The sequence below is a fragment of the Bos javanicus genome, chromosome X (assembly GCF_032452875.1).
Source record: "Bos javanicus breed banteng chromosome X, ARS-OSU_banteng_1.0, whole genome shotgun sequence".
Classification (NCBI taxonomy): Eukaryota; Metazoa; Chordata; class Mammalia; order Artiodactyla; family Bovidae; genus Bos; species Bos javanicus.
This window is the reverse complement of record NC_083897.1, coordinates 33956377-34067361: the sequence shown is the minus strand read 5'-3', so window position 1 is coordinate 34067361 and position 110985 is coordinate 33956377. Positions and strand designations below refer to the sequence as shown.

The 110985-nt window shown below is 42.8% G+C and overlaps 1 protein-coding gene across 5 annotated transcripts; it reads right to left on the bottom strand.

Moving 5' to 3' along the window:
- Window positions 1-637: 637 nt before the first annotated feature.
- MTM1 (myotubularin 1) lies at window positions 638-97369 on the bottom strand. 5 transcript variants are annotated; one of them, XM_061408717.1, is made up of 15 exons: window positions 97014-97369; window positions 69748-69820; window positions 67956-68028; window positions 66101-66195; window positions 52424-52534; window positions 48028-48129; window positions 27821-27904; window positions 25455-25604; window positions 20940-21128; window positions 16591-16776; window positions 14920-15126; window positions 13819-13911; window positions 13099-13212; window positions 9048-9224; window positions 638-2338 (listed from the first exon to the last, which is right to left on the bottom strand). In XM_061408717.1, the coding sequence occupies exons 1-15, from the start codon at window positions 97055-97057 to the stop codon at window positions 2171-2173; spliced, it is 1866 nt and encodes a 621-aa protein (XP_061264701.1). In that variant the 5' UTR covers window positions 97058-97369; the 3' UTR covers window positions 638-2170. The 5 variants fall into 5 exon arrangements, with proteins under 5 accessions (XP_061264701.1, XP_061264702.1, XP_061264706.1 ...); XM_061408718.1 differs by having other exon boundaries at window positions 638-2335; XM_061408722.1 differs by lacking the exon at window positions 97014-97369 and adding an exon at window positions 93003-93099.
- Window positions 97370-110985: the final 13616 nt, after the last annotated feature.

Sequence of the window (110985 nt, the reverse complement as noted above, 5' to 3'; positions counted from 1 at the left end):
GGATTTGCAGATGCAAACTGCTATATATAGAAGGGATAAACAACAAGGTCCTATTGTATAGCACAGGAAACTATATTCAATATCCATGATACACCATAATGCAAAAGAATAGGAAAAATATATATGTATAACCGTATCACTTTGCCATACAGCATAAATTAATACAACATTGTAAATCAAGTATACTTAACAAAATAAATTTTAAAAAACACAGGTCATTGTGTTGTGCTGTGCTGTGCTTAGTTGCTCGATTGTGTCCAACTCTTTGCGACCCCGTGGACTATAGCCTGTCAGGCTCCTCTGTCCATGGGGATTCTCCAGGCAAGAATATTGGAGTGGGTTGCCATGCCCTCCTCCAGGGGATCTTCCCAACCCAGGGATCGAACCCAGGTCTCCTGCATTGCAGGCAGATTCTTTACTGTCTGAGCCACCAGGGAAGCCCAAAATAAAGGCACTTGTGGCTTAAAATCTGCATTGTTAATGTACTTAAATTTCCAATATTGTTGGGATTTGGGGAGAGCCCTATACAAGGCTGCTAGTAAGATAAAGAGCATGTGAAGTAGATCCAGGAAAAGCAAATAAGATGGGCAACATGCACATTTAAGACACATACACTGCAAAGTTACAGCCCTGGGAATAAAGTGCAATGTTTAGTTAATGTATTTATTACAGCAGGTCTTTAGTCATTATTGCCATGAAACAGTTGTCATGAAATTTCACAAAATTCTTTCAGCTATTAGTATTAGCTTTTTTTTCTTTTTATGGAGTGACACTTTGTTAATTTATGAAATATTTACAGCGTTTACAAAAAGCAAGAGACTAATAAAATTTCTTATACATACAAAATTTATACATTTATACTACTGCATTTGAGATGTCTTATTTGGTAAACCATTAAGCTATGACATAAAATAATTTACAAAGATATATTTAATCTCTCTTAATTCATTGAAAACAAAACCATATTAGCTATAAATAGACCTTTACAAATCATTGTAAAACACATTAATTGCTTTTTAACTCTAGCCTTAACTTTTACAAATATACTGACTAAATGAATTAGTTCAGATATCAAATAGAACTGCATTTGAAATTGCATTTAATACTACAAAAAAAGAAAAAACCTGAAAAAGCAAACCGCTGGGTACTTCAAGTAAAAATCTGTAGAACCAGTTTTTATGCACTCCTGGGTGGAAAAGGGTGTCAAACACCATTGAAATTCATAAACACCATACTTTCAAGAATACGCTCAACAAATGTACATCTGCGGCTTTTATTTCAGAGGCTGCTGCTCTAGGGACAGCTCACACATCCAAGATGGTCAACCCGACACTTTGGCAGATAAGCTAGTTTGACTAGAGCAACATTTGCAAAAACATTCACGTAAGCAGCATAATGCATCCAACATCTTCAAACAGTGCTAGAGAAGGGCTTTCCACCACCTGAAAACAGGTCAGAATTCTAGGCAAGCTCATGAAAGAACTTAGGAAACAGAAGTGGAAATGTTAAAAATAATCAAATCATATTTAACTGGGCCCTATCTTTTTTTTTTTAATATAAAAATATGCTTCTCTTGGAAATTAGGGGAAAATACTTCATATTCCAAAATTTCAAAATAATGGAAAACTCATCTACACAGCTATTTCTCAAGTCATCACACATATGATGGTGTGAAATTTGGCAATTATTTAAACACCTTGTTTTTGGATCATGCCTCGGAAGCTGAGCTCAATTTGGTTTTGGCAGGAACACACATCTTTCACATTTAGGTTCACTTTAGATCACCCAAAGCAACTATTATAAGCAGTCTGAGGGAAATCCATCTCATAAACATACATTTTCCCCCTTTAGTTAAAAATGTCATTGTTCCAATGAGGCCCACAAAGTACATATTGTACACATAATATTTCTGAAGAGGTTGAAGAGGTAAATATGATTTAAATATTATCTTTCAAAAACCACTTTTGGAAGGTATCAGGATTTTCCAAAACCCCATCTGGGCTCCTTTCTTCCGATTGCCGTGTAGACACTGTAGTTTTCTTGCAATATGTATTCTAGAAGGCACATATTCAAGAGTTTAAGATTATGTTAGTTCAAGTTCTAAATGGAGGCAAATAGTTTAACCTACTTTGTACAGAGGCCCCGAATGAAAAGTCTGCTTTTTTCTTTATTAGAAGTGAGTCTGCACGTGGGGCATCATTTGTGAAGGGCTAGAAGGTGAGGCCGAGGGATCGGAAAGCTTGGCAGAGTTGGCAAGCTGCAATTCATCAAGGCGCTTGATGTACTCATCACGTAGGGCCAAGAGTTCCATGTAACGCTGCTCCACTGGGTTTGGCTGCTGGACAGAAGGAAAGATGTGAGTGCTTTCTGCCACCAAGCCACACCTGGTGCCCCCATCTGCTGCAGCTGCTGCTTTCTGAACAAACCCTGTCATTGGGGGGTTAATAGACATCATTTCCTTCACTACTGCACAATTTGCAAATACAGAAAAGCACAAAGATTCATGATAATAAAAAGATAGCCAGCTATCTGCCACCAAGAAATAACTCACACACACAGTTCCACACACATGTGTCGCCATCTTTTTAAAATGCATCTATCCAGGCATAGGTCCAGGCTGCTGTGTCACCTGTCCCTGCTGTGCTCTGAGAGGTAACAACCCTTCTCAGGCTGGGGTGCAGTCTTCCTTCCTGTGCAGACTTGCAACCCTTTTTCTCTGAGTATCCAGTAACAAAATATACCATTCTTCTCTACTTGGTAAAACTGGACCTCAGCGGTTTTCTCTAGTTCTCAATCCACATTTTGATCTGCCACTATGTTTCTGAACTGGATCTCAGTTGAGTTCCATGGAATACATAAACCATGGCTGCTCTATCCATCGCCCACAGGGGGATAGCATCACCACTATTACAGGTGATGCTGGGCCATCTTTGGACGCGTCTCCTCAGGCAAGTATATGAATGTTACCTGAATGAATTGTTCTGGTGGGTGGGGAAGGAACTGCTGAAGAGGACAGTATGATTGGTTCCACTTGACCACATGCAGTCCGACTGTTCTCTGAGGTGGGGAGATGTTCTTACCGTCTCACTAGTGGTGCCTGGCGGTTCCCGGTCACCAGTGCTTGGCAATGTAAGAGAAATAGTTTTTGCCAATTTGATGAGTATAACTTGGTATCTCATGGTAGGTTTAGTTTGTATCGCTGTGCCCTAACACAACTTTTAACATTCTACTGTCCATATTAATGTATAGCAGAAAACACTGGCCCCAACAGGCAGCCTAGTGTGAATCTCCAGTCTACTGAAGTGCCTTTCTTTATGGCTAGTGGCTTCTAGAACTTCCACTGCATTATAGCTCAGTTGGTAAAGAATCCACCACAATATAGGAGACCCCAGTTTGATTCCTGGGTCGGGAAGATCCCCTGGAGAAGGGATAGGCTACCCACTCCAGTATTCTTGGGCTTCCCTGGTGGCTCAGCTGGTGAAGAATCCGCCTGCAACGTGGGAGGCCTGGGTTCAATCCCTGGGTTGAGAAGAGACCCTGGAGAAGGGAAAGGCTACCCACTCCAGTATTCTGGCCTGGAGAATTCCATGGACTGTATAGTCTGTGGGATTGCAAAGAGTTGGACACGACTGAGTGACTTTCACTTTCAGTTCAAGCTGCGTGCTGAAGCTGCAAGTACCAATGAGGAAGCCATAAAGACACTATGCTGATGAAGAAGGCTACACCCTAGATCTGACTTGTAATGCTCTTTGGGACTTGCATCAGAGAAGATGGCAGGAGCTAGGACTGTATTCATTTCCTGTGGCTGCCAGACTCTAGGGGAGGAGACTTCATTGCCTCTACCAGCTTCTGGCGACTCCAGGCTTCCTTGGCTTGTGGCCACAGCACTGCAATCATTCTGTTTTTACACAGCCTCATCTCGTGTATATGTCTGGCTTTCAAATCTTCTTCTCTTTTCTCTTATGAGGACACTTATCCTTGGATTTAGGGCCTGACTAAATATAGGAGGATCTCATCTTGATATTCGGAACTCAAGCACATCTGTAAAGACCCTTTTTCCAAGTAAGGTCACATTCACAGGTCGCACGTGGATGTGTGTTTTGGGGGCCCCCATTCAACCCACTACAACCTGCCAAGGCCTGACTGGTGCTCTCCTCAGCGCTCTGCTTACAAAGGGGCAGGGTTTGGAGAAGTCTCCTCCTCCCTCCTAGCCCCATCCTTCCTGTGAGCCCCTGTTCTTTTTACTGTATGGCTCTGTTCGAACAGGAATGTGTGTAGAGTGACTGATGCCCAGTAAGTGCTGTGCACTGCCCCTTAATACCCTTTGCCTGTTTTTCTCTATATATGCTCCACTGAGAGCTGGACACTGCTCCAGGGGCTCAGGATTCAGCAGTAAATGTGCGTGCTCAGTCATGTCTGACTCTTTGTGACCCCAGGGACTATATAGCCCACCAGGCTCCTCTCTCCATGGGATTCTCCAGGCAAGAATACTGGAGTGGGTTGCAATGCCCTCCTCCAGGGGATCTTCCTGACCCAGGGATCAAACTCAGGTCTCTTATGTCTCCTGCATTCCCAGGTGGGTTCTTTACCACTAGCGCCACCTAAAAGAGGCCCCAGTGTCCACTTCTGTGGTGTTTCTCTTCCAGCAGGGGGAGACAGACAAACAGCAAAGACAATGATGACCCTGGGAGGCCCATAGGACGTGGTCCATAGGACATGGACGTAGAGGTCCATGGCGGGAGGGACAGGGAGACACCGGGGGTGGGTGACACTCTCAACAGGGTGGTGGGAGTGAGTCACCTTGACAAGGTGACTCTTGGGGGAGGGCTGCAGGGAGGGGAGGGAGGTGGCCAGGCAGATGGCTGAGGGTCTCGAGGCCGAGCAAGGAGCCCAGTGTGGCCAAAGCAGGGTGTGTGAGAAAGAGGCATCAGTGAGGAGGCTGGAAGCCCTGCAAGCTTTCCTGACAGCCTGGGACAAGTGGCGAGAGAGCAGGGAAGGCGAGGATGACTGTGTGGTAAATGGAAGCTCACCTACAGGGACAGGAGTGTTTGCTGGGGATGGGTGTGTGCACGACCTCTAATGTGGTCAGAGTCTCACGTGTACAGACACATATGAACACCTACCACACTGCACACTTTGAACATGTGCAGATTATTATGTATCAATTATACCTCAATAAGGCTGGTTTTTAAAGTGAGGGAAAAGGATGACATTCAGGTTTCTGGCCAGGGCATGTAGGATGGAGCTGCCAAGCACTGAGATGCGGAAGCCGGTGGGAGCAGCAGGTTTGGGGAAGAGGACTCCATGTGCACTGGCTCCGTTTGCTGTGCCAGGACCATGGACCACTAAACATTTACCATCGATGCTCCATTCTTCCCCCTCCCCAGCCTCCACATCTCTGGTCTCTGTTTCTAGGTTCTGTTCTGCTTCAGATAAGTCTTAACATGTGGCAGGGCAAGGGTTTCCTCAACACTCTCCTCCAAAATGCTCTTGGTTATTTTTAAAACTTCTCTTTTCCACATGACTACTAGAATCTATTTGTTATTGTACCAGCAAGACAAGAAAAAGAAATGAGAGATTAAACAATCATTTTTGCCAATGATAGACAAGGCTATAGAGTTAGAAAACTATTAGAAATAAAAAGATCATTTGGTCTGGTAGTGGGTACAAAAGATGTCTAGCAGTCATTAGCCTAGAGACAAAGAGAACCAATTTAGGGATATAATAGAAGGAAAGAGTCCATTTGTGACAGCATATCACAGGACAGAACAGCGAGAAATGAAATTCATAGTGAAGTGACTGTAAATCCCACACCTCGACGTGTCCCTCAGGGAATGATGTATGAAGTAAGGAGCATGCCAGGCACAGGCAGTCAGTGGCTACACAGGTATTTTAGGCTTCAAATGATTTTCATATTCATATTCCTTTCTAACTTTTCTATGAGAAATGACTTAAACCCCACCCAGGTAAGCCTGTGAAGATCTGTCCTTGTTGTCATCCTAAGTAAAACAGGATCTGCCTGGGGCAACCCTGGTTCAGAGCCACATGGAGTGCAGACGTCCCCAAAGGACAATATGCAACACACCAGCAGCTGAAGGTCTCACTAAGGGTTTACGGGACTAAATTCTCCATTGGCTTTTGACCTGAGAAACTTCCTCATATTAAGTAAAAGTACCAAATTTGCTTCTTCACAGTTTGTCAAATATAAGAATTGGTCTTGCCATCAACTCTCAGTTTTGAGGTTGTAGCAAAGGCCAGTGGATTCCGCTTTTAAAAAAAGCACATTAGCCCTGCCTTCTTCTTGGGGAATAGCTCACTGTGGGGAGAGGCTGGATATGTTTCTACATCTTTCAACACCGATAGTTTACCATAGTGCTGTGAATGTCCCTGGCATTCAGCAACTGCCTGTATACCAACTGGGCCACACAACTGAAGAACAATTTCAGTAGTTAAGTATATTCTTTTAGGTTTACATTACAGAATTTGAAAAGTCCTGTGTGATTGGATTGTAATCTATTTCTGTATGAAATAATGTTCTGCATAAGATCTTTTGGGAAATTTGATGCACTTAGTTCACATTTCTCCTCGAGCTTGATCATCAACGTCTGTTCCTGGGCGCCCCTGCAGTCTGGGAGCTCCTTGTGGACAGAGACCAGCTCTTCTTAATCTCTGGGTCCCCCCAGTGCCTGATGCATGGTATTTGGCAGATGAAAATGCAAGATGCCGAACGAAATAAAGATGTGTATAGGACCCTTGACATTCAGAAAATCTACATAGGAAGGGTGAGTTATTTTCTTGGAGTAAATCTCACAGATCATAATACAGACCAATCGCTGTCTCAAAATAAAAACCTCAATCAAAGAAATGTTCACTCCTACCTGGCTCAATTCCATTTGGCTCAGTTCTGGGAGAGTAAGAGGGAGAGACACGTCACAGTAAATTCTTCCAGTGATGTTGCTAAAAATCTGACTTGTCACACAATTGTCATTACCTTTGTATGTCATAAGTGAATTGCTCTAAATGCATGGAATTTCAAGAGCTTCTCCAAGTACAGATGGATGAGAAGAAGAGACTACAGAAACTGTACAGAAACTATGAACATTTTCTAATCACCAACAGTTATTTTTTTTTTAAGCCATGATAAATACAGAAGAGGTAAAATTTATAGGACAAACAAGGCTCATCTATATAGTATTTTTTAACCAGCAAAGAAACATGTCCCATGTAACAGTGCTTAGAATCTTGGGAAAATTCCTATTTCCTCTTTATTTGATGTTCCAAATGCTCGAACTACAGCTAAATACACTCCCTCTGTGTACTTCTCAAATCCTAAACTAAACAAGTGAATGTTCTCAAGCCCTGGAATCTGTCACTTTCCAAAAGATCATACATTTCAACCATCATGAAACTGCAAAAGGCTTTCAGGCAAGCAAGCAGAGACCTTGAAACAAGAGGGCCAGCTTAAACGTGCATCTCCCTGGTGGGAAGAGGGTACACACACTGGCGTGTAGCCAGCTGCCTGAGTGGAATAAACAATCCAGAGTCAGACTGAGCACCAGGCCCATCTATTGCCTGACTATGTGTAGTGGGATTAAAGCTGACACTTACGTAAGACTGGCCTGGGAGAACAGGTATTCAACCATCCTAACCACAGGAAAGTGTGCAAACCTTTAGAAAGAGTGATCGCAAATACTTAATATTTACAATGCTTAGAACAAATCGCTCAATGGATGTACTGCTGAGCCCTCACAAATAGGCTGGATTTTCCTTCTGATCTTGGATGCAGTAGTGGGAGAAAGCCTGACTGTGCCTTTAATAAAATGTGGAGTCTTTTGCTTCAAAAATCACCGTTTCCATGTTTGACTGATAAATGGCCAATTGACTGTACTATCCTTTGACAGATCAATTATCTTTATTTTAGAAGTAAAGACTTTCGGTAAAAAGCACTCTGATATTAGTTGACAAGTAACATACATGTGAATAGATAACAGAAAATGTTTCTTTTCCTTGAAGGATCATCTCAGTCTAGTTTCTGGAAAGAACCTTCTTATGACGTGTAACAACTTTTAGTCATTAAAGGAAATACTTGACTATGAAAACTCAGAAATTTTCCAGAGATTTAAATTAGTTTACATCTTATGGCATAGATGAACTTATATGCAAAGCAGAAATAGAGACACAGACGTAGAGAACAAACTTACGGATACCAAGGTGGGGGACAGGGGTGGAATGGATTGTGAGATTGGGACCGACACATATATACTACTACGTACAAAATAGATAACTAATGAGAACTGACTGTATAGCACAGGGAACTCTACTCAATGCTCTGTGGTGACCTGAATGGGAAGGAAATTCAAAAAATAGGGGATATATGTATACATACGGGCTTCCTGGTAGCTCAGGTGGTAAAGAATCCGCCTGCAATGCAGGAGACCCCAGTTTGATTCCTGAGTCAGGAAGATCCCCTAGAGAAGGGACAGGCTACCCACTCCGGTATTCTTGGTCTTCCCTGGTGGCTCAGACAGTAAAGAAGCTGACTGCAATGTGGGAGACCTGGGTTTGATCCCTGGGTCGGGAAGATCCCCTGGAGGAGGGCATGGCAACCCACTCTAGTATTCTTGCCTAGAGAATCCCCGTGGACAGAGGAGCCTGGTGGACTGCAGTCCATGGGGTTGCAAAGAGTCACACATGACTGAGCTTCTAAGCACAGCACATGTATACACATAGCTGAATCACTTTGCTGTACAGAGAAACTAACACAACATTGTAAAGCAACTATACTCCAATAAAAAATTAGCTTAGATCTTAGTTTTAAAAAACTGCATTACTCACATTGGCAGGAAAATATTAGTTCAACAGCAATCAAAATAAATGGTTTAGGCATTAAAAACAGTTTTTAACTGAAGTTGGGATTAAAAGCAAGTGTCATTTTTTACTCTCTTTTTCCTTTCATAATATTTTTAAATAACTGCTACATAACATTATCAAAGTCCCAAGCTAGTACTCATTTGACATCACTATATTCACAATGCTACTTCACTTACTTGTTGCTTGATTCTGGGGTTCCATCTAATATAGTAATTCACCCAAAGTTCCAAGTGACGCATACTGGCAACTGGATATAACACTCGATTGATTTCCTTAGTGTAGAAGGGATTTTTGAATTTGTCTTTATTACTATTGATCAGTGACCATAAAGAAACGGTTCTTTCTGTAACTTTCTAGAGGAAAGAGAAAGTGGAAAGCCTAAGTGAAAACACACCCCAGTACACAAACCATTTTTCAGGCTGCGGTGATACAGCTGAGCGTCAATTTGAATCACACATGTACATTATCCCCATAATAGCTCAAAAAGCCTCCTGTGCCTGGAGTGCTGAGCACCACTTCCCGATATTTGCATACATAATGGCTTGAGAGCCTCTGTTTCTGCTGGAAGAGAGAGGGGCAGGATGCTGTAACATTAAATGCAATTCACTGACCTAAGAAAACTATTCCTGGCTAGGAAAACATTCACGAACAGATGGGCACCATGCTCTTTTGAATTCAGCAGCAAGGAAAAATTATCACAAGATCTCACTGACTTTTTCCATTTTTGTGTTTGTTCAAACTACAAAATCTTAACCTGGGTCTACTTAAAGTTTGCATCTAGATAGTTAGGTTAATGAAACACCCAGAGGTTTAATGCATCATACCAATATCCAGATATTTGAAACACCTAGATACCCAACTTCAGTGAAGCTTCATTTTTTCCGTCTGGTGCCCATCATTTCATACAGATGTTCATATCTTCACTGATTTTCAATTATAGGTTTTTTTTTTTTTTTTACCAGTTCTGACCATAAATAGAGGAAAATCAAAACTTGGGAAATAAAAAGGCAAGTATTAAAATTATTGAAGGCAGAACTGGAAACTCTTTGTGGTGATGAGAGGTTCAAAAGGGAAGGGACATATATTCACCTATGGCTGATTCATGTTGATATTTGACAGAGAACAACAAAATTCTGTAAAGCAATTATCCTTCAATTTAAAAATATGTAATTTTTTTTTAAAAATCAAGAAGAAAGAACCAATAAGATAAAAGTGGAAGCTGAAAAGAACAGCTTGAAATAAGTGACTGAAGAAATCCCTTGAACATACAGATTTTTTTAATGTGAATAGTAATAACAGCAGCATAATTTTGCCTTCTTGGGATCCACCTAAAACTTCTTTTGACCCTTTTGGATGCCACAATCTACACTGCTGCTGCTGCTGCTAAGTCGCTTCAGTCGTGTCCGACTCTGTGCGACCACATAGACAGCAGCCCACCAGGCTCCCCCGTCCCTGGGATTCTCCAGGCAAGAACACTGGAGTGGGTTGCCATTTCCTTCTCCAATGCATGAAAGTGAAAAGGGAAAGTGAAGTCACTTAGTCGAGTCCAACTCTTAGCAACCCCATGGACTGCAGCCTACCAGGCTCCTCCGTCCATGGGATTTTCCAGGCAAGAGTAAAGGAAGGAGTGGGGTGCCATTGCTTTCTCCACCACAATCTATACTGCCTTGTCTTTATTTGCATGCTTGTTTTTATTTTTATACGTGCACACAGTTGACTTAAAGTCAAACAGCTAGACAAGGTTTGTTATGGAAAAAGCAGTCTCTCACCTTTCTCCCCCAAACAACTGTGTTTGACTTTTTAAATGTATCTGGTTATTTGGTACTTACCTCCACATCTTGGAGAAACACTATCCTCTTGCTATTTTTTGACTACACATTTATAGGCATTAACTCTTGACACTGTCACAGGGAGAATGGCTCCCACCCCACACTGCTCGCACCCTCTGCCCTGCCTGGGAATCCCCAATATATAGGGTAGCTTTGATGAGATCCATGTTTAGGGTTTAGATTGCTATGACTCAGCAAATGCTGAGGTCCTTCTTCTTGGGCTAGTCGCTTTCTCCAGAGATGATTCTTTCTGTTTTTTTTAAAAGTTCAGTGTAGTTCATATACCATAAAATTCATCATTTTAGTCTACAATGGTAGACTTTTAGTACTAAAATGCTTTTAGTACTTTCTCCATGGTGTGCAACCACCACCTCTGTCAAGTGCTAAGACATTTTCATCATCCCCAAAGGAAGGCCCATACACACTAAGAAGGAACTCCCCATGCTCCCCTCCCTCAGCCCCCTGTCAACCACTAGTCTGCTTTCTGTTTCTATGGACTTGATTTTCTAGACATTTCAGATAAATGTAATCATATTGTATGTGCCTTTTTATGTCTGACTCCTTTCAGTAAGCATATTTTCAAGGGTCATGCATTTGTGATGTGGGTGAGAACTCCATTCCTTCTGATGGCTGGATAATATTCCATTGAATGGAAAGACCACATTTAGTTTGTCTGTTCATCAGCTGATGGATGATGGGGTTGTTGAGGCCTTTTAGCTATTATGAGTAGGGCTGTCCTGCACTAAGTTTTTGCCTTACCCCTGTTTTCCTCCCTCTTGGGTACATACCCGGGAGTAGAAATGCTGGCTCCCATGATATTTTACACCCACACCAGCAACATCCAAGGGTTCCCTTCTCTCTCCTTCCCTGCCAACAGAGAAGGCTCCTACCTGAAAGATAAGGACCTGCTGCCAGGATGTAAGGAGTCAGCAGGGGACATGGGCGGAGGCCCTCACAGGCCAGCTGTTCCATTCACTCAATCCCTGATGACACTCAGGTCTCCAGCCTGGAGACCTACTCTCACTCTTTCTCGAGAAGAAACCTCTGTCCTCAAGTCTAGAGATGGGTGGGGGTGATCCAGGAAAGCTGCCTGCTTATTCTAAACACACCTTCAGGGTATCTTATCCCTCCCCCTTTGCCCCAGAAGCCCTGAGTCATCTGGGGTTCCTGCGATGCAAAGTGGACTGGTTCTTGCCTTCCCTACTGCTCGTATGAGATTCTCAAGTGAAGTTATTTTCCACTTATCTACTATCTTTCCAGCTTCCAAGTTTGTTGCTGTGTCTCCTTTCTTATTTCCCCCTGTTCTTATGAGTTAATGCCTTTTAAAAATTTTCCCTTACTGACATTTTTATGGTGTTTTGGGAGGGTGACCTTGCATGCCTTTAATAGCCATGCTTACTCCAATAGCCAAGATATGTAAGCAACCTAAGTGTCTATCAACAGGTGAATGGGCAAATAAGATGTGCCATGTATATACAATGGACTACTACTCAGCCATAAAGAATGAAGTGCTGCCAATTGCAGCAACATGGCTGAACCTGGAGGGGATGATTATGTTTAGTGAAATAAGTCAGAGAAAGAGAAATACTGTATGTTTTCACTTATATGAAGAATCTATAATATAAGTAAAGAAATGTAGAACACAGAAACAGACTCACCAATGTAGAGAACATACTAGTGATTACTAGCAGGGAGAGGGAAGGTGGGAGGGGCAGTATAGGGGTGGGGGAGTAACAGGTACAAACTATTAGGTATAAACTAAATAAGCTACTAGGATATACAGCATTGGGAAATATAACCATTATTTCATAATAACTTTAATGTGCTGAAGCTGAAATACCAATACTTCAGCGACCTGATGCAAAGAACTGACTCATTTGAAAAGACCCTGATGCTCGGAAAGACTGAAGGCGGGAGGAGAAGGGGACAACTGAGAATGAGATGGTTGGATGGCATCACCAACTCAATGGACATGAGTTTGAGTAAGCTCTGGGAGTTGGTGATGGACAGGGAAGCCTGGCGTGCTGCAGTCCATGGGGTCTCAAAGAGTCAGATACGACTGAGTGACTGAACTGAACTGAACTTTAAATGGAGTATAATCTATAAAACTATTGAATTGCTGTGTTATATACTGAAACTTACATAGTATTGTAAATCATCTATACCCCAACAAAAAAAATCAATCTTACTCTCTGAGGGAAAAGTCAACGTCTTACCCACGAAGGCCACACCACAAACTCAATAACCTCTGGTTGAAGTGAAAACGCCCAAGCGTGGGGTACAAAATGAGACACTCTGCATTCACCACAAGCCAAGCTATCAAATTCTTCGTATTTCATGGCAGACTAGACATATTTTTGTGACCCTTTAACCAAAAAGATGAGCATTTTTCACTCACCTGTTTCTCGCGAGCAGATTCACAGTTGTATAAGAACGTACCAAAGCGGCAGCTATACAGATGATCCAAAATTGTTATCAAAAACCGTTCATTGAATTCGAAAGCTGTAGGGAACTAGACAGAAACAAATGGGTAAGGAACACATGAAAACCTGAGGCTTATCTCATAGAGCTCAGAAGAAGTGCATAATTGTTCCGGGGGGACAGCTGAGGCTGCAGTCTGCAGCGCCCTACGGCTCATCTGTTGGTGCTCTGCCCAGGGCTGGAGAGCATAAATGAGCATCAAGTAAAGGAATAAAGAGTCAAAAAGGGAAAACAAGCCCATTTTCTGGGGTTCTCCTGAGTGTACAGGATATTTGAGGTGATTTATTTACAGCAGTCTAAGGGAGCAGACATGCCCATACACAAACACCAGTGTAGGATAAATTGGAAATGATGACTGGTGGTGTCAATTGCACTGCTCTTCCATTAGCAGAGAGAGTATAGTTAAATATTAAATTTTAAAAACTTTATTATGAAAAATTCCAGTCAATATAAATAGTAGTGAGGATTAAAAAGTGAACCCCATGTACCCATCACCTGGTGTCCAGAATTATTTGCACATGGCCAAACTTGTTATATCTCTAACTCTACCCTGTGTTACTCTGACACAAATCCCAGATATTGTATCAAGATATTTAAAGATGAGGTGAAATGTATTTTCATCCAATATATCTCTTACCTGCTTTGACATCTGCCATACACAATCAATAAATTGGAGAAAAATAGGAGATCGGTCAGCGTCGGCGTGGTTTTTATCACCATGACCTATTCTCTGAAAGGAATTGATGATTTGTTTTAAAACTGAGAAAGGTATAACCCACAAAATGGGACAGTCACAACTCAGTAATCTGCCTTCCAAACACCAAGTTTCTCAGAGAGTGAATAGTATTTTTCCCCATGGCAATAAAGAAAATAATGTAAGGTTTCAAAACAATGGAAATTAAGCAGATAAACTTCTAAAAATATCAATGCAAACTGAGAAAGCATCATGATCCCATGTGAGCATTACAACTATTTTATCCGATCAGAATTTTGTGCAGCTGCAGGTAGACTGGAGCAGATCACCCTGCAAACTGTTACCAGTTGCTATGGGACCAATCTGAAAATTTCAAATCTTGAAACCATATCCAAAAGGGTGTGATTATTATAATTAAAAAATTCTTTTTAAAAAAGTTTTTTTCTCAAAAATAAGTCAAAAACTTGACCATTAACAATGATTCTTTCTACTTGACAATGCTGTTCACAGTACTTATGAAATTTAGATGCAGGCTACAAGGCTACACAGCAGTGTTTCTAAAATGGTTTATGGGTTCACTTCAGGAGAACCATCCGTGGAACTTGTTCAAAGTGCTTATTCAAAGGGTGTCTGGAAACCAGACCTGCAAACAGACATTTTAATAGGTTCTCTTGGTCTTCAAAATATCTATCAGAAAACAGCAAAAGCCTCAACAAAAAGTCTAGCATATCTACAAATATTTGGCTCTAGTAGTTATAATATTAGTTGAGAAAGGAGTATCTTCCCTCTTTTGTACAGTTTGAACTGAAACACTTTCCATATCACTTTCAAGTGAAACTGTAAATGGCACAGATGGATGAACATGTCTCCTGAAAAGACTGGCTAAACCCAAGGCGCCACACATTTTCAAACCCGCAGAGTGTTTTTTTTGTAATACTACTCAGATTTTCTTTTTAAAAGGAAATCAGTGGTTTCACAAACTAGTTTTTTTTAATCCCAGGTGGTAATGACCAGATAATTTAAAAATTAGTTTTGTTTACTTACAGATGCGAATTTATGTCCAAAACTGATCCATTCTTTTTGGACCAATATTTCAAAGCCCTCAATGCTCCGGTAGAAGCTGTCCAACATGAGCATGGCCAGGGATGTCAGCTGGGCCGTCCTGTCCCAACCATCACTGCAGTGCACCACCACCGAGCTCTTCCCCGAAGAAACCCTGTCTGCGACCTGGATGGCTCCTGTCAAAACAAGCTGGCAAAGAAAAACATGCGAGTAAATGGCCAGCTGGAAGGGACTGCTTAAATTTGAACTTAAAGCCTTTAGTAAAAAGTCCTGCTTTAAAATACTCTTAACGTCTAGAACAGGAAATGTTCTGAAAATGGAAGGCCAGGAACTACAAGGTTTATTGCTTTTCCTCTGCAGAAACTGCTTTCAAAGACAAAGTGAAAGTGAAAAGTGTTAGTCACTCAGTCGTGTCCAACTCTTTGTGACCCCATGGCCTGTAGCCCGCCAGGCTGCTCTGTCCATGAATTCTCCAGGCAAGACTACTGGAATGGGTTGCCAGTCCCTTCTCCAGGGGATATTCCTGACCCTGGGATCGAACCCACGTCTCCCACACTACAGGCATATTCTTTACCACCAGGGAAACTGAGGTAAGTAGGTATTAAAAAACAAGACAAACAGATACAAAGCCAAACTACATGTCAAACCTTCTTTCACATATGTGATTATATGAGTTCACTAGGGCTATCATAATAGTGTCACACAGACTGGGGGCTTAAACGACAGAAATGTATCATCTCTTAGGTCTGGAGGCTAGAAGTCCGAGATTAAGGTGTGGGCAGGGTCATGCTCCCTCTGAAGGCTCTAGGGAAGGACCTGTTCCAGGCCTGTCTCGAAGCTTCTGGTAGTTCCTGCCTTCTGGTACGATAATTTCAATCTTCAGATGGTATCTTTCTGAGCATGTCTCTGTGTCCGAATCTCCCCTTTTCATAAGGACACCAGCCTTATTGAATTAAGGGTCCACACTACCCCAGTATGAACCTGTCATAACCAATCACATCTACAATGACCCTCTTTCCAAAAAAGGTCACACCCTGAGGTACTGAGGGTCAGGGTATCAGCATATAAACTTTGGGAGAACACAAACACATATATAAGCTCCCCAACCAGGGATCAAACCTGCACCCTCTGTAGGGAGGCACAGACCCCCTAACCACTGGACCACAAGGGAAGTCCCTTGTTAGTTTACAGAAATAAATTGCAGTTTCTAAAGTTGTTAGTTTCCTCACATAGTTTCATGTACTTTTAAAAGAATGGAAGTTTCTGATGCTTCTATCAAGACGAAGGATTGACTATAATAAAAACACGAAACTCATTCTTTAAATTAAGTCCATTGAGATTAGTTTCAATAAAAACAATTGCTCCAGATTCTTGTAGGTCGTATGCAGTAATGGTTACATAAACCTGGGGGAAAGGCTCAACTACTCGCTATTGATGAGTTGGAAAGTGATATCTCCACAAACTCTCAAGAATATCTTTACTTTAGGTAAGCAAATTGTAAAGAAACACAAACTGTCGGCCCTATACAACAAATATTGTTTCTCTCACTGTTCAATTTTTTTTCAATTTAAGGAATTAAAACAATTTCCTGTTTCACTGAACAATTATTTTCTTTTTATATATAGACATCTTTTTTTCAAAATATATACTTGCCTTGATATGTTCCAGCCAATGAGTAGATTCCAAACTGGACAACCAATGAGATTCTTCCACATTAGGATAAACAATGTCTTTGACTTTTTTCAAAGATTCCCGCATAACATGAATGTTATGAATGTCTAAGAAGAAAAGTTCGGCGTTATGATACACATCATCACTTTCATATCCTCCTCCTGTTGCCTAAGAAACAAGATACACAAAACAGTAAGTTGGGTTTTCTATTTCTTCCATTACTTACACAAATATTTCAAAGGTTATTAGTCATCCAAATCTTAACCTAAAACCTTGTAACTTTGATTTAATAATTGATGTGACTCGACTTCCTATCTGACACTAGACCTCAACAATATTAGTCACACTCTGAGCTGGAAAAAAATGATGGGGAGCTGGCAATTTCTTGGGAATCTGTATTTGCAAGAAAAAAATCATTTTCAAAATGTTCTCTAATTACTAGCTCTTCTTCTGGATCTGGAAAGGCAAGAGCTGGTCCTGAATGGTTCTCATCTTCTATCTGATTTTAACAGTACTCCGAGGGCAGGCTCACATGGGACACGATGAGCTAGAGGAAAAAGATAGGCTTTGGAGACAGACCCAGGTCGATAGCTCAGCTTCAGCCCCTCTTTGCTGTGCAACCTGTGGCAAAACACTTAACCTCTCTGAGCCTCAATGTTGTCTCTTGAAGAACAGGAGATAATACTACTTAGGTCTCCTAAGATTAAAAGGAGCTGGGCTCTATAACAGCTAACACCAGCCATCATTTAATGAGCCTCTCTGACATCCCAGATACGGTGATTCTTGCTTTACATCATTGTATCTAATTCTTATAACAATGCTACAAGACAGGTATTACTATCTCCATTTTGCAAATGAGAACAGATGCTATTTAACTACCCCAAAGTCAGAGGTAAGCAGAATTTAAGTCATCTGATTTCAAAGCCTGAATCTTTTCTAGTGCCCTGTGACTGTCCATGTGCTATGCAAAAACACCAGGGACAGTGCTGCACATGGTTGGCCCTCGAAGGACAAAAGGTTTCAAGAGGAGTGAGATGGCCGCCACCTGCCGTGGTGCCTGCCAGCATCAACCTGCCAGGGTGGGCATCACTTCCTCTTCACAGGGTGGTGAAGATGCCTGTTTTCCATGAAGACAAAAAGAAATGCTATGGTTTTGTTTAGGAACTGGGCTGATTTCTGCTTAATGTTTGAAAATGCCATGGAACACATGGCCCCTGGCCTTTTAAGAAAAGGTTAAATCATTCAGGAACCTGTGAAGAAAGCAAGCAGAAATGGAAGGATGCTAATTAACATCATAAAAACATATGAATATGTAAACTCACAAGTAAAGGTAAGTAAACAGTCAAAGCCAAGGACAGACAAACCACATGCCTGCCACTGCCACAGAAAACCTCTTCTCTTTTTATTTACAACAATTGTAGCTCGGGACAGAAGGGCCAATACATCCTACAGTTTTTTTTCCCAGGGTTAGTCACAGAGAAGGTTTCCTACAGTAGAAGTAAGGCTACCACTTGAACTTCAAACCTGGAGACCTATGTACAAGCCAGAGGCCTCGATCTCCACAGACTCCAGGTTAGAAATTGTTTTTTATTTAAACAGTAGTGTGTTTTTAAAGCTTGGTACAAATAGCATCAGTAGTAGACAACAAATATTCACTTTGTTGTTTTTAAATAGCTATCAGCTAACGAATATACACCCACATGGGTCACATTTCAAGGAATAACACCTTGCAGCTACAATCGGAGGTCACAACAGGAGTGTGCCTGTTCCACTGTGAACTAGCTCTGCAAGCCTCTCACACAAAGACACACATCACCCTCCCATGGACACGTGACATGTGGTTTGTAAACAGTTACTGATTTTTCAAAGACATTCCGAATGCTGGAGTTTCTTTTTTAAATAACTGAAGATGATACACAGAAAAAGTAATAATTCATTGCCAAAGTTCCTGCCAAACAGACATTAATACAGCCCCACTTTAATTCATCACAGGGTGCTGGATCTTGTCTGTCTCTGGGCTTTGTTTGTTTGTTTAATTTAAAATGCTTGTTACATCTGGGGTTGTAAATTTCTAAATATCCGTAAGGGCAAAATAATTAGATTCAAAGAGAAGTCAGAAGGGTAAAAATCTATTAGTCAAGCACAGAGTGAGTTACCAAAAGTTCAAAATCTCCAACTCGGATTAGTTTTGAAGTTTTCTTTTCAGTTCTCTTCAACAAAAAAGAACAACCCAAGTTACCTAGTACAATATACAGACTGTTGCCATGGATAGATGGCTAGGAAGACACAGCTGAGAGAGGAGGGGACCCTGAATGTGGGTTTTAAAGAATGATACACAGATTTTTCAAGCCTAGGTTTTTTTTTTTCCCATAATACTTTCCTTCCTTTCATTCCTAAACAGACTAGACACACAGGCAAATTTCCTGAGTCTTAAAAAGGCATTCAATAATTCTACTGCTACAAAAATGAGCTTTAGAGTTAATATGATAAAGGTATTCATTTTATGCATTTTATATACCTTAAAATATCCTTTCTAAATACCTCATTTTAATGTTATATCATATCTGTTTCAGGCTAAATGTATACATGGAAATACTTCATTTTATGCATGTATTCAACTCTGAATTATACATGAAGGATAGCAGAAATATAAAAGTAAGGATAATACAACAAGATATTTATATGTGGGCTGAATTTACTAAACATTTTCTTCTTATTCCTAATCTATTGATTGATTTCACTTCATGATTGCTTTATAGATAATTTCAAAATCATTTTCATTATCTAAACCCAAATCAACTGCAGTAACAAATAGCTGGTCCAAAAATACACAAGGGGCAGGGGGCTCCCCAGGAGTAAAGGTGTCAGGTGCATGATCTGTGAGTGAATAATTGTAAATGGAGCTCCACACACATGCCCATGTAGAGAGACATTACAGTGTCTGTTTAGGAAACTACCACATCTAGGTGAGCTGCTTCAGGACTTGTTTTGCTTTCAGGCTCTTGCCTTGTGCTTTCAATAATGCAAGATGCCAGGTAAATGACTTCGGGATAAGTAAAATATCCAAGATGATGAAATGTAAGCCTACATCTGATCAGCAGCAATAAATCTCAAAGCTGGGATGGGGCAGGCCCACTGTGAACATGTATAAGTGACAACTGGAAATGAGAAAAGGAAAAAAATAAAACCAAAGTTGAAACTGAATGTCAAAGGTATTTCTGAGTCTGGGACCATATCGTGCAGGGGCAAACAGCCTTCGCAGCAGCTGCTGAGGGGCCCCTGCAAGCAACACTGCCTTATCACTTTACCTAGGTGTACTCAGCATACTCTGCTTAAGAAGGCCAAGGAAACCCTGGAGAAATAATTCTCTGAAGACACTGACACCAGGGCTTCCCAGGTGGCACTAGTGGTAAAGAACCCGCCTGCCAATGCAGGAGACATAAAAGACTCGGGTTCCATCCCTGGGTTAGGAAGATCCCCTGGAGGAGGGCACAGCAACCCCCTTCAGTAATCTCACCTGGAGAATCCCATGGACAGAGGAGCCTGGCAGACTAGAGTCCATACAGTCACAAAGAGTCGGACACGACTGAAGTGACTTGGCACGCATGCACAAATAACTGTAAAATTCATATACATGGAGCTCCTCATTTCTTGGATTATTTCATATAACTGAGAACACACATTTCTGAGTTTAGAGACAAGACTGCTTAGATAAAGATACAAATTTAGGATTTTAAGAATTACAGCTTCTCACAATCCCCACAGATGCCTCCCTAGTGTATACACTGAGAATGACATAGTGTTGACATTGAGGATGACCATCAATAGCCTAAAGGGCTCCAAAGAGATTCTAACACACGCCTGAGATCTTGGCCAAAACCCAAGTTCATTACAGCTCTAGACTTGCCTAGTTTATCAAAAGTTGACTTTCATTTGAATTTTTTTTTAGGATTTTTCTTTATGTGTACCATTTTTAAGGTCTTTTTTGAATTTGTTACAGTATTGTTTCTATTTTATGTTTTGGTTTTTGGCCATGAGGCATATGAGATCCCAGGTCCCCGACTAGGGATTAAACCCACACCCTCTACATTGGAAGGCGAAGTCTCAACCACTGGGCCACCAGGGCAGCCCCCTTCATTTGATTTTAAGGAAATCAAATTTTCAGATATGTTTTATGATTAAAACTACTTTCTACCTTAGTGAACTCATTTCCTGATCTAAGCAAAGTTTAATGAATTTAAATCCACATGTTGACCAGTCATGACAACAACATTCATGTGAAACACTGCACTCTGTATATAAGGTAGAACCATGTCACGAAATACACTCACCTTGTTGGCCACTGCATTGACATTGGGCCTTGCATCATAGATCGTGAGTTTGTTAACTTGTCTGTTTGTCTCCCTGATGACGTCGAGATATCTCTCATCCTCTTTATTTCGTTTACCACTCATACCAACAAGAGGCTGACTGCAACGCACAATGACGGTCTTGTTTTCAGGATGGATCCATGACAGCACCTACAGTTGGTTCAGAAATTTTAAACTATCAAGAAAACAACTAAATCTCAATTAAAACCATAAGAAAAGAGAGCCCTAACAATCATGATGAAGTGAAACTGATTTTGCCAAAATAGGATGTTTGTTCACCTCTGATTTCCCTGTGTGCCCAGAAACACATGTTTAACCGTTAGGACGATTCAGAGCCAATAAGAACAACTAATTGCTTGACTAGTCTTTTCTCAATTTGCACCACATCTAAAAATGTTAAATGCTAACCTAAAAATAGTTACATCACTTGAAATAGAAAGCTTCAGACATTTTATTTTCGTCTTGAAGCTTGCACCAGATTTGTCATCACCCAGAAACAGCTTCAGTAAAAGGTGAGAGATAAAGGAAACCAGCCCTGGTCCTGTCTCTATAATCTCAACTCATGCCTGCAAGTCATTTTCCCGATAGTCTCAATTCTAGAATCTAACACAGAAAACCCAAAGGAAGCAAACAGAACCTCAGGACAGCCATAGAGCTGCCAGGGTCTCCATAACAAAGCTTGGACATCTGCCTCCTGGGAGAGCTCTTCAAGCTTTTTCTCAGAATCAACCTTCTCTAATTTCACACACAAGCCCAGCACACTTTGCTACCTGGTCGCTCAGCTCATAGCACCTAAGAAACAAGACTGTAAAAGGAAGCTAACAATGTAACATAGCCAAAACTACAGTACTGTCCACTTTCAATGACTGAATAGTTTGGCAGGTGAACTCTATCTCAATAAAGCTGTTAAAAGAAAAAAAAAACACACAGAGGAGCTGGGAGGTAAGCATGGTGGGTGACAGCATGAGCTCTGGGACAGGCACACCTCTTGCGGTGGTTCTGACCTGGGTACTGAGCTCACGGCCTCTTGTCACTTCCTTTCCCTCTTTCATAAAATATGGAGCCACGTGATGGTGTGGCACTGTTGGGAGGACAAATGGAGAACACATAAATCCAGCACAGAGTATAAAAACCCATGAAAATCAGGCACAAGAACCGCAGAAGTGTTCGAGCTCACTTAATACAAAGCCAAGTACGCTGTCATCTTCGAAGTCATCTCCCCACTCTGGCAAATTACAGGCATTGATGTCCATAAAAATTGCAGTGTATAATAATATAACAGGTTAGTGAGAAGAGATTATATGGTAATATGAATGAATACTCATTCAACTGAGTCTCTGCACCTGCCAGGGCCCAGTCAAAATACCACTGTGGCCTTGACTAAGAGTCCAAAGGCTCAGGACTGCGAGCCTGGGTACAAGCTCCATTTTCTAATCTACAGTGTGGAGGTGAGACGTGCCCACCCACCTGCCATGGCTTGGCCTCCAAGAGAGAAAAGATGTGAGATCACTTTTATGTATCTATATATTTTTAATTTAATTTTTTCAGGTTTACTGAGATACACTTGACCTACAACAATAGGTAAATTTAAGGTGTACAATATGTTGATTTGATACAAGATCACTTTTTTTTTTCTGGCCACACTAGGTGGCTTGTGAGATCCTAGTTCTTCAACCAGGGATCAAACCTGGGCCCTCAGCAGTGGAAATGCAGAGTCCTAACCACTGGACCACCAGGCAATTCCCCAAATGAGATCACTTTTAAAAGAGCAAATTGCTGTATATACAAGACATTTATTGTTTGATAAAGACCCTCATTCCCCAGTGCTCTCTGCTCTGCTTCCCCACTTCTCTCTGCTTGGGAGATTTAAGACTGGAATCAACAGGCCATGTTAAGAAATGCTATTCTTATGAGTTGTTTCACCTCTTACTTGCTTCTTCTTCTTTTCTACCTTTATAAAAAGGATGCTTGCTATATAGCCAGACCAGGTACAAATAATATAAACTTTACAACATCAACTACCATGAGTGCTTTAAAAGTATATGGTATTATATTAGGTTATTCTTATTGAAGTTAATATGTAGAAGCCATAAATAATTAACAATGTACACAAAGATTTAGCCAGCAAAACACTGTTTATAATAGCAAAAGGTTAGAAAGAAGCTAAATGTCTCACAATAGAAAACTGAATGACTCCATATACTGGCACATGAGCAGAGAGTCAACAGTGTGGAAGGTTCTTTCCAAGATAAACGCTAGGTAGAAAAAGCAGATTGAGACACAAACCACAGAGTAATTTCATTTTTTTCAAATAAAAATATGTATGCATAGAAGAAAGTCTGGAATAACATATATCAAAATGTTAAGTGTGGTCCTCACTAGATGGCAGTCTCCTTGATCTTTAACAGTATTTTTTTAAATGTCTAAAATAAATAAATATGTTATTATATGTTAAAGAATTCAGTAACATTAAAACCAACCTGTTGGAGAACAAAGGAATATGTACCCATTTAATGGGAACATTAATGCATGTGGGTTATTTTATTATTCAGTGATATTTTAACACTATACATCTTATTTATGGATAACATAATAAGACTGCTTTCTCATCAATTCTTTTTGTATGTTTATGAGTTTTTTTTAAAGAACTGAATATCAAATATTAATGATTTATTATTAAAAAGGAAATACGTTTCCTGGGTTACATTCAAGAGTCTGGTGGTTAGGAGTTGTATCAGAAAGAGTACATCATCAATTATTAGATATTATTAAGCATTGTAATCTATAGAGAGGGGAGGGACAGTTTAGCCTTAAGTTTTTTTAGGAAAAAAAATGCAAATCGGTGCCCATTACAAGGTAAGGAGGATCAATAAAATAGCTAAGTAAAAAGCTAAGCATTCTATTTGCTCTACAGTGGGTTTCCATTCACTCAGAACTGTGGGAAATGCTGGATAAACATGGCAGCCTGAGCACAGTGGACTTGGCTCAGTTCTTTCACTTCCTCTCCTGCCCTTAATCGCATGAAATTCACACACATGTACATGTGCACTCACATGCACTTTTGACACAGTAGATGTTCAATAAATACTCATTGAATGAAGGAGTGAACAAAATGAACCCACATTATCCTAATCCTTTCTCCTGTGGGCAAGGCATGTCTTAGCAACACAGCTGGCCAGGAGAGGGGTGGAGTCTGTGGCTACAGCACAGAAAAGTATGTTTCAGCAGAGCAGAAGAGGAGCGCACTGGTAACTCTGCTTCATTAGCACAGCATTCTAGCAAAATGAGCTAAAGACCATACTTCCAAGTATAATATATACCTCATGAAGATATGAACAGACACTTGCCCTTAGCGAACCAAGTGCATTTTAATTACAATTCATATTATGCTGCTGCTGCTGCTAAGTCGGTTCCGTCGTGTCCGACTCTGTGCAACCCCATAGACGGCAGCCCACCAGGCTCCCCTGTCCCTGGGATTCTCCAGGCAAGAACACTGGAGTGGGTTGTCATTTCCTTCTCCAATGCATGAAAGTAAAAAGTGAAAGTGAAGTCACTCAGTCGTGTCCGACTCTTAGAGACCCCATGGACTGCAGCCCACCAGGCTCCTCCATCCATGGGATTTTCCAGGCAAGAGTACTGGAGTGGGGTGCCATTGCCTTCTCTGCATATTATGTTGATACTACATAAAAGTTTCACACAAATATTCTTTTAAGGAAAAAAATGTCTAGACTTGGAAGTCAAAGGTGACATAACATTAAAGTTTAATTTCCTCAACCTCTGTTTTTCAAAGTCAAAAACAATGTACTTATTATGAGATGCCCTGAAAACTAACAGAGGGGAAAAATTCTCTAAATTTTTAGTCAATATGATTTATAGACACTTTAGTCAATAAGATTTATAGTGCAACTCATCCATAAATATTTAAGAACCGAAACACTACTTTATGAACTAGGTCCAGTGATACTGTAATATACTGTTTGGGATAATCCGCACTTGTCTTAAGATTGCTAATGGTTTGAATGCAGCTTACAAACGTGATGCAGATAGACAAATCCTAATAAAGGTGCTAAGTAAAAGCCTGTAATTACAGGCTCCATAACATAGGGTATTTCTAGTGTTGTTTCTAACGTGTCAACTGACACTGACCAAGAGCCTCACATCTGTTAATCACTGTGCTACAAATAGAGAAGCCACAGAGACCCTGTCCTCCCTTCTTCCTTTTCACCTAGTGTTACCTGTTCCCTCTCCTATATAAAAACTACTTGAGTTCATGCTCTATCCTTGACTGCAAGCTTCTGGGGGGGGGGGGGGCGCAGGTAACGTCTTACTTCTTTCCTCATTTGGCCTGCTGCTTTGCACTCAGAAGACATTTGATAATATCTTGTGGGACTGAAATTCCAAAAGAGTGTTTCTCTAAATTACTTGACTACCATTCTCATGGCACCCTTTACAAAAGACATGAATTGCAGTACTCACTGGAATTCGGTTTCGGGATCGAAAAGTTGCAACTCTCCTAAGATCTTCATCAGAGGCACGATATGGAACCACCAAGAGAGCTGGGTACGTGTCACACAGTTTGTAGCACTTATTAATAAAAGTGATTCTCCAGTGGTGATTGGGCAAGCCCTGCAGGAGAAAAGGAAGTTCGTGTCAACACAGAGGACTCCTCTCTGGGTCTGGCCATCACTAGGTCTCCTTTCTCCTTTCGAGCAGAAGGCAAACGTGCATCTGACAGCAGAGTGATAACAATCTACTGATTCCCAGTAAGGGAACCAGATTGGTAATCCAGATAACAGAACATAAGACAAAACACAGGTGGGCTCCAAAATTCTAAACTGTCATTGATAAATGCAAATTCTGTTCAACTTGAGATCTTCCTTCATTTCATGCCAAACTCTTCTCTACTACTTGTACAGAGAAACTCAAGCTCACCCCCCCACCCACTCACACACCTTAAAGAAATGTACATTGTGTAATCTTCATGTGTGTCTAATTGAGGGTAGAAAAGCTATCAGGCAACTTCTACCCCCTACTCAAAACAGGGGGAATACTTCAACCTGCTCCAAAGTAGAAAGAAGCTAAGCTTGTAAAGAAATTCACAAAGTATGTCATTGTCAATGTATGGCAAAAACCACTACAATGTTGTAAAGTAATTAGCCTCCAATTAAAATAAATAAATTAATTTAAAAAATAAATTCACAGAAGGGAAGTAAGGAAAACCCCTTTGGGGAGGCTCATTTTGCCACCTCCTAAGAGTTTTCAATCAAGTGGTTTGGGATGGGTGATTGCTCTATGGCTTGTATGACAAATAGAGTCATTTGCATTTGAGGCGGCCGGCTAGTGTGACAGGGACACACAGAAGACATCTTCCATCCTACTGTCTACTCACAAAATTGGATCTAGTGGGGACAAGATCCAGAGGTGCTGGAATAACTCCCTCCCCACACTCACAAATACAGAAGTACACACAGAAAAGTGAGCCATGTGGGGGCTTGTTTTGGGAACAAGCATTGTACCTTGTCTTTAGGTCTGGCCCCATAGAGTCCAGACAAAGCAGATGAGTCTGATGTCAAGTCCAATTAGAGAGTTACAAGTCCCATCAGAAAGGTATAAGAAAAAAAGATGGAATATAATGGCAGTCTAGAAAAAAATACCTTCAATAGTTCATATATGCATGCAAGCTTAAAAACAGGAACTGTTTTGTTTCAAGCTAGAAGCTTTGACCTACAAAATAAGTCTTACTACTGTCAATAATACTTCAAAATTAAGGTGCAAATAGTTTAATGTATAACACTACAGAGGTCTCCAAAACATGCAAGATGTTTCAATGGTCCTTCTTCTGCCTCCATATATAACCCAGAAGACAGGTTATTAATGACAGGTACACACAGCCTTTGAAAATGAAATAGTCTAAAGCTAGCAACAAGGCATACTACTTCATATATGTGCTCCAGAGATAAATTTCCACACCTGCATGTCTGATCAAGACTAAACAGGGAACTCAGCCAAGAGGCCTCATAGTGGAAGTGGTGGCTTAAACGTTCTCAAGTCTAGTGTTTCGCACTTTGACTTTACACTCACTGGGCTTGATTTGATTCTCAAACCTAATTCGACAAAACTTCCCAATTATTTTACAAGCTTTATAGAATGAGATTTAGGAAAAATCTCATCACAAAACTCCTAGCTGTCCCATGATTTGGTTATAGCAGAGGTCAAAATGCAGCTCTTGTTCCATAAGAGGCATGGGAATCTTCTTAAAAATGCCAGGAGACCTTCACCTCTGAACAGCAACAATACTCGTAGCCTCCTACTTTATTGTTGCAAGTAAATATGCACATGGGTAAAGTTTACTAAGACAGCAATAAAGGCAGTTCTCATACACACTCATCAAAGCTTGCCTGGAAAAGTCATCATTACAGTTCTAATTCATTTGAATCTCTAAGCCAAAATGAATATAACTGAAATCTAACTGCCAGTAATAGTTAAGCTCCCAAACACATAAATACACTGTGACATCAATTCCTGAGTAGTAAGACAGAAGCCTGGCTTTTCTAGACTCTGAGTATTTGATTCATTTTGTGGACAACATATAATGGATGTTCTTCGTGTAGTGGGAAGAAAACGAAATTACCCATGCAACCGTCAATGCAGCTTGAACATGGCCCTGTAAGAGCTTGTAGGCTTCACAGTACTAGACAGACAGAATAAGCCATGTTATACTACTGCTAGGAAAAAAGTATTTAGCAAGGGTGTTACTGATTCTCAAAGAGCATGACCAAAGGCATATATCCTCAGCAGGCACATTTGAGATTCCTCACATGGCACAGTATCTACTGACTTACCTGCCTTCTGTATTCTTCAACCGGATTATAAACGGTCCATCCGTCCACATTAAACTTTTCTTCATTCAAAAATGCAAATATTGGCTAGAAAAGGCAAAAAAAAAAAAAAAAAAAAAACCCAGAATGTCAACCTCGGTGTAAAGGAACTAATACTCTACTAATACCACAACCTTAGATTTTTATTTTATTTTTTACCAGATTTGCCTACAATGAAATAACAACCTAATACTTTTTCTTGTCAGTTTTTTAAAACATTTATTTATTTTAATTGGAGGATAATTACTTTATGATATTGTGATGGGTTTTGCCATACATCAATATGAATTGCCCATTAAGCCAGAAATAACAGTGGCAAATTCAGACTAGACTTATGCTACCCTCTATCTTGATTAACCATTACTTTTGAGACCACAGTTTTCTATGACTACAAACATGACTTTTTCTTTTAGTTTTTTTTTTTGTAAAGTAATTTATTTATTTTAATTAGAGGCTAATTACTTTACAATAAACATGACTTTTGGTGGTTTGTTTTTAAAATGCTGTTGCACAAAAATCAGACTTCCAGACCCAAAAACACCCATCAATTTTAAGCAGTATTAGCAATCAATCAGGTAAAAGACACTTAAAAAAAAAAAGAAAGAAGAAAATCCAACAATGATTAGTAAACAATGCCACTGTCTCAAAAGGGACCAGTGATGCATTAATCTATTAAAAAAGAGACAGACCATTAGGAAAATTCTTAAAAGAAAGAGACAGAACATTAGGAAAATTCTTAATTAACTTCTCTGTGAGTTCTGAATCAACGCCCTGATCTCTGAAACGACACTCATCTCTTCTCTATGCTCATTCTCAAGGTGACATTAAGGAATTTCATGACTTCAAATGCCATCCATACCCTGGTAATTCCTAAATATCTATCACTCTGCAGCTCCACTGTGATCTTCAGACTTGGCCACACAAGTGACCACACCATGGCTAGAGGACTGGGATGTTCACAACTCCCACCCAATCCTGCTCCTCCCAGTCTCCCTATTTCAGCAGATGCCAGCCCCATCCTTCGCACCTTGGCTTATCCTTATCATTCACTGCTAGCACCCTGGTTTAAGGCTCTGCCACTTCCACTTGGATTATTATAATAACGCCTCCTAACTCTGCTTTCATCTTTACATCTAAAGTCAGAGTAGTAGTGGCACAACCTAAGTCAGCTCAAATCCTTCCCCTGCCCCCAAATCCTCCTGTGGGAGCTTTTCATCTCACTTTGGGTAAAAGTGGAAGTACTTGCAATGGCCCCCGTGGCCTTCGCCATCTGGCCACCTCTCCCACGATGTCTCTGCTCCTCTGCTTCATCAGTCTGCTCCAGCCATGCTGGCTTTTAGTGCTGCTCCCCAAGAGCACTAAGCACACACCAATCTCAGGGCCTTTGCACCTGCTGTTCCAGTTGTCTGGAATCCTTGCCCTCATGGTTTCCTCCCTTCTTTCTTTCACATCTCTGCTCAAATATAACCTTAATCAATGAGCCTTTCTCTAAAACTCTACAGAAAAACAACACACACCCCCCGTCAACAGCACCCCTCATCCTCCTTCCCATTTTATTTCCACAACTTGTGACCATTTGACATGTATTTACTTGTTTGTTACTGTTGAACCCCTACCATCCTCTAGACCATGGGCTCCGTGAAGGCAGACACTTGCTTTCTTCCCATCCTCAATCCCCAGTAACTGAACAGTATCTGGCCCACGTAGGTGGAATACAAATTTCTTGATCAAATGGAAATGGAGAGCTTTATACAGCCCCTGCACAAGTACTTTCTCTGGAGGCACTTTTCCTCTAAGTCTCTTCCTTCCATCCATCAGCCTAAGGCCTCAGGTGCACCTGACCCCATTATAGAGAATTATAGAGAATTTCTGGAAAATCATCACTTAGAAGTCTTGGTTTTCTGTGGCAAGAGGTTTAAGGTGAAAGCAGATCAGGATCATGATCTCTGGAAGATCTTCTTGAACTTTCCAAAGCATGTGGCCCCCTCAGTTCAGTTCAGTCGCTCAGTTGTGCCCGACTCTTTGCGACCCCATGAATCACAGCAGGCCAGGCCTCCCTGTCCATCACCAACTCCTGGAGTTCACTTAGACTCACATCCATCGAGTCAGTGATGCCATGCAGCCATCTCATCCTCTGTCATCCCCTTCTCCTCCTGCCCCCAATTCCTCCCAGCATCAGACTCTTTTCCAATGAGTCAACTCTTTGCATGAGATGGCCAAAGTACTGCAGTTTCAACTTTAGCATCATTCCTTCCAAAGAACATTCAGGGCTGTGCCCCCCTCAGCAGGTCTCAACTCTGCACTAGGCCCCAGTGCTGTCTAGTAGCAATGACACTGATCTAGCTGTGCGATTATCGAGGCTTTAGGCTGATAGTGAATCCACAGCAATACTTGATTATTCAGTACCCTTGGGGAAAACAAGTGATTTCTGTTAACTGAAGTTTAACTTGAAGGCAGAAGGACCTTTGGTGAGACGAGCACTAAAATGCATAGCACACGTCTTTATTCACACACGGCATCTACAGAACATGCCCAAGCATCCTTTTGGTGACATCATCTGAGCACCAGATACTGCACCTGTCAGGACCTGGCCTGGGTAAATACTCAACACTGCTGAACCTCATGCCAGTGGGATGCGTGTAGATGACGTGAGGCTGTACTGTCACTCGCTTTAGAAGAAAACCTAGAATCTGCTTTCCTGAAATAAGTTCCTGATTTCAACATGGTTTTTGTTCATTTTTTTTTTTTCTGGTTTTTAGTTATTTGCATCTTTCCCATGAAGCTTAAGCAAATACGGTGGCTGTTCAAGAAGAATAAAATTGCTTACTCAAAAAGGCCAGATAAAGCTTTCTCTCCAGAAAAATAATGTGTATTAATGCCAAGAGTGTCCTCTGACTTGCCAGCAGCATTTTCAATGTAACTTACTACTTCTCAACCACTAAAAATAAACCAACTCTTTATTTGCTTCCAATATGCTCTTGCATCTTATATTAAAATTACTGATAAGTGTAAGGTAAGTATACAAAATTCTTGTCATCAGAAGCTATTTCCATAGCTTCTTTTATAAGTCATATAAGAGAACTGTCTGTATCATATGGTAATGATACAGTGTCCTCAAGGTAGCACAACCTATCAGGTGCCCTTTCTCATGAAATAGCTCTAGAATAACACGTCACAGTCTGAGTGATGTCTAGATATATAGGACAAGTCCATGACTGGCATCCTTGACTCAGGAAACGCGCCTATGGGAACTCTGTGATGACACCTGATGCTAAGAACCACACTTGGACCTCAAATATTTCAGGCAAGTTTATGAATCAAATAACAGCAAGATATTTCTTGCCATGAAATACAAAGCAACACATCTAACACTGAACTGGAGCTTAAGGTGGAAAAGAACAGATGTTCAAGCCAATATTTTAACTATCCAAATAAATTAGCTGACAATTACAAGAAAATACCTTTTTAACGTATTACTTGCTAGTTTAAATAGGAAAATACGATGTGAACACTGAGCTGTCACTAACTCTTTGGCTCTACTGAAGTAAGCATCCTATAAGAAGCAATGCAGACATTTTCTAAAGTTGAATGTACAGGAATTACTTCCCAGATATTTTAATTTCTACCCTTTTCCCCCCTTAAAGATTAAGATAAGAGAACAAAGCAAGAGTTTAAAAACACAAACTCTCAATAGAGTAACATAAAGGTGGATTATTACCAAAAAACTAAGACTACTAAGCATTAAAGCAAGGACAACATCACCCATTCATCTTTGCCTTATTATCAAAAAGTATTCCCTACAAGTGATTACTTGTTACAAGGCTAATTACAGCTCCTGCATGAAAATGCTAAAACCTAAAGTTAGCAGCTTACATTTCTTGGGGATTTTACCTGTCATTTATTTTCCCTTATAGACATGTAGTTTTTAAGGCTTTGAGTCTCTGAGAATTTGATTTGCAGGTTGCCATTTTCCACAGTGATTCCTACCTACAGCCCTGGGTCAGGTTGGGACACTGTTTGGGAAAAATGAGTCCCATGGTGGGAACCGCTTCTAGAGACTGTCCCTCGTGGGAACGCACAGGGAGTCAGATTCAAGGATGGTGATGACGTGCCCTCAGTGACCCTGTCCCTGCACCCATCTTGCTTCCCAAGAAGGATTCAATCCCAGCTCAGGGAGTGGGTAGGGGATTCAGAGATGGGGTTGGGGTTTCCCCAATATGCCAGGCACTGCCTGGGCCCCAGCTCACCCCGCTGAATCAAGACCCTCTGGGGGAGGGTGGTAATGGCCTGATCCTGAAGGGCCATGGATACACCAGAACACTAGGAATCTTTCTGAGGGCTCTGTGTGCTCAGACTATTTGAGGGGCTGCTTGACTTTTTTATTTTTTTAAGTGATTTTTGAAATAATTATAGATTGACAAGAAGTTGCAGAGAAAGGTATAGGGAAGACCCATGTGCCCTTTACCCAGCCTTCCACACGTGAGCATCTTGCATAACCAGAGCCCAGTATCAAAGCTGGGCAACTGACATCAGAAAACAGACACTCTCAAGTGCTCACCCCTGGCTTCACGTGAGCATGTCTTCCTTTATTCGGCTCTGTATGAATATTTGGGCATTTCACCAATTCAGATTCCTACTAGTCAAGAAATACCAGGCATGGAGACTTAAAAAAAAAAAAAAAAAAGCCATGTTGTGCATTTTTCCAGGATTAAAAATAGTACAATGTAACATTTGCAAAATGTTAAAGGACAAAGTTGAGATGAAAATCTCCAATTTCACACTGGGGAAGACAACTCTGACAAAGAGAATGTAACTTGTCTTTTTAATTTAGCTCCGTTTATCACTGTTGTGTCTTGTGGGAGCAAAAATCTGAAATGACAGCAGATTTTAGCTTTTGCTTAATTAGCCATCATTTTAAAATGGCACTTATATAAAGATGCACTGACTCGCTTTAAACATCTAGATTGGATTTATTGTTATTGAGTAGATTCTATAAACACTGAGTGATTCATGAGCTTCCTTCTTTGAGGAGGGAGAACTGTGTCACTGAGTTAGGATTCCTAGATCTCTCGAAGGGCCTTCACAGACAGCCAAAGCCTTGTCGTGCTGCCTCTCAGAACTGGATTTTTGAGTGTCAGATTTATAAAAATTAAATACCACTGAAGACGGAGACAGTTACAGAAGAAAATTTTCACAGTATTCAAGGAAGTAAATCGATAAGCTCTGTAAGATATAATAGTGCTTTCAAATGATGCTGTCACCACACAAAGCATGGTCATCAGTGGACACGATTCACTGCATCTCTGAGACCTAGCTTTAAAAATTCAGGAAACCAGTCACTAACTCTTTTGGGATAGAATTCTGCAATGTTTGAACAAGAATCTGAGGCATTTTTTCCTAATTTCATTTCAAAATTGAAGACATTAGCCTTTTTCAGTTTCCATTTACCACTGAAGGGTGCAGCAATGTAAAATTATCTCAAGAAACAAGACCACTTCATATAAGAACAATAATGCTTTCATTCAAGTTAGGAGGAAAAGTCTAAAATTTTAAGGAAGAACGATAGGAGGTGCTGAAACTTGGCAAAGTTTATAATTCTAAGCAATAGCTTCATGCTTGATACAACGTTCAGCCTTTTACTATGACTTGACATAGTAAGAATTTGTACAACTGCATCAAAAGTAATTTCATCCAAAAGTCTAACAAAAGTCTCATAGGTCAAAAAGCAACCTGTGCATGAATTACCATTGCTACTTCTGTTTGCATAAAGAATTCTCCTAGTTCTACCACTATCCTTTTCCCTGGAGAAAATGGCTTTAATATTCTTGAGTCACCCTTACCTTCATTTATAAATGTACATATTCACTTACTCAGGAAAGGACTACAAAAGTTCACTTGAAATGTCATTTCAATCATTTTAGAAAAAGAACATTCTTTACTATTTGTCAAAATTATAATAATTTAAGGCTGACATTTCTCAGGGTTCATATGTGACATCACTTTTCACTGTAATTCTCTCTCCTGATAACTTTGGCCACGTCAGTGAAAATGCCAACGATCAAATCCAGGTCTACCAAATAAACCTCTCCCCAGGTTTATTTATTTAAAGCTTCAGATCTACGCAGCCACTGGCCTCCCACATACCCACACCTGGTTGTCCCCTAAAACCTGTGACTCAGCACAGCCAAAACGAACTTGTCTTCTCTTCTTTATTCTGTTCCTATGTTGCCCATCTTGACCACTGGCCCCACCATCAACCTGTTTACCCAGGTTGGATTCATCCCTATCATCCATTTCCCCTCATAACTATAACTGGTCAATCAACAAATTCTACTGATCTGATCTTCTTGATCTTTCTCAAGTCTGTTCTCTACTGCCCCTCTCCACTGTCCCATTTTAAGGACTCATTATCACATACCGAGGGGCAAACGATTAGAAATGATGTCAATATACATCAACAGAGGATTAAATAAAGTATGAGACAGTAAACAGAGTAGTAACAGAGTGAAGAAGCCCACTTGGTAGGCAGTATGTATTGGTAAATTTAGAAAGCAAGCTACGGAGGTGCATATGTAGCATATTCCATTAGGGTCAAAGGAGGAAGGAATATAAATAACGAACTGCCTGCATAGGTTACTATCACTGGGTGGATAGCAATACACTGAGAATGCTGGCTAAAGGGTACTGGGAGGGAGATATTTTTACTATTTTTACTGCTGTAGTTAGTTCACTCTACTATAAGAAGATACCTGGCTTAGAAGAACAAACTATCTGTCACAGTTCTGGAGGCTGAGAAGTCTGAGGTCAAGGAGCCAGCATGGTCTAATTCTGTTGAGATCCACCTCCTGGTTTATAGAGGATGGCCTTCTTGCTATACTGCACACGGTGGAGATGTGAAGTCTGGCCTCTTTTTAAAAGGGCACTAATCCCATCATGGGACACCACCCCCATGACTGCATCTAAAGCTAATCACCTCCCATTGCCCTGAGGGTTAGAGCTTCAACAGAAAATTTGTGGGGACACAAACATTCAGTCCTTTAATCTTTCCTTACTTTTCAACCATGCATACATTAGTCATTAAAAAAAAATTCAACATAAATGCTTGCTGAATAAAAGCCCTTTCTAAACAGGATATTCTTATAGGTCACTTGGTGGCTGCTAGCTCCTGTTCATTCATTCCACTGACATTATTAGATACATTTAAGAAACATTTACTTAGCAGACACTATCTCTTGTGAACAAGGTATTAAGCAGATAAAAAGAGAGTAATACACCACTACTGTCTTTAAAGAGTTAGAAATCCTCTGAAGGAGAGAGATGAGGAGTGAGCAGCTACTGTTCATGTAAAGAGGAGCAGGTTAAGTGCCCTGAAAGGTACAGATAAAGTGCCATGTGATGCCAGGGAATGCCAGAGTTACTTCTGGACAGACAGGCCTGGAGGGGTGCTAGTGGCATGGGAGATCACCTGGAAGGGTAAGACGACTTTGGACACGGTAACCATGAGGACCACAAAAAAGTCAAAAATGGAAGAAAACACGAGGCCATCAGCAAACACCTCGGTCTGGCAGCCAGCCCGCAGGTGGGTAGAAAAACAGGAGACCATGGAGAGATGTGGCTGCATGGTGGCAAGAACAGAGGTTTGCATTTACACTGACAGGGAGGGACGAGAGGCTGAAGTTTCAGAGGTGAAGGGGTGAGATAGTCTGAGCTGCCTCCCAGGGGCAGCAACCTGACAGACAGCATGTGTAGTGTGGGCTGGATCAGAAACAGAAGTACAAAAATCAGCAAAAGCACCATCCCCACAGCTCAGAAGAGATGGAAACCTGAACTAAGTTGGGCTGGGGACGAAGAACACTTGGATTTAGTAAATGTTACAGAAAAGAGAAATCTCCCACTGACCCTGATTTTGGAGGAGGAGGAAGATGGGGGGAAGGAAATGACAGCAATAGAGAAACTGGCAGCTCAAAGGAAGCTTGAGGAGAAAATGAGAGATTAATTTTAAACAAAGGTTTAGGCATCAGCTGAAGTCATGGAGCAGCTAATGGGAAACACAGAGCCATGAAGGCAATGCTGGTCAACACAAAAACAAAAAAGACTGGGGATAGCACAGAGCAAGGATGGACTTTTCTAGAAAACCGATATTTAGATGCCAGAAGCAAGCTGCTGCTGCTGCTGCTAAGTCGCTTCAGTCGTGTCCGACTCTGTGCGACCCCAGAGACGGCAGCCCACCAGGCTCCCCCGTCCCTGGGATTCTCCAGGCAAGAACACTGGAGTGGGTTGCCATTTCCTTCTCCAATGCATGAAAGTGAAAAAATAAAGTGAAGTCACTCAGTCATGTCCAACTCCTAGCGACCCCATGGACTACAGCCCACCAGGCCCCTCCGTCCATGGGATTTTCCAGGCAAGAGTACTGCAGTGGGTTGCCATTGCCTTCTCCAAGAAGCAAGCTGAGGAACTAGAAAAGGAGGGCCAGGAGATTGAGACCTCAGAAGCCACAGGAGAGGTGTCTGCCAGCGTGATGATCTAGATGCTCTAATTGATATTTCTGCTGACAACATCTAAAACTGCTGGATAAAACAGAAACCCTTTTTAAAAATGCACTCATGAGCCTACAAGGGAAGAAGAGACTCTCAGAAGCCCAAGCCAAACTGTGAATGGAATGCAGAGAACAAGAAGAGTGGGCAGGACTGGTTTCTGTGGCCTCTTCGGCTGCAGGAGATAAGATGTAATGCCCTGGGCTGGCCAAGATGGGTGTCAAACTGGAAACTTCCTTCAATAACACTGTACCCTTAGGGCAAGAACAAACAGGAAACAAGTTCCTGAGACTCAGAGGGAGCTTACCTGTCTAGGTGAACTGTGCTGAGCAAGGAGCCTACAGCACAGGGCTGCCAAAACTCATAAAACTTTCACAGTCCCAAAAACATCCTGCAGAGAATTTAATCTGTGAGTGCCCCAGGCTGGGAGTGCCCCCCAAACGCCTGGCAGAAGAAAACGTAAAACTGCCTTCAATCCTGGCCCTGGAGTCTTCCCACAGATAAAGGCCCAAGGAATGAGTCCACAGGCAATCATCACCAACAGCACAAGAAAGTAGGCCCCACAAGCCAGGAGACCAAGCCTGGCTGAAGAGAGAGGTGGTGAATTAAGTGGAAGACCCAGCAGCCCTGACACAAAGGGATGCTCTGTCAATTCTAACTTGGGACATCTGGTGGATATTTTATAAACATCTATTGCAGCTATTCAATTAAAAAAAAAAAAAAAAAACCTTTGAATTACGGTGTGGTGGAAGAGGCCAAGGTCTTACAGACTACCAAGTAGGAGAACTTGTAGGGCCTGGAATCACTTTCAAAACAACAGTTTCGATGAACTTATTTGCAGGGCAGCAATGGAGATGCAGACATAGAGAACAGACTTGTGGGCACAGTGGGGAAAGGAGAGAGAGGGACAACTGGAAAGAGTAGCATCGAAACATATACATTACCAAATGTAAAATAGATAGCGGGAATTCACTGTATGACTTAGGGAACTCAAACTAGTGCTCTGTGACAACCTAGAGGGGAGGGATGTGGTAGGAGGTGGGAGGAAGGTTCAAGATGGAGGGGATATATGTGTACCTATGGCTGACTTATGTTGATGTATGGTGGAAACCAACACGACATTTAAAAAACTTTTTTTTAATTTTAATTGGAGGCTAATTACTTTACAATATTGTAGTGGTTTTGCCATACATTCACATGAATCAGCAATGGGTGTACATGTGTTCCCCATTCTGACCCTCCCTCCCACCTCTCTCCCCACCCCATCCCTCAGAGTCATCCCAGTGCACCAGCCCTGAGCACCCTGCCTCATGCATTGAACCTGGACTGGCAATCTATTTCACATATGATAATACACATGTTTCAATGCTATTCTCTCAAATTATCCCACCCTCGCGTTCTCCCACAGAGTCCAACAGACTGTTCTTTACATCTGTGTCTCTTTTGCTGTCTCACATAGAGGGTCATCGTTACCATCTTTCTAAATTCCATATATATGCATTAATATACTGTATTAGTGTTTTTCTTTCTGACTTACTTCACTCTGTATAATAGGCTCCAGTTTCATCCACCTCATTAGAATTGATTCAAATGCATTGTTTTTAATGGCTGAGTAATACTCCATTGTGTATATGTACCACAGCTTTCTTATCCATTCATCTGCTGATGGACATCTAGGTTGCTTCCATGCCCTGCCTATTATAAACAGTGCTGCGATGAACATTGGGGTACACGTGTCTCTTCAGTTCTGGTTTCCTCAGTATGTATGCCCAGCAGTGGGATTGCTGGGTCGTATGGCAGTTCTATTTCCAGTTTTTTAAGGAATCTCCACACTGTTCTCCATAGTGGCTGTACTAGTTTGCATTCCCACCAACAGTGTAAGAGGGTTCCCTTTTTCTCCGTACCCTCTCCAGCATTTATTGCTTATAGACTTTTGGATAGCAGCCATTCTGACCAGTGTGAGATGGTACCTCATTGTGGTTTTGATTTGCATTTCTCTGATAATGAGTGATGTTGAGCATCTTTTCATGTGTTTGTTACCCATCTGTATGTCTTCTTTGGAGAACTGTCTGCTTAGTTCTTTGGCCCATTTTTTGATTGGGTCATTTATTTTTCTGGATTTGAGCTGCAGGAGTTGCTTGTATATTTTTGAAATTAATTCTTTGTCAGTTGCTTCATTTGCTCTTATTTTCTCCCATTCTGAAGGCTGTCTTTTCACCTTGCTTATAGTTTTCTTCATTGTGCAAAAGCTTTTAAGTTTAATTAGGTCCCATTTGTTTATTTTTGCTTTTATTTCCATTACTCTGGGAGGTGGGTCATAGAGAATCCTGCTGATTTATGTCAGAGAGTGTTTTGCCTATGCTTTCCTCTAGGAGTTTTATAGTTTCTGGTCTTACATTTAGGGCTTTAATCCATTTTGAGTTTATTTTTGTGTATGGTGTTAGAAAGTGTTCTAGTTTCATTCTTTTACAAGTGGTTGACCAGTTTTCCCAGCACCACTTGTTAAAGAGATTGTCTTTTCTCCATTGTATATACTTGCCTCCTTTGTCAAAGATAGGGTGTCCATAGGTGCGAGGATTTATCTCTGGGCTTTCTATTTCATTCCATTGATCTATGTTTCTGTCTTTGTGCCAGTACCATACTGTCTCAACACGGCATGTAAAGCAATTATCCTCTAATTAAAAATAAATTAATTAAAAGAAAACAACCCTCCCCCCCAAAGAAAACCCAACAGTTCCCCCCAAGTTGCAAGGCAGGGAGTGGAAGGGAGGATGTGAGGACCAGCGGTGAGCACTGTGCTTCTGGACATGGAGGGCGGCACGGGGAAGCGGAGGGCAGTCCAGCTGGGACCACAGTCCCCAGAGATGGGCACAGGGAGGATGGCCGGGCATGTCTCAAGACCAGGGGAGAGGGCAGCAGAGAGAGACAGAAAGAAGACAGAGGGCAAAGTCTTGCAGGATGCAGGAAGGGAGGAGCTTTAAAAGCATGATTAGACCCTCTATGACCCAAGTTTACTGTTAATTTAAGAAAAAAAATGTCCTGGTCAGAAAAAGAGATGGAGAACTAAGCCACCCTTGGGTCTCAGGCCGCATCCAGGCTAAGAGGTGAGTGCACATGTGTAGCTTCTCATTCAATTCCCAGGTGAAAATGAGCTTCTGGTTGTTGGCTATTAATCTGTAATCAGCCTAGAAAGGAAGAGTCTGCTCCATTTCAGTCTGGTTTACAACCTCAAAGCACAGAAAAAGTACCCCAGGTCGTTCATTCTCGGTTCGTAGGGTCAAAAAAGAGGTGTATCCTCCCAGCCCCGTGTCGTATCCTTTATGGAATTATTTTGGTAGGCAAGCACCATGAGAAGTGCCATGAGAACACAAGGGGAAATGGCTCTGCTCAGACCACACGGCAGGGCAGGCTGGGGTTCAGTGAAGCCAGGAAGAAAGACAAGGGCCCTGCTCGCTGCTCTCCACAGAAAAGGCCTTGGAACCCGCAGCATCTCTCTTGGGGTCAGAGCCAGTGGATCTTCTCCCCTGGGCCCAAAAGATGGTCAAATTTACTAAAGCAAACACCAGAAGACTTTACAAGTCTCTGACTGCCAATCAGCTCATAGAAGAACAAAAAGTAGGAAATATGGCAATACTGCAGAGCCGAATCCAGAAAGGGGGCAAGCGCAGAGACACAAACCTGAGTGAGCCATGCTACTCTGCAAGCAGGGTCACAGGTGGAAAGAACAGAAAACAACTTCTGAAGAGCTCTGTGTATTACCTGGCACCACTGCCCATACATCCCATTTCTACTTAAGATGCTTTTTTTTTTTTTTTTCACGCTCTCAAATAGACGACTTTCAACTAATCCTTTGGCAAGGTACAAGCCTCAGTTGGTTACTGAGACTACTAACTGTTACGTGTGGATCATCTTTCTTTTAAAGGGCTTAAAGTGTCCCACATATGATCACAATGACTTTTTTCATATTCTTGGGAAGAGTGGGTCAGAGTAATCATTCTTATTCTCTCCACCTGCTGGGAAACACGGGGCGCTAAGAACAGAAGCACTGACATTTATTGGGCACTTACTGCGTGCCAGGAGCTCTTGTAAGTACTTTTCATTTGATCCTCACATAACCCCCTGTGGGGTGGAGACTGTTATTATCCCCATTGGAGATGAAAATGCTGAAGCACAGAAATATTACATGATTTTCAAAGTTGCGAAGCAGGTAAAGGACTGAGTTGGATTCAGACATGGAACTCTGGATGCCTGGGTCCCATGCTGGCAACCACCCTGCAGAAGGGACCTGCGAATGACTCCTCCCACTACTGAGCTTCCCCAATCCAGGCCACTGGGAGCCTGGCAGCTGGGTCTCGGGCTCCATTTCTTCTAGCTCTACATTTCCCTTATGTGAATCTACAGACCATGAGTTTAATCATACACTCAAGCCCTTCATTTAAACAAATGTCAAGAAAATCCACACAGACCTAAAGATAAAGATATATTTAAGCAACTGTATTAGTGCATGCTGCTGCTGCCGCCACTAAGTCGCTTCAGTCGTGTCCAACTCTGTGAGACCCCATAGACGGCAGCCCACCAGGCTCCCCCATCCCTGGGATTCTCCAGGAAAGAACACTGGAGTGGGTTGTCATTTCCTTCTCCAATGCATAAAAGTGAAAAGTGAAAGTGAAGTCACTCAGTCGTGTCTGACTCTTAGCGACACCATGGATTGCAGCCTACCAGGCTCCTCCGTCCATGGGATTTTCCAGGCAAGAGTACTGGAGTGGGGTGCCATTGCCTTCTCCTGTATTGCTGCATAAATAAACTTAAAACACAATTTATTCTACATATTCTATCATTATCAAACGTTCTAGACTATGAGTAACAGAAAGCCAAAGACTTTATACCATGATCCAGACACACACAGATAACAGATAGAGATGCTCTTAATATTTTCATGACTCAATAACAGATTGGGATTCAGAGTTTAAAAGAGAAAAACTCCCATCTAAAATTTGTATTATCTCTGATGATTCCATCTGAGTAAAACAATGAGCAAACAATAAAGGAAATCAATGAAAGAGGATCTTTAGCATTGAACATACCACTCTAACAATTAAACTATTTTTCTGTAGCAGTATCAGGCTCTGTTCATATGTACACCTGCCTTTAAAAAACAACTATGATATCAGAGGCATTGTCACATTTCTTATCATAAAAAGAAATACTAGTTCTATCATTTCAGAACTAGTATTGACTTGCAATATCATTTAAGAAAATGGTACGATTTCTACTGTTGAAAAGCAAAGCAAAAATAAAACAAGAAAATAAATGTCCCAGTTCAAAACGAAAGTGCAATCTAAACAATTTTCAAGTCTTAATGGATTGACTTAATATAGAACCAATCAAGGTAATGGTTTGGGATCCACTGTGTGTGGCTAAACGGCTCAAGGTCAGTTCAAAGTTTCAGTCCCAAATGAACACACCGAGTGGTGAAAATACTAATGGGGAAGGACGCAAGAGAGCCAGGGCTGGTGTGAAAGAAAAAATCTCACTCACATGCCACTTGCTCATGGCTCGATTTGGAACCCAGCTCTCTTGGCCTCCAGACACCATTTCACCAACACAACTGCTCCGTTACTTCTGGCATCCAGTGCCAATAACAATCACTGAGATAATCTGCAGCTGCTTTGACAGTTTCAGTAATGTTAACAAAGTGCTATTTTTCAAGCAGGGGCCCTTTGTATTGTTCAATGCAATCAGGCTTAGATTACGCTTCCAGGAAATCCCTTTCTGGCACACTCTCGCATTCCCCACTGTGGCAGTTTGGAAACTTTTCTTCCCCTCCTGTCTCAGAGGAATAATTGTCCCTTCTCCTTTCCCAACCTGCCCTGCAAAATGGGCTTCAGCCCATGCCCCCACCCCACCCTGTTTTCTGCTCAGGAAAGGAACCCTCTTCTCTCTTGCTTTCCCCTGCCCACCATCTTCATTCACCTTTTTCAGATTCTCAGGGAAACATGTCTTCCCTCCAGCTGACTGCTACCACTACTTTGTGTTTTGAAACATCCCTTGCTCTCTCTTTAAACCTCCATCAACTGGCTCCCATCCCCACCACTCAGACCACCGCCTGCGATTCATAAAAGTTTAACCAGTGTATGCCTATACTGCACACTGGAGGGGCGGATGAGAAAGGAGTGTCCCAGCCTCAAGCAATCCACAGTTAGGGGGTCCAGTCCCCAAGGACCTCTTCCTGAGTGTCCTCCCCAGCCCCACAACCTCACACACCCATCACCACAACTTCGCACACCCATCACCACCTTCTCAGAGCTCACTCTGCCTTTGGCTTCCACAGATCCCAACCTGCAGGCTCTCCCCATCACCTCTCTCACCATCATTCTCCTTGCTAGCTTCTCAGGTACACACCAGAGCTCCTCAACCCAGGACCTACAGGTGAGCTTCCGAGGGGCTCCAAGTCCCCTAAAATTTTACATCCAGTTTTGTACCTAAGTGTGTCTGTCAGTGGAGGAGAAACCCTAACTTGCACCATGTTACCAAAGGAATCCATGACTCCAAACAGATGGAGCACCACGATTCCAGGTCTATACTTCTGGACTCTCTTCTAAGAGGTGGGCTTGCAATTGCTGCTGGAAACTCTTGTCAAAAGATACTAACTGGCCCTGCGAGCAAAACAGAATTCCCCATCCTCCTTCCTCGCCCCAGCTCCTACCTGCTTCCCCAAATGAAATCCGTTTTTTACTTCCCTGCCCTGCTATCCCTCAGGCCGCAGACCTCAGAAGGAAGGATGACTCACCCTTCCTCCCGGTTCTCCGAGATCAAACTACCGCCCAAGCATGTGGTCTCCACCTGCACCACCAGCATCTTGTTTGGTCCTCCCTCTGACCCTACTCCTGGCTTCATTTATTTCAAAACCTTCACTAAGTCTCCGCTACTTCCCAAGGTACAAGCTCCTGAGTCAGCAGATCCCTCCACCTGATGTGCCCAGCTCTTGCCCCCTCCTCCCATCCCATGCTTTCTGGCGCCTAATAAGCACTCTCCATGCTGCCAACTTACCCTCCCTAGTGCTGAGGGTCAGGATCTTGCCTCTGCCTAAAAAACCACCTCCTCCACCATCCTCGTCCACAGGAAATGACAACCATCCTCAAGGCCCAACCCAAATGACTATCAATTCCACGCAGGCTTTTCCAGCTGGACCTGTTCCTTTTCTGGGAATCGCCAGCTGGCTTCCCTGGCCTCTTACGGCACTGGCTGTCGACCAACCTGTATCAGAGACATATGCGTTTGTCACATCACTTCTGTTACATCCCCAAATGTAACCAGGTCTCATTCATCCTACTACAACTTCTTGTCATCCACCTTCATGGCTCCCCCAACACAACCCAACACACTACCCTGAAATGAATTTGACTGATGAAATACCTGCACACACTGAATGGAATAGCAGGGGCTAACATTCCAAAGTGAAAGTGAAAGTGAAGTCGCTCAGTCGTGTCCGACTCTTTGCAACCCCATGGACTGTCGCCTATCAGGCTCCTCCGTCCATGGGATTTTCCAGGCAAGAGTGCTGGAGTGGATTGCCATTTCCTTCTCCAGGGGATCTTCCCGACCCAGGAATCGAACCCGGGTCCCCTGCATTGCAGGCAGACGCTTTACCATCTGAGCCACCAGGGAAGCCCCAAGCTATGTCAATAGCTGATCTGTTTTTATCTCTATTTTGTATTGTTTTGGTGAATAGTTTGATTTTCTTTTTTAAGATGACTTTGAGTGGTTAAAATTTAAGAGAATATAATTTTCCACAACTTTGTATGAGCCATTCAGTTCCCGTTTTTTTCTCCAGTTTTTCACTTTATTGTCTTCCTAAACAAAAAAGTAGGGATGCCTAGCACAGACACAAAAAATAAAGCAAAGCACCCCTCTGGACCACTCCAACGACAGCAACCCAGAATCCTATATCCTCTGATAACACACCCACAATATCCAGAAATCCATCCCAAGTCTCTCCACAGAATGAAACTTTCCTTCACTTTCCTCTGAACCTGTATTCACTTAAAAAAGCCATCATTGTACATCTCCCATGCAGAAGTGATTATGCTGAGGTTAGAGAGATAGATAAAGGCTGATCCTGCCTTGATAAGCTCACAGAATAGGAGGGGGATGGGCAATTACTATATAATTATGACAGAAGCCAGACTGAGGGAGGTAAGTGCTCCAGTAGCAGGACCTACAAAGTCCAAACAAGTGACAGGTGTGATGAACTCCCACCAGGGATCACGCATGATGTGGGAAAGGATCTAGGACTGAGCAAAATGGTGAGGGATGGGCTCTAGAGAGATGAAGGGACCTCAGGTAGAGGGGACGGGGAAACCAAAGATTGAATTGAGAAAGTTCTATGTATACCAGAGGGGCACAGGGCCATCCTATGTGGTTGGAGTCTAGGGTATAAGCCATGGGAAGTCACTGAACATTTTTTGTGTGAAGAGAGGGACATAGAGTGACATGATCATACAGTACTTTTAAAAAAAGACAGCAGCACAGAGGAGGATAAGTTGGAAGGAAAGTGAGTTGGGAAGCACAGGTAGATGGGAAGAAATATTCGAGAGTTACTCATAAGCAGAACCTGGGCTTCTTCCCTCATGGCTCAGATGGTAATGAACCCGCCTGCAAGGAAGGAGACACAGGTTCGATCCCTGGGTCAGGAAGATCTCCTGGAGAAGGGACTGGCTACCCACTCCAGTATTTTGTCTGGAGAATTCCATGGACAGAAGAGCCTGGCGGGCTACAGTCCATGGAGTCGCAAAGAGTCAGACACAACTGAGCGATAAGCAGAACCACACAATAATAATAATAATAACACCCAATAATAATAATAACACACAATAAGCAGAACCTACAGGATTTGGAATTGATGCAGCTAGGGAGGCAAGGCAGGGGAATGAGAAAGCTGACTTCATAAATAAAATAAATATAACCAATATTTATAATAATAAAATGGAGTATAATTGGTAAAAATACTAAATTACTATATTTTATACCTAAAACAAATATAACATTGTAAATCAACTGTACTTCAATACAATAAATAAGTTTTATGCCTGATTGGGGCAGGGCAGTTGACTTCAAGTTCTTGAACCTGAGAAACTGAGGATCATCCAAATTGAGGGATATGTAGGCTGAAGAATAGTTCTGGTGAACTGCAAAGAGGTTAGGGAGATGGTGAACTTGTGATTCTCACAGACTTCCAGAGGAAGGTGTTTGAGAGGTTCATTTAGATTCACTCAAGGCCAATTTTCAAGACTAGATTTAGAAATTACCCATATAGCGATGACAGCTTAAGCTATGGATTAAACAAAATCATCAAGGCAAAGTGAGTAACAAGACAAGAAGGTTGATAGGGAACCACCACCAAGATGTCTACACTTAAGGAAAAAACAGAGGCAGTGGACACTAGGAAGGAACAGTCAAGATGGTACAGCAACACAGAAACCAAGACTCACAAAAAGAGAGTGGTCAAAATTACTGAATGCTTGGGGGAGATCAAAAACAATGAAGACTGAAGTGAGTCACTAGATTCAGCCAGAGAGAGGTCTCAGTTCCAAGGAGGTACCTTCAATAAAACTGGATACTAGAATGGTCTAGGGGAATGAATGAACCAGAGATGTGGAGAGACTAGAATGTTCTTTCCAGAAGTTTGGACTGAAATGAGAAATGGAATAGTAGTTTAGGGGAAAGCTGATTCAACACTTTAACCTGTTTTTAGGGTGAAGTGAAGTGAAGTGAAAGTTGCTCAGTCGTGTCTGACTCTTTGCGACCCCATGGACGAAACAGTCCATGGAATTCTCCAGGCCAGAATACTGGAGTGGGTAGCCATTCCCTTCTCCAGGGTCTCTTCCCAACCCAGGGATCAAACCCAGGTCTCCCGCATTGCAGGTGGATTCTTTACCATCTAGTAAAACCAAAAGGAGACAGAAAATCCCAGAGAAAGGAGATGACTGATCAAGCAAGATCACACAGGAGATGGACTGGGGCCTCAGCTCCTTCACACCTACTGTGTAAACCATCTTCACATCTCTGATTATATAAGGCCAGATATGCAAAACTCAGGACAGAACCCATCCCCTCAATTAGTTTTCCTGGATTAGATGTACATTCTCACTTTCACAGTAATTCCAAAGATGTATTCCCATTAAACATTTTATTCTAGTCATTTAAAAATGTTAATATTGAAATATCTTTTAAATCACATATTTAACCAATAACTGAGAAAAGGCTTAACATGTATTTAACTCTTTGATATCATCACATTTGCTGTAAGCATCACATTTGAATCTCCAATCAACACATGACTCACAATGAGTACTCCAGATCCCCCTAGACCACAAGTCTTTGTATAATTGCCCTTTCCATCAGTCATAAATTTCCTTTGATGGAAAAACTGCTGATGAAATTCAGAAAGAAAGAAGCCATGTCTTGCTAGAAAAAAATTCAGGTCCCTATTGCCCCAAAACAAATAAATAAATAAAAGACAGGCATAGGAAGAAGAGTTCCATCTTTCATCACCTTCAGTCTAGCTGGAGCACTATTTATTCTATACTTAAAATAAAGGCATATATTTATTTAAAGAATTATTCCCCTGTTCTCCCCTTGATAGATGTTTGCCTTCAAGTTTGTTTAAAGTCAAGCAGAGGATCCTGTGATAAACCAAAATGGAAAAGAATACGAAAAAGTGTATATACATAAATATATAATTGAATCACTTTGCTGTACAGCAGAAATTAACACAACACTATTAAATCAACTAAACTTCAATAAAAATTTTTAAAAAGACATTTAGAGAAAATTCTGAGAACACTATCAAAAATAAAATCAATAAAGCTTTTGAAATTTAAGTTTCAAATAAAACAACAACAACAAAAAAATAACAAACTCAAGCAGCAGAAGTGAAGGAGGCATTAAGAGGACACAAGACAGGAAAAAAGAAAAAAAAAGAAGGCAAGATCAAGGCAGAATACAAAGAAAGATGGTTTGAAGAGCAAGATGCGTGGAAAGCTTATTTCAGTCCCTCAGTAAAACAAGGTGAGATTACTAAGTCTGCTAAATAGGAAGGAAAATTTTAGATATACACAGCCCAAAACTTGTTATGCACTAAGTCATAGGTTGTAAGCAACAAATGCATAAGTCTGTCCTGCAAATATATAGTAAACCCCATAAAATGACATTTAAAGTGTCAGTCCTTAAAAATAAAGAATCTGCGCCTAAACCACAAATCCGGATTTGAGAAGTACAATGGCCCTTGGGCTCAGAGCACTTGTTTCCACGTATAACTGGAACCACAGAAGCCTGACCCACCTCACTCTCAGTTCCCAAGCTGAGGGCGATGAGCTCTGGGATGTGATGTCACAGCACTTCACGGACATGCCTGTGGTCACCTTGCCACCTTTGGCCTTTGGAAGAGGGCTGGCCCAGGTAGAGGGCAGGCTCGGGGGTGGCAGGGGTCACTTGCACTGAGCCACCCCATACAAACTGGCGGAGGAGAGGCTTGTGCCCTCTGGGAATAGGTCAAGCTTCTGTAGTAAACAGCCTCGCACACACACCCCACTGGGGAACGCAGCAGAGGAAGCAAAGGAGAACCCGGGAACCTACCAAACTGTGGGCCAGAGGGAAGGCATATCTTGTGAGGATCTCAAACATGTCTCTTCTGCTGTGACCCTCCTGTTTCAGCGCGAACCTCAGGTTTCTCAAGTCCTGGGGGCAAAGGACAAATGTGCCAATTCAGTCTGCAAACTGAGTCATGTTCGTTAGCAAAAAACCTTCTATTCTGGTAGAAGATCGACTTACCTGAAGAGGCAACAAAGCTAGACCACTAAGAAAATTACTTTGTTTTGTACCATATCTTGAAATATCTGGTTTTAAGAACCCCTGAAAATATTCCCATCATCGTCATGATTGTAAAGACAAGACAACTCACGTTAAACAGAAGACGGAGTTAAAGTTCATTTGTTAAAAAGAAAAACCAAACCTTGCCTAGTGCATTACTCCAATGTCTGTCTAACTGCTTTCTGAGGTATTTTTTTTTCTGAGGCATTTTAATTATAAAACTTTTATTCATAGGACTTTTATCAAATGTGTATCTGCCAAAAATGTCATTTTAAAATTGTCAAACATGTCATTAAAATACAGAAGCTCTCTCCCTCTCCCCTCATGCTTTTAACTTTAAAGTCTCTCTTTTAAAAATTAGGAAATGACTGGCATTTTAAGCTCTTATATTTTGTTATACAATTTTACTTTTTTTGTTTAAAGAAAATCACATTTCATTGGAACAATATGGTATAACTTAGATAAAAAGTATAAGAGCTAAAATATCTGCTATAAGCAAATAGGAACCAGGCTGAAAACAAACAGCTAGTTTCTTTAGGACTTTACAATCAGAATTTTACTTTCACAGACTTCTATAAAGACCACCTTAAGATCTACCATAGTAGGAATGACTATGCTTCTAGGAACTAAGAATTAATGCTCAAAACCAGATTTTAGAGATAGTTTCCAATACATATCTCTTCAATAAGCAGGGAAACCTTCTTTCAAACTGAATTAAGTAAAGTAAGTAAAATAAAATAACCTCCCTTAAAAATCAGTTTGTATTACCCAGCAAAAGATATAACATTCTATCATATTTTTGAAGCTGGCAGTTTTTGAGGTTGTCTCTTAAATCATGGTTCTGTGGCTGAGTGATGGCCGTCACCTTCCGCATCGCACATTCAATGCTTCAGGAGTGAGACAGATCCAGCCCCTGCCCTCTCAGATGTCACCATCTTCATATTTTCCTAAGTGCTTTTTCACTTGTTATCTCAAGAGCACTCTTGAAGCTTCCTAAGTCTTCAACACGCAGGAGACAAAAGCCTTGCTATACACATCCCCAAATGCAAGGGGCAGTGAAGGGAGTGTAAGGAACCAGGCTCTCAGGCCTTTCATCAACGACCCCACACCATCTCTCTATACGGATGGCATCTACTGGGCCTCGCCAGCTCCAGGAGTCCATGCTTTCATTTTTAAAAGCACATAACTTAATAGTGGAAGACAGAGGAGCCTGGTATGCTGCAATCCATGGGGTCACAAAGAGTCAGACACAACTTAGTGACTGAACAACAACAACAAACTTTATAATATCCCAAAACTGATTCACAACATCTTCCAAGAACATTGAGACACTAGTTGTTGTCTCATGATGCAAAGCACTAGTCAAGTAGAAGGAAAAAAATCACTTCAATAAGATGATGTGCTTTTAAGGGGTTTACAAAGAGCCTGAAATACAGCAGTGGCTAGCTGAGGATCCCCAGGGCTCACAGATGCATGAAGGATCTTCTTCCCATCAGCCTTGGTTCCAATGATAACATGATGCCCTTAACCTCTCAACCAGAAACTAGATCATTTCTAAGTAAATCTTTATTCTGGTCCATCGGTGATTCAAACCACGACTTTCAATGCTCCAAAGCACAAGTGATTTAAGTGCCTTGGTGTGGCCATCTGATTCAGATGGAATTCAAAGACAGGGAGAATCACTACCTTGTCTTGCCAACGAGAAAACTGAAGTGGAAAAGGCAAGTGAGTCACGGGCTGATCACCAAATCTGTGAGAGGACTATGGGCATATACTGAGGGGTGCCTTCAACCTGGTCTCCTAGAGCCTGACCCAGATGGGAAGGACACCTGGGGAAGAGCCACGTGGCAGAAAAGTCTTGCCATCAGACCCTTGGTATTCAGCAACTGGGACATGCAGTGCTGCGCCAAGCCTCAAGATAACAGAGTAAACACAGCCCACTGCAACAGCCTGCTGCAACAGCCCTGGTGAGATGGTCTGGCTCTGCTTTTTAGTTTTTTAAGCTCCGAGTTGTTAGCAGGGGCTGGCATGGGCTTGCGGGGTAGGAATTCCTATATTTGGAGCTGCCTTCTCTTTTGTTTGTAGATGACAACCACTGGGACTTCTGTCCAGCATGAGCAAGCTGCCACTGGTAAGCAGAAATCCCCAAGTGCGGCCCTGGTGGAGACAATCTGTAGGGGGTTCCACATTCTCATTTTGAGAAAGCAGTGCGGTGGGACTGTGGTTAGTGACTGCAGATGAAAGGGGACCTGCGGGAGACAGGGGGCGAGCCCTGTACCACTAGAGCAGATTCTCTTTCTGTCACCCTCAGCTCTGTTTCTGAGAAAACAGAATTCGACTCTCACAATGTCCTGTGTTTCCAGGGAGATAACAGAATTAAAAGGTTGTACTACAACATGGTTCTAGGCCACTGTCTTTGGGCTTGATACTAATTCCATGAAATATACATATGGAACATTTGAGAATTATGCCTGCCGACTTGTTCCTCAGCCCCATGTTCTTACAATACACAGTCAGAGGGTAAGAATGTGTTTTGTTGATTTGGGATTCATATTTAAATACAAGTTTTGCCCATTGACAAGGCAATAAATAGGATTTTTTCAATTCAATGAGAATGAGAGTCACTTTGAAATCATAGGAAGAGCAACCTCATTTTCCATGAAGTGCTGTAATAATAACAACTCTCCCCCCACAGATTCTTCTATGCAAAAGAGAAAAACCTTCCTCAAAAGTAAACCCCCAATTTCTAGGCCCCAAAGGGTAGAAAGGCACTAGGATTATAGATGAGGTATTAAGGGAGTGTGAATTCTACCAAAATCAACAAAAGGCTGCCAAGGTGGGGATTGAGGGAGCATTTCAGTTCAAGTCTCATTATGACACAATCCTTCACTTTCTGATGGAGTGTACTAGTCTTGATCTTTTAAAAACTGGAGACAAACACGTATTATCTTCAAAATCCAAAACAAGGTACAGGAGATTGGCTTTAAGAAACCACAGTGCACAAGACCAAAAGGAGACATGGGCCAGGACTGTGGCTCTTCCGTCAGCTCCCTCAGGCACCTGTAGGCAAGGAAGCCCATTGAGCAAACACTTCCTTTCTCACCCACAGAATGAAGGACTCAGACTGGCCAGGGGTCAGCACACTTCAGCCCAGGTCAGTCTTGGTGTGGTCTTCAAGCTAAGATTGTTTTTTATATTTTAAAAATAAAAATAAAAGACATTGTATTTTGTTGAAAAAAATAAAATACAATGAAGAATGTATGACAGAGATCTTAATGGCCCACAAAGCCTAAACTATGTGCTTTCTGGCCCTTTACTGATCCCTGTACTAGACTAATGGTCAGAGACACTTGAAAGAGTCCCAGCCTCTGGAACACAGCCTTCACCAATTATCTTACAGTAGGATCTGACATAGAACCCAAAGCTTTGCCTTTGTCAACCCAAAGAGGGCTTCCCAGGTGCCCCTCATGCATTATCTAGCTGTGGGAACCACTTGGACAGATGACCTCCAAACCCCGTCTAGATCTTTCTAAGACTGGGTACTATAGTCTTCTAATATGGAATACCCAAGAAGGAAGTTTTCTGGTAAGAAGGTTTATTCTGTCATTTGCAAAATTATTATCTCACTGGATTTGGATCCCAACTCTGCCATCAGTTGGGTCATCTTAGCTAATTCACCAATCTCTTCTTAGCCTCAGACTCCTCATCTATAAAATGGGGACATCACTGTTCATCTCAGAAGGCTGCCCTGAGGCTTTAATGCAAAGGCCCTAGCATGTGTTTAGAATGACAGAGATGCTCAATAAACAGTTACTACTATAGCTGACTGAATGTTATTATCATTAAATCTCTGCCATTCCCCATGCCTGACATGGTGTGGAGGTGTCTGGCTGGAGACACATCACACAAAGGGACACCAGGAGCAGACTTGGGCAAAAACTGACTGGCTCAGGTCCTCATGCTTGGTGACAACAGCAGGTTTCTTTCATAGGAACTCTTCCCCTAGAAGATTCTGGAATGCTTGATCATGAAGGGAGAACCACTCCAGGGCCTTGGATGAACAAGGGTCTTTGAGTTTTCTTTTAAACATACATTCACTTTTTACTTATCATTCAACACTAACGTGACTTTTTTTCCCATAAGAAAGTACTGAATCTCTTACTTTACAAGTAATATCTAGCCCATAGGAGTTCTCTCCTCTACTTGTGGCGCCTCCCATTTTTTCAATTCTTGAGATCACACCCAGAGGAACATCAAGTATTAGAGCAGAATCCTGTAATGGACAAAAAGACACAAGTCAATATTTCTGTCAGTACAATTAAACAATCAAAAACATACTTTTAAAAAACCCACGTGCTTTCAGGGCATTTTTACCTTGGTCCTTTTACCACCTTTTATGAATAAAAATATGATAGTGATCACACAGGAAAAAGCAAGCATGAGAATAGTCAGTTATGCAACCAAAATGCATCCCCTATATGGGCTTCCCTAATGGCTCAGATAGTAAAGAATCTGCCTGCAGTGGAGGAGATGTGGGTTCAATCCCTGGGTTGGGAATATCCCCTGGAGAACAGAATGGCAACCCACTCCAGTATTCTTGCCTGGAGCATTCATTCCATGGACAGAGAAACCTGGCGGGCTACAGTCCATGGGGTCACAAAGAGTTGGACACGACTCCTTAGTGTAAGTTGAACAACTTACACTAAACATGTGCCATTGTGCACTGCCTGCAGAATAAAGACTAAACTCACAGGTACACAATGCGGGGGCCCCAGGATGTGGCTCCCAGCCTGTCTCTGCAGGCTGCTGTCCCACAATGTTCTACACTGCAAGTAAGTAGATGCCTTCATAGTTCTCCAAATATTTTGTCTAAAGTCAGGGCTAGGGGCTCTGTGCACAGTGTTCTCTTTGCCTCACATGATCTGGCTTCTCAACTACCAACATTCTGCCCTGGCTTCAGACCTGGCTCAGCCAGCATCACCTCTAACAATGCCCTGCTTCCCATCTGATCACAGAGTTGACCACTGCCTTCTCTTCGGTTCCACAGCACTCAGTTTGGATGTTATTACACCACTTGCTTCTAGTCTCATCACCATCAACTTCCACGTCTGTATTCCCTCACTAGAAGCCAGGCATCCGGAAACAGTGTGTATCTTAGGCACAGGTGTTTTTCCCAAAGAAGGGCCTGAGTGCATAGCTTCTCCATCAGTCCTTACCCAATACTGGACACAAGGGGTCCAGAGGACTGCTGGCATGAAAGATGGAATAACGTCAGTAAAGCCACATCAAGATCATCACACCAAGAGAACAGCAGCTGCCATGTTCAGAATATGTCATCTGGGCCAGAAACCACAACAGGGCCTTTGACTGCATTGTCCTGACAATGGACACAGATGAAGTATTCCCATTGCCTGATGTCATCACCAAGGCTTTAAAAAATTTTGGCTAACTACAGGGAAAGGTTGAGATTCAAGCCAAGGTCTTAGAACATACATCAAAAGAACCATAAAAATGGTCCTAACTCTTTGAGCCCACAATGACACTCCTCTGACATTATCTTACAGCTATGGAGCAATAGGAGGAAAAGCTACCTGTGTGAAGATGGAGCCAGAGGTGGCCATCAGGACAAAGAACATTATAGTCAACTTGACGGAAGAGCACAAGCTACTAAAATAATTATGGTACATGGAAAAATAAGCTGAAGTATTAAAAAAAAAAAAAAACAGCAAACAAAATACACTGTGACTCCAAAAATGTAAAATATATATTCATATGGACAAAGGTAGAAAGGGCTATAGAAAATTTCAGTAATCCAATATTTTCTTTAATGCTGTGTTAGATGACTTTGATAACAAAAATTTTAAAAGCTGCCTATTGAGTCTTTGTTCTTAAAAAGATGTCCTTTGCTGTGGAATACAAATAAAATACAAATTTTTGCTTTTTATTTACCTTAAATGTCTTTAAAACAAAATACAAGAAAGTAATCATTTCTTCAAAAAATATAAATACCACTCGTGGGTATTCTAGAAATTTTAAAAGTCTAAGAGTGTGGTGTGTTCATGCCATGGACTACTGCTCAGCTACAAAAATGAATGAACTACAGATACACGCAACCACCTAGAAGAATCTTGAGGGCATCATGCTGACCGGATAAAACCACTCTCAAAAGCTCATGTGCTCTATGGTTCCATTCATACCTTTCTTGACACAAGAAAATTGTAGAGCTAGAGAACAGAGAAGTGGCCACCGGGGCTGAGGGGAAGTAGGGCGTGGCTATAAACGGAGTTCTGCATCCACAGAGGAGCTGCATATTTTGACTGTTGGTGGTGGGAACACGAACTGACACATGGCATCAAATGTCATCAGACTCTATGCAAAAACATGGCAAAAATGAGTGTGTGCAAAACCTGATGAAATCAAGCACAGTCAGAGTCTTAGTTAATGTTATCATGCCCCTGGATGTTCTGGGTTGGATAAAGCAATACAGTTAGTGGAGAAGCTGAGTGATGGGTACCTAGGACCTCTCAGGGACTTTTCTTCCAAGTTCTTGAGAGGTCGTATTTCAAAATAAAGTTTAAAAAGTGTGACGGTATGGCTATTGCAGCACTGTTTATAATAGCCAGGACATGGAAGCAACCTAGATGTCCATCAGCAGATGAATGGATAAGAAAGCTATGGTACATATACACAATGGAGTATTACTCAGCCATAAAAAAGAATACATTTGAATCAGTTCTAATGAGGTGGATGAATCTGGAGCCTATTATACAGAGTGAAGTAAGCCAGAAAGAAAAACACCAATACAGTATACTAACACATATATATGGAATTTAGAATGATGATAATGATAACCCTGTATGCGAGACAGCAAAACAGACACAGATGTATAGAACAGTCTTTTGGACTCTGGGAGAGGGCGAGGGTGGGATGATTTGGGAGAATGGCATTGAAACATGTATAATATCATATGTGAAACGAATCGCCAGTCCAGGTTCAATGCATGATACAGGATGCTCGAGGCTGGTGCACTGGGATGACACAGAGGGATGGTATGGGGAGGGAGGTGGGAGGGGGGTTCAGGATTGGGAACACGTGTACACCCATGGCGGATTCATGTTGATGTATGGCAAAACCAGTACAATATTGTAAAGTAATTAGCCTCCAATTAAAAAAAATAAATTTTTTTAAAAAAGTGTGATGGTATGGCTAGCATGGTGTAGAGAAAAGAGCACAAACGCGAAAGTTGGACAAAAAGAAGTGTCAAATCTGAGTTTTAACATTTATTAGCTGGATGACTCTGGCAAGTTACTGTATCTCTCAGCTACATTTACCTGTAAAATAGGTGTGATTAGAGATAATGGACTTAAAAGTACCTGGCATGGTGCCTGGCACATGGTAGCTAGATAACAAAGGAAGTTATTATTATTATTATTATTATTATTATAAAGAATATCCTAGTACATGAAAGACATAACTGCACTCTGCAAAAACAGTGAATCCATGCTCCAGCAAGCAGCTACAGGGCTTTGCTACGGGCTTTCCTCTTGGAAAGAAGGCATTTTTTTAGCTGGCACCATGGGGTGAAACCCCTCACTCCATAACTGAATTCTAAATGCTTACAGAAAAAAGACACTTCTCAGTAACCATGTACATATGTAACTGCAAACGAGAATGTTTTTTCTTCTCAATATCATGTAGTTATTAAACTATCAAGCACTGTTACTACACTTAGATTATATTGAAATTTATGAGTTATGTAATTTATATAGTCTATTCAACTGCACTCCTAAATATCAAATTTGTACCTAAAAAAAACACAGAGACACTACATAAAAGTCTGATATTCTAATATCAAGATGGAAGCAAGAATGCAAATTTAAAAAACAGAAGGATTAGAAGTGAGTGAGACCGTACTGTACTTTGCCACTGTATCAAGAAAATTCTACACTTCTGATTACCTTGACCCAACACAAAGCAGAAAATTGGACACTGAGGAAAACCAGCCAGCTCCTGACCAAAGACACCCACAGTCTAATGAGGCTACCTACCATGGTCTCCCCAAATGACAGGTTCAAGATCAGATAACCCAGCAGGCCCAACTGGAAGATCTAGGAGTAGGAAAATCAGCTTAAGTCTCTAGAAACCTGAGTCACCACTATCCGAATATCATTAAATATTTAATGATTCTCAAAGGTCCATTCTAATGCTAAATTCTATGCCTCTGTACCTGTAAGTATCTAAACCAATTGAGAAGTACACATAACAAACAGTCTAAAAGATGCAATTATTTGCCTTCTCTCTCAAGTGCATACTGACTAACAGAAACTGTACTGGATGCTTGGGACCATGGAGAGAAATAAGATGTACGCGTCATCCTCACAAAGCTCAGGGCCCAGTCTGGGAAATGAGACACATGCACCCAAACAGCCAAAATGCCAGGTTGTAAGTGCCCACAAACCTAGACAGCGTATTAAAAAGCAGAGACATTACTTTGCCTACAAAGGTCCGTCTAGTCAAGGCTATGGTTTTTCCAGCAGTCATGTATGGATGTGAGAGTTGGACCATAAAGAAAGCTGAGCGCTGAAGAATTGATGTTTTTGAGCTGTGGTGTTGGAGAAGACTCTTGAGAGTCCCTTGGACCACAAGGAGATCAAACCAGTCAATCCTCAAGGAAATCAGTCCTGAATATTCATTGGAAGGACTGATGCTGAAGCTGAAACTCCGATACTTTGGCCACCTGATGCAAAGAACTGACTCGTTGGAAAAAACCCTGATGCTGGGAAAGAATGAAGGCAGGAGAAGGGGACGACAGATGATGAGATGGTTGGATGGCATCACTGACTCAATGGACATGAGTTTGAACAAACTCCGAGAAATAGTGAAGGACAGGGGAGCCTGGCATGCTGAAGTCCATGGGGTCACAAAGAGTTGGACATGACTGAGAAACTGAATGGCAACAAAGTGCCAAGAGGCATTTTAAAAATCCAGATGAAGTGGGATGAGGGGTCCAAGATGGCAGGACGACTTCTCCCTGATTGGGTCACAGCAAGGTCCTGCTGTGATGGCAAAGTTATAGACAATCCTTAAAGGGTGGAATAAAAGCAGGTGAAGATTGGCCTTCCAAAAATAGGTCATGGTGACAATGGCTACGCATGTGGGAAAGCATGGGAACTTTGTTTACAAAAAACAAAAACAAGTGGGCTAGGTTTAAGATCGGGTGGCAGGGGAATCCCCTGTAGAGTATCCCAGAGCTTGGATCAGGGTGACTGGGATCCAGGAAATGTGTCTTGGGAAGCAGCCTGCAATGACAGAATGTTGCTGCATGCAGATGCACCCAGCAGCCCTGAGTACCCCGCACAAGCCAAGGGAGGGGATGCCCATGCCCTGCAATCTTGGAAGCTAATGCTGCCAATGCTGCCACATGCTAATGCTGTGCAAGTGACATGATTGCCATGAGGATCTGAGAGCAGAGAGCAATCGAGCTGGAAAGCAAGAGGAAGAGATGGGTCAGAGGGACGAATCACAGAGCAGGCCCATGTGTCTGGGACAATGGTGGTCCCACCAAGAGATATGAAGGGCATGGTGGTGGGGCTGAGAGAAATATTAACACTGTCAATTTTAGGCACACTGGGTTTAAGCATCTAAACACAGGGAGTTTGACTGATAATCAAGTAACAGATATCCAGGAGGCAGCCGGAAATGCAGAAGTGGAAAATCCCAAGGGCCCCTCAAACTCCAAATGCCCAGAACTAAAGCACACGATGTTTCTCTCTCCAAACTACACCTTTCTCTGTCAATGGCTGGCACTCCATCCACCCTGTGACAAAAGCTGGAAACCTACCGGTCACCCTTCACATTCCCTTCTCCATTAGCCTTAATCCAATCTCCAGGTTGACTTCTTCAATCCTTCTCGAATCTGTCACACAGCAGGCTCTCAAGTAGTGAATAAAGAATGAAAGATCGGGTCTGGCACTATCAAGTTGGAAAGTAACTGACAAGTGAGAAAGAAGACGATAACGACAGAACTTAGGAAATACAGCTAGGGGGTAGGAAGGAGAAAGTGAAGTTGCTCAGTCGTGTCTGACTCTTTGCGACCTCGTGGACTGTAGCCCACCAGGCTCCTTCGTCCATGGGATTCTCCAGGAAAGGATACTGGAGTGGGTTGCCATTTCCTTCTCCAGGGGATCTTCCCGACCCAGGAATAGAACCCAGGTCTCCTGCAATGCAGGCAGACTCTTTAAGCTCTGAGCCACCAGAGAAGCCCAGGAAGGAGAAATGAACTGCAATAAACACAAAAGGCAGAAGCGAGAGAAGAGTCAAGGACACATGCAGAAAGAAGGTGGTATTAACCAACACACTACCGACTTTTCACTGCAGAGAAGGTGAAGAGCAAAGAGTCCACCAGGGTCTGTATATCTGAGCAAGAAAAGAGGAGCTTCAACACGAAGCACGAGCAAGACCAAGAAGTGAAGGAGTTCCTAATCTTGAAGCAGCAGCAGCACGTAGGGACTCATTCTTTAAAAAGCCTAGCAAGGAAGGGGCAGAAAGAGGCTCATAGTATTGGGGTAGCAGGGAGGCAAGTTGTTTTAAAGCAGAGACTTGAGCAGGTCTGCGGGTCGGGGAGCCACTGAAAACCACGCGCGTAAGACACTGAACTGTGAGGCACCATGGCACCAGAGAGACTAGGAGGAAGGCTCACTTTGTAAAACACGACCTCCTGTTCCTTCCTTGGAGATGGGGAGGAGGTGCAAAGAACAGGTGAAAGCTCATGATAGGTGAATGAGGGAGATTTATGGGAGCTAGAAAAGACAACTTTTAACTTTGCAACAGAGCACAAGATGAGGTCAGCAAAGGAGCTCGGAGGGGTCCATCACTGAGGTGGTGGGGGATGTGATACATTGATCTGAGATGGAGAGAACTGCCAAAGCAGCCACGAGCCCCTTTCTAGGGTATGAAAGTGCAAACTCATAGTGGAGTTCATTCCTTAAATCCACTGAGTGACTTGCAACAGGATGATGCAGTAGTACACAGCCTCTCCAGCTTGAGGACTAACAAATTGAGAATGAATGGCAACAAGGGGCAGGAGGATTTGGGGTATCAGCAGGGACTGTTTTAACCTGAAAACCTCATTCCTTTTGCAGCAGCAAAATAAAGAGACGATTTAAGACTGAAATTTAAAAGAAAAACTCTAGTTCAGATCCTACATTCCCATTGACGTTTCTACTTACAAACACACTAGGATGTTTTATTATTACAGTTTTCTTAGCATTATTTCACCTCTTTTAAAATGAAAAAAGGTGTCAAATCCATTAGACAGAAGGAATGAAAAAAGGACAATCTTGAAAAGTTTCCAACTTTTTTTTTTTTGAAAAGAAAAATACTACAGGAACCCTTTTGTCCATGCTTGTAATGAAGTGGCTATGCCTTCTCTCTGCAAGGGAATACATGCCTGGCTTTGAAAAGTGCACAATGGGAGGTAAACTTTGCCTCCCTTCCGGGTGGCGCCCAACATTTACAGCTCCAACTGCAGCCAATTATAGAGACTGTGGAACCTACTTGCTGCCACTCTTGCCAGATACCCAGCTCCTCAGTGGCACAATACCTCACACCTGGCCAATGTGCATTTCAGAACCAGATATTTGAGAGGCTGAGTCTGATGGACATGAGCGCTCCCCATCCACCTTGATCCCCCCAAGTCCTGTGTGCATACTGGTAAACCATCAAAAAGCAAAGTCAACTGACTCTGTCTTGGTAGTCTCTCCCAGAAGTACTTTTACCCAGTAAAAGTTAACATGTGTTCTGTCCTTAAAGAGGGTCTTGGGTGGTATTCATGAATCTGTAGGTAATACTCTGCCTAAACAATAAAATCACTATGGTCCTATCTTTTAGAGGAAACCCTAACGACAAATGTCTCCTTGAATTTAATCCAGGAGGAACGTACTGTTTCCCACTGTCAGAAAATGGTCTCTGTACACATAACTCACTGCTCATGCCACCAACAGTCCTAAGGGTTACCTGCTTTGATGGGAGGCTTCAAAGCCTCCCTTCCTTCATGTTCCCGTGCATCTTCAGAACTCCTTCCTATTTGTAAAGAAGGGTATGTGGAATGACTGGGGGTGAGAACTGGCAACTTTCAGATGGTGACTAACCCTGATGTGGAGGGGTCACTAAATTTCTTCAACTGTGTGGTAGATCCAAAGATGTTTACATTACTCTTTACAAACTTTCTATCTTAACTATTTCAAAAGAATTTTTAGGGACTGCCCTGGTGGTCCAGTGGTTAGGACTCCATGTGTCTACTGCAGCGGGCATGGGTTTGATCCCTGGTTGGGGAGCTAAGATCCCACAAGTCTTGCAGTGCAGCCAAAAAATAATACTAAGGATAAAATAATGATAATATTTATTCAAGTGGGGGTGTGCATGGCAGGACTGGGTGGGAATGAACATGGATGTGTTCTACTGGACAAAACTGCCTGAGGAAAGTCCACGGCAGAGGTGGCGAAGGGCTGGGTTAGGGAACAGTGAGTCAGACAGCTGAACCAGCGTGCTGGGGGACACATAGGAGAGAGGTGCAGAGGCGAGTCAGGGCTGAGTTGCAGAGGACCATGAACACTAAGGAGTCTGAAATGATGGGGGGAAGGAGCCACTGAGAGTTGCCAAGCAGGAGAATATCTGCAGGAGCTAAGAACAGGGATACGGAGAGGATGCGGGCGGGAAGGCAGCAATGAAGACTGCAGAAGAGAAGGGAGGAGGGGGAGGTGACTGGAGGGTGCCTAGAAGAAGAGAAGAATCATCGAGAGAGGCAAAAACGCCCGAAGAAGGAACTGGCAAGTAGAATGAGCAAGAGAGTTTTGACCCAGCCAGGCACCTGGGGTCTCTATCAGGTGGTGAGCAATGAGAAGCTGGGGGCAGAAGAAAGGTCAGCAGTAGAAAACCAGGACCGGGGCATAAGGGAAGGGGCCAGACAGCTGCCATCAGATGGGCTGAGTGTGTGGGCCAGGGCTCAGGAGGCTGCGAGGAGCTTCGCTGACAAACAATGTTATCTGGGGAGAACTGAGTGCAGCCAGGGAGTGGAGGAAGCCTCTCGGAGAATGAATAGAGAGAAGGGTGCCAAGGCCTGGGGGCTGGTGGAAGGAGGACCAAGTGAGAGGCTAATGATGCTCCTGTGTCCAAGGCCTGTGTTCTCCCTGGGGCTGCCGGCGACCTCCCCCAAACCTCCCCAGAGCCCCTGTTCCTTTTTTATCTCACCGAACCTTGCAACACTTACTCTGTGGTCCACTCCCTTCCTTCTAGATATTTCTCTCTCCTCCCAAGCGCCCACCCCCTGTCTGAGCCGGTCCTCTGTTCTGACTGTGGCTTCTGCTCCTGCCCGCTCCACCCCCCACAGACGCGGTCCCTGCCCTCAGGCTCCCTCCACAGCTGCATATCCGCTGGTCTCATGGCCCCCTCAGGAAATCCTGTATGTGCACCCGCTACTACTGTGATACCCGTGTGCTTGGACTTCCGCAGCTTCAGACTCCTATTTTCAAGGCTCCTGAGCCACATATTTACAGCTTGCACTCGCACAGCTGTCAGTCTGCATACGCACACAAGTCTCCCACGGCCAAGGCTTCAAGCCCCTCCTTCTCCTCTAATGTCTATTTCCATGGATGGGAGCAGCTCCGACCACTCAAGCCCAAGACCACAGGGATCATCCTTAATTCTACTCTTCTCTTCGGCTCCCAGCTCCAAATGCTACCAGATCCTCCTGCCTCGCTCACGGAGGTTCCCTCCTTTCTCCTGCAACCCAGACTCGATTAGAACAAGCTCACCTAGAAAACAAAGATAACTTCCTGGATGGTCTCTCCGCCTCCAGTCTTCCCTCCCCTAATCTGTCATACATGCTGAGACCTGACTTCCCTTCCTGAAACACACATGGGCTGTGTTGTTCCCCACGTGACACAGACACTGGTGATTTACGAGCCGCTCAAGGCTGGCAATGCTTCCAGCTTCATCTCTCCCCTCCCCATCCATGCTCCCACTCTAGCACAGCCCTCAGCCACTGTCACCAGACACCGGGCTCCTCCATAGCACTGTACACGCACCCTGTGGAGGGTCCTCTCTCTCTCCCTCCTGTTCAGGTAATGGTCTCCATTCACCAAGGCTTGGTTCCCACATCACCTCCTCTAGAAGGCATTCCATGACTCAGCACACAGTTACCCTGCTTCTGTCCTGTAATCGAACAGCATGATGCACCCATTGCAGGCTCTGCCACCTGACACCACACCTGCTCATCCCTGTGTTATGCACCCAGCACCATGGCAGATTCACCCTGGTGCTGAGTGTCTCTGGAATGAAGATACAGCGGCCTGAATGAACATAGGGTTAACCTGTCTTGTTCATGAACCTGAGCACCTGAGCTGAAGTACTCCTGAGAGGGAAACTGGAAGTGGTGCTGCTCCGGGAGTCCACAGACAACAAGAGTATTACAGGCCTAACCAGCCCTACTGGAGTCACGAGATCGAAGCCAAGCCCAACCTCGAGCACCCTCAAGGTCAAAAGGAGGCAACAGGATTTCTCAACTCAAAAGCAATGGTGGTGTTCAGGATGCCATGACTTAGTGCCATCCACGCTGCCTGCTGTCTCCCCATCACTTAGAGCACAATGCTATTGAGTACCTCCTGTCTACACGGAGGACCAGGAGGACTCCCCATTACTGATGGCCACAGAGACACTGGCACATAGATACGGCTGAAATCCTTCACTGACACACGCCATGCTCTGTCCTAGTTCTCAAGAGCACAGCAGTGAAAAGACACAAGGCATCCCTGGCTTCAGACAGACCAGAATGAGGCCAGAAGTAAAATATATAAAGTAGGAGACAGTGAAGAAATGAATAAACATGAAAGGGGGAGAGGAGGAGGGGGGGGGATGTTAGATGTTCAGAGTGGGCAGGGGAGGTACCCAGTAGTAAGTCTTAAGACGGAACAGGCACACAGAGAGGGAACGAGGGCTATGATGGAAGCTGGTGAAGGCTCTAGGGAGGACATGATTTTTGAGTGGGTTCTGAGGGACAAGAGGGCATCCAGGCACAGCAAGAACAGCCCAGGAGGGCCTTGCAGGCAGGGAAGAGACGACAGCACAGGGAGAAGCACTGTGAGTTGAGGCAAGAGAACTCAGAAGGATTTTTCTGTCCCATGATGGACAGTGGATTTTATTTTGTGGGCAACAGAGATCCATCAAGAATTTCCAGTAAGCCAGTCAGAGTGGAGTAGGGAGACCCCAGAGGAGGCCCAGGTGAAGACGGCTGAGTGGCAGCCCAAAGACCACTGTATCTACCAGCCCAGGACATCACCTGATGAAACAAGACACCTGACTCCCGAGTCTGGCCGTGCTCCCACCGCAGTGTTTACATACCTGAACCACACAGGTGTCCGCTTCCAAAGGCCAGGGACATGACGGCTCTTTGTCAAATACACACGAAACATCCACATTTTGCAGCAGAATCCACAATTAGTGTTCATATTTAGGACTTTGAGAGACACTATGATGACTATGTTTTGAGGCCTCTGCATAATCACCCAAATGGCTTGCTTTATACTATGTTTTCTGCCACTAGCTGCTTGCTTTTATACTTGGACTAAATGCTGTGGCCAATTGGTCAAAATGTTTATATAAAACTTGGTGAAAGAAGAAAAAGATAAGCAGTTGGTGTCAAGTGGGTCTTTTCTTCACCCACTGCGTGCTAATCCCTGGCCTCTGGAGTGCCATATAATGACAAAATAAATAATGCCAGCTAAGAGTTCATCCAATGTCTTCTCCCTCCAAGTGGGAGGAGGGAAACAAGCATGTTCAAATATTCCAAGTATTAACACTCTTGGTGTATTTCTTTCTGCTCTCTTTTTGACATACAGTTTTTGTTTGTTTTCCACAGTTGAGATCATAGAACAGACACAATCCTGTCACAGCACTGCAGTTTAAATAATTTCCCCAGTTCATCAACAGTGACAGCACGAAATGGAACCAGGCCTGTGTGGCTGGTCAACAACCTGCTCTAATTTCATTTTTGATGATTATCGCATACATTAGCATAAAATCTCTCAGTGTGTCCCAATTTGACACTTGGGAGCTGTACAGAATGAGTCTCACTTTGGCTGGCCATATTATATTGTGTAGTATAATACAGTATTATACTGTATTGTACTGTATTATAGTTAGTTCAGCCTATATGTCTGTTAACTTTTTAATCCATCCCACCTGATTACTGGCTCAGATAAGCTTGAGCCCCTGTAAAGACAGACCTCTTCCATCCTTCACAGATACTACTGGTTTTTATGAACTAAATGTTACCTACACTAAATTTTACATTAGTAGTTTCACTTCAATATCTTAGATTAAAACTACTTCAAAACCCTTCCCCTTCCCTTTAACCACCTTCTGAGTCAAAGGCTTGATGCCAGTTACACAGTCTATAACTCCACCGAAGTGTACTGCCACCATGTTTCTTTGTCAGGGTCAGGCAATGTGTCAGTAGTACTCCCAATGGGTTTCTTTCCTGGGTACTTAATCACCTGTTCAAATGATTAATTCTATAATACAACTGCTGCCAAGGGTTGAGGGCATCCCTGGTGGCTCAGAGGGTAAAGAATGCACCTGTAATGCGGGAGACCTGGGTTCAATCCCTGGGTTGGGAAGATCCCTTGGAGAAGGGAATGGCTACCCACGTTCGGCTCACTGCTCTCTTAAGTTTCAGAATCTTTCACATTCTGGAAAACTAGAACATGTGCTCAGCTTCACTCTTACTTAGAGGCCTGAATAGATTCACAAAAATAAAAGACCAAATCTCAGGACCATGTGGACCTAGAAACACGAAAGAAGTGGGCTCCCATAGCGAAGGCAATAAGAGCAATAAATGGCACTTTTCAGAATTTGGACACAAAAATGAAAATAATGCTTTAAAAATCAAAAGATGCAAACTAATCCAGATTAGAACTGTTCAAAAGAAGTTATGGGGTAAAAGCAGTAAAACCAAAGCTAGATTCCCCCCAACAGTCTCAACATCTCCTGTTTATAAGCGGATGTTTGGCTCCTCTTTCATGTGCCCCAGACCTATTCACCCCTGCTTGGTCCACCTCATCAAAATACAACTGCCCCTTTGGGCTGGCCTGGGTAACAGGAACCCACCACATCCACCATAGGCCCTTCTAGAACAGCCATAGCAGCTGTTCATTCACTCTTTCCCTTCTGGAGCATCTCATGTCCAACTCATTGTTCCATCAGTGGAACATTCCTTGAAATGCCATGCAATAACAGGTAGAGTGGCATTCAGCCACACCACAGACATCCTAATTCCAAACCACTATCTGGTGTTCTGTAATTGAACACTTGGAAAATTCTAGAGCAGTGGGCCTACACAAGGGACTCACATCAGCATCCTTGTCTGTGATGTTTTAAAAAAAAATGATCACTGTGCCTGGACCACAGACCTGGACATTTGGATGCAGTATCTCACAGCATCTGTAATGGCTGCTAAGTGACCCCAAGTGGTTCTCAACGGTGCTTCTGGTAAAGAACCACTATTCCCCGCCTAAGGAATCTCGCCAAACGAGCAAACAGGTACAGTTACCAAATCCCCCTCCTCATATTATGAAGGACAAGACTTATTTTAATTCACTCTATTCCTACATTTACAGGTGTTAGTGTTACATGAGCTTTGCATAAGCCAAAAATTAAGAGTTGAGAAGCAAATATATCCCCCATGTTAATCTGATCCACAGTCAATCTTGCAAGGTAGAAGAGAAACAGTTTAGCATTATCTTTAACAGTTAGGGTCATCTTTATGGTCTTAGATTTTACTTACCGTTTCCAAACTTCTTAAATAAAGACGATAATTTGTGATGTAAACTCTTCCCTTAATGGGGCCATTGAAAGGACATATGTAAATAACTTCTTTGTCTATTAAGATAAAAAAAGTACCCTAAAATAATGGAAATATATACCAAGATACACAACAAATGGCACTACTTTAATATAAACTATTTGGCTAAGAATAACTACAATTTAAAAAATCACTGAAAAGGTCTAAAGCAAGCACTGGCAATGTTTCTACATTACCATGCCAGGTAGAGTGGAGCTGAGGGAGAACGAGGTGGGGCACATATCACCTGAGCTTACCCACCATGCTGCCACTACCTAGGGACAAGACCCTCACAGCTAGAGAGCAGAAGTGAATAAGGGCACCGGTGCTGCTACCTTCCGGTAGTTGTCAAGGTAACTACTGAACTGCAGGCTTCAACCAGAGGGTGGCAATTCACACAGGACAGTCTCACGGACTCTCTCCCGGACTGGGTTTGAGGTTTGCCAACCTCTAATCACACAAAACACTGTGATGTTTTTAATAAATGACTGTCAGCAGCAAAAATGTTTCTATAGTCTATTCTTTCTCTTTTAATAGTCCAGAGAAGAATGGAGCTAGATTCATGTCACACATTTAAGTGATATGAAACAGATGGCCAAGAAATTAGTATATCTTTGGTAGAATCAAACATAAGGAGAAACTAAATCAGGAGAGTTATTATAATAAAATGTATCTTTGTCTTATTTTTCAAGGATGTCCTTGAATGTGTTAACGGCATTTGTTTGTTTATTTATAATAATTTTTGAAACCCCTTTCTCCTCGGGTGCTAAATGAAAAATATCCAGTAAGTCTACTTCATGCTAACTCAATCAGTTACTACCTCTGTGAAGGTTTTAACACTGATACAGAACTAAAACTTCACATGTGAAGATGATCAAAAGTAAGATATTCTCCTTGTTCTTATCCACAAATTAGGATGGAAACATGCCACCCACTTCCTTTTCAAGACTAGGATCATGTGTGCAAGCCTGTGGACATGGAGTAGTTTCTCGTTGTGCATGGCTAACTCATTCATACAGGTATCATATCTATGACCTTAATCTGATTAGCACCATGGTCTCAGTCATTTAAGCTAAACAACCCAGATCTTAGTAAATAAACCAAAAGGTTCTCTGAAGCAGTGGTAACTGTATCATCACCAAATGGGAATCTGAAATGGGGATGTCAACTCTAATGAAAAAAAATGTTAATGCTCACAATCTTAGCACTTTGCTTAGAAGCTGTCAGGTGCTTCTGGATTAAGCCAGAATGATCTAGTCTTTCCAAAGTAGATACCTTTCTCTTAATATGAACTTACAATGAATAAAGTAAGACAAAAATCAGAATGTTACATCAACATTTCTAATTTTAGCTATCTGGCAAATAAAAGATATTTTAAACCAATATGTCTCCTTATATTTCAAAGAAGAGAGTACTTGGACTTTAAGTCTCGAAGTTGATCGTTTTAAAGCATATATGATGGGCTGTAAAATCTTATTACCAGTTTGTTCTTATAACCTTAAACCATAAGAGCTTATAGCTCTAGTGAGAGACTTGAAAGATATAATCCACATTTTTTTTCCAAAATAATTCTGACTTGATACAGAGAAAAAAAATATCACTATCATGGAGAGCATGAAGCTTGAGAGAACTCTTTGATCAAGAAACAAATGCAGAGAGTTCTCACTACATTAACACTTTTAAACAAAGCTAGCCTATTTGTCTAAAAGTGACTTCGAAAGAGTCAGAGGGATTGAAGCCACCTGGCCCTCCTAGAACTCTCATCAATCTATGAAAATCCTAACCTCACAGGCCTTACCAGTAATGCGAATCTCTCCTGGCAGTCGAGGAAGAGTTTCTCCCACATCCCGATTAACTCCATCCCTAGAAGTCTGGAAACAAAACAGTGTCATCAGAAGTAAGGACATGACATTTGCACAGGATATTAAGCAACTAACCAGAAATATTGTTTGCAAATAAAAAAAATTAGAGACATAGTGACCATTATAGAAAATTGGCACAGAAAATCAAAATAACTAAAAAATACAACTTAGCGTTCAACATTCATTAGCTGTGTTAACTTTTAGTCTGTAACTAACATTAGCACACTTTTCAGTGATATTAATTAAACACCCCTTCCAAGTGCTTTACAGTTAACAGTGTTCAGGAAAGTGATAAAAAATGAATATTAAGTGTATTTGATGTTGTTGTTTAGTCACTAAGTTGTGTCTGACTTTTGCGACCCCATGGACTGCAGCACACCAGGCTTCCCTGTCCTTCACTATCTCCCACTAAGACAGAATTCACTGAGTATATTCTATAGATACACATATATTGTGGCAGCTTTTTTCCATATTATTTAGTCCTATTTTGTTGAGCGAAGGAATGAAAACTTCATTTCAATGGAGCCTTAACTGAGCAACAGTAATTACAGCATATTCTCATATGTCAGAAAATAACACTGGGTTTTCTATTTTACTAACTTCTTTTCTCACGTAAGTAACTAGATAAAGAGGATGAGGAGGCCTGTCATTGAACTTTTGAGCCAACCAGGGCCTTGGAAAACATCTACACACAAATTCTTCATGTGACTCTACTACATCTCTAGGCCTTCTGCCTTTTGAGGTATTCTCATTCAATAACCGCAGCCACTCTGCCAACCAGGCAGTATAAACCACTAGCCAAGGTGAGTTCTGCGAGGCTAATCTGCCATGTGACTTGGATGCCTGGGAAAGGAGTCTTTCAATCTATTCAGCTGCCCCAGTGGATAAGTGCCAATGACGTGCTGCCTGTGTCCACTCCAGGACGTGCCAGACACATCACTAACATCTGTTTGGGAAAAGGGTTTTGTAAATCGCTATTTTTCATTCATTTTTTTTCTAGTTGTTTTCCAAAGTCACACTGCAATCATTTCATGTGTGAAGCTAGTAATCCTTGCCTCAAAGGAGTTTTGTGAATACTAAGTGAAAGAAACTACACAAGCACACTTCTGAAAATTATCAGGGGCTATGCACATGTAAAGTCGTATGAAACAGGGGAAGTGCGGCTTTTGTATTTAGGTGAGGGATAAGCTGTCAAAGAGGGTGGCTTTCTTGGATTTTTAGTGGTTTTATCCTTTTTTGTTCAGGTACAAAATAAAAATTCCTAGCTAATTTTCAATATGCTTTAGTGCTTGCAAGCTGAGCATTTTATACCTAGGAGGGCAAGGCAGATTGTTCTCAGCCAGGAATGCCTCCTGCAATATTGAGGAAGGTGTTAATATCCTGCTTGGTGGGCCCTGGTCTTCCGAACTCTTCTTCAGAAAGCTTTCAGGGGCAAGAGATTGCCTAGTATCTTAAATGTAATGTCTGGCAGTGGTTCACAAGTCAGAGGTTCTCAAAAATGAAGTTATACGAAAGGATTTACAAACAAAGCTCACTGAACACACCTAAGGTAGTCTGTCTTTTATGGAACGAGATGGGTTAACAAATAAAACTATGGGTATCAAAGAATTTGCATTATGTGAATGAATAATGAATAATTCAAGAAACCCAGAATGAGCAGCTAATATTCAAATATGAAAAGAGAAATGCAGAGAAAGAGGTATAAATAAATCTGAAAACTCAACTTACCCTCTTAATAGACTCATTCTCCAAGGAGTGTGAATTATATTTGGAAGTTGGTGCTGAGGCCATACTGGAAACTCTGCCAAGAAAGACAATGAATTCAAGAAATCAACAAAATCGTATGCAATTTCAAACATACTGCAATTGAGTACAAACAGGAGGACACTTGACAGGCCCTGTTTCCCTCACAGGAATGAGACACATGAAGGACCAGCCACAGCACAGCTCATGGGAAAGAGCTCCAGTGAAGGCGCAGGGAACCGTGAAGAAACAGAGAAGGGGGAGTTCAGCAGAAGACACCACACGCCTTTCTGTCATCGGAGAAAACTTAATGTTTATTAATTATGCAACAGGCTTCAAACATCCATACTTCATTTGTAAAGACAGTTAAGAGACAGCCAAGCAGAGAGATAAAAAGGACAGACCGTTGAACTTATACTTCTTTCCCCTTTAATAATTCTGTCTTCTCTCAATTAAGGCAAGTTAAAGTGGCATGGATTTGATGGAAATCAAGTTCGTAGGATTTGATTTAATCAGCATTTTCTAGGGAATGTATATATTTCATTTAAATAAGGCATATTCATCCCAGTTCAGACATAAATGACTTCCCTTGTGGCTCAGATGGTAAAGCGTGTGCCTACAATGCTGGAGACTTGGGTTCAATCCCTGAGTCAGGAAGATCCCCTGGAGAAGGAAATGGCAACCCACTCCTGTATTCTTGCCTGGAAAATCCCATGAACAGAGGAGCCTGGTGGGCTACAATCCATCGGGTCGCAAAGAGTCAGACACAACTGAGCGACTTCACTTTCTTTCTTTCTTTTTTTTAGACATAAACGAAACCATCATATGCAGAACACATACAATTAGCTTGTTAACCCAGGGGTTACTTTTGAAGATGATAGCAACAACAGGAAACTAAGCAATGCTTTGGCTATTTTATTTATCAAAGTTAATGAGAGAGAGATACATATGAAGTCACTGGTGGTTAAACCGTACTCAATTTAGCAAGACAATTGTGAACACTTATAGTTTTTTTTCTTTTTTTTTTTTTTGCTGGGCTCATTAAAAGACCAACTAACAAAATCTGGCATGGAGAACACTACTACCACTTGGCACAAAACTTGGAAATTTGATAGCTGTGTGCTGCTGGTCAGTGTCCTAAAGAAATGCCTGAGAAAGGTGACAAAAGATGCAGATGAAGGTACCCATCAGGACAAAGATGCAGTGAGACAGCCAAGTGAGAACAGTCTTTCAAGATTAGCGACTCTGGGCTTCCACCACCAGAGCTCAGCTTTCCAAGGGCAAGGGTGGGAGTCCTTTTGGGTCCTGGCCATCTCCTGGCACACAATGACATTTGTAACTATTTGGTGAATGAGTGACTGATTATGTGCAAAATACATACTACTGTGAAACATCACTACACTGTGACCTTGTATATTGGTTCACCAAATCCCAAAACACTGGAACTAGGAAACTGCTGAGGCTGAAACATGAACAGTTAGGGGAAAATAAAATATGTCTTTATACAAAGGAATACTAAACTTAAAAAACCTGATACCATTAAGAGGTAGCACAATGTAAAATTAGAAATAACGTTTTTAAAAAAGATTAATGAATAACTCTAGAATGAATTAAATTCAGGCAAAATAGCCTTGAAAAACCACTCTAACTATAAATTCAAATCCAATCAAAATAACCCATTATTCTCTGAGACAGCAGAGTCGATGAGATGGACTGGATAGATAAAGTCAGATGTTTCTGCCCTGAAATTATTCTATCAACTAAACAATATTACATATTTTGGGGATTTTTTTAAATTAAGATATAAAATTACTTTTAGTAATCATATGCTCTAACATTTTTATAAGTCAACATTTTCAAACACATGTTAAATTATTAACATGTCAAGTAAATGTAAGACATTTCAAACACTGGGCTATATAATCAACTCAGTCTTCACCAGTCTGTTTCTAAACCATAAAAGAAAGATAAATCTTCCTGTTTTCTTCAATCCTCATTTAAAAAAAAAAAAAACTCAATTTAAAATGAACCAAATATAAGAGAGAAAAGTCTTCCTTTTTTCCTTATTTTTAACTACCTAATTGAGCTATAACTCACATACCATACAACACACCCGTTTCAAGTGAACAACTTAATGGGATTGCACAACCACCACCACAATCAGTTTTAGAACATTTTCACCACCACCACCCAAAACCCCATACCCATTAATAGTCACTGTCACTCCCCATTCCCCCGGCCTCAATCACAAATTTGCTTTCTATCTCTACAGGTTTGCCCATTCTGGACATTTCATATAAACAGAATCAAATAATGTGCTGTCTTTATGTCTAAAGTCTTCATATGTAGCGTTATCCTAGAAACTGCTACTATTAAAAGCTGAACTGAGTGCAGAACTGAGAAATCCAAGGGTCTGGGTAACATGGGTTAGTTCCATGATGAGATGAACCTCTCTTTGTTGAAGGGTTCCAATGGACCCCTGAAATGAACACACGCTGGAGCAGCGTGATGCTGGACAGCATGAGTATTGAGCTGACTCCGTTCAAATCCCAACTCTGCAATTCATATATTTGACCTTGAGCAGATTATTTCACTTTTCTGGGCTTTGGTTGCTATTACCTTTATCCTACTACAGCACAGTTGGGCAAAATGAAGCAATATACTGAAGGGCTTAGAACAGTGCCTGGTATATTTGTTAACAAATTATTAGCATTCTTTTAAATAATGAGAGGATAACAACTGAATACTGATGCCATAAGCAATTCTTCTACACATTAGTCTTGACCCCAGAAATACTAGGAAGAAAGCTCACTACTACAAGTATAGTGCCATGGCTGGTGGTGAAGTGAAAGTGAAGTGAAGTGAAGTCGCTCAGTCGTGTCCAACTCTTTGCGACCCCATGGAGTGTAGCCTACCAGGCTCCTCCGTCCCTGGGATTCTCCAGGCAGGAATACTGGAGTGGGTTCCTTCTCCAGGAGATCTTCCCAACCCAGGGATCGAACCTGGATGTCCCGTATTGCAAGCAGATGCTTTACCATCTAAGCCACCAGGGAAGTCTATAAAACTTCTCTTGAAAAAGTACATGAAAATACTGTGTCATTAGGAGCCTGGGAAGCAGAGCAGTGCTGTGGAAAATGTGCTAGACAGATAAGCACAGGCCCTGCGCTGGCTCTAACTTATCAAGCATCCATATCTTCATCTATAAAATATCTGTTGCTCTAAATGGAGTTCAATAATAAATAAAAGATACAGAAAAGTTTACAAAGGTCAGGTACCCTTTTGGTTATAGTGTATTTTGCCCCAAACCCCTAAAGATCAGCTTTAATCCTTTTTATTTTAAAAAACATTGAATCTGGGCTACCCTGGCTTTAAAGTGAAAATTGACACTTAATTCCCTATATATATGCTAATTTCAGGAATCTAACCAAAGGTAGACTTCTATCCTTTTTGATCCTGAAAAAAACTGCTGATGATTTAAGCCCAGTCCTCTCCCATTGGGCTTCCCTGGTGGCTCAGATGGTAAAGAATCTACCTGCAGTGCAGGAGACTGGGTTTGATCTGTGGGTTGGGAAGATCTCCTGGAGGAGGTCATGGCAACCCACTCCCATAGTCTTGCCTGGAGAATTCCCATGGATAGAGGAGCCTAGCGGGCTAGAGTCCATGAGGTCATAAAGAGTCGAACACAACTGAACGACTAAGCATCTCTCCCATTACAGAGAAGACGACAGGAAAGCCTAGAAGGGGTACAACAAGGCTCTGGCATGAGTCTGAGGCAGGACCAGCTCCAGGCAGGTTTCCTAACATGGCAGTATCCTTTCCACCCACAGACAAGTGCGTCCAAGTGATTTCTATTTCTAAAGAAAGCAGGTTAATGAGACTGGTCCCAATCTCAGGAGAGAAGGAGTTTTAGATTAAAAAACAGTAAAGGAAACTCATCTAGGCAAGCAATCTTGGGGACCCACCCCCAACCCCTTCAAATAAAGCTACATAAAGGTGGCATCATTTAAAAAACTTTGAAAGTCACAAAATGTAAAAGTCACTCAGTCATGTCCAACTCTTTGCGACCCCATGGACGGCAGTCCATGGAATTCTCTAAGCCAGGATACTGGAATGGGTAGCCTATCCCTTCTCCAGCAGATCTTCCCGACCCAGGAATCAAACCAGAGTCTCCTGCATTGCAGGCAGATTCTTTACCAACTGACCTATCAGGGAAGCTTGAAAGTCACAACATAGCCTCAGTTGTGTCTCTCTAAATTTAAGACAACTAACCTCAATGGTCTCATGGTATCTCCCTCTGTCCCTCCCTCTGTGTCCCTTTACCTCTCTTCCCCCTGTCCCTCTGTCTCTCTGCCCTTTCCACCCCTCCCCCCATCTCCTTTACCTACCACTTACCCCCTTTCAGATAATCTGTTATTACTCTCCACCTCTTGCATACCAGAACACAAGCTCCCAGAAGAGAAGGATTATGGTTTGTTTTATTTAATGCTGCAGTTCCAACCCAGGTGGCTCAGAGGTAAAGAATCTGCCTACAATGCAGGAGATGCAAGAGATGTGGGTTCGATCCCTGGGTCTGGAAGATCCCCTGGAGAAGGAAATGGCAACCCATTCCAGTATTCATGCCTGGAGAATCCCATGGATGAAGGAGCCTGGCGGGCCACAGTCCATAGGGTCACAAAGAGTCAGACACAACTGAGCGACTAAACAACAAAGCTGTTACGGTACCTGGTACAGTGCCTGGCAGCCAGTAGGTACTCAATAGCTATCCGTTACATGAATGAATGAACTGTTGTATGCGTAATATTTCCTTTAAGTCAGAAACGTATGCAAGCTTAAAAAAGGGGTAGAGCCAACCCTCAGTTAACCAAGATGCTCAAGGCTCCATGGCTCTGCACATCAGAAGAGCAGCACTGACTTCTCACACTCTGAAGCACCATAAAAAACTTGCACCAAAAAGAACTAACATTCTGCATTACAGACTTTGTGCTGGAAGAGATATTGGGTTGGCCAAAAAGTTCGTTCGGGGTTTTCCATATGCTGGTATCAAAAATCTGGATGCACTTTTGCGCCAACCCAGTATTTCAAATTAAGATACAAAGACCTCTTACCCCATGTCCTTCTTCCAGACTAAGAAACTGCTCCCCTCTCTGTTGCATATGAAAAATAGGATTTCACAAAACACCTGCGGCAGATGTAACTGTAAACACTCTCAAATAAATGAGGGCCAGTTTTACCCTTACTGGAAACATCTCAAAGCAGTAGAATTGGAAAATAAATTTGACCTTCACCTCATTGGGTTTCTGTAAGCAAAATCTAAACTCCAAGGGGAGCTCAGTTGCCATGGTCACCAATTTGCCGTCAATGGCCCTTGATTAGGGGTTTTCCTGAACTTGCCATGTACAAACCGTGAGGAAAGGCACGCAGTCCATCATCTTTGGATTTTATTTGCTGTGCTTTCTTACTCTGTATTGCTGTTTAAATAAAGTTAAAGGGTGATCTCTCTCTGGAGGCTCCCTTGAAAGCTTTGGAAACCTACCTAGTCTGCAAAACAACTTCAAAAGGCTGCCAGCGAGCAAGAAGTCATGTGTGAGCAGCTACTGAGCCCAGAATTCCAGGTTTTTCCAAGGGAGCTTTCTTTACTTGGAAGTCCATTTTGAAAAAAAGGAAACACCAAATACTTAGGACAGAGCTGCTCAATACTCCCAGACCCAATGCTCCAATTTCTGTATAGCCCCTCTGGCTAGCCTGTAATGAAAGTTATGGATATTATCAACCCAGCCATAATTTTTTTTAAAAAGCCACAATTTAAAAAATCATCAATATAATGTCTGACCTCCAGGATAAAGGGGAAATAAAATGACAGTGATAATAACTTACTCATCAATACAAATTACACTAGAAACAAAAACACTGCCCCCTCGTTTCCAATTTGGCCTCTAGGGGGAGTTTTGCCCCCAGTGAGAACCACTAGCAGACTTCTGTTCTGCACCTGAATGCAGGACAGGCTTTACATGACTAAAGTTTATGCTGACTTTTGCATTAAAATTGCTCTGACTGTAGACCACCTCGGAGCAAGAAATGAAAAAGATGTGTTGAGATGCCCTCAAACAAACCACCCTGAACCAAAGACAATTGTTCATGCCCCAGCCATTTAGAGACCAGGTACAATCAATTCAATACTTGTTTATCCCACATGAAGACAAACGATAATCTGCAAAAGTAGGAGTTTATTTCATCTTATACATTTTTTTACAGATTTCTTTCAATGTGGACCATTTTTAAAGCCTTTATTGAATTTTTTTTATAATATCGTTTCTGTTGTTTTCATGTTATGCTTTTTTGGCCATGAGGCATGTGGGATCTTAGCTCCCCGACCAGGGATTGAACCCCAGTCCCTGCACTGGGAGGTGAAGTCTTAACCACTGGACTGCTAGGGGAATCCCTTTATACATTTTTCTTGGAACAAGGGTTGCAAACTTTTTTCTGTGAAGGGCCAGAAACTATTTTAGGCTTTGTGGCAGCCACAGGCAATACGGAAATACAGGGGTGTGGCTGTATTCCAGCATGATTTTATTTACAAAAATGGGCTGCCACTCTGTCTTCAAATATTAAAGTATTTCCAAATGAACTTTCTTCAGCCAAAGTAAATAATAATCATGCCCTTTTAAACTAAGATATAAGCCCACCATTCACAGCTTATACCTTGCAAAAACATACTATGACCAGCTGCAAAATTTGTGTGACACAATTGAAAAGAGGAAGGGATTCTATGTTCAGACCAGTTTGGCTTTCAAATCCCAATTTTGTCACTCGATTAATAACAGTCATTCAGTCTTGGACAGACTGCAGTTCTCTGTATGTGGGGCATGATACTACCTACCTTCATGGAGTCATGATAAGGAATGTGTAAAATGCTGGAACAGTAGATGGCAAAGCAGAGGCACTCAAACACCAAGTCCCTTCCTCGTAGAAAGAGATGCTTTGAAGCCATTTCTCAAAGTGGTGCTAACACACTAGGCTGGATTTTCCATAAAACATACGCTATCTAATACTGCCTAACCATTCTGTACACACATTTGCTTTCTAAGATAATCCATCTAATCTTGACAAAGCTCTGGACAGCTTTAAATCAGGTTACTCTCCAAGCATGCCTACTTCCATTAAAAAAAGAAAATGCTTGACTCCTAGCCCAGGGATCCCTATGTGGAGATCTTGCCTGTTTAACTTCTATTCTGATTCAAAGATATAGAAATACACTAGAGGTATCAGAGTAGGTCCAACTATGGTTATTCCAAAGAGTACCCCATCAATTGTAAGTGGCTTATTGTCCAAATAGACACCTGCAATACATGTGTTAGACCCTCTCAATTTGTTTCAGGACTCAAGGGACATTGTTTTCATGACTCTTCTTTGGAAATTACAAAATGTTAAATCATATTTCATTTAGAAACTCACTCTTTGTGTCATTTTGATATTTACTATTCATTTTAAAGATCACAATACACTTACTTCCACTTCTTTAAATGTTTCAAAGACCTTTCGGCTAAAAAAATACATAAATCTGAATCAGTGAAGAATGCATTTTGAATCATGTTTCCAGTGGTTAGTGATAGATCTGAGCTGATCCATTCAGCCTACTTCTTGGTCCCCTCATGACAAATGGCACATCTTCAAGACAGCTGACTGGCTCCAGTGGCATGTGCGGTGGCCATGGAACAGAGTAACTTTAGAAACACTTCATAACTTGAAATTGGTATGCTGAAGCAACTATTAGGAAAGCCAGTTACCATCAGGTTAACTTTTTTTTTTAACATGAAAAGGCAACCTAGTAAAACACACATACATTTAAACAGATCATTAAATTCACCAATGGATTTTGTAACCACCAAATACCTGGCAGTAAACAAAGTTTTAAAATAGGAACAAGATCAAGTTCCCCATCCACCTGCCAATTCCCAAACTCATGCAGGAACCCAGCTGATCCATCTGCTCCATGACAGATCTGTATTTGGTTGAACTATTTTCCCCTGGGAGAAACTATTCCCCAAAAGTATATTTTCAATTTATAATTGAAAATGACCTTCTTACGCAAAAGTTAAAATGGTAATTGTTGAAGGTAAAAACCCATATGAAGAGCCACAGCTACATCAGTGATGAAGGTGCCAGTTCAGAACACTGAATTTCCCACAGATCTTCCCAGACAGGGCATCACTGACAAGGAATCCAATGGGAATTAGCACTAGAGGGGAAGGATCAGAAAGAAACTGAAGAGCAGATGTGCAATTTCTAGAAAAACAAAGAGGAGAGAAGGTTGGAGATGACAACCTGCCATTCGGCCCAATTCCTTTCAAGCATGTTCACTGGGAGGAGAAGCAAGAGCTGTGTTGGCACCGGGTCTTTAGGTATCCACTTCATGACAGAGGACGGGTCTGCCCATGTACACACGTGCACCCACAACACACACATGCTTCATTTCTCTGTATACTGCATAAATTCCTAACATTTCACTTCTTGTGCTGTACAGTATTTACCTATTTGATGACATTTTGCATCTCTCTGGTAGATCAGAGTTTCAAAATATGTGGAGAAGATGGATAATGGATGAAAATGGAAGCAATGCTACCATTTGAGATGAAATGAAATCCCAGGGTTGTCAACACTCTAATTCAAGCAGCAAGGGGGGGAAAGACAAAATAATGGATGGGTGTCTGGGGCTCCTGAAACAAAGTACCACAAACTGGATGCTTAAAACAGAAATTTCTTCCTGCACGGTTCTGAAGGCTACAAGTCTGCAATCAGGATATTGGCAGGACCGTGCCCTCCACCCTACCCCACCCCCGGAAGGCTCAAAGGCAGAGAGGAACCTTCTTTGTCCCCTCTAGCTTCTGCTGGGAGAAGGCAATGGCACCCCACTCCAGTACTCCTGCCTGGAAAATCCCATGGACGGAGGAACCTGGAAGGCTGCAGTCCGTGGGGTCGCTGAGGGTCAGACATGACTGAGTGACTTCACTTTCACTTTTCACTTTCATGCATTGGAGAGGGAAATGACAACCCACTCCAGTGTTCTTGCCTGGAGAATCTCAGGGACGGGGAGCCTGGTGGGCTACCGTCTATGGGGTCGCACAAAGTCGGACACAACTGAAGTGACTTAGCAGCAGCAGCAGCTTCTGCTGGTTGCTGGTAATCTGGAGAATTGTTTTATATAATCAAGATTGCTGGGAGAAATATCAACAACCCCAGATACACCGATGATACCACTCTAATGGTAGAAAGTGAAGAGGAACTACAGAGCTTCTTGATGAGGGTGAAAAAAGACAGTGAAAAAGCTGGTCTAAAATTCAACATTCAGAAAACTAATATCATGGCATCTGGTCCCATCACTTCATGGCAAATAGATGGGGAAACAATGGAAACAGTGACAGACTGTATTTTCTTGGGCTCTAAAACCACTGTGGATGGTGACTGCAGCCATGAAATTAAAAGATGCTTGCTCCTTGGAAAGAAAGCTATGATCAACCCAGACAGCATATTAAAAAGCAGAGATATCACTTTGCTAACAAAGGTACCTCTAATCAAAACTACAGGTTTTCCAGTAGCCATGTATGGATGTGACAGTTGGACCATTAAGAAGGCTGAGCACTGAAGAATTGATGCTTTTTTTTTTCCTTTTTTTAATCTCTTTTTAAAAAATTAATTAATTTATTTATTTTTTGGAGGCTAATTACTTTACAATATTGTGTTGGTTTTGCCATACATTGACATGAATCTGCCACGGGTATACATGTGTTCCCCATCTTTTGAACTGTGGTGCTGGATAAAACTCTTGAGAGTCCCTTGGACTGCGAGGAGATCAAACCAATCAATCCTACAGGAAATCAACCCTGAATATTCACTGGAAGGACTGATGCTAAAACTGAAGCTCCAATACTCTGGCTACTTGATGCGAAGAGCTGACTCTTTGGAAAGACTTTCATGCTGGGAAAGATTGAGGGCACGAGAAGAAGGGGGTGACAGAGGATGAGATGGTTGGATGGCATCATTGACTCAACAGACTTGAGTTTGAGCGAACTCCAGGAGATAGTGAAGGACAGGAAAGCCTGGTGTGTTGCAGTCCACGGGGTCGCAAAGAGTTGGACATGACTTAGCAACTGAACGACAACAACAAAAACAACTCCAGAGCACGGTGAGAAATTCTAAAAAAAATGGAGATAAGTCTTCAAGGAACTAGCAACTGAGGTGGGAAGATGAATAAATATAAGACAAGTTAAACAGCAATAAAGAAAATGAATAGGTATAAGTTAAATACACAAAGCAAACTGCTTTCCATTTACTGATTATCTGCTATGTGCCAGGCACTGTTCTAAGCACAGATGAACTCCTTCAATACTGCCAACAACCTCATAAGCCAACTACTAATATTCCTTCATATGAAAACACCCAACCCTGAGAATAGGAAGGTTAAATGTGTCCACTAAAAACGTTTGCAGTTGGAAATCAAACCCAGGCAGCCTGGTCCTCGTCCCCACTATACCCACTAACAGATGTCTGTTGCTCTAAATTCTCTAATTGATGATCAAATTAAAAAATGAAAATGTTATGCCTCCTGCTTACACAGCTGAATAAAAAAATTTTTTTTGGAATCCCATTTCTATGTAATAAAATTTGATGGTCACAAAAAAGAACATTAGCCTTCATTTTAAGCATGATTAACCAAACAGCAACTCCTCCCCCCACACACAAATCCATGTCTGTGAGACCCTGAGGCAGTATATTCCCTCTTGTTTAACTGCAGTAGTACTCTGTATCATGAAAGAGTCTTTTCAAACTATATTTAAAAAGAAGGACAAAGTTTAATGAGGGTTCAAAATGTCTATCAGAGCACATGTATCTAGATGAGTTATTCTACGAAGTTGTCCCTTTGGATGGTATGCACTTATTCCAGCAACACAGTCACTATGAAAAATATTCTTCCAATTCTTTTGAAATTGCTTTTAGAGCTTAAAGCTACATAAGACACCATCTCATGAATTTTTACTATATCTCAATTTTTAAACAAAAAACAATGCTTCCCACAGCATGAGTGCCCATTCTCTTTAATAGAGGAGGCACAAAATTATTTTATCCTGAAGCCAAATGCCAAGTCCTTACTCACAGGATATTTTGTAAAAGTTGTCATGGTCTCTGAAGGCAATTCCAAAGAAGAGTTCCAAAAATGGGTTGGATAATTTTGATTTGTAGCTACCTGTCCCTTCTCTCAAGGGCTAGAAGAAAAAGCAGCAAGTGGGGTTTCCCAATGTTGCCTAGGGTCTCCCAATTGTTAAAAATGCTGGGCTTCATACTCCTTAATTAGTCCTAATTTATCAATACAAGGGCAGGTTGACCCTGAAAGTTAACAGAGATCAGCAGCAGGACTAGTAGCCTGGGCAACAGGCCCTTTGCCATAGTAGTTAAAGGAGTGTCTAAAAGGAATCTACAAAGACTGGCTTCATTAAAAAGCCTTGGAATTTCAGGAGAGACCTTCAGTTGTATATTATCATATGTGAAACAGATCGCCAGTCCAGGTTCGATGCATGAGACAGGGTGCTCGGGGCTGGTGCACGGGGATGACCCAGAGGGACGGGATGGAGAGGGAGGTGGAATGGGGGCTCAGGATGGGGAACACATGTACACCCGTGGCAGATTTATGTCAATGTACGGCAAAACCACTACAATACTGTAATTAGCCTCCAATTAAAATAAATAAATTAAAAAGAGAGAGACAGAGAACTGCGGTGACTCAAAACATGGACAATGGTATCTTCCTACTAGGGGCAGTTACCTATTATTCCAGCCACAAATACAAGCAGCTATCCATCCCTGCTCTAAACACACACACACACACACACACACACACACACACACACACACACTCTTCAAGAACTTGGCATTATTAGCAGGTAGAAAGCTTTGATAGATATAGAAGAAATAATCTAAGAAAAATGGCAGAAATAAGTCAAGGAGATGAAGAGGAACCAAAAGCAGTGTCAATAAAATGGTAAAGAAAGAAGGTAAAGAAATTCCAGTACACTAAAAATGACACGTATGAATCTGACACAGAATTGCCATGGCTTTTGAAGGAGCAATACAGTCGGCCCTCCATACCTGTGGATACATAACCCACAGATATGGAGTGCTGATTATGCGACTTGAGTATCCACGGATTCTGACATTTACAATGGGTCCTGGAACCAAACCCCTGTGAATACTGAGGAATGATTGCATATGCTGCTGTACAGAAAAAAAAAAAAAGAATTCCCAAGCTCCAGTTGGAAATTCCACTATCAACACAAAGGAGAAAAAGCTAGGTACTGATAGTTGATAAAAGTATGAATGTGATGATATGCAGTCAACAGGGCTATTCTCGAAGTATACTATCTTCCTGAAGATTACATCTGAGACATAGCTTCTACAAACATAATTCAGCATCTAATAATGATTTTAAAAAAATCTCAGCAAACTAGGAATAGATAAGGTAACCTATGGAAAATCTATAATTAACTCTACTTAACGGTGAAAGATGCAATGTTTTCCCACTAAGTGTGGGAACAAGGCAGGGTTAGTTGCTCTTATTGCTTGCATTCAATATATTTTAGAGATCCTAGCAACTTTAATAAGACAAGAGAAAGAAATAAAAGATATAAAACACTAGAAGGAAGAATTGAAATTGTGTTTGCAGACAACATGATCATTCATATAAAAAATCCTAAGAACACTACAGAAAAACTACTAGAACTAGTAAATTTACTAGAAAGTATGCTGGAAAATCCCATGGATGGAGGAGCCTGGTGGGCTGCAGTCCATGGGGTCGCTGAGAGTCTGACATGACTGAGCGACTTCACTTTCACTTTTCACTTTCATGCATCGGAGGAAGAAATGGCAACCCACTCCAGTGTTCTTGCCTGGAAAATCCCAGGGACGGGGGAGCCTGGTGGGCTGCCGTCTATGGGGTCGTACAGGGTCAGACATGACTGAAGCGACTTAGCAGCAGCAGCAGCATGCATGCATGATATAAGTCTGCATGATATACATTATCAACATTAAAAATTATATTTGTATCACTGAAAAGTGAAAGTGCTAGTCACTCAGTCATGTCCAACTCTTTGTGACCCCATGGACTATAGCCCACCAGGCTCCTCTGTCCATGGAATTCTCCAGGCAAGAATACTGGAGTGGGTAGCCATTCCCTTCTCCAGGGCATCTTCCCAATCCAGGGATTGAACCCAGGTCTCCACACTGCAGACAGATTCTTTTTCATCTGAGCCACCAAGGAAGCCCCATTTGTATCATTAGCAATGAACAAATGAACACTGAAATATAAAAATATCATCTGCATAAATAAAAATGAAATATTTAGGGATATATTTAACAAAATGTGCACAAGATCCATACACTGAAAACTATAAAGCACTGCTGAGAGAAATTAAAGGCCTAAATACATGGACAAACATATCATGCTCACAGATGGGAAGACTCAATATTGTTATGTCATCAATATTGATCCATAGATTCAACACAATCTCTATCAATTCCCAGTAGGCTTTGTCATAGAACCAACAAGATGATTCTGAAATTTATATTAAAAAGCAAAGGACCAAGAATGGCCAAAATAATCTTGAGGGGTGGGAAATTAAAAAAGAACAAACTTGGAGTACTTCCACTACCCAATTTCCAGACTTGCAATACTTCAGTAATTAAGACTGTGTAGTTCTGGCCTAATATTAGACATAGAGATGAACGGAGCAGTCCAGAATTAGATCCATCTTTTGGAGGTCCTAGGAATGGTCAATGGTCTAGTCTTTTACACAAATGATACTGGAACAATTTGACATTCATATGGAAATAAGTGAATCTTGACCCTTACTTGAAACAACATACAAAATTAACTTGAAATGAAGCACATAAGTATTAGTTTTATACTGTTGCATACAAACTTAGTAGCTGTAAACAACACGTTAATTTTCTCACTGTTTGTATGGGTGGTGGGTCAGAAGTCCAGGCATGTCTTAACTTCATCCTCTGCTCAGAAGTCTCAGAAGGCTGCATACTCAAGGGAAGCAATTACACAGGGTACAAACATGGAGGGGCAGCAGTCGGGGGACCACCTTTGAGTCAACCTACCAAAACAGGTCTAAACAAAGAGCTAAAACCGCAAAAGTCTAGAGGGAGACAAGGGGAAATCTTTGTGAACTTACATTAGGCAAAAGTTTTTTAGAGAACACAAAAAGTATAAACCATAAAAGAAAAAACCCAATAACTGGACTTCATCAAAATTAAAAATCTTTGCTCTTTCAAAGGCACAGCTAAGAAAATGGAACAGTAAACCACAGTCCAGGAGAAAATACTTGCAAATTACCTAATTAAGGCCTTGTATCCAAAATACATAAAGAACTAATGGACAATCCAATAAGAAACACGCAAAAGATCTGAGCAGACACCTCATCAAAGAAGATATATGAATGGTCAAAAAGCACATGAAGACATACTCACCATCATTAGTCAATAGGAATATGCAAAATAAAACCTCAATGAGCTACTATTACACACCCACTGGAATGGCTGCAATTTAACAGGACAGACGATAACAAATGTTACTGAAAATGTGACAAGCAGAACTCTCATACTTGACTCTGCCACTGGGATGGGAATGCAAAATGGCACAGACACTTGGGAGAACAGGGTGACAGTTTCCTATAAAGTACAAGAAAGTATCCTAAGCATATGGCCCAGCAATGCCACATTTAAGTGTTTGCACAAGACAAATGAAAACATGAATCCACACAAAGACTTGTAAGCAAATGCTCATGGCAACTTTACATTCATAATTGACAAAAACGCTGAATTAACTCACACGTTCATGAACTAGTGAACAGACATATTGTTAAAGCCATACTATGGAATATACTTGGCAAAAGAAAGTCAAAACTGCTGATACACAATGAATGACAAAACGTGGATGAATATAAAAAACTTTACATTAAATGAAAGAAGCCAGCCACACAGTGCTATCTATATAAACCCACCCTCAACACACTTAAAAGAACTACTAGTATTCAGACCACATTCTCTGACCATCATGCAGCTACCTTAGAAATCACTTCTAAAAATTTACCTAGAAAAGGTATTTGTAAATTAAAACACAAACTTCTAAACAACTCACAGGTGAATGAAATAATCACAATGGAAATCAGAATATATTAGAACTAAATAATAGTAAAAAGACTGTTTTGAAAAATCCAAGCAGCAAAATAAATCCAAAGAAAGAAGAAAGGAGAAAATGTAGAGGAGAGAGATTTCCAGGGTATATTTTAAGTGAAGAAAGCAAGAGGCCAAAGAGTGTATGTAGTATGCTTTTTTGGTGTAAGAAAAGGGAGGAAATGCAATGAGTGTGAGTGTGTCTGTGTGTATGTATACGCATGCACACCAGCTCAAATTTGCAAAAGAAACATAGAAGAATGAACTAAAAACTAATAACATTGATTACAGTGGCTAGGAGAAACAGCATGCCTGGCAGGAGACATGAGTTAAAGGAAAGCTTTTCAGAATATACCTTGATATAAATTTGACTTTCAGATTATGCAGTTTCATTAAAGTTAATCAGAAAGAAGCTTGAGAATATAATTATGCTCATTCTTTTCTACACAGTGACAAACCTCATAGTCTGCATAACCACAACCAACAAACCTTTGGTAAGACTCATCAAGAAAAAAAGGAGAAGGCACAAGTAAACAAAATGAAGATTTAAGAATGAAAAGACAGACGTAACTACAGACATGGCAGCTAGTAAGTGGTAGTTTAAAACATTTCCACACCAAAGCACCAGGCATGGCTGGCTCTGGGGCAAGTTCTACTAAATATTCAAGGAAAAAACAACTCCAATTTTATACACTTTTCCAGAGACCAGAAAAGGGAATGCTCTCATTCACTTTATAAAGCTAGCAAAAAGGCACTAAACTAGGCAAAGACAGTAAAGCAAAATTAAAGCACAATCTCACTCACAAATACAGATGTAAAAATCCTGAAGAAAACATTACCAAACCAACCCAGCAATAAGAAATAATATCCATGCCAGCCATGCAAACCTGGTTAATGCTACCAAGTTATATGAGAAAATCCCTTAAGACAGACCATCACATCAACCTGTTTAAAGGGTTGGGGACAAATCATAAAGGCAGAAACTGGGGTTGATAAAACTCAACATCCATTTGCACCAAACAACCCCTCCCCCCACCCCCGAAAAAAAGGGCACTAGAAATGTGCCTACGCAAATCCTAAAGTCAACAAAACACTTTGTGGTGAAATTCAGAAAACATCGTGCCTTCTCCACTACAGATCCTGGGCCCCACCTCAAACCTATTGAATCAGAATCTCCAGGTTGGCTGCCAGGGAACGTGGAGTTTGGGAACCACCCTCCAGTGATTCTGGAGCACAGGCTCCTCGGAGTCCCAGCGCAGCTGCCAGCATCCTTGTCACCTGCCTGTGAGAGGAAGCCCGTCCCTGTCCCCCGGAGTCAGAATCTGCACTTCAGCCCCAAGGCCGCTGGTTTTCGGTGCTAGAGAAGCTGGGGACAGCTGCTCTGGAGCTGAGTGGCCCGCCAGAATCTCCCAGAAGACTTTTTAAAAATGAGGAGGTCTGATCTCTATCACCCCTCACCACCATCCCCATCAAATAAATCTGAATGTCTGGGTAGGGCCAGGGCATCAGGTCCTTAAGGCTCTCCAGGTGATTCTAATGAGCAGCCAGGGGGACAAACCATGGGGTGGCAGGCCCACAGCAAAAGGGAGCATCCATCTGGGGGCTCAGCTGAGCCAGAGGAGAGGCGTCCCTTGAGTCCTTTTAAGATGTCCCCAAGAAAGAAGCTTGCATTCCTCACCTCTGCCAACCACAACTTCTCAGTATAGCTTACCAAGCTGAGGCCCAGAGAGGAAGTCTCGGTAAAGAAGTGGGGATGTTGTGAGGATCCAAATGAGATCGGAAGAGCACACAAGGCAGAGGGCTCCGCACTGAGTACAGTGACGGTCAATGCAACTTACTACCCAGGCAGCGGAGGCTAACTGCTCTTCCGGCCTCGAGAGCAAATCTGATGACATCATCAGCAAATCAAGGCCAAAATGTATCTCTCAAAGCTGCGCTGTCCAAAGCTGGAGCCACTGGCAAGCAGAGCTTGAAACATGGCTAGTCCAAACTGAGGCCTGCTGCAGATGTAAAATACATGCTGGATTTCGACAACCTTCATGCAAATAAGATGAGGGGAGCATCTCACTGTCATACTGATTACATGTTGAAATAATATTTTGGACATATTGGGCTGAATAACATACATTGTAAAATTGACTTCATCTGTCTTTTTTTGATGTGGCTACTAGGAAAACGGATGACACATGTGGCTTGAGTTATTTTTCAAATGAACAGCATGGTCAGTCCCAAAGGATCAGGAAGCAAGCTGGGATGTGAACTGCCACTCAGACCACACTTCTCGAACTGTCATTTACATACAGATCAGCTGGGGGTCTTCTTCACCTGCAGATTCTGGTTGTGCAGGTCTGGGGGGGCCTAAGAGTTTGCATGTCTCCTAAGTTCCCAGGGGCAGGGGCATCAGAACAATTTTATCAACAAGGAAAAACTGTTTTGTGGAGCAGGCCTGATGAGAGGCTCTGGAGAAAGGATCACGTCACTTCAGAGTTGATAATAGCGAAGAAAGGAAATGGCCAGCAGGGTCACACTCAGCCTCAACTTGAAAAAATCAGTTGTTAGGCCTCACAGCAAGGGCTACAGAGAGGTGAGGGCCAGCTCCGACTGCCCTCCATCTGGGACTCCCACTCGCTCCGACAGACCCAGCAGCACTGCCTTGTGCAAGGCAACTCAGGACCGGGAAGCTCAAAATGGAACTCCAACTTGGGGCTCTTCTATCCTTCCTGCCACAGTGACAGGGACCACAGCCTCCTGGGTGCACTGAAACTAAGTGCAAATCTTTCTTCTTTCTTCTCATGGTGATGCATGGATGGTACTGACCCATCTCGGCCAGGGGCACTTCTGCACAGTAGGGACATTTCCTCTTCCAGTCAAACAGCTGGCTGATTCCAGGCCTGCTGGAATGAACCCTGACAGCTCTGTCCCCACCTAAGTCATCCCAGGGCCACAAGGAACTTGAGGGTCATACAAGGGCATTGCAAGCCCCACCGGCTGATGCTAAGAATCCCCTTTATGACCCACCCCACCCGCTGCAGGTGAAAGTAGGACAGCCCGAGGGTTAGCCCATTGCACTGGGAGAGGCTCTGGGAAGCACACAGTGGCCTCCTTCTCACAAAACGCCCAAGGACAAGATAGCAACATGTAACAGTTATCACAAGCTGAAGAAAGGCATCCTGTGCAGCCAAGGTCTGAAGGCAGGGAACAAGAGCTGAATGAGTTACTTTTATTTTTACTTTCAATTATTACCCTTCAACTTCCCTTACTCCTCCCTACCCGCCCCCCCCCCCCCCAACACGTCAACGAGCAAAGCAAAAAAACAAACCTAAACTCAAACTGCCAGTGACAACAGTCCCCAAAGAAATGGGTGGGCAAACAACCCATGGGACCTCTCCCCCAACAGGACTCAGAGCTTTCTTATTCATTGGCTAATTGACCATGGAAAGAAAGACTAAGCAGGAGCTCCCTTTCATCTAGTACCAGGATCTTTAGACCAACAACAGAATTTGCTGAAATGAACACACCCCAACAATTCTAAGCTATGCACCCTTGTCCAGTTCAAGTCAAAGAACGTTCACTAAACATCTCCTCCGTGCATGGGGCATGTTAGGGTTCTCTTGCCCAGAAAACTGTCTCCAACCTCAGCTTATGGAGTCATCTCAAGATACTGAGAAACATTCAAAGAGCATTTGGCCCCCATCCTGTTGGAAGGGAAGGTGCGATGGACCTGGAGAGCAATGAGTCCCTGGATTGCTTCCAACCCGAGCCCCAGGAGTGGAGGAACTCGGCAGGGCATCAAGCTGCATTGAGAAGCTGAGGTAAGGTGTTGATTTGAAAAATGAAAGCCTTCCATTCTGAGACAGAAGAGGCAGGCAATATTCCCTGGTGCAGAGATGACCTCACTATTGCCCTGGGATTGTTGGTGACACAGCACTATGATTTTAGGAATCAACAAAATGGAAGCTCACACGGTGTACCAGTGGCTTCAGGTCCATCTGAGAGACTCAACAAAACACGTGCATGTTTCAGTGCTGACAGAAGTGGGCTTGGGCAAAGAGATCACACCCCCAGCGAGGATGCGCCAAGAACCAGAAGGATGCTGCCCTCTCACACCAGTTCTCCCAATAGTGATGGCTTACATAACACATGGATGCCATAATAATAATGCCCTACAGTCAGCAAAGGATGCTGATGCACACTGGCTCCCCTGAAGAGCTCTGGGACCTTGGAGGTACAGGCTGCCTTAGGTCTATCTTACAAAGATGAGCCAACAGCAGCGAGGAGAAAAGACTTGTCCAGTGTTACAGGGCTAAGAAGGGGCTTTCTACCATCTCCCACAGACACAAGGCTCCTTTACTCTTCCTTGCTCCTTGGGTAGAAATAGAAAGCACTAGTACATGATGCCAATTTTCTAAAGAGATGCCTGCCACATTCTTAAAAAGGATGCCACCCTCCTGGTGGTCCTGTGGATAAATCCACCGTAAACATTTAATAAAAAAACTATCCTCTGACTACAGGATGGCAACTGGATCTCACCTGACTAATGCCAACTGGGTCTCCTGGTCCTCTCTGGCTCTCAAAGCAGAGGAATGGAAAGAAAACCTCTCTTATTCTATTCTTGTCTATAGCCACAAACAAAATATGGGCTCAAGTAATTTCTGAGTCCAAATAGTAAACAGAACTTAGGTGGGCAAGAACTGTGTGTGCTGCTGACGATGTCATCTTAAACTTAATGCTGGGGTCAACAATGAAATGCAGAAAAATGTCTAGAAAACCATGCTCATCAGATTTCCAAACATTTCATGAGACATGGCTAATATTTTTCTTCTTTAAAAGAAAGGAGTCCCACGTAGCTCAAGCCAGTAACAGTTAACATTTCTTGAGTGCCTACTATGTGTAAGATGCTATTATAAGCATCTCATATACCTTATCCTGCAGGCCTGCCAACAACCCTGGGAGGAAGGGACTACTGTTACTATCTTTCATTTTACAGATAAGGAAGCTGAGGCACAGAGGTAAGGAGCTCACTTGACGTTACAAAGCCAATAGTACAGCCAGGACCCAAATCCTGAGTCAACACCTTAAAGGCGAACAACAGGGGCTGTCCCCTATCTGCCAAAAAGGAATAATGAACCGAGAAACTAGAAAATAAAGAAAGCAGAACTTCAAAGAGGTCAGAAACAGGGAAGGGCAATTACTAGCTAGTAATGAAAACAACCTCTTATTCTTTTATAAAGTTGAAAAAACTTTAGAAATAACGAGAAACTCTGGCCTTTTGAAATCCTTGGCCACCACTTCAGATTGTCACAGAAGCCTTGAAGAGGCTCTGCTTTCTCCTTATTTTGCAGTCCTCAATAAGACCGAGAACCCCATGTTCTTTCAGTGGTTTTTAAAGTAACTACATTTTGTTAATCCTTTCATTTAGGAACAAAGAATATTGGCATATTTTTTTGGTAACTTTAATGATTTTTTGGAACCTGTAAAAATGAAAACATTTACTTTGACGCCACTGAACATACAGAAAAGGAAAGAACTGAGAGGGTACTAAGCAGATGAACTTTAAGTTACCATTTTATTGGCACTCTTCTTCTGAGGAAGTTGGGTGTCTCTTGACTCTAGAGCTAATTTCAAAATGAACTAGTTTCTTAACTAAGCACAACACAAGGATTGAGGTCTCCTTCCCAAGGTAGGTTCCCAGTACAAACCAGCATGCAGGAAGAGATAGCTGTGTCAGGTAGCTCCCAACCAGCAGACACTGGCATAGGGTTAACACCCAACCCTTACCTCAGTCAGTAGGGCCTTTCGTAGCAGGAGTGAGGCAGCTACTGAGACAATGCAGGATGAGAAGCTCACTTCCCTGGGTGTTTGAAACCACTTACTATTTGCCTGGGGTGGGGCAGAGGGAATGCAAGTAAAAATGAGGCTGTGACAAACTTACCATCTGAGAGGCAATCGCTGGAGAAATGATGACCTCCCAAAGGATCTCCTGGATTCAGACAGATTTACTTTTGGATATGGTGATTTGCTTTAATGGAGCAGCAGCTGACCATCTAACACTAGCGATGCTAAGTAATACCCAACCCCCTCACAAGCATGCTGGCCTGCTAGATGGTCATCTTAGAGTTTCAGAGCTCTGTTCTTCCTCAGTGCTCATCTCTGTTGGAAAATATATCATTGTTTATTTTTTTTATTGTCTGCTTCCCCACACAGAAGCTCTAGAAGGCAGGGACCTTGTCAGTGGCGCTGTCTGTTATCTTCCTAGCACTCAGGACTCTACAGGCACTGCATGGGCATTCTGAGTTTAATGAATGAAACCAATGACAGCTTGATAATCAATACAACTTCTAACTTTAAGGTAAGGAGACCAATGGTTACTGGACTTACTAGACTCTAGTAAGTCATACTAGACTTGACCATGAATGCATGGTCAGCTAAGTCATCTCAGCCGTGTCCAACTCTGTGACCTCATGGACTCCTCTGTCCATGGAGTTCTCCAGGCAAGAATATTGGAGTGGGTCGCCACGCCCTCTTCCAGGGGATCTTCCTGACACAGGGACTGAACTTGCATCTCATGTCTCCTGTATTGGCAGTGGGTTATATACCACTAGTGCCATCTGGGAAGCCCCAGACTTGACCATACTAGACTCTAAAAGCCTCCTCGAATGCTCTCCACTTTCAAGTACCTCGAGAAACTGTTACACACTGGCAGGATCTCTGGTTTGAACTTACTCCATGCTGTGGAATCTCTTGACGCTACGCTGGGTTTTGTGAAACAGTCAAAAAGTCATTCAGAGTCAAATCTAGTGAACAAGTGATCATGCCCAATATATATGTTGGGTGAAAAAGAAAATGTGTCTATAAAAGAAGCCTTAAGAGTCTGGTAAACAGGTTTTGAAGGCAATTCAAAAAAATGGTTTGAACTACAGCAAAGTTGCTGGCTCAGTCTCCATAGACTCTAGGGTGGATACTTTACAAAGAACAAAATTGAGCTGTGATAAAAGCCACCCAGGCTAGAGGGATGCTATGATGCCCCCAGAAACCTGACTTGTAATATAAACTTTGCCATTAATTTTGCCACGTTAGTTAACCTCTCTGGGCTTTAGCTTCCCCATCGAGCAAACAAGTGAAGTATACACACTTAAAGGTCCTAGTCAATTCTAATATACCCTGATTCCATTCTTGTGCAGGTCTACTATGTCTGTTTAATAACCAGTCCCAATCCACTTCGCTTCATACTTTGCATGCCTCTATAAAGCCCGTGATTTAGTTTTTGCAGCAAACTGATTTCATATTTGCTTAGGCAAAAACTAAAATTAGTTTTCACTTCCTGAGCGCAGCAAGACAGTTAAGGGAGGCCACTCGGCAAAAGGCGCTTGCAATCGTGCCTGTATATACTTCCGACTGCGTATCAGGGAACTAACCGTTTGCTCCTCAAATCTCCCGTCAACTGTTGCAAAAGCAGATAAAGCTCCCGTGTGTGACACAGAAACACCAGTCGGGAGCGCCGATCAAGGCTTCGCGGACAGTGCCGGCCGGCGGCCCCTCCGCCGGACCCACGGGGGATGAGGCAGAGAGACATCCGCCCCGCCCGGAGGGTCAGGGCGAGGACCAGCCGCGGCGCGTCGCGGGGGAGGCAGGGCGGCTGCCCAGCCCGTTTGCCGCCCCGGGACGGGGAAGCAAAGTCCGGGCAGCGGCCGCGACGCCCCCACTCCCCCACCCTCCCGGCCAGCCTGCCCGATTCCTGTCCCGACCTTCGCCCGCTGCCAGCCCGGGACCTTGGGCAGGGAGAACGAGAGAAGCCGGAGGCACCTGCCTGCTGCTCCCCGGCCCCAGCCCTGGCTGGCCGGACAGCGAAGGCACTTGGGCTAACCGCCCCCCTCCACCCACTCCTGAGGATACTTCAAGGCCCCGTGGGACCTGCCGGCCCCAGGAGTCACAACTTCGTCCTCCCTGTCCCACCACCACGGCTTCCCGCAGTACCCGGCTCCGAGCCAGGCCAGCCGCGAGCGCGCACCCACCTCGGGGTCCAGGCGCCACCGCCGTTGCCAGGCTGCTCGGCTCCCGGGCCCTGCTCCGCCCCCTCCAGGCCCCGCCCCCTGCGGCCTCCCCGCCCTTGGCCACCGCCCGCCGCCCTCCTCCGCGAGCGGGTTGGTGGGCGTGCGTCACGTGCCAGGGGCGGGGCCGGCAGAGGGAGCCGGCTAAGCCCGAGGAGCAGCTCCTGTTCGCCCAGGAGGCTGCTGGGAAACCCTCTTTGAGGGGCCCGGTGGGTGGAAGCAGCTGGGAGTTGTAGTTCTAAATACAGTACCGGGAATGGGCGGGACCAAGATGCTAGGGGCCACCCTGTTAGAAGTTGGGCTAGACTCCGAGCGGAGGCTGTTGGGTAGTGTAGTCCTAGAATTTTTCTCTGCGTCTCGCTGTTTTTCCCCAGTAAAGGGGAAATTCAGAGAGAAAACTTCTCTAGATAAAACTTCAGCGGGCGTCGCTAAACTGAGCTTTTTGGGTTCTCAGGGTTGGCTGTGTGAAGCTGAGCTCCTATAAAGGAAAAATATTTCACTGACTGTGGTGTCCTTCATGCCACGCCAGCACCTTTCCAAGAACTCTCTAGAGACATAGTGAAAGGAAACATTTCAGGACAAAGTTCCCTCTACTTTTTTGAGGTTCAGGACAAGCGATCATTAATTCAGTAAAAAGAAAGGAAAAGAAAAAAAGACAACTTCAGGAAGAGAATTCAGTGTGTAACAAAAAAATAGTAAAAGAGTATTATTATTACTGCAATAGTCCTTGGGTTAAATTATAAGTATACTAAGCAGCTCAGGTAAGTGATGGTAAATAGGATTACTTTAACACGAACTTTTTGCCTCTTTCTTACTACTCCAGCATCAAAAACATGATACCATTGTGTGTGTGTGTGTAAATAAGCATATATCATTATATCAATATATACACACACACATATTAACCCTATTGAAGATTCAAGACTTCTCATCTGAATAACAAGGCCCTTCAAACCCTAACCCCACCTACTTATCAGCCACTTCTCCCAATGTGTCTCTTCCCTCTCCACTCCAACTTCTAGTCTAATCACAGCCAACTTCTTTCTCCTCTCTGAATGCACCGCTGTTCTTTCCTCCCTCCAGCCCCTTCCACTTGTCGTTCCTTTCTCCTGGATTGGCCATACTCCTAGAAAGGCAGCAGAATAGCACTTGCTCCAGGACAGGCAGAACTAGAAGCTCCTCCCAGGGCCCTTCTCATAGCACTGATGTTAGTTACTATTTGCCTACCAGTCTGCCCCATCAACTCCCCTCCCCCGACTATGAACTTCTTTGAAGCATGTTCATTTTTGTACCAGATATCAAAGGAAGCTCAGTAAAAGCTTCTTGACTGTATGCATTGCATGCCGCACAGGCTCCCTGGCAGGCCACCAAGTAACCAGATTCCCAAATCTGTGAGTCTTGGAGCAGAGAGAGAAGGACCCTGTGGTTGGGTGGAGTGAGAGCAGCAGCTGGGTGGGAGGCCTTGCCTGTTGTAAACACTACATCCTAGGATGAGGCTGAAGCCCTTTGCTCACTGGGGAGGGGGAGGTGGGAAGGAGGGGTCAGGGTACAGAGCAAAGACACTCCTTGTCCTAAGGAGGTGGTGACTGAAGATTTCGCCACCACCTCCAACCTTGGCCCAGCCCTGACCTAGCCTCAGCTGGAGAAGGAGGCAGCCCGATAGAGAAGGACAGTCTCTGGCCTGTGAAATGGAAGTGGGGACTCCTTCCTGCCTTCCCGCCTCATGGCCTTGGTGCAGGATCACTAGGGGAGAGAGGTGAAAGCACTTTGAAAATTGCCAAGTTGGAGCCCTGCAGAGGCGTTCCCACCGTGCCCTTGGTGAGCTGGCTGTATTCTTGACCAAGACCTGCCCTGCCTCAGGTTGGGGTGGCAACTCACAGGCCAAAGTATTGGGATGGCCAAAAAGTTTGTTCGAGTTTTTCTGTACGCTGGTATGGGAAACCCGAATGAATTTTTTGGTCACTTCAAACGTGTGCGCGCGCACGTGTGTGTGTGTGTGTGTGTGTGTGTGTGTATATTGGGGGTTCTTCAGGCTTCCTTCTGTTTCACAGGGGCACACACCTCTAATCCAGGGCCCTGTGGAGAGGGAGGGGCAGACGTAGACTTGACAGAGGCTGCTGCATTGGAACCTTTCTAGGTGGAGCAAAACATCCCATCCTTACCAAAGGCTGCCTGCTTTTGCTAAGACACAGAGCTGCCTATGCCCTGGGGCTCCATCCTGTTCTCCCAAGTTGGGAGAAGTAAAGCAGGAAGGACCAGGAGGGGCCCACACCCTTGGCCTGACTAGGTGTGCCCCTCCCCACCTCCAGCCTCCTAGGGAGAAGCAGTCCTGAGAGAGGAAATGGCCTGTTTCCTACCTCTCTCCCTCAGCACAGTCATCCCCAGGTCCCTGATGCTGGTGCTCTGACCCCCTCCAGTCCCCACCCTGCCTCGGCCTGATGCACGCTGGGGACTGTGACCACCTTATTCTGCCAGGCTCCCTATATTGGGCCTGAAGTGGTGGAAGGTGGAGGAAAGGGAAAGACATCCTTATAAAAGAGAAAGCTCAAGATGGAAGTGGTTAGAAATGAATACTTTTCAGTGTAGCTGCAGGGCCCTGGGCTCTGGCAGAGAGTGCCTGGAGTCTGGAAATTTGGATCCCAGTCCCAGAAATTTTATAGACAAGCTGTTAGCCTTGGCAATGTCACCTCACCTCTCTGATTGTTAGCTGCTTCCTCTGAAAAAGGGAGTTGAAGGCCATTTCCCAGGATTGCTGTGTTCTAGTTCATCAAAGACAGAGGGGAAGGTGCTATACAGTGTTGAGGCAGCAGCATGCCCAAGCTGCCAGGTGGCTGCTGGCAAGAGGCAGGAGAGGGAAAATGCAGGCCCCTGGGCATCGGCATGAAGGCCCCTGGGCTCATTCTAGCTCTTCCATTTGTTGAGTGTGTGACTTTGGGCAAGTTCATCTCTCTAAACCTGGATTTCCTCATCTGTGAAATGGGGATATTAGTGTCTACTTCATAAGCTTATTGAGCAGTATAAACACATGAGTGCATAGGACTAACTTCTGCTTCTAAAAGAACCACGAGGTCCTTCTGTCTCCTCTTCCCCACGCCTACCCTTTATTTAAAAAGTAGCCTCAGGAAAATGGTACAGGCACTTTGGAAAAGTTTGGCAGTGATTTATAAAGTTAAATGTACACACAACCAAGCAATATCACTCCTGTATTTATCCAAGACACATGGAATCTTATGTTCCTAAAAAGACTTGTATTCAAATATTCATAGTAGCCTTTAAAAATAATAGTCCAGAGGTAAACATCTCAGATTCCCATCAACTGATGCATGACTAAGCAAAGATAGGTCCACACAATGCAATACTACTCAGTAACAAAAAGGAAGAACCACTGAAACATCAATAGAAATGAATCTCAAAAATGTTATGCTAAGTAGAATAAATAATACACAAAATGTTATATACTGTATGATTCCATGTATATTACATTTAGGGAAAGGCAAAACTATACTAACAGAAAGTAGATTTGTGGGGCCAGAGGTATGGGAAGGGGATTGACTGTGAAAGGGCAAAGAAGGGAGTCTTGGGCGGTGGGGGGTGGACATGTTTTATGCTTTGACCGAGATGGTGATTACATGATCGTATACAAATGCCTGAAACTCATTAAACTCTAAACATGAACTAGGTGAATTTCATCGTAGAGAAATTGTACTTCAGTAAAGTTGAAGTTTAAGGAGAGGGAGGAAGTAGCCTCAGTTAAGGTTCCTGAGGCTGTCCACAACTGTTCATCTGTTTTTGTTTGGTTGGTTGGCTGGTTGTTTTCAAAAGGCCCAAGGCCTTGAAGGGGAAAGGGTGGTGAAGCTTGCCCTACACGTACCAAGGGTGAGCTGTAAGGCAAAAGCTTGGGTTGGGCTAGGGAACAGCCATCACCAGGAGAGGATGATGGCCCAGCTCTGCAGGGGTGGGATGGGGAGTGCTTACCTGGATGGAAGAAGCCGCAGAGTTGAGCCTAGAGAAATAGACATGATGTTCGTGGGCTCAGGGACAGGAAGTTGTCAGTGCTTTCTTTCTTAGCAGTGAGAATTTACCAGTGAGCTGGGGTACACATGGAAGGACTCCAGGGTACCGTGGGGTCCACCGGACCCTGTGTTCATCTGTAGACCAGGGTGCTAGTGCTGCTGTCTCCTTTCCAGTTTCCCGCCTAACTTAGTGCTGAGCTGGGGCCTCCTTAGAGAAGCCCCGCTGGTCCACAGTGTCTATTTTCCCAGGTGCTGGGTGGAGTCTGAGCCAAGGAATGGAATAGGAAAACACTTACACACAGAGAGAAACTCAGACTTTTTTTTCCCCAGGGCTTTTTGGACACAGGGACCAGACATGCAGGGATTATGACATCACAATGTTTCCATGGGCCAGCCCTGTTTGTCTCCCTCATCATCACTAGGCAAATAGAGGGTGTTCAGGAATGGCTTTGAGGTTAGTCCACAAGCAGCCTGGTGAGAAAATTGCCCCAGGCCCCAGTGAGATCACACAGCCAAACAAAGCCATTCAGAAGGAAGGTCAACTCACAAGATACCCTCCCTCTGCCCCCAATTATGAATTTTATTTACAAATCTCAGTTCGTACACTAAAAATTTTTTGAGGAAGTAAGCCCCATGAGGAACTATTTCATGATACATTAAAGTGTGTTTTATTCAAAACAGATGTTTAAAAAGAGCTTTATCTTTTTATTTAAAGGGGCTGGGCTAATTTATGTTGAGGAAAATAGCATGCTACTTTCCAAACAGTGAGAAATTTAGAGATCCAAGATCAAAATTGAGCGAGAATATATGAGAGGGAGAAATGACAGACGAAGAACATGAATCTCAGCAATTAGCCACTGAACCTGAATAAAATTTTGCTAGTGAATATTAATTAATCAAAAAGAATTTTTAAAACTTATGAATAAATTTAACCAAGGAGATGAGAGACTTATACAGTGAAAACCACAGAACATTGCTGAAAAAATTAAAGATACAAATAAATGCGAAGACATCTGTGTTCATGGATTTGAAGATTGAATATTATTAAGATATCAATAGTACCCAAAGCAATATACAGATTTAATGCAATCTGTATTGAAATCCCAATGGCATTCTTTTTGAAGAAATAGAAAAATCAGTCCTAAAATTCATATGGAAGTTGAAGGAACCCCCAAATAGCCAAAACAATCTTGAAAAAGTAGAATAAAGTTGGACAACTCACACTTCCTGATTTTAAAACATTAATCAAAACAGTGTAGTATTGGCATAAAGAGAGACATACAGTCCAAGAGATAGAATAGAAAACCCAGAAACAAATCCTCATATATAAGGTCAAATGATTATTAACAAGGATATAAAGATCAACCAATGGGGAAAGGTCAATCTTTTCAATAAATGGTGCAGGGAAAACTGGATATCCACATGTAAAACAATGAAGTTGGACCCTGATCTTACACCACACAAAAAAATTAACTCAAAATGGATTAAAGGCCTAAATGTTAGAGTTAAAACTATAAAACTTTTAGAAGACAACAGAGGGAAATCTTGACATTGGATTTAGTAATGATTTCTTAGATGTGACAACAAGATCACAGGAAACAAAAGTAAAAACAGGTAAATTAGACTACATCAAAATTTAAAAATTCTGTGCATCAAAGGGCACAAAACAGAGTGAACCGGTAACCTATGGTAAGGGAGGGAGTATTTACAAATAGCATATCTGGTGAAGGAGTAATATGCTGAATGCACAAAGGACCCCTACAACTCAACAAGAAAAAAGTCAACCCAATTAAAAGGTGGGCAAAGAACTTGAACTGACATTTCTCCCCAGGACACATACAAAAGGCCAATAAGCAAAGGAAAAGATGCTCAAGGTCGCTAATCATCAGGGAAATGCAAATCTAAACCACAATGAGATCTCACATCACACCCGTTAGGCTACTATCAAAAACAAAACAAAACAAAACTCCAGAAAATGACCAGTGTTGGTGAGGATGTGGAGAAATGGAACCCTTGGGCATTGTCAGTAGGAATGTAAAGTGGTACAGCTACTATGGAAAAGTGTAAAAGTATATGGTGACTCCTCAAAAAGTTAAACACAGAATTGTTATATGATGCAGCATTTCCACCTCTCAGGGTAGATACCCAAAAGAATTGGAAGCAGAATTACAGAGATATTTTTGTATACCAATGTCCATAGTAACATTTTTCACAATAGCCAGTGAAAAGTGAAAGTGAAAGTCATGTCCAGCTCTTTGAGACCCCATGGACTAGACAGTCCATGGAATTCTCCAGGCCAGAATACTGGAGTGGGTATCCTTTCCCTTCTCTAGGAGACCTTACCAACCCGGGGATCTAGCCCAGATCTCCCGCATTGCAGGAGGACTCTTTACCAACTGAGCTATCAGGGAAGCCCACAATAGCCAGAGGTAGAAGCAACTCAAGTGCCCATCCATGGATGAATGGACAAGCAAAATATGGTCTGTACCCACTATGGAGTAGTATTCAGTCTTAAAAAGGAGGGAAATTCTGACATCTGTTACAGCATGGATGAACCTTGAGAACATTATACTAAGGAAAATAAGTCAGACACAAAAGGACAAGTATTGCATGATTCCAGTTATGTGAGGTACCTATGTAGAGTAATGCAATTCACAGAGACAAAGTTGAAATGGTGATTACCAGGAGCTGGGGGGAAGGGGATGGAGACTTATTGCTTAATGAGCACAGTTTCAGTTTTTAAAGATCAAGTGTTCTGGAGATTGGTTGCACAACAATGTGCATGTACTTAACATTACTGAACTGTACACTTAAAAATAGTTGAGATGGTAAATTTGATGCTTATGAGTATTATGACACAATTTATTTAAAGATTAATTAAACCTCCACAGTAGCCTGAGCTAAAGGGACCAGAAACCTAGACTTGTTGACAAGGTCCTCTGTGGTCCATCTCAGATGGGATTGTACACTTCCAAGGTCAGCTTCCACCCAGGACCGGAGGTCCCATGTCCTGCTTCAGAAACAAAGCCTCCCACAGGGAGCCAGAATTAACCAAGAGCCCCGGTCCCAGGCGACTGGAAGGATGAGGGAAGCAAGCACACAGGTCCTTTCCAAAATAAATACTACCACCTCTTCTTTGTGTCACTGCCAAAAACTCGTGGGAGTTGTAGAGGGAGATCCTTTCCCAGAGTGTCTTCTGGACCCTTCTTCTCCACTCTGGAGGAAAAACACCAGGGAGAAGGCTGGGGTGGGCAGGATACAATGGAATGGCCCTAGAGTGGCTTCCTAAGGATCACACTCAGTACGGGTGGGGAGCTGAGGGAGTTCTTTGGGAAAGTGCCTCTGAGAGTCTGAGGGAGGCGCTCCATTTCCAATTAGAGCTTCCAGGGATCACTTCCAAGATATTATCAGCCAAAGGTGGGGGGGGGGCGCGGGGGGGGGAGAAGGGCGGGGAATGTGCATCCCCCCAAAGGAGACTGATAGCCCTGAGTCTTCAAGCCGAGGCCTCTGGGGCTAGCTCTTTGTGAGCAGAATGGAGCCCCTGCCGTCTCAGTCCTACAGCTGTCCCCGTGGGGCCTCGAGGGAGTAAAACACGGGGTGTTTCTAGTGACAGCTGCAGACCACCCACCTGCCCTTCCTCACACCATGGGGCTGTGAACTAGGCCGACATGCTAGGGAATGAGAGGGCTGGCAACTTTTCAGACTGCTAAGGGAGCACCAGGAAAGCCCCGGCCTCAGGGCTATGCATGGGAACCTGCGTGGGCTAAGTGCCCCCTCCCAACCCTCACTCCTGCCCCCAACACAGAACACGGAGCAGGCTCTCTGTCTAGTAGCAGCTTGAGATATAAGTTGAGATATAATTTATACATGATAAAATTCACCCACATAAAGTGAAGTGAAAGTCGTTCAGTTGTGATTGACTCTTTGTGACCCAATGGATAGTCCGTGGAATTCTCCAGACCAGAATACTGGAGTGGGTAGCCTTTCCCTTCTCCAGGGGATCTTCCCAACCCAGGGATCGAACCCAGATCTCCCACACTGCAGGGGGATTCTTTACTAGCTAAGCCACAAGGGAAAGCCCAAGAAGGAGTGGGTAGGCTATCCCTTCTCCAGGGGATTTTCTTGACCCAGGACTTGAACCAGGGTCTCCTGCATTGCAGGCAGATTCTTTACCAACTGAGCTATCAGGGAAGCCCCATGTAAAGGGTACAATCAAATGGTTTTTAGGATAGTCACAAAGCTGCCCAGTCATCACCACTAAGTATTTCATCATCCCCAAAAGAATCCCCATATCCATGAACATTCACTCCCCATTTCTCCTTCCCCATCATGGAACGACAGACTGGTTCCAAATAGGAAAAGGAGTACGTCAAGGCTGTATATTGTCACCCTGCTTATTTAACTTATATGCAGAGTACATCATGAGAAATGCTGGGCTGGAGGAAGCACAAGCTGAAATCAAGATTACCAGGAGAAATATCCATAACCTCAGATATGCAGATGACACCACCCTTATGGCAGAAAGTGAAGAGGAACTAAAAAGCCTCTTGATGAAAGTGAAAGAGGAGAGTGAAAAAGTTGGCTTAAAGCTCAACATTCAGAAAACTAAGATCATGGCATCTGGTTCCATCACTTCATGGCAGAGAGATGGGGAAACAGTGGAAACAGTGTCAGACTTTATTTTGGGGGCTCCAAAATCACTGCAGATGGTGACTGCAGCCATGAAATTAAAAGATGCTTACTCCTTGGAAGGAAAGTTATGACCAATCTAGACAGCGTATTCAAAAGCAGAGACATTACTTTGCCAACAAAGGTCCGTCTAGTCAAGGCTATGGTTTTTGCAGTGGTCATGTATGGATGTGAGAGTTGGACTGTGAAGAAAGCTGAGCACCGAAGAATTGATGCTTTTGAATTATGGTGTTGGAGAAGACTCTTGAGAGTCCCTTGGACTCCAAGGAGATCCAACTGGTCCATTCTAAAGGAGATCAGTCCTGGGTGTTCATTGGAAGGACTGATGCTGAAGCTGAAATTCCAATACTTTGGCCACCTCATGCAAAGAGTTGACACATTGGAAAAGACCAGGAGGGATGCTGGGAGGGATTGGGGGCAGGAGGAGAAGGGGACGACAGAGAGTGAGATGGCTGGATGGCATCACTGACTCGCTGGACATGAGTTTGGGTAAACTCTGGGAGTTGGTGATGGACAGGGAGGCCTGGCGTGCTGCGATTCATTGGGGCCACAAAGAGTCAGACACGACTGAGCGACTGAACTGAACTGAACCATCCCGGGGAAACCACCAATCAATTTTCTCTATATATAGATTTGCCTGTTTTGGACATTCCACAGAAATGAAATCATACAATGTGTTACCCTTTGTGTCTGGCCTCTTTGACCTACTATAATATTCATCCATGTTGCAATATAAATCAGTACTTTTTTATTGAAACAGTTGATTTAGAATATTATATTAGTTTCAGGTATGTACATGACTTCTTTTCATGGCTAAAAATATTTCATTGTATATATATATATACCTACCATATTTTGCTTATTCATTCATCCATCATGGACGTTTGGGTTGTTTCCATTTTTTAATTCTTATGAATAGCACTGATGTGAATACTTGTGCACAATTTTTTGTGTGAACCTACATTTTCATTTATCTTGGATATACACACTTAGGATTGGAATTGCTGGGTTGTATGATAACTCTCATGTTAAGCATTTAGAGGGACTTACAGTCTCCCTAAGTGGCTGGACCATTTTCCATCCCCACCAGCAATGCATCAGCATTCCAGTGTCTCCATATCCCCACCAACACTTGTCCTTGTCCATCTTTTTTTGTTCTAGACCTCCTAGTGGGTGTGAAATGGTACCTCATGGTGGTTTTGATTTGCACTTCCTGGTGACTAATTATATTTACCATATTTTCATTAGCTCACTGGCCATTTGCACATCATTTAAGGAGCAATGTCTATTTAGATCTACTGCCCATTTTTTTAAAATGAAATAATAGCAAATGAAGCAACTGACAAAGAATTAATCTCAAAAATATACAAGCAACTCCTGCAGCTCAATTCCAGAAACATAAATGACTCAATCAAAAAATGAGCCAAAGAACTAAACAGACATTTCTCCAAAGAAGACATACAGATGGCTAACAAACACATGAAGAGATGCTCAACACCACTCATTATCAGAGAAATGCAAATGAAAATGACAATGAGGTACCATTTCACACCAGTCAGAATGGCTGCTATCCTAAAGTCCACAAGCAATAAGTGCTGGAGAGGGTGCAGAGAAAAAGGAACCCTCTTACACTGTTGGTGGGAATGCAAACTAGTATAGCCACTATGGAGAACAGTGTGGAGATTCCTTAAAAAACTGGAAATAGAACTGCCATATGACCCAGCAATCCCACTGCTGGGCATAAACACCAAGGGAACCAGAATTGAGAGACACGTGTACCCCAGTGTTCATCGCAGCACTGTTTATAATAGCCAGGACATGGAAGCAACCTAGATGTCCATCAGCAGACGAATGGATAAGACAGCTGTGGTCCATATACACAATGGAGTATTACTCAGCCATTAAAAAGAGTACATTTGAATCAGTTCTAATGAGGTGGATGAGTCTATTATACAGAGTGAAGTAAGCCAGAAAGAAAAACACCAATATAGTATACTAACGCATATATATGGAATTTAGAAAGATGGTAATGATAACCCTGTATGCAAGACAGCAAAAGAGACACAGATGTATTAGAACAGTCTTTTGGACTCTGTGGGAGAGGGTGAGGGTGGGATGATTTGGGAGAATGGCATTGAAACATGTATTATATCATATGTGAAATGAATCGCCAGTCCAGGTTCGATGCATGATACAGGATGCTTGGGGCTGGTGCACTGGGATGACCCAGAGGGATGGTACGGGGAGGGAGGTGGGAGGGGGTTCAGGATGGGGAACACGTGTACACCTGTGGCGGATTCATGTTGATGTATGGCAAAACCAATACAGTATTGTAAAATAATTAGCCTCCAATTAAAATAAATAAATTTATATCAAAAAATTAAAAAATAAAATAAAAAAGTGGAGTTATTTACTTTTCTATTGTTGAGTTGCAAGAGTTCTTTATATATTCTGGGTACAGGTCCATTATCAGATACATGGTTTGCAAAATTTTTCTCCCATTCTGTGAGTTGTATTTTCACTTTCTGCAAGGCTTCTGTTGAAACACAAATGTTTTTCATTTTGAAGTCTAATCTGTCTATTTTTTCTTTTGTCACTTATGCTTTTGGTTCCATATTTAAGAAATCATTGTCACATCCAAAGTTATGAGGATTTAACATTATGGTTTCTCAGAAGAGTTTTAGTTCTCACATGTAGCTCTTTGAGGCACTCTGAATTAACTTGTGTTTGATGTGAGGTAGGGGTCCAACTTCATACTTTTTCTTCTGTATATCCAGTGGCTTCACCACCATTTGTTGAAAAGAGTATTCTTTCCCACCGAATGGTCCTGGCACCCTTGTTGAAAATCAGTGACACTTGATTTCTTGAGTATGTGTTTCTTTCTGGACACAATTCTAGTCCATTGATCTGCATGTCTGGCCTAATGCCAGTACCATACTTCTTTCTTTCTCTTTTCTTTCTGGGATCATTGGGAAGGCCACCTTGGATGGCATCTAATATACCCAGTGCTTCTAATTTCCCCAGGCCCTCTCAAACCTTCTTCTCTGGTCCACACAACAGCACACAAAGACAAATAAATTAGGTGATTATCCCTCTTTTACAAATGAAGAAACCAAGGCTCAGAGAGGCTATCAGTAGCTCAAGGTAACTGTGCAGGTAGATGGCAGAGCTGGGACCACAAACCAGTTTTCGACTATAAACTCAAGCTCTCTTGTGGACAGCACAGCTCTCTTTAAATGGTGAGACTTTAAAGACATGCTATTTGATCCTTCTAAATAAATGCAGCTTCCACAGCTCCTTTTGCTGTTCTGGCTCATTTATACAGGTGGGATATTCAATGTAGCTCATTTAAGTGAAAACATTTTATAAACTCTCAAGGACTAAAATACACACGGGGAGTCACTAGTCTTGTGTGTCTACAATGCCTGTTGCCTGGAATCATCTGGATCAGGGATCAAAATGGGCCACTTCCTGCACCTTCCCCCTCACTGCAGCTATTGCTGGACAGCAGGCTACTGTCACTACTTCACTTGTCCATCCCAGCAGAACAGATAATCTGAGACCTATGATTGTTCCAGTTGTGTTTACTGTTCAGGAAGCCCCCAGCATCACATGGTAGTCCTTCAGGGAAAGAAGAACATACAATATCCTTTTATGACTCCTAGTATTGTTCAGCCACTGAGTTATGTTCTTAAATTAAATGTGATTTCAATGAGCAGACATTGAGCCCTTGGATGTTCTAGACACAGTAGCAGGTGCTAAAGGGGAGAGAGAGGATGAAGACACAGCCAAGATCAGCAAAAGATGACAGCTTTACAGGCAGGACAAGAATGGAATCACTTGTGATGTTTCTTCACTCAAATTGTGTGCAGGACACAGACCTGGTCCCTGCCACCACTGGGTTGGAGCAAGTACTAAATTACCATCACAATAATACCCAGCTAAATATCTCATTACAGCACAGGGTACAGACCATGAAGGGAGGGGAGCCCATTGAGCCATGAAAGCAATGGCCAGGACCAGTCAGGACATCAGGGGGGTACCCCTGAGAAGAGCTTATTTGAGCTGACATGACATAGTGACAAGTATTGTGCGCTGGAAATGTACAAACTGCCCTGGGGACCCAGATGACAGACTAATGAGAACTTGACTGAGGTTGGGTACGTTTCACAGGAGCAGTGATATTGGATGTGGGCTTCTACCAACCAGGAGAAGTTTACCAGGTAGAGAATGACAGGAGGCTGGAGTGAGCACAGAGGAATACTAGCGTGACCACAGATACAGGCTCCAAATATGGATGCCTTTGAAAGGGGGCAGTGTTCACTGTTATGCTGCTGCCATGATGGGTATAAGCTGGAACTGTCCCCAGAAACCCAGACGCGTGATTCCTCCAAGCCAAAGCACACGATGGCGGTGGTGAGGGTGCTGGGAGCGTGTAGGCAACAGAGCCATTAAAGCAGCAGTCCCCAACATTTATGGCACCAGGAACTGGTTTCATGGAAGACAATTTTTCCACGGACTAGGGGTGGGGCAGATGGTTTCAAGCACACTCTATTTATTGTGCACTTGATTTCTAACCTAATACCAGCATTGATCTGACAGCAGCACTGGTCTGCTGCCCAGAGGCGAGGGACCCCTGAATCAGAGTGTGGGCTTGGGAGTGAGGGGTGGATCTGGGGAAGGCAAGCACATTAGCTGGTTAAGGTTTCAGGTCCAAATATTAATACAACAAACTGAGTGGCTTAAGCAACAGAAATGTATCCTCTCAGCCCTGGAGGCCAGAAGTCTGAGATCAAGCTGTTGGTAGGACCATGCTCCCTCTGCAGGTGCCATGGAAGGATCTGTTCTAGGCCTTTCTCCCAGATTCTGGGGGTCCCTTGGCTTGTTTGTGGCAACATCACTCAGACCTTCACACAGCGTTCTACCTATATGTGTCTGTCTCTGTGTTCAAAAATCCCCTTTTTTTATGAGGACACCAGTCATTGGGTGAGGACCTGCTTTCCAAAGACCTCATCTTGTTACCTCTGTGAAGATCCAAATGAGGTCACATTCCAGGCACTAGGGATCAGGATTGCAACATCTTTGGGGGGAAAACACAATTAAGTCATTAACAGTGAGGCAGAAGATGGCAACAGCTGTGAAAGAATGCCACACTAAAGAGTCTAGGCCATCCGGAAGGTCATAGGGAATTACTACCGGTTGGTAAGCTGGCATGTAGCACAGTCCATTTCAGAACAGTCACCGTGGCAGCCCAGCCCTTCAATTTAGTCCAATTAGAGATGGCTTTTTTAAAAAAAATCATTATTATCCTCACATCCACAAAAATATCTTTTTGTCGTATTGCACTTCCCTTTGGGAAATCAAAGAAAGCAAAAAATGCATCCTGATAAAAACAAGATCCCTTTAATAGAAAGGGTAATTCCTGGGGCTTTCCTGGTGGTCCAGTAGTTAAGACTTCGCCTTCCAATGCAAGATGTCTGAGTTTGATCCCTGGCCCGGGAGCTAAGATCCCACATGCCTCGAAACCAAAAAAACCAAAACATAAAAGAGAAGCAGTATTGTAACAAATTAAATAAAGACTTTAAAAATGGTCCACATGAAAAAAAATCTAAAAAAAAAGGGTAGTTCCTCACTCACCAACCATCTTCACCACCTGCCTTGCAAAATAACAATTGCCCCCTCTGTTAAAGTACACGTGTAGGCCAACTCTTTGTGAATGCTAGCAGGGGCGGGGATTGTAGAATAAAAAGCTGTGTCATTTTACAGGGTGAATTTTAGTGATGGTTGTCAGTGCCTTGGTGCTGTGTGTGATGTAACTAGCACTGAAAAATCTCATCTGCCTTTGATTCCTGACTTAGGCCGGGGTTGTTTTGTCTTTATTTATTTATTTGGCTGCACTTGGGATCTTTGCTCTTCATTGTGGCATGCAGAATCTTCTAGCTGTGCCATGTGGGATCTAGTTCCCTCACCATGGATTGAACCCAGGCTTCCTGCACTGGGAGTGTGGAGTCTTAGCCACTAGACCACCAGGGAAGTCCCATGACCAGGGGTTCCGAATGGCTCCTGGTGCCCAGGAAGGGCTCATCTTGGACCCTTTTATACTTGTCAGATTTGTCTGAAAAAATTCCTTTTACTCTTTTGCTAGAAACTGGGCAAACTTGGGACTTTGTGCCCATGACTGGCTTCTCTCAGCTGAAGGGCAAGTCCTTTGGGCTATTAAATGGATTTTATTAAATTTATTCATCTGGCAAATGTTTATTGATCACCTACTGTATACCTGTAGTCAATCCTAAAGGAAATCAGTCCTGAATATTCATTGGAAGGACTGATGCTGATGCTGAAACTCCGGCACTTTGGCCACCTGATGTGAAGAACTGACTCATTGGAAAAGACCCTGATGCTGGGAAAGATTGAAGGCGGGAGGAGAAGGGGAAGACAGAGGATGAAATGGTTGGATGGCATCACTGACTCAATGGACATAAGTTTGAGTAAACTCTGGGAATTGGTGATGGACAGGGAAGCGTGGCATGCTGCAGTCCATGGAGTCGAAAAGAATTGGACATGACTAAGCAACTGAAGTGAACTGAACTATATACCTGATACTGTTCTGGGGAGTAGCATGCAGCAGTGGTCAGGGTGTGTTTCTGAGGTAATGCTGTTAGAGGGCAATTTGGTGATAATGGAAGCCACTTTGAAGCACACTTTTGTTAATTAAAAATATTCTCATAACTATTAATAATAGCTAATAAAGATTAAATCTGAAATGCTCACTTTGGCACAAACTTCAGAGAGAAGTATGTGGCGGGTTGAATAGTACCCCCCCACCGCTTCATTTATGTCGACCCAGAACCTCAGAATGTGACCTTATTTGGAAATAGGGTCTTTGCAGATGCAACTACTTAGGATCTTGAGATGAAATCTTCCTGGATTTTGTTGATGGCTGATGTTCTTATAAGAGGAGAGGACACAGAGACACAGTAAAGAAGGCCACGTGGAGATGGAGGCAGAGACTGGGGGGATGTGACCACGAGCTAAGGAGTATCCAATGCCACCGGAAGCTGGAAGAGACAGGAAGTGTCATTCTCTAGAAGCTTCAGAGACCGCACGACCCTGGCTGTCACCTAGCATTTGAACTCTTGAGCCTCTAGAACCGAGACAATACATTTCTGTTATTTTCAGCCAGGCAGTTTGTGGTACTTCGTGTCAGCAGCTCTAGAAAGGCCTTCCAGCAGGTCTCTGCAGACCCCTTATTTAGACTTCCCTCAAAAATGGAGGGACAGACCACAGCTGATCCCATGTACCATGCATGGCCAGAGTCCTGGGGGCCCCTGGGCTCCAGAAGGCAGTGGGGAGAAGTCTACATGAGGGCGAGGGAGGGAGGTCTGGATCACTTCCACTCCCCCACCTCCCTCCTTAGGGCAAACACGTCTTGCTCACGGTGCCCTCTGCATACCCTGGCCCAACCAACCCAGGGTGGCCAGAGCAACCTTGGTGGATAAATATTAACCAGCACAGCCCCACCCCTCTCTCCCTTCACCAACCCATCCTTCCTGCACTCTCCTCCTCACAGCATCCAGGAGGCTGACAGGAAGGAGGGGGGCAGTCAGGCCCACGCCAGGTGGGTCAGAGTGCTCTAACTGTGGGAGCTGTTTTGGGAAACACCTTTTGAGAAATCTGTCTTGGTGAGATGTGCAGAGTGAGTAGTCATTGTGCGAACACAGTGTCCCCAGCCCGCGGCCCACAGCTTCCTGTCTGAAGGCCATTTATTTGCTCTGACTCCGAGTGTCCATTTCCTGAGCCCTGAATATAGCTTCCCATATAGTACCTTATGAAACCCTCACAACCGTGCTGCAAGGTCTGGATGATTACTAGACCCGTTTTAGAGATGAGGAAACAGAGGTTCAGAGAGGTTCAGGGACCATCTTAAGGTCATATGGCTCTTAAGTGGCACACATAGTGATTTGTAGCCATGATGACCCCGTCTAGAGCCCACGTGTGTACCCTCCATCCTGTTGTGGACAGGGTAAGCTTGGCACCCCAACCTGTCCTGGGCGGCTGCCTCATTTGTGTGTTCATTGTGGTTTTTTAACAGTCCCTTTTAAGATGAATGCACTACTCCCCACGGCCTCCAATTCCTATAATAAATTTATGGGAACTAGAAAAAGGCACTGCCCCTACCTTCGTGGGGGGGTTGTGCCTGTTTCAGGAGTGATCTAGACCCTTAAATACCATCCATCGCTAAAATATTTCTAACGTGTGCAAAAGCAAACAAAATCATTGCTAGTTTGCAACTTCTTCCTGTTTGTATCTTCATTCTAGGCCACAGTAAGTTCTGGTTTTCTGTGGGCTGTGTTCACTTTGTGTGTTCCAGGCCTTGTATAACCCACATCCAGACAACATCAATGCTGACTGATGAGGCTGGATACCCCTTTTGTCCATGTTCAGTGCTTCTCTGGGTTTAGAGAGCTGTTCCAGTTCCTGGGGGCCACCCCTGCACTCTGGGAGCCCTTCCCCTATTTGACCCCAAGCCCTGCAGGGGGAGATGATGAATTCCACAGCTTCTCAGTCTCTCTGGGCATCGTGCCTGGCGTGGAGGTTGAAGCCCCTTCTAAAATCGTCTCCAGGAAGCCTCTAGCCTTCAGGCCTTTTTTCCTCAGGTGGGATTCATCCTAATGTTTTTCTCCCCTTTCCCCCACTTGGGGCTGTCCCTGCTTATCACACAGGGTCCAGGGAACTACTGGGTACCAATCACCACTCAGTCCAAGTTGCTCCTGACACAGTTTCATTCTAGGGGGAATTCCAGACTGGGGACTCTAGTCATATGCCTCACCCCTTGCTCTTCCCAGACAGTGTCCCTTTGGCCATTCCCACATCCCCACCCCCACAAAGTTCCCAGATTTAGAAAATAAAAAGAGATCCCCCATTTACATTTGAATTTCATGTAAACCATGACTATTTTTAGTATAAGTACATTCCATAAAATATTGGGGATATACTTATACCAGAGTGATCCCTCCTGCCCTGTTTGTTTGTTTATCTGTATCTCAAATGTACCTGGGTGTCCTGTTTTTAACAGGACACGTTGAGCCCGGCAGCCCAATGACTCACACCCCTCGCTGGGGTTTGCACAGGGCAGCAATTTTGGCTGGTAGCTCATGCTGGAGCCTGAAATGACTGGTGTTAGTGATGGAGTTGGAGTTCCCCAGAGTTCTCAGTAAACAATTCTGCTTCACTCTCTGTAGAAA

Coding starts and splice junctions, on each gene's coding strand:
- MTM1 (XM_061408717.1), bottom strand. CDS start 97,057: ATGTCTATTTCTCTAGGCTCAACTCTGCGGCTTCTTCCATCCAG. Junction 16,777..20,939: donor TCAATGCAGTGGCCAACAAG/GTGAGTGTATTT, acceptor CTTGTTTCTTAG/GCAACAGGAGGAGGATATGA. Junction 9,225..13,098: donor AATCTGCTCGCGAGAAACAG/GTGAGTGAAAAA, acceptor TCTTTCCTCTAG/AAAGTTACAGAAAGAACCGT.